This window comes from Sphaeramia orbicularis, chromosome 2 (genome assembly GCF_902148855.1).
Source record: "Sphaeramia orbicularis chromosome 2, fSphaOr1.1, whole genome shotgun sequence".
Classification (NCBI taxonomy): domain Eukaryota; kingdom Metazoa; phylum Chordata; class Actinopteri; order Kurtiformes; family Apogonidae; genus Sphaeramia; species Sphaeramia orbicularis.
Genome location: NC_043958.1, coordinates 17366680 through 17510858, shown reverse-complemented (window position 1 = coordinate 17510858; position 144179 = coordinate 17366680). Strand labels below are relative to the sequence as shown.

At 37.4% G+C, this 144179-nt stretch overlaps 5 protein-coding genes and 1 long non-coding RNA gene across 9 annotated transcripts in view; 4 read left to right on the top strand and 2 right to left on the bottom strand.

The window, feature by feature from the left end:
• Window positions 1-68317: 68317 nt before the first annotated feature.
• Window positions 68318-71895, top strand: LOC115434756 (L-threonine 3-dehydrogenase, mitochondrial-like). Its single transcript, XM_030156876.1, has 10 exons — window positions 68318-68414; window positions 69169-69366; window positions 69479-69521; window positions 69624-69694; window positions 69804-69953; window positions 70321-70493; window positions 70630-70720; window positions 70807-70899; window positions 71042-71218; window positions 71303-71895. Coding segments are annotated over exons 1-10 (1137 nt in total). The 5' UTR covers window positions 68318-68413; the 3' UTR covers window positions 71443-71895.
• A 721-nt stretch (window positions 71896-72616) lies between these two features.
• On the bottom strand, window positions 72617-76087 carry c2h8orf74 (chromosome 2 C8orf74 homolog). Its single transcript, XM_030157004.1, has 5 exons — window positions 75960-76087; window positions 74229-74412; window positions 73308-73531; window positions 73059-73214; window positions 72617-72901 (listed from the first exon to the last, which is right to left on the bottom strand). The coding sequence occupies exons 1-5, from the start codon at window positions 76005-76007 to the stop codon at window positions 72680-72682; spliced, it is 834 nt and encodes a 277-aa protein (XP_030012864.1). The 5' UTR covers window positions 76008-76087; the 3' UTR covers window positions 72617-72679.
• Window positions 76088-76872: 785 nt separating this feature from the next.
• On the top strand, window positions 76873-97014 carry rp1l1a (rp1 like 1a). 4 transcript variants are annotated; one of them, XM_030156068.1, is made up of 9 exons: window positions 76873-77099; window positions 84620-84872; window positions 85070-85462; window positions 85562-85826; window positions 85915-90407; window positions 90907-91290; window positions 91336-91827; window positions 91923-92945; window positions 95100-97014. In XM_030156068.1, exons 2-9 carry the CDS (start codon window positions 84639-84641, stop codon window positions 95544-95546), a joined length of 7731 nt encoding a protein of 2576 aa, XP_030011928.1. In that variant the 5' UTR covers window positions 76873-77099; window positions 84620-84638; the 3' UTR covers window positions 95547-97014. The 4 variants fall into 4 exon arrangements, with proteins under 4 accessions (XP_030011928.1, XP_030011919.1, XP_030011901.1 ...); XM_030156059.1 differs by having other exon boundaries at window positions 76874-77099; window positions 85915-87826; window positions 87857-90407; window positions 90907-91827; XM_030156041.1 differs by having other exon boundaries at window positions 76874-77099; window positions 90907-91827.
• A 1020-nt stretch (window positions 97015-98034) lies between these two features.
• Window positions 98035-120320, bottom strand: gckr (glucokinase (hexokinase 4) regulator). Its single transcript, XM_030156519.1, has 19 exons — window positions 120186-120320; window positions 117093-117245; window positions 116942-117010; window positions 116781-116849; window positions 116444-116517; window positions 114475-114541; window positions 112044-112097; window positions 111861-111955; window positions 111685-111790; window positions 109603-109721; window positions 107368-107466; window positions 105261-105358; window positions 104851-104927; window positions 104167-104263; window positions 101263-101366; window positions 101101-101178; window positions 100763-100906; window positions 99086-99220; window positions 98035-99004 (listed from the first exon to the last, which is right to left on the bottom strand). Exons 1-19 carry the CDS (start codon window positions 120234-120236, stop codon window positions 98891-98893), a joined length of 1803 nt encoding a protein of 600 aa, XP_030012379.1. The 5' UTR covers window positions 120237-120320; the 3' UTR covers window positions 98035-98890.
• LOC115435051 (uncharacterized) lies at window positions 100247-101007 on the top strand. Its single transcript, XR_003937638.1, has 2 exons — window positions 100247-100431; window positions 100741-101007. It is a non-coding gene; the product is annotated as an uncharacterized LOC115435051 (long non-coding RNA).
• Window positions 120321-138335: 18015 nt separating the features above from the next.
• The window catches only part of xkr6a (XK, Kell blood group complex subunit-related family, member 6a), a 12200-nt gene continuing 6356 nt past the window's right edge, over window positions 138336-144179 (top strand). Inside the window, 2 exon segments of the mRNA XM_030156588.1 lie at window positions 138336-138905; window positions 138907-139437. Of these exon segments, the coding sequence (XP_030012448.1) occupies window positions 138868-138905; window positions 138907-139437 (569 nt within the window). The 5' untranslated portion in view covers window positions 138336-138867.

The window sequence follows — 144179 nt, the reverse complement described above, 5'->3', positions numbered from 1 at the left end:
GGCACTAGGCATGATGGGTAATCACTTCATCCATCACTCTGGAATATGATTAATCTGGACTCATCAGACCACATGACCTTTTTACACTGAAACACGGTTATATCTTTGGAGTCTCTATTAAACTGATGGTTGTTTAACCCTTTATCGGGCAAGTGACTATTTTTGGCCACTTCCGTATACATTACAAGACAGTGACATCAACAGTTACAGCGAGGACAGTGAGTCAACAATCTACGGTCAAATGTGGTCTGCAGAGTCTTCTAGGTCCACCTCTGCATGAACAGTGAGTGTAACGGTCAAGGAACCAAATCTGGTAACTTCATTGACCTTGATTTTCTACATAACTATATATATATATATTCTTTCTTTTTTAAATTTCACAAACGAAAGTAAAAATTCAGAGTATTTCTATGAGTTCTATAAAGGGTTAAGATGTTAACTCTTTAAATCCTGATGCGTCACCACTGACACACCCTGTGAATATTTTGTTTCGATGGCTGTAACTCTTTCACTGTTTGTGCAATTGGAAAAATTCCAACACTTTCTGAAGCCTGAGACATTGTGCTTTATAGGTTTTATTGGGTCATTATGGTAATTTCACTCATGCCTGTACTAGAAGCTGGAGAAGAAGCCATTTTAGCAGTATTATAACATGTAGTAAATTTTAAATGATTGCTAGATTTAGAAATATCTGAAAAAAACTCCTCTGGAAAAATAGGCAAATGGACTCACAGCATATTTTCTAACCTTTTAGTTCATCAAATTAAGAAAAAAGTCCAGGCAGACCATTTTAGGCTTTGGGTTTAAAGGGTTCAAGAACTTGTTGCTGCTTAAACATATTAATCACATGCAGGAAATACTCAATTTAAGGTTTATTTGCTTGGTTAAATCCAAGTCTCTTTTTTATTTATTGGTCCAGGCAGTGTATATACATGCATATAGCGCATGCTAGATATAGACGTTTCACTACTGTTGATCCGACCTCTATTGAATCATCGTCAGACTTTTTTACAAGCAGACAGTGTGACACATGTGGATATGTCTAGCGCTGCAGTAAATTGTCCTAGCGACTATTTTTACTGACATTTTTAAAATAGTTTTCTGCAATTTAAAAATCATCCGTGACTGTTTGAAGTGTCCTGTTGCGGTAAGCCCACCCATTTTGTGCTTGTGTGCGTGTTCAAACATGCATTATCTTTAAATACTATATCAACAATGAATGGAGAAAAAAAAAAAGAGTGATTGCAATATATACACGCTCAAAACAGGCCACAAAAACACACACAGTAGAAGGAGGGGACAGACAGATGAAGTGCGACGTACTGCAGAGTATTCATTTGCAGTGCTGGGTGGCCTGCGGGCTGTGGCATCACTACTGTCCCTCTCATTTGGAAGCGTCTGGAATGGTGTGGGTGGGTGAGTGTACATCTTTGTATCTGTGCGTGCATTTTGTGTAGTGTGTATCAGTCGTGGTGGATTGAGCGAAAGGCCAAAATGAAAGGAAATCACAGTAATGGGAGTTGACGCACACACAGAGGCTTTCTGAGAAGATAAAGGACGGAGATACAGGCCTGGATTTGATGTCAACTTCTTGTAATCGCTCTCATACTTCAGAATAGTCTCCGAGACAGAGAAACTGAGCAACTGAGTGACTGACACGCGTACAAATAACAAAAGACGTGACGTGTATCGGACGCAAGAGCGCACTCGAAATCTCCTCTTAAGTCTGGTTGTGATATGAAGATAGGTATCGCTTTACATTTTGGGGCCGTCCAATGCAGCAGCCTGCAATCACTGGAGTGGGTTAGTGGCAGAGGATCCAAAAATACAGGGGGGAAAAGATGGCAGGATGGTCCTGTGGTTAAAGAAACTGTCACTGAACCAGAGAATCCTAAGTTTAAGCCTGCTCAGCTGAGGTGTCCTTGAGCAAAACAGTCAGCCTTAACCGCCAGACAAAACACTGGATGATACTGCAAAAGTCAGGAGGAAGCCAACTGCCAAGTTTTTGTCACACAGTGGATAAGGTGACATTTAGCTTGTGTTTAGGGCTAAAATAAAACAGGATAAGGAAAATCTCAGACGTGCACCTGCCAGCTAGCAAATTACATGTATGAATGAGGAAATATCCTGCAAAAACTAGAAAAGAAGAAGAAAAAAGATTTGTATTTTTTCTGTATCTTTATCACTGCAAACAATTAGGATGTTATGATATGATTGAGATACGATTCTTGTGTGATTCTGACTAATCTGAATATTGATAAAAATCTTGATCTGTTTGTGCATCAGTATTCTGTTTTGAAGATTTTTTTAAATGTATTTTGCATATGGTGTTTACATGGAACACAGAGAAATGGTGTAAATACTGTGTTTACTTATCCCGGGCAAGTGACTATTTTTGGTCACTTCCGTATAGATTACAAGACAGTGACAGCAACACTTACAGTGAAGACAGCGAGTCAACAATCTCAGGTCAGATGTGGTCTGCAGGGTCTGTAAGATCCACCTCTGCATGAGCCGTGAGTGTAGCAAGTAAGGAACCAAATATGGTACCTTCATTGGCCTTGATTTTCTACGTAACAATACAAATTTTTATTGTGAGGATGAGTTGGTCTTGATAAAAAAAAATTCAAAACAGGGAGGCAACTTAATAAGCAATCAGGAATCATCAACCAGAATGCAGAAAAGCAAACTGAGGTAAAAGCTTATGTAACACAATCAGATTCAACAATTTCTAGCTAAAAATTTCATCAACATTCAACCTACAGTCACGGAAAAAATTATTAGACCACCCTTGTTTTCTTCAGTTTTTGTTCATTTTAATGCCTGGTACAACTAAAGGTACATTTGTTTGGATAAATATAATGAGAACAACAAAAATAGCTCATAAGAGTTTCATTTCAGAGCTGATATCTATCCATTTTCCATGGTTTTCTTGATAATAACCAAAATCACTTCAGTTCTTACATCAATAGCTATTGCATTGTACTGCCAAAAACAGTGCTTTTAGGCATTCCATGTTTTCTTCTCTGTCTGTTTTAGTCACATGATAAACACAGGAATTAGTACTTGATTGCATAACAATTGTTTTTGATGACTTTGGATGGTCTAATAATTTTTTCCGTATATATTCTGTATAAATCTCTGAACGTTAACTGTACATACGTCAGAGTGCATGTATTTTGTATATTAACTACAGTATAAATATTAAATACCTGACTGGATTTGACTTGACCTTTGATTCTTAGAGCTCTATTAAATACCAGCGTAACATTGTGGATTGGTCTTACTGGTATTCCCCTACTGCAACCAATCAGAGATGAGATAAACACATCCTCCAGTTGTTATTCTATCACTGTCATCATGTAGGACAAGGAGGATGATGAAGATACACAGGCGTGACTGATGGCGAAAGGTCGTCGTGATGAGTTCACTGACTGGTTTTAATGTTAATCCACAGTGACGCTTCCATAGTGTTGTGACATGTTGCACTGTTTGCATTGAGGAAATAGAAATCAAGTCATTTCCTATAAATTGGTGGGTGGTCAAGTATATATTTAAGGCCAAAACTTTGTGTCTGTGACTCCAGTAGTGAGATATTTTTGTTGCAGTTGTATTTCTGTTATGTCATTTAGCACCTGTATGGTAGTCTGCAGCTTTCAGAAACACATATAGGGTTTGTACATGTAACAGTATCCTCAAAAAGGGGTAAAGAAAATCAGGACATAGTGTTTACATGCATGCATATGCACACAGACAGTATACCTTAACCAATAAAGACCCAAACAGACACTGGTGATCTAAAACATCTACTGATCTAAAAATATTTAACAACTGAATATCTGACTCACTAAACCTATCAATATGCTGAAATAATTGGTGTAAAATGCACTTTGTCATCTTTTCATTGTCATCGAATATGACCCGTAGTTATGTTTATGTTTATGCATTTGGCAGACGCTTTTTTCTAAAACGACTTACAGGGGAAAACCAATTAAATCACTCAATCAATCAAATTTTATTTATATAGCGCCAGATCACAAAAAGTTATCTCATGACACTTTATATATAGAGTTGGTCAAAACCAGACTCTAAGCCAATTTACAGAAACCCATGGAAACACTGTCATCTTCTACAACATTGATTCATCAGTAAAACCTATGGAGTTGGATCAATGATAGCGGACGGACACACTTGTTTTATGTTCAGTTATTGATATTTTTGCCGAAAAAAATCAGTTTTTCTGGAGTTTTCTCTGTTTCTGGTATAATAACCCTCAACTATAATTTGAGCTTTCATGGAAATATATGCAATCAGTAAATGAAATACAGGAAAATACCTGATTTTCACTGAAAAACCACAAAATACAGACGATAATATGATAATAAATGCTGATAAATCACTCAAGAAAAGTTAAATATGGAGAAAAAATTATTTTGGAACTGCCACAAAAGTAGCACTAGGTCTTTAAGCGTTAAAATTGCAATAATTTAGTGGTTTCTGCATGGTGTGCATGTAACATTAGCTCATGGTTTGATTTTCGTGTCAAAATCCACTCATCAGAAGTCACAGATAACTTTATCACCTCTATAAAGCAGTTTTTTTCTCTCTTTTCTCTCTATACCTCTAATTGAAGAGCTTTATAGATACTATTTCTGTTGTTTCTTGCCACGAAAAGAGAAAAGCAGATTTCACATACGGAAGGAAATGTCTCTATTTGGCAGATTCTCCTATAATACAACACTGACAACCCATTTTTATTTCACAGGGGATGCTTTTGCAGACGACTCTTGGACCAAGTTTTTTCTCTTGCCTTTTTCCCATTATCCTAAATAAAAAAAGAGATGAACAGAAACTGCGGAGGCCTGACAGCAGACCAGAAATCGGCGCTTAAGTTTTTGATTCACGGGCCACATTTCTCGTTAAACCTTTTCTTTGTCTTTACAGCACATCTCCGGGTAAAAAGATTTATGTTACTCATATGCAATTTCACTGTTAGGTTTCACCACTGAACAGGAAAATTAAGCGCCATCAGAAATCATTTTAAATCTGGCGTTGTAATATTTATTCTTTAATATTCGGCCTGTTTGATACTGCAGGAGGTTTCTAAAGTATCTGCTCATGAATCTGCCCAGTTATTGTTTTGCTCAGGAGAAACATGATCCTAATTCTGCTTTGGCATCAGGACAGGAACTGCAACAGAGAAGACTGCTAATGTTTTATCTCCGAGGTGCATCAGTGAAACCTGAGATCGAAGAAGTATTCACAAAGCGTTAGCAGCAAAATATATTTAAAGTAAGAAAAGTAAAGGTAGTTATTGTGCAGTGGAATGGTTCATGTATGTGGTGTTTTTGATTCATTTATTCATTTTATAGCTGCATTTATGTGTATGTTGCATTTTACTGCTGCACATGTTTAAGGCTGAGCAACATATATGAACAAAATACCGTAAAACATCACACCCACAGCGTAAAGGACTTCCCATTCAGTTGAAATATTATTATGATAAAAATGTTCTGTCAGTTGTTGTCAATATCACTGTCAAATCAATATCTCTGAAAGGCTGATTTCTTCATGGGTGAGAAATACAGAAACGGTTGCTTGTGGTTTAAAAGGATATTTACGATGAGAAATATTTCAGAAATCTAGAGGTAGAACATTTAAAACAACTATAATGATGAAAAAATGTAGCATTGTTAGCGGAAAAAATAATTTTGTAAGCATTTTAAATGGCAATGAAAACTAAATTAACCTGAAACAGTTTAATGCTATGATATTTATCGCAATAAAAAATCATCTCAGCACCCTCTTGACAATGAAACCCCTGAATTCAACGTGTTTCACTATTTATCTAAATACTGTTCTTTATCATCATTATATACTGTTGGTAGTTAAATCAACAGAAATGTTATATTCTAAAATAGAGGGGTCAAACTCATTTTAGTTCAGGTTCCACATTCAGCCCAATATGATCTGAAGTGGGCGGGACCAGTAAAATAATAACATAATAATATATAATTAATACCAACTCCAAACTGTTCTGTTTTGCAGGTGAAAAAAGTCAAATTGCATCGTAAAAATATTTTTAATCTACAAACTATCTTTTAAAAAAATGCGAATGAAATGAACAATCATAAACAAACTGAAATTTAAGGAGAAAATGAAGTGCAATTTTAACAATATTATGTCTCAGTTTATCATGTACACAAAACAGTATGTCTCCTAAGACATTTCAGGTTGTTCATATTTGTATTTTGTATGAAACCATCATTTGTAAGTGTAAAAATGTGTATGTAATTTTACTTTTTTTTTACATTAAAACAAATAGAAAAATTTGGAGTTGTCCTTATTTATAGCTTACTATGAAAGTATTCTACTGATCTGACCCACATGAGATCATATTGGTCAGCATGTGGAACCTGAATTAAAATGATTAATGTCTTCGGTGTTACTTTTGCATTTCACAAATTCATCCTATGAGCCAGATTGGACCCTTTGTTAGGCCGGTTTTGACCCATGGGCCGTATGTTTAACACCCATGTTCTAGATAGTCGACAGCTTTTGGTCGACAGCTTTTGATAAGTGTGAAAAATTATTTGACAATACATTTTCTAGCTAAACCAAGACAGAGAAGTTCATCAAAGCATAAAGAAACAGATTATCTTTCAGTTTATCACATTCAAAACAAACACTAGGGAAGTGGCAGAATAATTAAAATCTGAAAATTAAGTAAAGTTGTCTGACAAATACAGAGGATTAAAAAGTACAAAGTAGAAGTAGATACAGTATTTGTTTCTAAACTGACCTCCTGAAGGCTCTGAATGTTCAACTTTCATTTCAATGTCATAATTTACCTCAAATCAGACATGTTATATACCAGAATAAACAAAACTCATGTCATGTATGTATGTAAAAGCATTGTTAAATGTGCCGTCTGGCTGTGCTCCTGTTTCATAGCTCATGGGAACCAGACAGTAGCCATCCCCCATGGAGAGGAAGTGGTATCTGAAAGGTACATTTCAGGAAATTCGAGAGCAGTCAATGAACTTTTGAGCAATGTTAATGTCAACTTTTATGGCCTTCAGAGATCATAAAGTGTCTACTGTATACAGGCTGCTGCTCCACTTGTCTCAAAGTCTGAATGCTGTGGTGAGAAGGAAGGAGCTGAACACTGGCTTCACAGAACGACATTTAGATGATAAATTCAATATATCGGCCTTAAACACTCATATCAAACTGGCTCTGTTTCTAAATGTTCAAAACTCAACCTATCTCAGTTTAATAATCACACCCATGCACCTTGTTTGTAATTTGACCTTGTATTATATTGTTGTACATATTTCTCATCTGTAGTATAGAGTCAGCTTTTTGTATATTTCAGCAGTATTTGTAGAGTATATTTAAAATTTTATCTCCATAGTTTTTGTGTCTTGCCAATATTTCTCAGTATTTTCTGTGATTTTTTTTTTTGTATTTTTTTTGTACTTTAAGTGTTTGCTGCTAAACAGACAGAGCTGGTAAACAGATTTTCATTGTTCCTGTAACAATGACAACAAAGATCTATTTTGTTCTATTTTATTTTCTGTTCTATTCTATCCTATCCCATTCTATTCTATTCTATTCTATTCTACTTTGCTCTATTCTGTTCTGTTCTATTCTATTCTATTCTACTCTATACTATCTTATTTTATGCTATTCTATTCTATTCTATCTTATTTTATTCTATTCTATTCTATTCTATTCTATTCTATCATATTCTACTTTGCTCTGTTCTGTTCTATTCTATTCTATTCTACTCTATACTATCTTATTTTATGCTATTCTATTCTATTCTATTCTGTCTTATTCTATTCTATTCTATTCTATCATATTCTACTTTGCTCTATTCTATTCTATTCTATTCTATTCTATTCTATCTTATTTTATTTTATGCTATTCTATTCTATTCTATTCTATTCCGTCTTTTTCTATTCTATTGTATTCTATTCCATTCCAATGAGCTCCATTAAAGCATACAATTCAATTTTTCCCATTCCACTTGCAATAGAGTTGTCAGTAAACAGTAAAAAAAAAAAAAACTTTCTTTCTTTCTTTCTTTCTTTCTTCACAAACAAACACACACTTTCTAGGATAGAACATCCTTTCAACCACCAGAGCATTGAGATAAATAAAGCAATCTCTCAGCTCGGCACAGAGTTTTATGGAGAACGTGAAAGAATGCAGATGTCAACATCTCAAACTGGCCGCAAATTGGCAGTTGTGACACTACTGAGGTTTCAAACCCACCCTCTACTCCCACTCATCATCCTCGTCTTCATCAGCTCCAGGGACCCATCCCACATCCTCTTCATAATGAGAAATTAAGAGTTCAGCCATTGTCTTAACTTGTCTTTACAAAAACTGTTAATAAAGTTATACGTTATTATCACAATCAGAGACAAAAAGAACTGAAAGAAGTGATTCATTTAAGGATTAATGTGGTAACAATCTAAAAAATAAAAGCTGAGGTTCACACGAGGATAAAAACACCCATCTGAAAGGAGCTGTTTGCATCTGTCATTCATAAATAAAATGCCTCTGGACATTTAAGGAAGAATTTGGCACCAAGCTCCGAGTTACACAGAAAAGATGGTGAGATGAAAAAGAGAAAGAAAATGTCACAGGCTAAAATAAGACAGTGTGGCCTGTTTTGACACGTTATGTCAAACATGCCAGCGATCAGTGTGGCGCGCTGAAGACTTTGACGATCTGCGGCTTTTGCAGGGCAGCGAGGGATTGGAAAAAGAAGTAGGTGATGAAAAGATCAAGATGAGGACACTGAGTGGAAACCATGGGCAGAGAGAAACTGCAATGAATGGCTTTATTCAAGTTAAGAGGGAAAAGAAGGATTATTAGTAGTAGTACCAATTAGAAAGAAGGAATATCCAATTAATAATCTGAGTCACTGATCTATTTTCGTGGTGAACTTAATTCATTTGGTCACACTCTACACTGGAATTCCTCTGTCATGCCAAAACAGCAACACACTCAATTGAAACCAGGAGGAAGAGAGAGACACACAACATGGAATAGAGAAAGAAATGTCTATCAACAGAGGATCAGTCTGGAAAAAGACTGTTTTTGGCAGGACTTGTCATTTGGAGTGCAAAGAGCAAACAGATCCTCTTTTAGAGTGGAATAACCAGAGTCTCTTACAAAAACAAAAACAATATGCATTTTGTGTGCGAATTACCGAAGGGTGAAATAGGAGCCGCAAAACAAACAAGTCAGATCATTATCGTGGAGGATAATGATTTAAACGTTGGTACAAAATAAAAGATAGATGTATACGAGAAAAATATGAATCCTCACCCATGGATTCCTGAATCAGTGTTTGTTTCCAACAACATGTCTCATAAAAAATACAAGAACGCCCATTTAATATTCTAATGGGCGACCATTTCCACATAACATGGGAGAGATATGCGTCACACATACTTTAGTTAACCCTTTAATCCAGTGGTTCCCAGCCTTTTTTTGGCTTGTGACACCATTTTAACATCACAAATTTCTGTTGACCCCAGACATTCAAAACAGAGACATTTTTGCAAAAATTAATTTGTTTTTGATCATGTAATAGTCTGCTATCCTATGTTGCAAATAAATGTTAATTTTAGATGACATTTAGACTATAAAATGTATATTATTATGGACGGAGGCAGAAAAGCCAGGTTGAGATTATGGTCAGGATATGCATAGTCAGTCCATCTTGGATTTACAAGGCTGCAAATTAATACTGAAAAAGAAAAAAAACCTCAAACTATGAATTATGAAAGAGCTGCAGCATCTGAAACCAGCCACAATAAACATTTGAAAGTCACATGATCGGATCAATCAAGATAAGCCCTCTCAGATATTATATACTGCATTTTACTTGAACTTGACTTTTATTAGGAAAAGTATATGGTGTTTTAATTATAATGAAATATGTATTGAATCATTTATTAGTACATTTTTTTTTTTTTTTTTTATCAATTACTAGAAATTTCAAGCGACCCCATTTGAATTCCAGGTGACCCCAAGGTTGAAAAACACTGCTTTAAACCCTAAGCCTAAAATGGTCTGTCTGGACTTTTTTTTTTTTTTACTTATTTTGACAATAAAAAGGTTAGAAAACATGCTGTGAGTGAGTCCTTTTGCCCATTTTTCTAGAGCACTTAGAACTTTCAAAATTGAGCAGTCATTTACTATTTACTGAATGTTATAATTCTGCTAAAATGGCTTCATTCTTCAGCTTCTAGTACAGGAGTGAGTGAAATGACCATAATGACACAATCAAACTTATAAAGTGCAAAATCTCAGGTTTCAGAAACCGTTGGAATTTTTCCAATTGCACAAACAGTAAAAGAATTACAACCATCCAAACTGCATATGCACAGGGTGTGTCAGTGATGACACGTCAGATTTTATAGAGTTAAAGCTTCAGTGTCATTCAGACATGCTGTTGAATTCACAGAGACATAAATACATACTGTACATGTTGGTCTATTTTTACACATTTACAGGTAAGTGAAAAAAAACACGTCATTCATTTCCATTTTTGTCATATTTAGCAAATCAGGTTGTTAAATAAGAACTTGTCCCTGTTTCTTTGCAAAACAAGAGATCATCTCCACATCACTAGTTGATCTATTTAAAATGGGTTTATTAGACGTCAAATGTAAGCCCTCCGTGTAAAATATTTAACCTCATCATTCTCAAATTAATTTAGACAGTTTAGTGGAACGGCTGTAAAAAAAAAAAGCTTTTAGACAGCTCATGTAAAATATTACCGTGGAGGGACTCGGGTGGGGTGGAGGGGAGGGGGGGGGGGGTCACAGAACTCATCAAGTTTCAGATTCCACTGGGTAGTAGCTTAAATTAAAAGACTTGTTAAGGTGGATATTTTGGCATGGAGGAACATAAAGCTCAGCGTATGGACATAGGTGAAGTTGACTGCTGACATACACAGATGTAGAGATGCACAGACACCGGTGTTGGCAGGGAAAGGTGGACTGTAAACCGAATAATGTCAGCAGCAACTCAACACCAAGACATTCAGACGTGTCTGCACATTAAAATAAAAGGACTTGACTGCAGCCTGTGGTGAAGTCTGACAGTAAAATTTAAAATAGATGAGGAAGAGCATTACCTGTGTCCTTGTGTGGCTTAAAACATCTTTTTAATCACAGCTGCAGTTAAAAAACTAATGAATTATTCAGTTTAACTTATATTTAAAGCAAAGACATGTCAGTCATGTTGGAAAATCTGGCTAAATACTGTAGAATAATCTCTCCCAAGCCTCATTTAATTTATGTGCTCTGTGTTTAATGTTGAGGAAGACAAAGCATGTATTTGGACCCAGTAATGTAGACTGGTCAGCCATTTGGTTTTCTCAGTGTATTCAGTACTGAAAGAACAGTCTGAAATTGGGCCAGTCACTGTGAAATATGCACGATCTATTCTATACCAACCAATCACAAGTCTGAGGGCGGGTGTTTCGCAATGCATCATACGCAGCGACTTCTTTTTGTCACGAGTCAAAGTCAGTTCCAAGTCCGCAAATCTCTTTATAACTGTTGTTGGTTGTTTGATTCAAAAATAAGGATTTAATTACACATTACACACTGTATTCACAAGTTTCTCTGACACAAGCGACGGTAATCATTTACCAAAGTTTCTACTTGACCACCACCACTACACGCCATGATGGAAACATGCTGAGGTTTGTTGACATGAGGGATCTGCTCGTCGCATAATTATGTCACATCCATCTTATCTGTGATTGGCACCTGTTAGACCCGCCTTCATATTTGGATTCAACCCCCGTAAATCCAGATGGATATCGCATTAAGAAAGACGGAGGGTTGGCCGGGATACCAGTTATGCATTTTTGTTCTTTGTAGGGGACAAGAATTTCACAGCTTTACTTGAAAAAAGTAAAAAAATAAAATAAATACATACATACATAAATAATTCTGTCCAGTGTAAAGGATATTCCATTAAAAAATGTATCTGAAAAAACTGTTGTATCATGCTGTTATCAGTCAAGGCAATTATGTAATGTAAAAAAAAAGCCTAAACTTTTACTTTCCTGGATCTCAGGAGGTTAAGATAGATGACAAATAAAGAACATGTGTACCTCATTAAATTACAGTGTTCTGCATAAAGAATGCTTACAATTTTTTTTTTTTTACCAAGTTGCTGATTCACAAATGTTCATTACTCTAATAATAATAAATAATGTTTCAATGAATTGATATTTTTGTAATAAATTTGTTTTACACAGCTAAAGCAGTCAAGTCTGATGTTGCATTAAAGACAGAGGCATACAGGTTAATAATTACACATTAGTATCATGTTGATATTCTGAATTAGCCAAAACCCACATCCCAGGATTTATTGTTGACCTTGAAAAAGTCAGACAGAAAAGTTAATAAATTCTAACTTCATCTACATGGTTCCCTCAGTTAAAAGTGTAGGACTCATGTAACAAACACCAGTCAACACTGATTTTACAACAGGGATCATAATAAATGATTTTACCTGAACCAAGAATGCAACTTCAACCAGCACATCAGGATTTGGAGAGTGGATGTGCAGCCATTAACAGTTTTAGTGATATTTATTTTTAATTCAGATACTTTTAGATTTATGAAAGAAAAATGTGGTGCAGTCCAAAGTGATGCAGAGCTGAGACGGGGAATTTTTATTGGAGTTGGGATTACTAAACTCAGTACAGATCCAACATTCTTAACCCGTAAAGACCCATATAGCAACCAGAGACTAAAATCATCTACTGATGTGAACTATTCAATATCTGTTGATCCACTAATCCTATCAATACATGTAAATAATTGGTGTGAAAGTCATTTGTCATCTTTTCATGGTCATCAGATATAACCATAGTTACAGTGGAAACACTGTCATCTTCTACAACATTGATTCGCCAGTAAAACCCATGGAGTTGGACGAATGACACTGGATGGAGACACTTGGTTTATGCTCAGTTAATGATATATTTTCCTGAAAATGTCACTTTTTCTTCAGTTTTTGATATAATAACCTTTGAATTTAACCTTTGAGTTTTCACTGACTTAAAGTGAAAAATGTAAAATTCACAGGATAATATTAAAATAAAAGGTGATACATCACTTAAGAAATGTTAAATAAGGAAAAATAATTCATTTGGGAACTGCCACAAAAGTGGCACTGGGTCTTTATGAGTTAAAGCATATGAACAGATGGGCTGCAGAATTACACTCAAAAATCATTTCCTCCGGTCAAAGCCTTGTTTTTTTTTTCCTTCACTTTGTGTGACGTGCATGATGAACATGGTGAATGAATTCATCCAGATATACCAAAATGGAACACAGATACCATGGGGCTTCAACCCAAACATGATGGTGACAAATGATGGTTCTATGGCAGGAAACTATCACAAAGTACAGTTTATTCTTCACTTGTAAGTTAGGCCAGTTTGGTACATATCTACAGATCGTAAAGGTGTAGTAAAAGGTGTTGGTGCGAGATAGGAAAATTTTGTGTTTTTTTTCCCTCATATAATCAAAATTCCAATGTGCTAGAGGAGTTTGGATTCAGATTTGGAAACAATATGTCTGATTTTGCCAAGATCAGATGGGTTACGTATAGCTGCAAGTGAAATGTCTTTTTTTGGTGTTATGTAAGCTGTGGTATTAAAAATAAAAAATAAAACTGAGGTATCTCTTGAACTTTCCACTGCAAATGTGTAAAATAGATCAGATAGAATCAGTGCTAAGATATTAAAGTGTGACATCAAACTCATTTTAGTTCAGTCAGAATTAATAGCACAATAATTTAGAAACAATGACAACTCCAAAATCTCCTGTTTGTTTTAAAGCAAAAAGTCCAATTACAGTATGAAAATGTTTACATTTAAAAACTATCCTTTCACAAAAGATTTGAATAACTCAAACATTCATGAACAATATGAATTTTTTTGAGAAAAATAAATGTAATTTAACAATGTTATGCCTCAGTTTATCATTTAGACATGTACATTAGAACCTACAGATCACAGTGGATCTCCAAAGGCATAAAACATTCAGTAACAGGTATCTGGAACTGAAAAATATAGCATTTAACTTCATGATCAAACCAAATTGTAAAGATTCAGTGTAATTTTTTGCACTTTGCAAATTTATTTTTACATTAATAATGTAAAGCGCTTTGGGTGGAAAGCGCTATAGAAATCATATCCATTATTGTTATTATCTTTGTGATTATTATGATTATTATTATTATTATTATTATTAACCTGTGGGCTGAATTGAACCCTTTGGAGGGCTGGTTTTACCTCACAGGCCATATGTTTGACACCCCTGTATTAAAGGGGTCGTATTTTGCTAAACCGACTTTTATTTGTCTTTGGTGCATTTATTTGTGTATTTGGACCCTAATAGTTCATAAATTTGAACCTCCACATGCTGTAAAGCTATCTTTATATTCATTTTGGCAAAAATCGAGTGGATTTCTTCAACCCATTTCAATTCCTGCTTAGTTTGTTACATCTATAACTAGTTACATAACGACATTTGCACATATAAGGTCAAGACTTCCGATGACCATTTCCCAGAGTACGACATGACTGTTTGTAAGCAGCAGTGGTTGTAGTCCATACTGAAAATCTGTCCAAACCTCGAGCTGATTACCTAAAACGTTCAGTTGTTGGTTGTATTAACAAACACAAGTGGCTGAACGGGACAGAAAGCACGGTCATGTTGTTAAGTGGCTCATTAGCATTTAAAGGGCCAGCGCTCAAAACGACCTTTCTGGTGTCATTACTCAGAAATAGGGTTGAAGATGGACCTGTGGAGTTGAATTAACCCATAAAGACCCAGTGCTACTTTTGCAGCAGTTCCCAAAAAATTTTTACTCCAGATCTAACCTTTCTTAAGTGATTTACCACCAATTACTATAAAAATTATCTTCTGTGTTCTGCAGTTTTTCAGTGAAAACCAGGTACCTTCCTATATTTAATTCACTGATCATGTAGATGTTCATAAAAGGTCTGATTAAAGTTGAAGGCTATTAAATTAGTAGTAGAGAAAACTGAAGAAAAAGTTACTTTTTCAGCAAAAATATCATTAACTCAATGTAAAAATAAGTGTGTCCATCCACTATCACTGATTTAACTCCATGGGTTTTACTGGTGAATCAATGGTGTAGAAGATCATGGTGTTTCTACAGTAACTACAGAGCCTCTGAACGTCCAAATGGGTCATATCTGATGACCATGAAAAGATGACAAACTGTATTTTACACCAATTATTTACATGTATTGATAGGCTAAGTGAATCAAAAGGTATTAAACATTTTACATCAGCAGATGCTTTTGATCAACTTGGCTGTTTGGGTCTTTATGGGTTAATGGATAATTCACACCCAAGCATAGGAGAAATTTTTTAAAATGCATAATTCCATTAAAAAAAAAAAAAAAGCAAAACATCACTCTTAAAGTATTGTAAATAAATAAATCATATTTGTAAAAATAGACATACATTTGCAGTACTGATAACTGTTTGAAGTACAAGTGTAGAAGGGTAATGGAGCGGTGTAGGAGACTTTTAAGTGTACGGTAATAGACTGGAATCCTATAACGTCTGAACAGATACTTCTACTGCACCTCAGTGAGGTCACATGCTTAGATATGGTTCTGTTTACTTGAAGAATTTCAGGGGGGAAAAGGAGTTATTAGATAGCATCCCGGATAGGAACATAACTTACATATCTCAAATGCAAACAGACACATGCCCACACATGTGTAGTGTAAACTCTGTGCAGGCAGCGCACAGTTGACTGATGACTAAATCAGTTTCAAAAGAAGGAGAGATGTAAAGACGGAGAACTTCATTCCCATAAACGACCAGGCATTAATTTTATCAATATGTTCAGAGGAGGCTGACGAGCAGGGTTTCTACAGAAGATGGTACGTACACACACACACGACTTTTCCAAATGAAGGTTTAACGAGGGAGACGTGGGTAGGAGAGTGAGTGAGATGATGGTTGTAATGTCAGAGACAGTCTGTCCCACATGGTTCCCATAAGTGTGTGTGTCTGTCTGTGTGCGCACATCACTGTGTGTGTTGCTTTTGCCTGGTTGCAACTTTAAATCACCATCATCTTTCAGAGTGGATGAAGTTTAGTGAGTCGGGGGAGCAACAGGGGGTGCAGGGGCAGTAGATATTTAGACGCCAACACACACATACATCCAAATTCCCCTAAACACACACACACGCATACACAGCAGTCAAGTACATCTTGATCACGCTGTCAGCGATCATCGCCAGCACCCTCATCTCCCCATCCAAGTCAATATTTCACTCTCACCCTGTCCAAACACACACACACACACACACACATTTATATATATATTTACTGTGGACAAACACACATACTCAGAAAGGGTCACATGTTCCAACACTGTCTGATCACAGTAAACACACACTCACATTAAATACATAACCAGACCATTAACTCAATACAAGGTGATGCTTTGATCTGTTTATATGTTAATAAATTTCTCAAAAGAGACATTATGATTCTGTTTAATTATAGTAAATGTCTTTATAGTGTGTGTGTGGTTGTGGTTGTGGCTGGTTTGTAATGAGCAGAAGATGAAGGTAGTTAAGCGATGATTGCTACCATCAAATGACAAATAAAAGAACTCCACCCACGGCCGCATGACAAGAAGCACAAGTAAATAAAAGAGTCATCTCTCACAGGACATATATTCAAAAAGGAAAAGAGAAACACCCCTCAATGAGACACGACTATGGGCTAACGCTACCACGGCTCTTTGTTTTGTTTCTGTTTATTGGCTGCAGGTGTTGATGTCTGTTTGCACTTAAATCTCCTGCATATACAACTGAATTAAAGGTTACTACATTAGTAAGTTTACACTATTAAAATGGAATCAGTAGCTTTAAAGTAGAGATAGAAACATTCATCACCAACTTGGCTGGTGTGATACTGATAAATATTGGGTTTCTCTACTACAGTTATCGACTTTAAGGGAAAATACAAGCGTAAAATACAAAAACAGAACTCAATCTCCTGTATTTGTGCCAGATATGATAACAGGGTTCCTCTATTTCCCATTTTTTCAAATTTTCTCCTCATTATATTGTTATTAGTTGTTATCATTAATATGTATGCACACACACACGCCACATTAGTAATTTTCCACCTCATTTTGTGATCTGTTTTCAGTTTTTCTTCTGTTATTCCATCCTTTCTTTTCTTATCTTCTGCTCCCTCTCTCCATTTTGTCACAATAACTTGCAAAAATGAACATTTGCCACACAGTTACTTTGAGTCTGATGCTCAATCATCCACATTCATTTACAATATATTCCATATTTTGACTTTATTAACCCACTAAAGTCACAAAAGGCAATGTTTTTCTTTTTTTTTTATCTCCAAATATCTTATGCACAAAAATATATTTAGTAAGCGAACAAGATAAACAGCTGTCCAACACAAAACAGCAATCAGTGTGTGTGTGTGTGTGTGTGTGTGTGTGTGTGTGTGTACATGTGCATGGTGAATGATTTTCCACTTTTCATGATTGAGGGGCTCTGTGTGACTTATTTAGGTCAACACTCATGCAATAATATGTCTGATAATGTAAGAGATGATGAATTTCCCACTGTCTTTTTTAGCAGTTGATATCATCTTATTTAGAATTTTTCAATTCATTCATTCACTATTAATCAACTACAAATCTAAAACAGAAAGAAGATCAATGTTCCAAAAAAAAAAAAAAACTGTGCAGATCTTAAAAAGTAAAAGTACTAATAGTAAAATTACATCACATTTGCATTTAAAATATAATAGAGTAGAAAAGTAAAACACTTTAAATCACCTTTAGTTACTGTAGTGTTTTGAGAAACTCATGGATATAGGTTTTTTTGTTTTTGTTTTTACAAGTAGGGTTTTAAAATAAAAAAAAAAAAAACTGTAGATCCAGCTGTTGAATCATTATATCCATATGTCCACTTCTGCTTCAAAGTGATGAGATATCTGACGAATCAAACAATTGCTTCAACTTAAGACAATAAAACTGAAGTCCTCAAAGATATATGTGAACAACGCAAATAAGTAATCCTCAGTGCTGCCAATTCAAGAAAAGCAAACTATCTCAAATTCAGGTGTGGAGAGCAAACAATAGACTGTGAATATAGTGTATATTTTTACTTAAAAGAATAAATCTGGGTGCAATCTATCTGTTATAGTTTAAAGGTGTAATTTCATAACTCCATTCCCCACCACATGTGATTTAAAGTGCATTATCATATGGTAAAACGTACATTTGCATGGTTGGCTAATGATCCTCTCTTTAACTCTTAATAGTTTAAGAGACCATTTTCCAGACACCCAGCTTCACATTGCCTGTTTAATCACGCATTTAAATGTGCTGTAATGTTTTAGGGCACTAGGGCAAGTCAGTAAATGCCGTTACTGCTGCTGTTGTAGCTAAAGTCGACCTCTGACCTCTCAGTTCAAGAGGAACGTGAGATAAGCAAATTTCCCAGTCAGGTAATTAGTCGGCTAACCTTTTCTCAGGAGCCGCATACTTGACGCAAGAAGCATATGTGCTAAGCTTTGTGTTGACCTACTCCTGCTTCACTTCTACCCAATAATTAAGTGAATTATCTCACAGAGGACAGTGCCATACATTCCCGCTGGCGGGCAGAAGGCTGCCGGCTGCTGAAGGAGCTGCCCTGACAAAATGCCCTCTCTGTACATAGATAATGAGGCAGGAGCCTGACAGGTGGGCCCTGATTAGGAGGGAAGGTCCTGCAGGGGGCGGGGAGGTAGCACACACACTCACACACACTCACACACACTCACAGACACTCACCGACACACACATCCGTATACAGCTCACCCAGTCTGTCCCTTTGCGGTAAACACACTCATCAGAGCGGAGGCTGTCCCCGGAGAGGGAGAGCATGTTTGACATCATTAATTGGCTTTTTCAGTGCAAGGAGTCAGGGAGATGAAAAGCTTTATCAAGCTGAAATAATTAATTTTGCCCTCACCACCCTGAATTCGCTGACACTTCACTTCTCTCAGAAAATGAAGAAGAAAAAATGACTACTTTTTTCCCCGTCTCTTCCTCTTTTCTCGATTCAGTCCTTTTTTTTGTCAGGCTCGAGGAGACTTATTAGCGGAGGTAATGTGCAATTTGTATTAAAATACAATTAAAGGGAGATTTAATTAACTTGAACCTGTATAAAGGGGGAAAAGGTTAGTTTTATCTCAACCACTTTCAAAGGCCATAGATTAGAGGGCCATACTATATGCCCAGTGCAGCGTACATGTTATTTCCAATTAATTCTAAATTACAGAGGAAATTATAAGGGCTTGATAATATACTGTCAGAAGGTCTTCACACTAAAACTTTAATCACTTTGACTATCAAACATAGCTTTGGTCTGATAATTAGTTTAATTAAGCTCTTTGAAAGGCAACCACATGCTGAAGTGGTAAAACTTTCAAAACTTTGACAATGAAAGCAGAATTAAAGAGGAAGAGTATCACCCTGTCAAAGCGTACCACTGTCCACGTATTGGGAGACTATATTGGAAATTATACTGAAAGTCTCTGCCAACACAGATCATTTGATCAAATGATCTGTGTTGGCAAAGTCTGCAACATCTATATTTAACTTTCCAAAATGTTAGGGGTATGCATATCCCATCAGTGCCAAATAGCTGTTGACACTGATAAAGTTAAAGTTATATTAGCATTGGGCTGTAATTCTATAGCTCCCAGTAGTGTTTTAAAGAGCTCTAGCATTAGTATTTCAAGTATTTCAATTAAGTAAAACTACTGCTACTGTGGTGAAGATGCACTTTAAGTGTTACCAGGCACAACATTTAGAATTGCCTTTAAGTATATTTTAATTCAACTGTTTTGAGCTGAGACTGGAACCAAAAACTATGTTATAGAAACTTGACCAATCACGTTTCCGACAGTTAAGGGTATAAATATGTGATTGATGGCTGCAATTACTAATTGCTCCTTTTAAGATTAAGTCAGATTTTGATTAGGTTTTCAAAAAAAAAAATGTAGTTCATGTACAATACTAAACTAAATCTTGAGGAATATCTGCAGGAGAAAAATAAGTGTGAGTAATGTGGTTTTGTACTTGTGCATTACAAATTATTTTATTAGTACTAATCTTTATTTATTGATGTTAGCTTTTAACTATTGATTGATGCTTTCACTTAGTGATTGAAGCTTTGTGTGTATGTATGTGTGCATGTATGTGTGTATGTATGCATGTACCTATGTACGTATGTGTGTGTACATGTATGTGTGTATGTAGGCATGCATGCATTTGTGTATGTCTGTATGTACAGTGTGTGTGTGTGTATGTATGCATGTATGTATCTATATATGTGCATATACATGTATGTAGCTCATCACTGAGCCCAATACAAAGTTCCCCATGAAGACAGTAAAGTATATCATATCACATCTTGTATTGTTATGTAGTTGTAACTCTACAGAACCACAATGTGGGTCAACACAGAAACTTCAAAAACTGGCTTAATTTTCCCAAAATTATAAATGGACTAGGACTTTCATACCTCTCTACCTTGATGGTATTCAAAGTGCTTTCGTCTGTCACATTCACCTATTCACATGAAGAGTCACTGGGACCAACTTGGGATTCAGTGCCTTGCTCAAGGACACTTTGACAGAGGTAGGGGATTGCTGATGGAGAAACCAGTTTACATACAGAGCCAAGGCCACCAAGAGGGTATAGAAAGTATTAAAGACCATTAAGCAAAGCAGGATGGCAATGTGTCTATTATGGATGCAGCTACAGCTTCACTAAACTCACATTTGCAAGAGGGTCTGCTGATACCACAAGAACCCACGTCGAGGAAGCTTCTGGATACTATCACAGAAAAATCACCAGTTACAAAAATGACCTGGTTTATTTATATCCACAGTGTCCAACGGAAACAGTGGTTTGTCTGAACATTTATACAGGTTTATAGGTTTTTGATTTGTTGTGTAGACAAAGATATAATATAAAACAAAGATCATGTGGAAAAAAAATGGAGGAAAAAAATATCTACTTAGAAAAGTAGTGTGGACAGGGCATTAGATTCATGTTGATATACCTCTAGGTCATTTTTTTAGTCCCATTTCACTGTGGAATTTCATTTTAAGTGTGAGCAAAAAAAAAGAAAAAAGTCCACTAAATTGCTTCATTTTTTTTAACAAGTGTAATTTGTTTGTAACATTTAACATATCCTCTTAATACACAGCAATGCATTTTTGTCCTCTGTAGGGGATAAGAGTTTCACAGCTTTATTTATAATTAAAGAGAAAAAAAAAAATGCTGTCCACTGTAAAGGACATTCCGTAAAAAAATTAATAAGTCTGAAAAAAACGGTTGCATCATGTTGTTTCCAATCAAGACAATTATCTGATGTAAAAAAAAAAAAAAAGAAAAGAAAAAGCCAAAACTTTTCCTCTCCTGGATCTCAGGAAGATATTTCATTGCGGTAAAGAAAGATTTGCTAAATAATCCATTGCAACTATGATATAGCAATAACATATTGCATTGCATGTATCAATATTACACTGCTGATAATATTTTTATTAAGAAACAAAGGTGACTGGAGAGGTCAGCAGCCCGGATACCTGCAGCCAGTCAAAAAAACCCTTAGTATGTAGGATGGTGTTTAAAGAAAGAGTGCAACATAATTGTCTATGACTATCTTGATCACCTATCTGTTTCTATCTGTAAACTACATTCATTTTTAATTATATACATATATTTGTTTTTATTAGTGGTTTTCACATTTTGAGATCCAGGTTGGGTTGGTATGGGGGTCGCCATCAGTCGCCATTTATCTTGTATCATAAAATGTGAATTTCTTTCTTTTTTTGTATTATACTTTTGGAGATGCACAATGAAAAGAAAAAAAAAAAAAAAAAAACTGATAAAAAAAAAAACAAAAGAAGAAAAGAAATAAAGGTGATTGTAGTGCCAATTTCCTTTTTATACTATATCATTTGTATAGTCATTCTAGCAGAGACCATCTGTGAATCCCTGTAAATACAGTTATAGTTTTTTTGTTTTTTTTTAATCCATTCTCTTCTCTTGCGTTTAATAAAAAACAAATAATCCTAACAGTGGCTCTAAAAGTCCTTCAGGGCCCTTTACGTATTCTCCTGTATCCTTGAGCAATATGAAGAATATGAAGACTGAATAATAGAGTCAACTCCAGGCATATACACACATAGAAAACACACAGGGTATTCTCCATTGGAGCCAAGTGGTGGGAGAACAGCGAAGGGTTCTGCTTCACTTCCCATGTGGAGAAGCTACATATTAAACTGAATTCATGTGTGTGCCACATACGTAAGCGAGTCCCTCTCCTCTTCAGTACGTCTTTAGGCTACCGCCTCGCCTCAGCAGCTCTCAGACATACACAATATTTACCCTTCTCATTCATCACGGCCTGGGATGTTATTGTGTTTGCTGCTCTGTGGCCCGACAGTCACCCACACTGTAAAAAAAATAACACTCTCTGCTATTAAAGATGAATTATTGACACAGCCCGAGTCGTATCACAGCAAATAGTGAAGAATCAGAAGAGAACTCACTACATTAATTGATTCACACTTTGAAATTATTAATTTTAAATGCCTTAAATTATATTATATCTAAATTCATTTTCGCTTTTTTTTTTTTTTTTTTTTTACATTTTTTTTCCACTTTTTAGTTAAAGGATCCAAAACACACATTTACAAATAAAGTTTTCTTACTGCAAGCTGCAATAGACGTGGATTAGAAATCCCATTTACAACAGTTTATTCTTTACGTAGACATAAACACTGTCCCCACATTATTAAATGGGTCAAGTCGTTCAATTATTCATAGCTGCATAAACAACAACAATTAGGATGAATATGAAGAGCTTGTATAAAGTTTTCCCTGTGGTAAATGTAAAGTGACTACTCAATGAAACCACTGGAAATTATTTATTTGGGGTTTATTACTTTGAAACCACACAACGGCACGCAGCCATTTTAATTAAGACTAATTGTTTTTCTTTACAGTCGCGCTAAGGAAAGCTAATTAAATATAATGCCAGCGACATCTCCCATAAGAGCGCAGACACTGGTTTATTCACATTAGGGTAGTGTCTCTGAATTGTGCTTCATCATGCACCAAACTTCCACACAGTTATGACTTTAAACACCTGAATTAACCCTTTAAACCCTAAGCCTAAAACTGTCCGCCTGAAATTTTTTTTCCTTATTTTGACTAACTAAAAGGTTAAAAAATATGCTATGAGTGAGTCCATTTGCTCATTTTTTTCCAGATCTTTCAAAATCTAGCAATCATTTATAATTTACTACAGTGTTCAGTTTCAACCTTGGGGTTACCTGGAACTCAAATGGGGTCGCCTGAAATTTCTAGTAACTGATAAGAAATAAAAACATATATATTTTTTAATGATTCAATATATATTTCATTATAATTAAAACACCACACACTTGTCCTACTAAAAATCAAGGTCAAATAAAAGGTAGGATATAATATCTGAGAGGCCATATCTTGATTGACCCGATCATGTGACTGCGTACGTTACTACGCTTTAACTTGCCCGGACACAATCGCAGTCAGAAAGCCGAGAGAACAGAGAATGGGAAGATTTCTTCACCTGCCTCCAAGAGAAAGTGAGAAGCAAGCACGAAAAAGGTGCATTATGTACACTAGCAGCATTGTATCCATGGTGCCATTGTGTGTGAAACTGCCTATACGTAGAGAAAGGCTAAAATCGCCCAGCATACCTTACAACACTTGAATACGGACATAAAATTGTGCCTAGTAGATAGTCAGGTAATGTTTCTATTCATTTGGTGAGTTTGGCGGCGATTGGGCCTTTGAAGGCTGAGGAAAATCTGTACAAACGCCCTCCTGTGCTGCAACATCGACTGATCGGACACAGAACATGCATTATATAGTAGGATTATATAGCCTAAATGTTGTCTAAAATTAACGTTTATTTGCAACATAGTATTGCAAACTTTTACATGATGAAAAACCAATTAATTTTAGCAAAAATATGTCTCGGTTTTGAATATCTGGGGTCGCAAGAAATTTGTGATGTTAAAATGGGGGTCATGAGCCAAAAAAGGTTGGGAACCACTGATTTACTGCATGTTATAATACTGCTTCTCCAGCTTCTAGTACAGGTATGAGTGAAATTATCATAATGACCCAACAAAACCTATAAAGCGCAATGTCTCAGGTTTCAGAAACTGTTAGATTTTTTCCAATTGCACAAACAGTGAAAGAGTTACAGCAATCCAAACTGCATATGTGCAGTGTGTCAACGCTGACACGTCAGGATTTAAAGAGTTAATTGAGTTTGTATATAGAAAAAGTCTAAATTCATAGTATTAATAATAAAATATATACTGTCTGAGCTCATTCGAAGTGAAGTTCCTTCAACAAAGTGTTAAAAGAAATGAAAATTACACTTTTCACAAGCTGACTGCGGCACGCAACTTCGTTTTACCCACTTCGACCACAGCGTTCTTGTGTTGCAGATCCACTGGAGCCACCGAGGGGGTTCAGTGCTTTGTTGGTTCAACCTTGACAGAAATTGTTAACAGAGGAAAGAGGAGTTTGAGACTTGTCCCGCGGAGGAAATCAATCCAGAAATCGTCCTCGGAGAAGCTCTGAAACCTCTGGGCCACAGACACCCCATCTGAATTGAAATGGAGTGTAGGTCCCACATCCTCTGAAGTACACAAGGATCATTTGATTCACATTTCTGTCTTTGTAATCTTTTAATGTGTTAATAACCCACTCCTTACATATGCTTATCATTTGCTCTGAGACTAAAATGTGGAAATTGTTTGCTCTGATCCAGAAAGCTCAGAAGTAAGCTGCTGTTTTTTGATTAGTTTCCCCTGACAAGAAAAAAAAAAAACACATTCAAAAGCTTAAAGCTGCAATCTTCAGGTTTGGCATAGTGTCGCTTCAACACAACAAGTCTATGTGTTCCATTATGGTTCATGTACTGTGTTAGAGCGTCTTTATTGAAATGCAAACAGTGCGGTTGGAGCTGCATGGATTGCAGCTGGAGTGTGGACCATGTGGACATTATCGGAACAGATGCTGTAGACAAATTGCAGATTGGGGCTTTAAATACTTAACTGAAGGCTCAAATTTATCTTCATAATTTTGGGTTGATAAGTGGGAGAGAACAACACAGGAATTTCAACAAAGTGAAAAAGCCTTGTTTCTGGGAAATGAGTCGTATTTTTTTCCAAAGGAGAAAAATAATCTTGTCAATATTGGTTTTTGGAAGTAAATATAAGATACTCCAGCTAACATTGAGCTGCATTTTATCAGTAACCGGCTAAACTTATGATGTGCAAAAAATCTCAGCAGGAAATTGTGATCTTTATTGTAAGAGTGAGACCACATTCTTACTTTAAGAACATTAAGTCTTATTTATAGTAATTTTGCTGCAATTAAATATAATAAGTAAAATGTGATTTAGGGCTCATTATGGTCTTTAATGGTCATTCATGGATTTTTTTTGTAAGACAATTTGCTCATATTTACTTAATATTTAGGATTTTTCATGAATTATGTTTTAATGTTGCCATTTTGGACCATTTCTGACAAGCTAAACAGTAACAATTCTACAATTCAACGCAAAACATCACAATTTATCACGATCAGACAATAATGTCTAGAAAAAACAACTTAAAAAAATAAGTATAAGAGAAAAATGAAAGATGAAACAAAACGTATCAAGATGAAAACAATAACTTGCCAGATGCAACAAGAGGAAAATAAGATATAAGGCAGAAGTTACAAAAACAAATGAAAAGATGCAGCAAGATGTAACAGACAACGAAAATTACTCACAAGACATGAGATAAAAACAACTTAAAGTGATACTAACTACTAAAACATGTGGTTTAGCTGTAAACAGAATAATTTGTCTCTGTGTTGATGAATCACGTCAATAGTGGGAATAACAGGATGTTTTTTTTAGATGAAAACAGCTCAACTTGCCACTTCATGATGGAAATTTATTTGTAAAAATTCTTAAAATATGACTCAACATCATCACAATATTCACATCCTTAAGAAAAAGGCACTAAAAAAATATATATCTTGACTATATATAAATATAGGAGTTTTTTTTGGGACTTTTTACACTGAGCAGTATCTTAATATACCATCCTTTTTCATCTTAAAATCCATCCATCTTTTCAGAGAAAGTAATTTATTACTGTATAATCAGCTTTAAAGTATGTAGCTCTCAGGAAATAGCAACATCCTCTGTGGGCTCTCTGTCCACAAAGGGTGACGGCTGCTAATTGAAAACGAAGAAATAATTACTGTCTTAAAAGTGATGGAGGAGTCACTGGGGACTCTGGGAAATATGGGAGTCCACTGAGGGTGGGGAAGTCTCAGTGGGACTCAGTGGGTCCTGTGGGAATTCTATTGTCATTCGGTCAGCACCCAGTGGGACTGACACACATGCACATACAGTCATTTATTTATTTTTGAGCACTTTTACATAATAGTTTTTAGGCCGACAATGACTGGAAGTTTTAACCCCACACACTGAAAACACACACCGCAGCCCTTTAGGACCAGAACTGTAATCCAAGACGGGTGGATTGTGTGTGTGAGTGCCAGTAACGAATGGCGATGGATTGGCGGCTTTGAGGAGTTGTCTGAGGAACAGTTGGTGCTCTGACCATCATCTGCAGGTTTCAGTTGGCAGTGCAGCCTTGCGTGGAGACCCCAATCTATCTTCAAATGATTATATACATTTATTACCCTGTGTAGGAGGGTAACAGAGCTGCAACAAAGGCTTGCAGCTTGTAAGTGCATGCGCAGAGTTTATATTAATACCATAAAGTAGATTAGCATGAAATGTATCTTTTCTGCTGTGGATGGGGGTGTTGTGTCTATTTTTGTCATAAACTGTGAATATCAGAAGACAAAAAAACCTGATTTAGATTTAGTGAAGATGGAGTTGATGAAAGCCATCTCTCCATCCATCAAGTTCAAAAGGAAACGCCCCTTTTCCCATTTTGTCTGCAGTTTAGCTCCACCTCTTATCATGAAATCTAATACAAATTAAATTAATCTGACATTACAGGGAATTACTGTGTTTTGAGAATATTTTGAATTCTTTATGTAATGACATAGTTTTTGTCCAGAGCCACAAGTTTTACATCTTGCGCCGTGCAGGTGATAAAGTAACATTTGTAGGAGTGAATGACAGAGAGCTGTGCACATTGCATGGGAATGTGTTTGAAGCAGAAGTAGTGAATCTGAGCGAGTGAGTAATATATAATCTGCAGAAGAGCACGTTCTAGTGGCGTGTTCAGTGCACAGCAGTGCAGGCTCAGCAGGAGCAGACTGCCTCTCAGTCTGTTGTCTGTCGCCGCTTCACCCCAGCAGCCGGCCTTTTCTCACACACCAGCACACACACAAATATGTCTGTGAGCGCAGGCTGTCTTTTCACAGCAACAACAAACACTCTCCTTGCGACATGCCGCTACATGGGAGACGCCACAAATAGCCGGCTGGTTTTGAAGAAAACATGTTTTGAAGTGGAGAGATTGTCACGGCAGTGGTGTGCATTTTTGGGAGGTTCTTTTAAAGCTTCTGGCTATAGATTGACATTTTTATTTTAAGGCTAACTATCCAAATCAGTCCATTTGCCCATTTGTGTTAACTTTCATTTGTTTGAGATGCTCTTAATAAAAACTGAGTTTATTAGATGTGAAAACATTGCGGGATAGTCTCATTTCACCTCTTTAAAGAGCCATTTAGTATCCATTACAACGTCATCAAACCTCATTGACCCCAGGCAGAGAGGCAGGGTGAGTCTACAATACCCCCCCTTAACAATAGCTAACAATAGGGCCAAATGGCCTGGCTGTTTGCATCTGCAACAACAGACCACCAGCATCCACCATCCATCACAGTCAGGACGCTCCCGGTGTCCTGGAAAATTTGGATGACACCACTCGCTATTTTGAGCTGCACATTTTGCTACCATATATTTTGTTGTCTATCACAGTACAAGGATTGCTCTTGCCTTTTTGCATTGTTTTGCTATGTCTGAATTTTTGTAACATATTATTGCTGTTTCACCCTGCTTTGTCTTTGTCACACTATGAATGTACACCTTGTGAACAGTGGTTGTATTATAAGGGTCTGCATTATAATGTTGAAGTGGAGCAGAGAATATTCGTCAAACAGAATTAAGGATTAATTGCCAATATATAAATTTGTATTTCCAAGTTTGGATTTATAACCACATTATGTCTTACCATAATGTAATATAACATGTATTTTTCATATATATTTCATTTTAACTCTCTACAGTTAGATTTTGTGTTGATTATGAGCATCTAATGCAGTACGAGCCAATCCATAGTAGTCTATATGCAGTCTATACTGGAACTATATCTACTTCATTAAAACATCATTCTTAAATTTGGTTATCAGTGGTAAGATTAGAAAAAAAAAGTATAAATTGATTTAACGTTTTGCAACAAAAACAATCTGCAGGTTTCTATGAACCAGTTTTGCTCTCTAGTAAATGTGAAATTAAGATTATGTGACTAAAGGTTGCATTGATAAATACCAGTAAGTGAAATCTTCAGCTTTATAATCATAGATGGTTGTGATACTGGACTGAACACACTTGGTAAGGGTATACATCACAGTGGACACAATGCCCCTTCTTTCCTAATTTCCTCCCTTTGCCCCAACTAAAGCCTGAGCCAATCTGTAGGACAGCCGGACCCGAGGGACCCAGCAGCCACCAGCTGACTGACCGAGCGGCCTGCTCAAAGGCACAATTAGAGGGTCTTTGTTTCACCCGGAGTGGCCCTTTGTGCAGCGATGTCGCCTGGCGCTGAAGGGGAACGTCATCAGTCACTGGCTGAATGGTCTGAAGGAGATCTCACACACACACACACACACACACACACACACACACACACACACACACACTCACACACTTACACAGGTTGGAGGTTTGTGTCCATATCAGAGCGAGGGATCTGACGGCACCCCATGGTGCTTCAATTGGCAGCTTCTGTTCACTTCAAGAGGGTACTAATGTCATGTGGGCAATGATTCTTGACTTATGGTCAGGATTTGACCTATTTCTACCCATAAGATATAAGAGTTTCATCTGTCACCTCTTACTTTTCCATTAAAATTCATTACTTTTATAAGCACAAGTTGTTTTCTGCAGGTTCTTCAGTGTTTGTGTTTTGTCTCCTTTCTTTTTCTGCGTCCGCCTTCATTTTCCTCATCTCTCATCATCCAGTCCTCAGAGAAAATAAGATGCGATCGGAGCCAACGTTGTTAACAACTAAGAGCTCATAATCACAAGGTGACTGCATTTAATGTCATGGACTGGCACAATGTTGTGGTTAAAAAGTATCGACTTTAAAAATACACGATTGCGGCTTCACAATCCATCCGAGAAAACCTGAGGGAGCGACTTGTTAGAGCAAGACATCAGACATGGATTGCAAGAGGGAGACAGAGATAACAATATCTTTGTTTTAAAGGCTTGAAGTCTGTAATTGAAGAATGCAGCTCCTTGTTGAAACACCGTCACCCATTGCTGCTTTTGTTTACAGTTTTCATTTGATTGCATGTGTCTTTTCAGCAATTAATGTAGAAGCTAGAATATACAGTATTTAGACATTTTTAACATTTCAGAATACATGTCTAATAGTAAATAATTATGTTGCTAGATGCTGTTGTTGGGAGACAAATTTCACAAATCCATCTCCAAAGTCTTAAAAGAGCAAATTGCTGGTAAAATACATTCCACACTGTTGCATTTACTCTTACATTTTTCCATTCATGTATTACATCAGACGTCACAGATGTCAGATCATTGGGATCATGATAAGACTTCGGTGCCCACAACCCAGACCTAAAAATTATATTTTATTACACCAAGCCAGGTCTGGATTATGACATGGTTGACATCATTTGATTCCCCTCCCAGGAGCTCTGAAAGTGCTCCATTAGAGTTATTGCTGGTGGGGCAACGTGCCAACACTAGCAGCCTGTCCCTGTTACCCACAGACTCACCTGCTGAGTGTAATCTGCCCTGTTAAGATTAAGCCAAGTTTAAATTTACATATACTTTGGGTTTTTTGGGATTTCTGCAAATGGTGCGCTGTCCTGAAAGTAAGACATGTCAGTTTTGAATCTGACTGTATCTAGAAGCAGATTCTAATAAGGTATTTTAATATATGGTCTGGTAATCCATATGAAATTTCTATGAAGTGGTAATTATTCCTTCCTTACATCCATCAAGTTGTTGGATAGTGATTGGTTTTTTTTTGTACGAACAGTCAATGTTGGTATTTAGAACCAGTCCAGCAATGGAAGAGACACCACAGGCCCCTAAATACAGGTCTCTAATCTCATAATGCATTGGTGTCTGTATTATGGCTACACACAAGACAGACCATTCTCGATGAAGACACACGGAACTGACAAAGTGCCATAAACCAAAAGACAAGGATTACAGTCTGCAGAAAGGGTCATCAAAGCAAATCAAGTGCTTTGCCAAGACTTGGATTCAAAACCGAGCCGAAAATAGAACAACGCAGTAAATCAAAGGCAAATCCTTTTATTTTCCTCCTGTTTCTGGTCTTTATATTTTACCAAGGCATGTTGTTTTTCTCAAGATGGAGGCGCAGACTTGTAAGGAAGACGAAGAAGAAAGGGAGGAGTGAGTGCGGCGGGTTTGGAGGGGAGCAGGGGGGGGCGTTTGATCAGAGAAAAGAAAGAGGTGGAGGGCAGGCGGGCAAGCAGGACAGTGACATTCACGCGTTACGACGTGGCGACACTGACAAGGTGTCCTCCCCACAGCTCGGCCAAGCTGTTATCACAGTCGGCCCCTGTTTCCAGGTCGCAACCCTCAGCGGCACCGGCATTATTGGGTCGCGGCTTGGTGCCACAACCCAACCACAGTGTGGGCCGGCGATGCCATTGTCCAACGGCGAAGCGTGGCTTTGAGATACTGAACGCACACACAGACGCGCACACAGGCCCACTGATCCACCCTGGCAACCTCCCTAGCAACCATCTGTCCTGCTTTGCCATGCTCGGGCTTGGGCACAGCCAGCTATGGGCATGCCTTGACACGTCTGAGTTAATGGGACAAAACGGAGGCTCACAAGAGGACAAAGGGCTCACAAATGAAAGAGAGTAGTCGACAGAGGGATGTAGACGGAGAAAACTAACATTGTGCAACATGAAACAGAAATCCTCCACAGTCCAAGTGTAGAAAAAAAAACTTTAATAAACCGTGAGTTACAGGAGATTTGAGTTGAAAGTTCAAGTAATGTCACGTTGGCCTTTGTTCTTGTGAAAAAAAATGTAGTCCTGGAATTTATTTCTGGATTCTGTTCATTTTCTAGTATCACATAATTTATAGCAGAAAGACAGTGAGGTACTTCAGGTTTGTTGGAGGGAAGGTTTTACTCATATTTCATCAACGTAAAGAGACACAATACAGTGATACTCTATAAATTATAGTGTACATTTATAGAAACATGAAATTCTATGACTTGGAGCGCAAAACAGTAACATCGTATAATGGCAGGAGTTTATAGTCTTTTTTTTTTAGCTTTTTTTTTGCTGCTGTATGAGCTTACACCTGAACACATGAGCTCATTTTACTTGTTAAATCACTTGTAACAACCAAAAATAAGCTAACAACCTTTGTTAGTATCATTCTGGATGGCTGACAGGTTCACTTTTAGAAGGAAATTTGCAATTCAGATTTGTTTTGTATCCGTTATCACAAATTATCATCACCTCTTGTTGTCACTTGTGCTAATTTCTACTCAAGCTAGTTTAGGACGTTGATGCCCCTGAGGTCAACACACGATTGGTAAGGAGTTTGCAAAAGTGACAGTTTGCTTTTCCGACACTATAGATTTGTGAACGCCAGAGGGGCGGATCCGACTGGGTGAGGGCGGGGCCGGGCGGGGTCGGGCTGGGTTGTGACGCCACATCCAAAGCAGATACATCTTCCCCTGTCGAACGTCCTGGCTTGTGTTTCCTTATCAGCTCGGTGCAAAAGGCCTCGGAAACAGTGACACAGTGACCCAACGTCTTTCTCCGCAGCTCAGAAAGTCTTTCTTTAACATGCAAACACACCGCCTTTGTCGCTGCATACACACAAATCAATGCCCCACCTCCTCTAGCACCCAAACAACGGAGCCCCAAACAACTCATGATGGAGCCTGTTTTGATTGCGACCGAATTTCATAGGAGTTTAGTTTGTCTCTCTAGGACCAGGAAGGATTTTTTAACCCTTTATAGGTCACTCATAGAATAACACAACCTTAGTGTGTTATTGGAGAACCTAATGACTTTAGTACTTTTTTAAGTTTTTTATTGTTATGTAGAAAGGTCTATGAAGTTACCATATATGGTTCCTTACCTGTAAGAAAAAAAAAATCCAAGAAGTGAGTAGAAGGAAAGGGATATGTATTTTAGACATGTTGCTATCAATGTCTTGCAATGTATGCAGAAATTACCAAAAATAGTCACTTGCCTGATAAAGGGTTAAACAAAAAAAGTGAAAGTGAGCATATTAAGGATAATTTCTACACCAGTAAACGTCATTTAGGTGGTGTTGTGCGCCTGCATTTACTCTCCAGAGTTTCATCATTTTGCCTGAGAACGACTCTGACCGTGTTTTCCCCCCTTTTTCTTTAAACACCATCTGAGATCTGAAGAGCCAAAAAGTCAAAAAACGAGTAAAGAGATCACCGCTCCCTTGGGCTGGACAGGCTGTGAGAACAAGCTCTCATCATTCCTGGGTTTGGTGTAGCTCCCATCTTTTTATTTACTTCCTCAGCCCAAGCCAGAGACCACCAGAGACCACCGCAGACCCACGTTTTTTACGCCGACGAACGCGGTTAGAGGAGACGAAACGAACGATCGACTTCAGGATATGATGAATGTATAAGATGAAAACAAGGGGAAATTTTGTGCCGTACCGACTCTCTGCTAATGCCCCCCCCCTCTTTTTTTTCCTGCTCTCTTTCTTTCACCATCTTGCATTTTCAAAGGGCTGAGAGGCCATAGCGAAAGTGAATGAACCATGACCGCAGGCAGATGCTCCACACATCTCTCTCCCTTCGCTCTCATCATGCCCTTCCCACTTTACACCCTCCATTTCCCACAACTAACTTAACACTGCTGCTCTAAAGAGACATACCATACATTTACACACTTTTGGGTGGACATTTTTATGCTATTGTTTATAATAATGGAGTGAAGATTACAGGTAAAAGTTTTACTCAAATGTTTTCAGTTTTGACTTTGAAACATCATCCAGTTTTCTTTTCATCTATTTATATTTTTGATCATATGTTATTTGTTGCCAAGAGTTAAAGTTTTTGTTTCAGTGCCATTTTGAGTGAATGCCATTTGTTAATTTCTCCTAATTCCCTCTGGGCACTTGCAGGCCAAATGAGCACAGATGGGACATTTTCAGTCCTATGGAACAGTTCATTTGACTGATTTGGATTCAAAATTATTATTTCACACTCTATATAACACACTGTGTCTCATATCAGGATATGAAAAAGCCACTAAAATCACACTTTTTTTTTTAACACCATAGAGAATAATAGCAATAAGAAATTATTCTGTTCAACTCCTATTGCAGTCACTTTTAACCTATTTTGGAAAAGTCAAGTTCAATTAAGTGAAAAAAGAAGTTGAAAAGTGAAAAATCCAAAATCTTTGAGCTCTCATCCAAGTTTATGTGCTTTTATTGAGCTGCAAATAATAAGAAAATGTGGGTTTGAACTAAAAAATCTGCCAAAATCAATACATGTTTAGCTTTTTTTTTTTTCTTTTAATTCTGTGATGTGTAAGTTACAGACTGAAACACTACAAGATCTCTCTCATTCTCATCTTTAAAAATAGGATGAAAAATCTCAAGTTTTGTGGGATTTACAGATGCTTATTTCCCTCTAATGCTTCGGACAGAGACCTATCGCTGAACCTGCAGATCAAGACAAATGATGCATGCATTTCCTTAGTTGTGCAAGTAATGATTTTGTGAAAAAAGAGAATAAATATGATCATACACACTATATTATAATGCTTGCTTATAGTGTAATGTCAGATTAAATAGTATCTGCAAACATAAGTGTATGAATAATAACATTATAAAACATATTTTAAACATATGCATTTAATGGTAATTGCACAAATTTATTTTGCAGCTGTTGTTTTAAGCATTTCTCATTTAAACTTCACTTACTAATCTTATGTTCTACAGATTTTCATATTAATCCAAGATGCCTCGACAAGAAGTTGTGATCAGTGTGTCTCTGTGTGTGTGTTTGTGGACCATGACCACATTTCTGACAGCAGGACTCAGGCCAATCACTGGCAAGCGACTGGGCAGTGAAGCGACCCAAAATTCACTCTCCTGACTCTCAATAGGCTTGTTCTCAGCGCAGAGCCAACAACGCTGCCTCATCGGCCTGCGCTGCCAAAAACAATGTTTGTGTTGCCTGAAGATTTTCCATTTCAAGACGCCGCTTGGAATGAGAAGTATTACCCAGCATCCTCAGAGGTGGAGGGTTGAGATGATAAAAATGTTAGTTTTTTTATCAACCGAGGACTCAATTTAACCATTTATTTTAGTTTTCTACAGATTTGATCTCTTTATGTTTATAACTAAATGCTGTATTGCATTAAACTTTGCTGAATTTTCATATGTTACTTTTGATTTTTGGCTATTTTTGATGAAAACTCAGTATTTTGCTGATAAAAGTTTGATAGTAAAACATATAAGAGGTTTCTATTGTTTTTAGTATGACTGCATTGTATCAATAAAGACATTTTAACAGTTTTAAAGGCAAAACTCACACCTCTGTTTTATCTAAGGCAATCCAGTCACTGGCAATAAATGTAAAATAAAATAAAATAAAATAAAACTTTCTTTATCTAAGAAAGGATTTCTATTTAATCTTTGCATGTGAGGAGATTGATGAATAAACTCTCAGAGAGGCCTTGATCATTTTAATGGATAAAACATGAATAAAATCTAATTTAATGCCAGAAATATGGGCAAATTAATCATTCCAGTCTAGTGGATTTGCAAATAAACACCTATAACCTAAAGAGCCTTTTATAAGGCCTAATATGTAAATATATTCCGACTGAACATGAATAAATAGCCTGGAATGAAAAAGAAAATGTCAAGGGTGCAATATTGTTTTAACTAAAGCAGTATAGCTGACTAATATGGTTATTAATTCACTGTTGTACGCATATTGCGGAGGATTGCGAAGGACATGATATGGAATAATCCTTTTCCAGGAATATTGGTCAGAAATCCCTCCTCCACCAAATAATTCTGTAAATCGAAACTACTCTATTGCCGTTGTGTATCAGGCTTGATGTGTACGGCATGTTATTGCCCGAGACATCTCCTCTATTTGGAGATGGAGTGGGGGGCTCCTTAGTCTCTCTCAGTTAAAGGATATCCTGATAAAAAGGTAGAGCAGATGAAGGAGGGGATGAGAGGTGATACGTCGCATTGGAGAAAATTCATTTCCTGCCTTGTATGGGGAAAATAGTATCAGCTGGGAAAACCTGGCTAAGAGATGGGAGATTTCCCCCCTTCTGAACATTGATAACCATTTGTTCATTTCCTGACAACAACAGAAAAAAAAAAATCTCTGAAATGGGGTTGAGTTTTCCCTCTCTTCCTGGTTTTGTTCTATGGAGGACAGGGTTCTATTTCATCGCCAACATGCTGCAGTTGTAATCACAGAATCAGTTATTATATTGGAAGGAGCTTTTGCTGCATCAGGCTGCATAGCTGAGAGACGAAAAGAGGGCTCCGCGGTCAAATTCTCCCACTTTTGTGTCGCTTAGCTTTTCTCCACCAGGTCGGATTTGCATTTTAATGGAAGGCTTTTATAGACTTCTCGGTGGCGTTCGTGGCACCACAAGTGGCATCATTAAGTGAACTAAGCCGGATTAGAGGCGATGCTGAGGTCAGATACCCATACGCCATAACAGAGCCGAAGCTTTCTGCTCCAGGATTAGACGGAGGCTCAGAGACGATGGTGTGATGGAGGTGGGGGGTGGTGGGAGATGAGGGGAGGGGAGGGGGGGTTGTGTCGGGACAGACAGAAAGTGAGGGGAACAACTAGAGAGATGAAGATTAAAAAAAAAAAGTGAGGAGTGGAAAGAGCGAGAGAGACATAAGAGGAAAGAGGAGAGACAGGCCACAGCAAGGTGATGAATTGCTTGTAAAGAGGGTCCTCTTTAGCTCAAGGGCCTCTTGGATCCTTTTGGCTCCAGCTCCAGTTTTCCACATGGTGACTGAAATAAGTGTTTGCAAACAATTGTGGATGGTCTGACTGGTGAGATTCCCAATCCCAGGACCATATCTGAAACATGTACTTTGACCGACCACGTTTCTATATTAATGCAAAGTCAATTGGAAGCAAATTTTTGTAATGTTGTGAGTTTTGTTTGTAGAAAATGAGAACTCAGGGTGTTTCCGTCATAGTTTGGAGTTAATCAGCGCTGCCAAGTTTGCCCTGTCATCAATAAGCATCATTCCCTCTGCCATATACTCCGTTATTCAGGTGGCTACATACTCTCTAAGTCTTTAAAAAGTTGTCTACATGTCATTAGTTTAACATTACATTAAGATGTCCTTCACATAAAATTGAATTAATAAGAGATGATGCCATATTAGATGAAAATGAAGGAGAGGTAGTTAGCACAAATTAAACTTTCTCTATCAAATTAAGGTGTAATACTATCTGTGTCCTCTACGTGGCAGAAGGGAGCACTTGAACATAAGTAGTTCTATTAAAATATTACAGACGGATGCTATAAATATAGTGGAAGAAGAAATCAAACATTATGTTCAGTTTTCAGCAGATGAGACTAATTATCTGAGAATAATTTAGTTTCTGTTATCACCAGTTATGTTTTCACACTTCCATATCCAATATTCAGAAAGATCAGTTACGGATGGTGGCCCAGAAGTGAAAAACAAAACTACAAAAATTGAGATGAATGATGACAGTTATCCATTTGATCAAATAAAATCAGCAAAACTCCTAAAGGGCGAAACAAGTGTACATTACAGTAAGAAAAATCTATGACAATGAAACACATTTACAAGCACTGAGACAAATGTACAAATGATGAAACACTTTTACCAGTCCCAAAACAAATTTATAAATGATGCTTTGCTTGTTTTGTGGAAATCCCTTCAGTCAGTAAAAAGAGTTTTGTTTTTCATTAAGTTCCTCATAGGGAAATTCAATCTCAGCACCTTGAATTAGCATTAGCGATTAGCATTAGTATTTTTAGGAGTAGTGAGCTGACGGTCAGTATGGTCCATATATCCAACAGAAGGATCAAGTACACAGGGCACATCAAAAAGTGGGGACATGCTTAACAAAGTAGTACAACTCTATCAGAGGTCATTGTCATATAGTGAATTAAAGTGCTGTCACAGTTTTAGCCAATGTTTGCCTTACCAAAATTGCAGCACGTTTAGTGAATGTGTATTGATGGTATTTATTTAAGACTTTCAATTATTTTAAAAGTGTAAAACATTAGAAATTATTAAGACAAGGTGTTTCCATCTTGTATTAACCTCCTAAAACCCAGCTATGGGTTTTCTGTCCACATTTGTGGACAAGAGTTTCACAACTTTATACAAAAAAAAAAAAAAAAAAGAAAAGAAAACTGTCCACCACAAAGGACATTCCATAAAAATTTTTAAAAACTGCATCTGAAAAAACTGTTGCATCATGATGTTTCCAATAAAGGCACTTATTTAATAAAAAACAAAAAAAGCTTGTACCTTGCTGTCATTTCCTGGGTCTTAGGAGGTTAAGTGCACTATTTCTTGTGAAAAAAGTAAAAACTACCTTGAACGAGCATAAAAATCTCAGCAAAAGAGAGAGCGATTTTTCCATCCGTGTTCTCTAAAGGTGATGGTGAAAATGTATGTACAAGTACACTGATGGAAACACGACTCCTACTCTCTGAAGTACCATTTAAACTTTTAGCTTTGCATGACTGAAAGTCTCTCAACTGGTTTTGTTTTCCAATTAACCTTTACAGGGTCTCACCGTTGCATGGAAAGACATGGATCAATGCCCGCAGTGATAAACATCTGCACAGCACCTATAACGGACTGAAAAAGTGGCTTTTGTAAATGCTGTGTAAATATTAACTAATGAGTGTTTGCTCTCAGTCCACAGGTCTGATGCATGCCAGGTGCAGATATGAAGGGAAGTTGCTGAACTGTGTGAAAATGCTGGGAGGCAGAGGCACAGATTGATGCTGGAGAGTTACAAATAGAAAGTAGTCAACACATTCAAGTGTGTGTCACTTAATATTGTTGCTTAAATGCCTGGTGACTGAGACTAAAGGTAGCACCCATCTAGGAAACCACACAAAGTGAGGGCAAGCAGCAGCCGTCTGGAAGAAAAGTGAAGAATCTAGAACAAATTGAGGGATTTGACATTAAAATCTACCTTTATTGTCATCCCTGCAATTAATGCTGCCTTCATATTCAATAGGAATTATGGGAAATATTACTGACAAACTCAAAAATTTCACATGAACGCCAGCTCAAGTCAAATTTTCCACTGGGGAACTGGGACAAAATTTTGATATAACAAGTTGCCAAGATGAAAATAATCTTTGACCTTTTCAGTACAGTGGAGAGCAACGAGGGATTAATCGCGACTGATAAACAATGCTTTTATTAACGTTCTGCTGCTGTTAACTGATGATGTTGCACATTTATAGTATAGTATATAGAGGAAGGAAGGAAAAAGGAAGGATGCATGGATGGATGCATGGATGGATGGATATTGTGTGTCAGCCATTTTTAATTTCGCTATGACAACAAAAGCACTTGAACACAACACACTGGTAATTTTGAATTCACAAATGGAAAAGCTCATCTTTCCGACAGCATGTGAAGGCAGCATAAGTTTTACCCCAAAGGCTGGAGGAAAATAAACAGGGGGTAAATTAAGGTCACAGCTATGAAGCCATACACCACGGAAAAACTGCAATAAAAAGAAAGCATGCATGGCAGACTTGTACAACTAAAATGTCACGATGTGTTTTTGTTGTAGATCATACAATAACTAGATGCCATCCCTGCAAGTTCAAGTGTGTATGTGTGTATTGTTCATGAGCCTAACACAGCGTGCTGCGCAGAGATGAGCGGCCCGTCACTCAGCACGCATCAAGCCATGGAGGTCACACCCCAACAGTTGCGGGAAGAAGAGATTACGTCTATGTGTGTATGCACGCATTTTTTTTCTTCTTTTTTTTTTTTTTTCAAAGCTGAGATTATGCATTGTGATATCAAACTGGGTTAACGTAGCGGACTGTGTTTGCATACAGGGGTGCCACAGCCTCAGGGGTTTTAGCTTTAATCCCCGCACACATACTGAATCCTCACCGGCTGATTTGGCAGTTTTTCAGAGTATTAGGCCACCAGGCGAGGAAGCTTTGTTTACCCGACAGGCAAGTCATCATGTTTAATAAAATCCCTACTAGCCTCTATTTTACTCTCTGCTTTTCTTTCTGCCTCTTCTTTTGGAGTTATTCTTTTACTCTGGTATACTTCAGTGACGCTGAAACCTTATTTAGCCACAAAAGAGATGTGGCCTTAAACAAAAAAAAACAAAGCAAAGTCATGTTCACATCCCTTAACTTCACCTCTGCCTATATTGGGATGCTACAGATTCTTGTTAAATTTATTCATGTCATATTTACTTCCATTTTACTCTTGGACAATATTTTTAATCATATATTATTCATGTCCACAAGGAGACTCATTTGCATTGTATCAATGGATATATAAAGTCTTTGCAGATTTAAACCGTATTTGAACAATAATTTAGAAATCCTGTATCTTGTGCAGCACATTTGTGTAAAATAAGTCCATGTGTTACGAAGATTTACTGATATTATCTCTTAAATTGTAAGGACTAAGGGTGTGTATTGGCAAGAATCTGGCGATACGATACAGATCACAATACTAGGATCACAATACAATATATCACGATATATCATGATACTGTTAAAAAGGCAATTTTTTGTTTGTTTCTTTTTTTTAAATGGTTATTTCCTTGAAGAACTGAATTACACCAGAAATATGCACAAATATTAAACACATTTTTATTTGACCAGAACAGGATCTAATGCTATATCACAAAATTTTCCTGTGTTAAAACTTAAATTATGTTTTACAGACGTTACAGTTAAAGATCCTGCTCAAATGTTCATATTCAATTAGTTCATAACTAACATCATGACATTAGTTTTGTGCAATCCCAACAAAGAAACTAACATTATTTAAAAAAGGAGTGTTAAATAATAATAAATAAAATATAACCAAACAACAAAAATGAACCTCCACAATATCTGCATTTGAATAAATACCTAAAACTATCGATGAAGTACTTTTTAATATCGATACAGTATTGTGAAATGAAATATCGCGATATATTGTAGAACCGATATTTTCTTGCACCCCTAGTAAGGACCCAGTGTGACTTTTATGGCAGTTTCCAAATGAATTTTCCTCTCTATTTAACTTTTTCTACGTGATTTATCACCATTTATTATCATATTATCTTCTGTGTTTAGCTTTTTTTTCCAGTGAAAATCATCTGTTTTCCTTAAATTGACTGATCATGAAGATGTTCATAAAAGCCCACGATCAAGTCAAAGTTTATTGTATCAAAACAGAAAAAAATTGAGAAAAGGTGACTTTTTCTGTAAAATTTCTCATTAACTGAACATAAACCCAGTGTCTCTATCCACTGTCATTGATCCAACTCAATGGGTATACTGGTGAATCAATGTTGTAGAAGATGACAGTGTTTCCATGGTAACTACAGAGCCTCTGAAAGTCCAAATGGGTCGTATCTGATGACCATGAAAAGATGGCAAACAGCATTTTACACCAATTATTTACATGGATTGATAGGATTAGTGGATCAACTGTAGATGCTTTAAAATAATGGTGGATGTTTGGGTCTTTATGGGTCAAGTATGATGTGAAGGCTCATTATGAATAGGTTCCTACTAATAAATGACTGTTGTAACACTGAAAAACATGCACCTTTTATGTTTTAAATTTGTCAAGCAGGAAATATAGTAAATGCACAGTGGAGACATTAGTACTCATGTTGCAAATAGTCATGTAGTAAGAGAGATAATGTGGATCAATGTATTGTCAAATAAATCTCTAAATCAGTCTGTGACCCTGTGAGGGGAACATGAGGTCAGGTGATGAGTTTTTTTAGTCTGGGTTACTAGATTTTCTCTGTTGGAATGAGGGTGAATATTACTATTGTGCAGTCGTTCTGTCACCTATTTGTCCGTTATCACTTTCAAACTTCCTTCTTGCTACATGAAAGAATAACCTCCGACATGCAACCTGCAGCTTTTGAGAAAAATCCTGCATTTTATGTCATTTTCTTTTGTGCTAACTTTGTCATTTCAATACCATAATGTGCTTCCTCATTCACAAGGTTCCACTAAAGCAACTCGCCTCCTGACACTAGTGCTAAATAGCCAAACAACCCAAATAAGTTATAGATAACAGATACTGTATGTCTGGTAAAACAAAACTGATCTATAGCTGTTGCAACTTCCATCTGGGTCCATTCTGATCATCTTTGGGATAAATAACTGGAAAACCTGTGTTTCTTCTGTTAGATTTAAGTAGTTTGTGCATGTGAACAAATTATTTGTCTAAATAATAAATGTTGTGGGCATGTAGGATGAGAGTGACTTCATTTGGATTGAAGAAAATGTCCTTACAGTTGTGGTAGACTACAAATGCGCAATAACCATAATCAACAATGTCTAATAATGAAAATCTAAAATGTGCAATAACTACTGTACATAAATGTCACTGTTGTCTGCACTTTAGCTAAATGTGATATCATGAATTGCGTAAATATACATGCCACTTTTAATTGGCGCATTATAAGCTTTCCATGTGTACGTTCTTGTTGCGTCAAATACCACGTGATTAGTGATTAGTGGTTAGGGTTAAGTTTAGGGTTAGCAGTTACAGATATGTAAACCAGAGATCTTGGCATAAATTGACACACGATCAAATGACACTGAATAACGTCAGAAAGGATGAAAATGTGTACGTATAGCACGCCAAATACCGTAAGAACTGGAGTGACATACAACACGATTTCATGAGATCAGTCTGTAACTAGGCATGAATGTGTGAATGTGTGACTTGATAGAATGGGAGAGGGGCGGAGTGTGTGTGTGTGTTTTGGGGTTTTTTTACCTTTTTTTTTTTTTTATTTTTGTGCATTGTATATTTTCTTTTTTTTTTTTTTTTACTTAAGTGCCATTTTTTACAAGCGCATCCGAATTTCATTGTGTATGCTCTGTGTAGACAATGACATTAAAAGGAATCTTGAAATGTTGATTGTAATTCTGCTTCAGAAGTGTTAAAATTATACATACCGGTTGTTCCATTGCCATTGTTGACATGTGATTATTGCTGAAATATACTGTATTATAAGTTATGCAGACTATCATTTAAATAGTTTCTAAGTGTAATACACATCAGTTTTTGTAATCTGTTTTCTTTCGGTTATTTACATTATTAGGAAACAGATGTTACTATGTTATTAAGGAAGCAAAAGTAATGTGTTGTGTTGTATAAGTGTGAGATGGGGTGGGATTTAATAAGTTTTCTTCTTCCCACTCCTTTTTGAGCAGTACATATTGAATTTATTTTGTTATTACTAGTGTACATGGCAATTGCTATTTTGTCTTGATCACCTTCATTTATTAATGTATTTGCTAGGATATTAGTTCCTTGTACACAAAAAATGTTAATTTTTTTCTTCTGCTCAAAACAAATAAATGACATGAAATGGTGGTTTGCAAAATTAGACAAAGGCAACATTTTCTTCTGGTAAAGTTGTTGTACAAACCCTTCATATGAGGTTATAACATGGCATGGGCTGCAAAACACTTTTCAAAGTACAATATCTTGAACAAAAACCTGTGTTTATGGGGAAAATGTCCTAACACCAGACAAACTACAAGCAAATGAGGAGCAGTGTGCACCTTTAAATACAATAGGAATGAAGAACAGGTGTACAGGTAGGTTATTACATTTCTCATATATTTCCTTATATTACCGTGTATTGTTTGCAAAGTTTGCAAATATGTGAACATGAGAAGCTTTTTTTTATCCAGCTAAAATGCATCAAAAAGTAGTTTGTGGGAAAATTAACTAAAGGGATTAAATAATAGATTAAAATCAATAGGAAAAACATCACTTCACAGCTGCTTTGATTAATGGTCTCTCCTGAAATGATAAATTAAAGTTGAAAACTTTCTGTACACATTATTAACCCCCCATTTTCTAACTCATTTAAAAAGCTGCAGGCTTATTTCCCATTATGTTGATAATATGGGTATGGTTTGCCAAAACTCTTAGTGCTAATTGTGTGCTGGTTCAAAAAGCCATTTTCTGTTAGAGTGCACAAATCCATTACGGCCTCCTTCTTAGCCTGGATAATGGGGATTGAATTAATGCAGGATCTAAAACATGTGGCCCGGGACTCCTGAAGATATGATTGATCATCTTATTCCTGGGTATTCAACCGGTTTGGTTGCTTTAATCGATACCATTACCTCCTCTGGATTAAACACCGGTCTGTTAACGAAGCTGGAACTAAAATAAGAAAGACGTGAGGATGGTTTCAAACACTTGAAGTACTTGATGTTTTACGTCGGTGACACCACTTGTATAACGTCAAACAGCATGCTAGTTGGTTTGTTTTTCATTTTAGGATTCAGGATTTGAAAAAAAAAAAAAAAGTCAGATTACACACAGGTACAAGAGGTAATTTTAATTTCGGTTTGAGGAGTGCATAATGAGGATATGGCCCACTTCCTGTTTGTGTCTTCACTGCCAAACACAGTCACAGCCAAATGATCTTTAATAAATTACAGAAGAAGCATAAAAGCTAACAAAAGCAATGCACTCTACAATGGAGTGAATAACTAACAATCATCAGTGTTTGGTGTGAAAGCAAAACACAACCTCAAAAGGATCGAAGACACTGTGGAGCAGAGCTGTTAAAATGTATGAGAATGTGTGTCGGGGCTTTGACGGCAGGGCGGGTCATAGCAGGAGGGGTGAAAGGTGTGTGTTAATCTGCTGAGGGGTGATACAGATAAACAGAGACACCTCCCAGAGAGAGGACGATGTAGGCAGATGGACATGGACGAATGAGAGTGAGAGATCAGAGGGAACAGAGGCAACACTGCAAAAAAGAGGAAAAAAGTTCCATAATGTTCATAAAATAATGATAGTGCAAGACTGGAAGGATTAAGGCAGGGGTGTCAAACATATGGCCCGCAGGTCAAACCTGGTCTGCCAAAGGGTTCAATCCAATCCCTGGGATGAATTTATGAAAATTAAACTGGACATATTAACATTCAAGGGTGTCAAAATCATCACATACGGAACTATTTGATCTGACGTGAGTCAGACCAGTAAAATCCTATCATAATAACCTAGAAATAATGGCAACTCCAAACATTTTTCTTTGTTTTAGTGTAAAACAAGTAAAATTACATGAAAATTTTCACATTCATGAACTATCCTTTCACAAAAAATGTGACTAACCTGAACATATATGAACAACATGACATGTTTTAAGAAAAATAAGTGCAATTTTACCAATATTCTGCCTGTTACTAAATGTTTTGAGTACAATTAAGTTGCAATGTACATGTGTAAATGATAAACTGAGGTATAATATTGTTATAATTGCATTTTTTTTTTAACATTTCAGGTTTGTCATGTTATTCACATTTTTTAAAGGATACTTTCTAGATGTAAATTATTATGTAATCTTACTTTTTAACTGTTTATTATTAATAATTTACTGGTCCAGCCCACTTGAGATCAAACTGGGCTGAATGTGGTCCCTGAACTAAAATGAGTTTGACACCCCTGGATAAAGGGGAGGAGTGAAAGAGGTTTGCATGTCCTTAATTTAAGTAAAAGTACTAAGACATCAAAGTAAAAATACTTCACTGCAAGTAAAAGCCTTGAATGAGAATGCCTTCATATAATACCATGCCTAAATCTTAGGAAATATATATGCAGTTCTCTTGATTTAGAGACCCAAAGGATACACAAGGAATGTGTACAGCACTAAAAAAAAAAAAAAACAAACAAACTCTTTCATTCAGATTATATGAGATGTACTGCAATAAAGGCTACTTTTCAAAGCATTACACTAAATACTGACTGTCGCCTTCAGGAACTATTTAATTGTGAGTTTTTGTGTTTCCATAATTCTGTGTGAGTATTTTCTGTATTTTCTTGTTGCATCTGAAGAAAATAAACTAAGGAATAAATATATATGCTCATCACAACCATACAAAAGCAACTAAAGTAAAGATGAATGAAGACTTGTACAGTTCTGTAATTATACAAACATTAGCAGCCAAGTAGAGTCAAGTTTTAAGTTTGTTTTTAGTACTGACTTTTATTGTGTTTATGTATATTTTTTGTGTGGATGTATGGCTGTGATTTCCATTTTGTGTTACTTCTGCTGCTCCTGTCTTGGCCAGGACATGCTGGAAAAAGAGATTTATAATTTCAATAAGCTTTTTTTTTTCCTTGTTAAATAAAGGTTAAAATAATGTATTGAAGAAAGAGTATTAGTTAATCCAAGTGATTACAACTTGGGATGTGTTAGTGTTGGAGAATTGTCTTACTGTTGGAGATGGATTTAGTTTAAACTACTACTTTATGCCTAGTTTCCTAAACAGGGACATCTACAGTACATTTGAAGACCTGTCATATGACTAACACTGATTTTCAGTGAGATGAGCGTTTATTGGAAATAAAATCTGAACAGTTACTGTTTGGTGGAGCTGTTAACACCTCGTAGACTATGAAAAGTTATTCCAACTATGCTTTTTCAAGACGCCAGAAGTCAAAACAGATGGAAACTATGGGTTTAATCTTTAACGAGGACTATATTTACATGCACGAAATGTTCCAGGTTTTGTCCTCATTCTGAAAAAGTCAAAAATCCTAATGACTCGTTTACATGGTTAACAAAAATGAATATTCAGATAACATTCCACTTTACATGCAGCTGCACACCCCATTAAAGTCAGTGTTTTTTCAGACTTTTCCACTGGTCATGCATGAACTCAGCCTTCTTCTTTTGTTCCTTCCAACACCTACTGGAAAAGGTCAGTCTTTGCTCATATCTATAAAACTGTTGAAATCCTCTTGCATAATCCTTAAAAGTTTGTGTGTTTCTAGTTCTGGCCTGGAATGTGGACTTCACTTTGCATTAATCTATCTCAGGAACTGCATCTCAGCTAAACCGGGACCATTTGCTGATGAAAAAAAGAAAAAAGTCCATTTTACTTTGCTTTACTTCTACAGTTTATTGTTGCACCTTACTGTTTTATTGCCAAAATTTTCTACCATTTCTGTTTTTTTGTTATGTATAGTTTGTATGCTCTTGTATTCTATTGTTAATCTTATATTCAATTTTTACCGTCTATCATGCTGTTGCTGCACTACAGTTTCCTAGTTTGGGGGTACTAAAGTATATGTCAAACAAAATTTCATCATATAATCATCATACCTGTCTATGATTTGTCACTTATCTGTGAATTTCCCTTTTTATCAGTTCTGTTTTTAAACTTCTAATGTATTATGTATAGTGTGTTTGCTATTGCATTCTATTTTTCATTCTTGTATTTGATTTCTTTCTATCTATCTATCTATCTATCTATCTATCTATCTATCTATCTATCTATCTATCTATCTATCTATCTATCTATCTATCTATCTATCTATCTATCTATCTATCTATCTATGTCCCACAGGAAACAGCTGTAATTCAGAATATCCAAATGGAATATGTTTTGTTTTGCAAACTGTCAAATTATTGTCATATTTGGAATACTTGGGGAACAGTTTGTATGTCGAGATGTGTAGTTAATTGTATTCTAAATGCTTATTATATTATCCCTTGTGTTAAATAGTCTTATTGTAGCGTACAAATGTGCAGTAAAAAGTACAATATTTGCCTCTAAAATGAAATGAAGTACTAACAAAACGCAGCACCATAGAGTAAATGCACTTGAGTACTTTCCATAACTGAAACAGCAGATCAGATCATCTGTTCTGTATCATTTCACATATTAATAACATTCATCTGATCCAAATCGTGGTCTCTTTTCTTTCTCTTCTTTTATTCCTCATGTCTACCTCCTCGCCTCACCTCCTTTCATTCCTGCTTTTATATATTTTTTATTTCCACCACCCCCCCATCTCTCTATTCTCTCTGTCCCACCACCTTCTCATTAGACCTTATCTGACCTTCTTCATTCATTGTTGGTTTTATCTGCCTAATTATATTTGCCGCTCACCTTTGGAGCTCCTAAACAAAGCCCCAGGGCATGCTGGGAAGGCAGTAGAGCAGAGGTAAAGGGTGGCCTGCTGCTCTCCTGCGTCCTGCCCTCTTGACTTTAACACATTTGCATGCATACCTTCTACGCCACCACACAAAGACAGATTCCCTCTACTCCTCTCCCTTTTCAATTCTGTCACCTTTTCAGCATCGCGGGGGCCCTTTGAGTGGGGTCCGCGGCCCCGGAGTCCCCTGAACAGCTAGTCCCGGTGATAAAACTCCCCAGACACTCTTCCATTATGAAGCAATGATAGGACACGCTGCGGGGAGAAATACAGCAAAAACACACATATATAGAAGCAGAAAAGCACCGAGGTCGACACATGCATGCAGACGCACACATAAAGGAATTTACACACACACACACACATCTCCTCTGCTTCCTTATCGAGCTTTCTCAGCAGCTACTGTGTGAGCGGCATGTGCTCGTCTTACATAAACATAATCCCACAGCCATCATTGATATGTTTTATAAAACCGGTGGCTCATGATGTATCAGAAAATGAGTCTGGTAACCACAGTTATACATGTTCCTCTTTCTCATATGTCAAGTGTAGAGTGTCCACCAACAACCTTTTCAAAGCAGTATACACTGAAAAAAAGGAACGCAACAGAAGTGTGCACCAGGTAAAAGTGATTCACTGAATTTAACAAGCACAGAGGCAATGTGATGTAAAATAAAGATTCATATCTTAATATAAAATATGACAGCACACTATTTCTATAGTGAATAAATATAATAAAACCATAAAAATGCTAAATATATGAACAGAAGAATAGAAAACACTTTAGTAAACCTGTTCCAAAGTGACAAAGAACTAAACCTTTATGCACTAAAGACTTAATAGTCATACAAATACTTATTACTGTATCTAAGTAAAGTTTAAAGGTATCTGCACTTAACATGTCTAATTGTTTTTTCTTTCTACTTTTTGATAAAAGAAGTGGAGAAGTCCTATTGCTTTCTATTGCTATTCTATTGCTTGCAAATGTTTATTTATTGCTGCCTGCATATTCAAATGTTCCACAGGACTAATAAAGATACCATGTGTTTTACTTTTACTCCCTATAGTTTCAAAACAGACTCAGACTTCAACTTTAATGCATTTGAGGGACATTATCGATTATATTCTAATAAAAACCCAAAATTCTAAATGTACAATAACACATAAAAAGATAAACACATACACAACAGATTAATTAGTTGTGAATGTAAGTTAATTTCAGTATAGCTCAAATAGAATTGTGAGTTTTGAGATTGTTTGGAAACACCTTTTACTTTGATTGCATTCATGAGCTGGTATTTTTTCACCTTTACTGCAAACGAAAAGCTGAATCGGTACTTCTACTTTGGCTTGGATGAAAAAATACTTTTGCTACTTCTTGCATGGTATTTTTTCTTGAGCAAAACCAAATACTTTCAGTTCCTAAACCTTCTTAAACTGATATTTTTGCAACAGCCTTGTATTTTTTTTTTTTTTTTTTTTACACAGTTCTCTGTACTTTGACTTGAGTAAATACTGTATAGATTCTTACCACTTCTCTTTAGCTCAAACATGCAAAAATAAACTTTTAAAAAACATTCATTTGCATATTTCTAGAAGCAAAAACCTATATAATTACAGTACAATGGCAAAGATCTTTTCTAATAGTCAGAATTATAAAATCCTCCCAGATGACAAAGTTTAAAAAAAAACAAACCTACAATGCATTACAGAGCATGTCAAATATCAGATATGTAATTTTATAGTATGCGACCCTCTGCACAACAGATGCATCACATATGCCTCTTGTTCTTACATAAAATTTAAGATATTACTAAGTTTCTGTAATTTTGGGCTCTGACAAGAAAATATACTTTTTTATTTAATATTTGCAACTGCACTGCTACTGTTTGCTATTGTGCTGATTGAGAATTGGACTAAATTGTAATAGAATAGATAAATTTTAATAGTTATGTAAAAAAAAAAAAAAAGCTAAATTGAGTTACTGTTAATTCAAGAGATTTTTTTTTTTTTTTAATTTTATGCGTAGTCTTTGTGACTTTTACCTGACAATTTGCACCGACTATTTGGGTTGCAGCATAAAAATAAAGTTGTTTTTTTTTTGTTTTGTTTTTTCCTCTGAGGATTAAGCCCCCTCTAAGTAAAGGTTAAAGGAGAAAACTTTCTTGAGGTTTCTGTAGCACTCATCACAGCGGGACGTGTTACAGGCAGCCTGGAGTCAAGCCTGTCAGGGTCAAACTGCCGCCACGGGGGGCTTCGCGGTGTGTGTGTGTGTGTGTGTGTGTGTATATGTGTGGGTGTGTGTTTGTGCAGTAGGACGTACAAGGCTGATAACCCCGACACCGGTGGCCCTTCCCTATCTGCTCACTTGATCCCAGCACACACCCACATGCAAACACATACACTACAGTGCGTACAATATGTGATTTTAATGAACCTAATCTCCAGGATCACCAGGTCTCTGAGCCGGGAAATTAACGAGAGCAGGTTAAACACACACACTGTGTTCTCAGAGAAACCCCTTTCAAATGATGTGTGTGTCTCTATGTGTGTGTGTGTGTATAGGGGTGAAATTGGTTTTCCTCAGGATTAAAGGATTAAAAAGGCTGTTAGTTCCTCAAAGTGCTCCAAATACCCCCCTCAATATTCATTACAGCAGATACAAAAGGCTGAGAGAAGCTCATAATGGCCCCAACCTTCTAATCATTTCAAGCAGGGACGCTCCTGATCTCACACAGCACCACCACACACATGCGCACACACACTCTTTTATTATCATTATCCACACTATTAGCATGAGATAAGAACTGTCTGGAAATCACAACAGGAGCAAAGAGATTATTGAGGAAAATGTTTTTAATATTTGTACACATTTGGAATACATTCACCTCTTGCTGCTTTGAATTAATGGTTTTAGTGTGTTTTCTAAAAACTCTACTTCTCAAAGCTAACGATTCCCTGATGCCAACAGGTCCGGCCCAGGGTCTGCCAGCTATAAATATCCTTAAACAGGATAATAAATCAATATCTGTGTGGCATCGCAGCCAGGAGGCAGCCTAAGTGCCCCTTCACACACACCCCATGGAAAAACTGTCCTTTTAAAGTCCCTTCATGGAAAGAGGAGGGGGGATTAATTGAAAGTGATTGAGAGCATTTCTCACCGTGCCCTTTTTTCACCCAGCGGGTAGCCACTTGTTCGCTGACAGCAATAGAGGGATTGATTTTCATTGACTGCTGCTGGCCGACCAGTGTGTGTGTGTGCGCAGAAAACCACGGACGCCTAACAAGGCTGAAATTGATGCCGTTTTGGGGTGGAGAGGCATTTTTGATGTTTGCTGACATTCAGGCTCCAGAAAATATTGCTTTGAATGTGGAAAAGGTCAAAGCTAAGGACAAGCAACTGGGAAAAGAAAAGTGAAATCTTTCAAAATAAGAGTTGCATCCTGTCTTTCAGTCCCTTCTGCTGAATAAAATGTAGCTGCTTTAACTTTCTGCAAACAGATACGCATAATTTCAGTTATAATTTTAACATTTCTAGATTTGTATATACAGTGTTTCATCTACTGATTGTGCTTTTTGTATGAATAAGTGTACATTCACTGCCAACATTTGTTTTACTGATTTGATGGTGTCTGACAGTTGTGGTGACAGCATTATTAGATGTTTTTTTGCAGGTTTATGCACTGAAAGCCAATGCTAAGGTGTCAGAATAGATAAGTTATGGTTATTTTTCTGCAGAAGTACACACACGGGGGAAAAAGTGAGGTAAAAAAGTACAGACTCTACTGTAAAAGTAAAGAGAATGAAACAATAACTACACCTCAAGTCAAATAAAATGAAAACACAATATAGTCTCACCCTCCTCTATGTTTTGCTACATCTTTTACATCTTGTTAAATTTGTTGTGTGTGATATGCATCAATGAATACACCAAGGGATTCATTTTCTATGTGGTATTTTTTCATTCACACCAGTTGACATTGGTTTTAATCTTAGGAAGGTGTGCAGTGATGCAAAAATACCACTAATAATTCATTTAAAATGCATTAAAACTAAAGTAACAAGCCTGTTTTGAGCATTTAAATAGTAGATGATTGTGTTAAAATGGAGGGAATGGAGGGTTTCGTTACAGAAAACGTTTCCAAGATCACAATATATGTATTAATGTTTTCTTTTTTTGTCACTACCTAACCTGTATATGATGAGATTTTCCTGGATTAAAATAAAATTACTTATTAAGGAGGAGAAAATAGTAGAAAAGGGGAAAAAAGTCATAGATTTCAGATTCTACACATGCATACATTTTATTTGTGCAACTACCTTGCGTCGTTCCCCTTAAAAATGAGAACAAGCAGTTATATAAAGTACCTTCCAGTCCAATATGGCACCAAGAAAATAACATTTTACAACATTGATTGCCAGGGAAAAAATTAAATGACCCACTAACAGGTTATCACCAAACACACGGCTGCATTACATTCCACAACTCAATGGTTTCACTGTCCAGCGTATGAAACCCCTGCAGTCTTCAGTTTGTTTTTAGAGGCTCTGTTCAGACATAAAACACCCCATCAGCTACTGCAGGAGACAGGAAACTATTATGCACATCATTTTTCTTCGCTGTTGGCACGCCGTTGTAATCACAGTCCCCCTCTCTCACTCCCGAATCACATCTGCCTCCCCCTGTATCTTCTTCCTCCTCCAAAAAAAAAAAAAAAAGAAAAAAAAAAAGAAAAGAAGAGAAAGAACTCCCTGACAAAATAAATGCTGCAACCACAGCTCCTTGTCTCATATTTCTTTACCCGGCTCTTTTTTTTTTTAGTTCTCATCATCATTTCAGTGTAAGACAAATGTTTGTCACAACTATTGTCTGTGTGCTGTAACAGCTGCTTGGGATTTCGGTTATCTAGGATTTTTTTTTTATTTTTTCCCCCTGCAAATTCTTCCAGTGTTGCACACATTGCGCTGAATAGGGATAAGAGTGTCAGCTAAATGCATAAACTGCTTTTGTATATCAGCATTTCTGCAAGTCAGGTCCCAAGGCCTTGTTCTACCACTTTTTTTTCTGCAGATTGGAGTTTTAGTTTTAGAAACAATTCTCTGGAGGCCAAAAAATTATGAATAAATTACAAGTAATCTGGAGATGGAGCGCAGAAGTATCAAATATTTAATGCAATTAGCTGATACAAGTAGGTTTAGTTGGTTCTAAACAATCCGATCCATCCATTTCTTCACTTATTTCTTCATTACTTTAGAGCTAAATCCATCTTTCTAACTGTTTTTCCTTCTTTTTTCAGTCAAACTTGGCTTCATTAAAATCCTAATGAGTCCCATTAACTGACCCAGGGATCAATGCTGTTAGCGTTCATTTGAGCCTCCACTAATAAGGTCTGATTAGGGTTAGTTTTATCCACTGATCCTCTACATTTGTGTATGTGTGTGTGTGAGTGTCTTGCAATTACAGTGATCTTTATTGATTTTCTGTTTGGCCAGGAGATGCCCAGGTGGACTTTCTCCAAGGGTTTCTGTCTCTCAAATAGACTATTTCAGCATCAGGGCGGTAAAAGGTACTCCAGTTACACCGTTAAGATAAAAAGACGACTACAATCTCACGAAAACCCATAAAAACTTTATCATCGAACAACATAAATTACCCCTTTTCTATCTGTGTGTTATTTTCTCCCTCCATCTTCCAGTCTGCCTCTATGTTTTGCATTATCCCCACCATGTCTGTCTGTGGTTTTGAAGTGTCAGGGAAGCCATACTAGTCTGGACCTCCATGGCTGAAGCATCCCAGAGGTTATGGGGATGTCGACACAGCAAATCACAGTTTGATGGCATTCCCATATGCTTCAAATTGACCGGGATTGTCCATTTCAGAGTGCGCATGAGCCGGGTCCAATGTCATTTCACTTTGGTGGAGGTGGAGTCCTGTTTGGACCGTAAAGTTCTGCACTCATTTTTTGTTAAAAACGCGAATATAGTGAATTATAACGTGTGAAGGATGAAGCTGCTTTTTTGTTTGCTCTTACATGTTCTAATTATGTGACATGTGCAGTATGTGTAATGTATTTATATTATGAAAAGTGAGCAATATGTATTATTTTCTTTTTTTTAATATGCAAAAATTCATTATCTGTCTATTTTTGTGTGTTAAGTCACTATGGAGTCCAACTCAATTATTTATGTTTCTTTATAAGTATTGAACTTAAACTATAACTATAATTCAGTTTAAATGGAGTGATTTTAAACCTTCCAATTTTAAAGCCTCCAATTTGCTGCAATTTTATAGTTAATACTGTACTGAATTCAATCTGTAAATTAATTTTAAAGCTTTAATGTAAGCAGAAAAATAGTTAAAATCCATGAGGAGAAACTGTTTATTGTAAGTACTTTCCATAACTTCTCTATTTATCTTTAGATTTATTTATTTCTATTTTGAGGTAAAATGTGAAGTTTCCTGGGTTGCAGCAGAAGTACCTACACTTTCTTTGTTTGATGTTATCTGTGTGTCTCTTACAGACGGGCCTCTGAGGATTCCCCTCTGAGGGCCGCCAATGATATTGTTCTCGGCGGTTTGCATCTGCTGGTTTGATAATCCAGTGATTCCGCTGTCAGAGGGGGATTCTGGGAGTGCAAACACGCAACAACACACAAACTCCCGGACTGTGACGGCAGCCATTGTTCCTCCCAAACAATGTCTTCACTTTGATGTGTGTGATGCTTGGCCGGTCGAGAGAAGTTTTTTCAATCTGTGCTTTAGCACCCAATTCCCTCTCTTTTTTAATTCTCTCTCTCTTTTTTTTATTCCCAGTCTTCCCTGCTGAGAAGCTGATTAACTACAAAATGCGATAAATGGCTTTTATTCTTCAATGCATCAAAAGGATTGAACTTTCCAAAATGAAAAAGTACATTAACGATTTAATAAAATTCCTGCACACATACTATGTAAAAGTGACGTATATCTGTTTAGAATACTGCTTGCTGCAGGCAAAAAATCCATCACTATATATTGGTTAAAAAAAGATCCTCCCTCAATCCCCTTGGTGATAAAAAATTGTCAATCATATCCATTTAACGGAAATAATGACCAACAATTTCCGCCTACAACAACATATGGGTGTAAAGTATTGGAAAAAATTTGACTTTTTCATACAATCTGTGGACAATAAACAGTATGTAAATGTCTGAATGTACCTGTGACCATTTCTATGTTTGTTTATATGTTAAATAAAAAAATAAAGTACAAAAAAAAAAAAATTCCTGCACACATGGTCTACATTTCTTTAAAACATGCAAATTCATATGGAAAGTTAGATGCAATTTGGACACATTTTGAATTTTTGAGTTTTCCTTTTTTTTTTTTTTTTTTTTTTAAGTAAAAACAGAAACTCCGGTCCATGAGTGTAAATCTGTACATGACACATCATTTCATCATCTGGCTGTATGTGTCATGTTACCACAGTGTGCCACTTTTGGACTCTCTAAAAAGCCACTAAAAGGCCCTTCAAAGGGTTAAGCCTAAAAAGGGGTTTCTCCATTGTCTCTCTGCAGGGACAACATGCTGGTTTGAGTCTTGACTGACAGGTTCAATCCTCCAATGTGCTTTGGCAACAAAAGGTGACAAACAGAAAGGAAATTGGCTTTTGTCCCCACCTCTGAGCTACTTAACCTGTGCCTGATTTCTCATTTATTAAAACTTAAACAGTTTTTAAACAACCTTGCTCGGGTTTTATAATTATACAAGCACCACCTTTAACTTCTATGAATTTTTTCTGTAGAATTCTATTAGAAATCACAAGGTTTTCTTTAATTTTCACATGGTAACAAATACATCTTGAATAGGTTTGAGCTCAGAGAAAAATTGCCAGATTTTCATACCTTAAAATGTTTTACAGTGCTATTTTATAATGTTAACATGCTCTAGATATTTAGATATGTAATGCAAAACCTTAAAGACTGTGATCATTCAGCCGTCCAGAGGTGGAGGCCTGACTCTCCCCTCTTTGGCCTGTTATGACATTTTCCCAGTAGTTTTGTGCCCCCTTCTGGTAAGTCTGGCAAAAACTGACCAGCTGATACAGTTGTGATAAACAGAAATGAGACATAAGTGGAAACAACCTCTAGCGTACGTAGATGATTATATTTCTTGTCTTTCACCATTTTTTTTTTTTTTTTTTTTTTTTTTTTTACAAATCATTGCTAATGATACAGAGTTTCTACATCTTCTTAACTTTTAAAACATCTGAAACGCTGTGATGAAGCAGGTGAAGACGCGCAGAAAATCGTTGTCGAGCAACATAATTAAAATTAAATCACCCTTCATCATGTCGGTGTACCTTGGCAGCAGACACCTCTGTCTCTTTCATTCACTCCTCCCTCTCTGTCTCCACTCCATAACTTGTCACATTTCCCATTCATTTCCGTGACAGATGCTGACTTTGCCTCTCTCTTTTTACCCTCTGGCCATATTTCCCCTATCTATTCCTACATATCACCTTCATTTCTTTGTCTGTTTTTGATTTTCCTTCCTTCTTTACCTATTCTCCTTGTTACCTCATCCTCCTTTTTATCCTTCCATCTCTGCCTCCTGCTCCTTTCATTTTATCATTTCGCTTCCCTCCCTACATTTATTCTCTTTTATTTCCTTCCTTGTTCCTGGATTCCCCTTTCTGACTTGCCCCCTATATCTTGTCACACTCCCCCATTAATTTCCATAAAAGAGATGCTGACGTTGCAGTCGTTCAGTGTGGGTGCAGGGCTAAGGTTGAAGTGGTTTATACCGTGTATGTACGTGTGTATGAATCCAAGCCAACTGTCACCATCACAAAAACAGAGGGAGTTTTAAGCATTGAACACTCACTGGGTAAAAATTAATGTTGACTGATGTCTCTCTGTTGCAGTCAAGGACCAAACAGACATAAAACACAGATGCTGGAACTTAATTAGATATAAGAGACAGCAAAAGAAATAGAAATGGGGAGCAAGAGAATCCAATTTATAAGAGAGAAGAAAAAAATAGGGCGAACAGAAGGTGACACTTCAGAAGGCAAAAATAAAAGACAGAGGCGGTCTGGAGTTAACCCTGTGTGGACTGAAATATTATAAATACACAAAGGCTTAGCATGATGGTAGAATTACTAATGCACTTTTCTGGGCTCTTTAAGACTAAAGCAAGTGTTATACGTTGAAGAAGAGGCTGTAAAAGATGAGTTTGTGCAGAAAAGGGCTAAGAAAGTCAAATATGACAAAGAAATAAATAGGAGACAAGAAAATAAAGAAACAAGATGATTGAAGAATGAAGAAAGCATCAAAAGATAAGTATGTAAGAAGGAAGAGGAAGTTTAGAAAAAGATGATTTTGGGGGTAATGTGGGAGAAAAGACAGAATAATTATCTTGCTACTGAGGAAAACTTGTAGCATCAAAATTTGTGCTTTTTTTTGTTGTACATTTTGTTGTATCCATGAAAATTTGAGGAAAAATTAGCCTATTTTGGCACAGGAAGTACAAGAAATTAGTGTAAAATGCCTCAAACCTTATATTCTACACGGGTATAAATCATTTTGTAGGAGTTTTAGACGAAACTGGATCAAACTAAGCAAAATCTGTGGTCCTAATGAGAAAGTTAAGTCTGTAATCAGCAAACTCAACTGCAACCATCACTGTGTGCTCAGGAAACAGTATTTATAGTTTTGAACCAATGAGTTTTGTTGGTGTGTTTTTTCAAAATGTCCGCTCTCTGGGTTCGCCATGGCTTTTCTCACGGCCGGGTGGTGGCCCAGCGAGGATGGGTCATACTGTTTTTGTTGTCGCCGCATGCAAGCAGAAGGGTAAACAAATCCAGTTTTAATAAAGGCTTGTAGCTCATAATCCTTGCCCGCCCGCAGGTGAGGGCCAACATATGGGGCGAGACCACGACGAAGGGACAGCGCGAACACACGCTCGCGAAGCGCACCGCACACACAGCAGCTGTCACTTGTTTTCCGAGGAAAGGCAGATCCAACAAGAACACCATGGGTCTTTGGGAGCCGGGCCAAGACGGGGAGGAAGAAGACGGTGGGTGAGCGAGGAGGAGAGGCAGAGATATGTTAATGCAAATGACACAATGTGGAAAATGAAGGGAAGGAAGGACGGATTTAACGTTTTCGCTCTCCAATTTAAGTCCACTTGTTTCATGCCACCATTGCGTTTTCTAATACAAGCCAATATTTCACATAAAGTGCTCCGTGGCCATTATAATTGAACATAGAGCGAAGTAATAGCACAATATTTTACTGTGCTGGAGCACCGTGCGTTATAGCTCGACTAATTTACCTCTTTGCTGTTTTGTAAACATAATACGTTTGACTGGTGGGACTTGTTCATGGTTACTTTGCCCTTGTGTGCTTCATAGCGATAAAATGCTTTCAGTGAGGGGAAAAAAATCAATTTCCCCCCTGACTGATTTGGTTACACACACAGCAGCGCATAGACACAGACGCAAATACAAGCCGGATCGACACACAGACACAGTCGAGCTTGAGCTGTTGTCTTGTTTTCGGCTTAACATACTTTTTTTGTTTTGGCTTTGCAAACAGTTCATAAATCAAAATGCTGTTTTCTGAGCCCATAGAGGTCCACGTGTAATCTTTCCACAGACATGTTTGTCCTCTTTTCCACTCACTGAAATAAGCAAAATGGCTACAGGAGCCATTGAGTCTGGTTTACATCTCTGCTTTCTCTTTCCTTTTGCCCCCTTTTCCTTTACCGTCTGTCATCACTCTCTTGTTTTCTCCTCCCCTTCCCTTTCTATTTCCCTCTCAATCTTTTCCCATATTCTTCATTTCGTCCTTATACTGTTTCTCTTTGTCTGCCTCTCCTCTCTTCTCCTCGTCTGCCTCCTCCTTTTTCTCTCCCTCTTCTCTATCTCAACCCATTTCTGCTTCTTATGAAGTGTGAAAAATGATCGTCTGCAGGATGAAGTGGACAGAATTCGCCGGCGTAATGGCCTGACAAAATGAATCGCGGCCTTCCTCACCATCCATCACTGCTCCGAGGCGACCGCGGTTAAGATCTGTGAAGGTGCTGGCTTATTGATTACTAGTTGTAACTGCAAAGTGTCTGATTCAGTGTTTGTAGCATGGCAGGGTTTGGATGGGAGGGAGGAGTGGGGGGGGCAAGAGTAGGGGTTGGTGGATGGAGGGGAATGCAGGCAGCTGGAGCACCCTCAAAAATCCTCTTTTGATAGATTTTAAATGGTAAAATATTGATTTCTGTCCAGTCCAAGGCCTGGCCGAGCAGGGTGCAGCCATTTGTCGGAGGTATAATGCTGGACACCCGGTTCTAGTGGCTACCATCAGTCATTCTGACACGGAGAAAAATGAAAGAGAGGAAGGGGAAAAAAGCAGGGAAAGAGAGAGGTAGCGGCAAAGAGGAAGAGAAATAAATCAGTGCCTCATTCAGTTGCAGTCAAGTACCATGTATGAAATGCAACACAAGTTGAATTACCTCACTTATATATTCTGTGGATTGTTTCTTTGCACTGACTCATGCTTTTTTGTGCTTAGAATAACAACAACGCCCACCAAAATGCAGCGCACAATAACATCAACACCTTCCAAACTTTCCTCATTACCTCCTATTTGGTTGCACCATGGGAGGGGGGTCAGAAGGATCAGGGTAATGACCTACTAAGAGAGCAGACCATGAAAAGGTGATTATTGCTCTTAATTGCTGTCTACAGAGGCAGCCAGCACAGGCAGGTAGCATTAATCTACATTAAAGATATTGGAAAACAGCGCACAGCACACTTTTCTGCTGATTCACACTCATTTAAGGCTGTGTGTTGTTACTGTGATAAGCTTGAATTAATAGTAGTTTTAACGCTGAGCCACAGGAAGGAGGTCTGGAGTTAACTTAGTGTAGATATATTGTAAATACACACTGGCTCCATAAACAAACGCAAATATGAGACAAATATGGCATCACAGAGGGATTAGCAGACAGATAGGTTAATGCGTGCATGATAAAATTAAAGCTATAATATAATATAAAATATTATCTAAAAACAACTGATGACTGCACATAAAATATATTAGATGTTTGAACATAAGACCAGCAGAGAAATCCACAATTGCAGTGTAAATGCATCATATCCCCATTGCTAATGTTAACATTTAACATAATATACTAAACAAGTGATAAAACTTGAACACATACCTCACAAAGTCATTTATTACTATATGTTTTATTATTGTTTTGATTGAGAGAGCCATAATGACAAAAAAAATTATCTGTCTAAGGGAGCTCATTTGTTGTCATTTGTGGTATATTCAAGCATATTGTAAAATAAAAAGGACAAGAACTTCTGGCTGTTATGTGTCTTTTAGGGCCTTGATTTAAATGTCATTTTTCAGTCGATATCACTGGATAAATTTTACCACTAAAACACAGCAGTGTATACTATTCAAGTAACATAAAGCTGCAAAATGTATCCCTCCCCGATTACATGTCCCAATATTTGGTTGACATGTCTATTTACGTTACATGAAATGTGTCCAAAAATGTTAAAATTCAGGTAAAACCATAACTTTAGGTCAACTGTAAATGGCATTATTTAATTTACCAAGCTGAATGTTAATTGCAGCTATTTCAATGGAATCAGATGACATATATATCACTATAAACACTGTGAATAAGACTTCAATGTACTGTATCGTCTATAAAAATGATCTCTACCCGAGTCTTGTCAGATATTTTTTGGCAGCAGCAAGTCCCACGATCCCACGCTACTTCATGACATCATCTACGACTGCATTTTTTAATCACCGTTTCAAATGAGAGACTCCTACCAGTAGAATTACATACAAGTGTGCATATAGAAGTGGAATATGGAGGATCTTTACTTTAATTTTAAAATGCATTGCAGGATTTTTTGAGGTCATTTATTTGATTTCATTTCTGAGTTCAATTCACATTAATATGGATTAAACCCATCAGACTGTAATGCAATGTTTTGGTCCTGAGAAAACTGAAATTAGGTCGAGAGCAGGTGGTGACCGCCACCCACGCACCCTCCGCCTGTAGTACACACACATACACACACACATACAGCACAGAGGAAGCTCAGTCCTAGTGGGAGGTCTGAGGTCTGGTCCTCCACATTCCACAGACAAGTGTCTAGCACCTGCTAGGCCTCAGTCAGCCTTTAGTGGCCAACAGATTAGGATGGGCGGACACACTCCAAATCCATTTACTTTACAGTCTGGGTGTTTTCATGTGTGTGTATGGGGACACAGAATTTAAATCAGTTTATATAATTTTTGACATATTTTATCACATTGTCAAGCCATCTTCAGATGATTTTATAATCGTCTCAACTATTTTTATCTTCCAGCAAAACGAATTCTGAATTCAAAGGAATCTGATTGCATTCTGAATGACACATTCTGGTTTTGGCTAAAAGCATGTTCACACGAGAATGCGCACACACCTTCAGTGGCCCATGTCTGACAGGTGCACATGTCAGTGGTTAGTTCAACCTGGATCAGAGCATTTGGTCTCACTCTGTAGCAGCCAGGCCCCCAGGGTGCATATGTGAGTGTATGTGTGTGTGTGAGTGTGAGTGTGTGTGTGTAACCCAAGGGCCCGATGCTCAGTACCCAGACACTACCCATATTGTTTTCTTCAGTGAAGCTAGAAAAAGGGAAGCTGATTTACAGAGCTGTCTGGCACTGGAGCACAAGGATGCATGACTGACTCGGCCTAATGGAGTTTTCAGCTTTTGGATTTACACTTCTGCCTCTCTACAAGGAGCAGAGCCATACATAAGCACAATCTGGCAACTGAACGTCTCAGTGGCAGCTATGTTAGCTCCATGATCTTGTCGTGCAACCAAGTAATATTTGCATCAACGCCAACCAGACTGCTCCTTCCTGCCTTGTTTTCAGCTTATCAGCATGGGGAAGTTATGGCCAAAAGGTCTGATGTCCACAAGCTGGCGTTTTCTCTTCCTTTTCCTGAAAGTCTCAGAACAAGACTTATTTTTTATTTTGAAATGGGAAAACTTAAAATGTATGCTATCTATATTCTATAATTGATCAGTTTGTTCAAAACATTAAATGCAAGTATGTATGGTTGCTTATTTCCATTATAGACTTCACAGCTTTAAAATAGTAAAGACGCATTTGATTCATTTTCAGAGATTATTGAAGGAACTGAACTAAAAAAAACCTGTCACAGCATCCTCCCAGAGAGAAAATTCATGTTCGGTTATAAAGTGTTTAAAAAGCTGTCAAAAAAGAAGAGTTCTCATACTTTTGTCCTCTCAAACATTGCAGCGTATCCCGTGCAGTCATTGCCCTTGTGTGATTTAACTACCATTACGGTACAAGCCGAGGCTGATAATGCTGGGAATCCAACATTAACGTGTTAACTGAACCTAAAATGGTTTTGTCTGTGTCGGATTGCTGGACTGCCATCAGGGCAGGACTGGGACTGTGTGCAGCTGCCCCCGAACACCGGCTTCAACAAATTATCCATTTCACAGCTCACAAAGCATTTAACCTTCGAACTATGTGAACAAATCCATTCCTGTGCTTTGGAAGGACACCCACTCATGTGTACTGAGTGTTTCTGTCAGAGGTCTTAGTCTTCCATTGTACTCTACACCTATTTCTTAAAAACTTCTGCCCTGAAGGGAACTAAATCAAAGTCTTTCATATTCATTTGCAAAGCCTTTAAACATCTTTAATGCATCAGCTTTCTATCAATACCATCAATTTATTCATCACATAGCCTAGTGTCTCTGGGTTGTTATCATGTTACCTGCAAACTGTGGTGGAGGAAGTATTCAGATCTACTTATACACTGTGAAGACCTTATGTAAGTAAAAGTATGTAAGTATTATCAGCAAAATGTACTTAAAATGTGAATAAGTCAGTGCTCATGTGTGAAAAAAAATAGTTCCTATCAATGGTAGTTACATTTATTCATGTTTATATTGATTTTTCCTGCTCCTTTTAATGATTCTTTATACTGTTAATAGATAAGGATGCTTCAAATTCTTTGATATCATATTTTTGTGCGACTAAGTCTCTAAAATGTTAACTTTTTGTGAGCTCTGAAAAACAGCCCTGTTTTCAGCTTTGTAATGATGCATTTCCCAGCTAATACAAGATGGTTTATTTGGCTTAAGAAGAACAATTTTCTCCTGGAGGAACATTTAATCCTTCAGTTTATCACAGCCATTTGAAATTAACACATTTGGAGGAAGGGGAAAATTGTATCCTGAAAAAATAAATAAATAAATGTCAGATTTATAGGAGTGAAAAGTGCAAAAGCTAGACAAGGAAGTAGGTGGACAGACAGACAGACAGACAGACAGACAGAGACAGAAATAACTTCAAACTGAATTCAGCACTACAGCAAATGCACTATGAATGACCTGACAGATGTTGATATAAAGGAGAGGTCTGCAGAACCAGCTCTCTACAAAGAAAACCCTGACAGCCAGTAGACTTTTTAAATTACTTTCTCAATTTACAGGCATTGTCTGGGGATCATAAAGCGTGCATGCCAAAAACCCAGACTAAAACATCTCCCATAGTCAAAGCTTTGGTCCATCATCAACTGTTGGCAGTAGCTAATGAATGCATTATAAAGTGGAAAACTGATTTCCTTAATCCACTTACATTTCTTTAGATTCTATGGTGCAATAAGCCTATTAGGTCATAGAGCTGTGGCGAATCATGCAATGAGTGTTGAAAGCAACAGCGGAGTAAGACTGAGATGGAAGGAACAACTGTGGCACAAGTGTGTTCTTAAACTAAAGCCGTCCACAACACGATATGTGATATATGATCACATCATGTTCAATATAAAATCCTGAGAAACAGCAAAGGCAAGAAAACTTAAGGGAAACCAAACTGCTGATTTCTTCATCGCTAAATCCAGAGCAGTAAGCTTGGATTTGTCTCTTGGGTTCCTTCTATAGCATTTATTTAGGGAAAAAAAAGAGAGAGAGACCAAGGGAGACTGAAAGAGACAGAGAAGGATCAAGGTCTCTCCCTATAATTACAAAGATAGCACGGTCGCACTCCCTTCCCAGTGGAGCCTCCGAGGCGTCACTCCCTGTCCCTCCATATTGTATAAAGACTGTTCTATCAGCCCAGGAACGGCATCATTGCTTGTAAATTAATTTGGGGTTCCTGTCAGTCGGGGCCTTCTCTTCTCTTATCTGGCAGTGTAATATGGGAAGCTGAGAGGCTGGGGAGATACCGCTGAGAGCGCTGGAGGAGAGGTGGTGAGGGAAGAGGGGATTGGGGGGGGGAGTGGAAGTGAGTATTAAAGAGAAGAGAGATAGATAGGGGGGAGAAAGTAAGAGGCAGGGACAAAACAAGAGAGGCAAGAGCTAGAGCCTGAGAAGCAAAATGCTGCGTGTCAAGAGCAGATTCGAGGAAGGACCTGACTCAGTGATAAGTGAATATGGTCTGGCATCCTATTTCCCCCCCCTCAACACCACCTCACTTCCTCACACTCAACCTATTTGTCATCCAGGCTGGACTCTACACGGAGAGGCCTTCACCTATCAGCACAATTTGTCCCCGTGTCACAGCCCACGGATAAATCTTCTCCAGAGGATCCTTGTTTAAATCCGCCCCCCATTACCAAAGGTCCAGCCCTCTCATGATCACATGTGCCCGACACACACATACACACCTCTGACCCCATCACTTGTTTCTAATTAACCCCTCACCCACTGTATGTAGCCTCAATTCCCTAATGGCAATAAATAGCCCTGACTATAATCCCATTAGTACTAAGAGTCATGATGGAGAATAGGGAGGGACATTGACAAAATGCTGGGAATATACTGAGGCTGAGTTCATACAAGTAGTGCAAAAACATGAGCATTACTTCATAATTATGTTTATTTTATAATGTTTATTATATCCAAATTTTATACAGAATTTACAAAAAATAAATAAATAAAATTGGGCCCACTCTGGTTAGAAAACCATTTTCTGTTGCTTAAAATGACCCAATTGCTATTAAGACATAATTATATTTCTGTGCAGATAAACCTCCATCTATTCACATAAACAGACTATGATGGGAGATCAAGTGTTTAGCTTGTGTTGGACTGAAATCATTTGTGGCTGGCTGAATAAAGAGGAGGGAAAATGAAAAGACAGCTTCAAATTAATAGAGACGTGCTCTGAAGTGTTGTTTTATTTTGCTTGTTTTACAGTCTCAATGCTGTTGTTTTATATCTAATCCCATATGGAGGTGTTTTTTGTTTTTTTTGCAGCATTTTTGGATTTAGTCCTGCTTGGTTTAATGCTAATGACAGTTTTTCTGAATTAAGAGGGGGATATATTTGCAAAATAATGTAAATACAAGATCTAATTGTTTAAAACTGTTGCAATTGCATGTTGTTGAGAGGAAAATGTGCAATAATTAACAATATCTTTCATTATTCAGTAGAAGTAGCAGAAGAAATTGCGATTTATACTGTAAGGGGCCGTCTGTTTCTATTATGAGCTATTATAAATAACTTATGTTTATGTTTGAGTGTATCAATAATAACCTTACTTTTTTGCATTGTGTTTCCGCATAAAACAAAGAAATATCTTTTTCATAAGTGGAGGACGAAACCTGCCACCAAAAGAAAAGCTGTATATTTTGAGAGCATACCACCTCCTGCAATCCTTTGGAAGATGCACAAAAGGCAACAATGAAGGAAACAGGGCTGAAACATGTGTATTGTACATATTTAGATATCTGGCAGACCTCCAAAATTGCAAAAACAACGGAGGCTATTTAAGCTAAAGAACAATAAGACATGCATCATCTATTGTGGCCTATCCTGCAGTGTTGGAAATGAATTCAGAAGAAAAATGGGTCCAAGCCTAGACACCTGCAAAGTGGAGGTAGACAGGACCGCATGAAGAGTATTGTTGGGTGAATTTTCCATGGTACGTTTCTAAATAAAAAGACTGCGCTTTATGTTACTTTGAATACTTTTAGACTCATTAAACGTTCTTCCTTAAGTTACAGAATAGAGCGGTTCCATGTGCAAATGTGGTAAATTTAGAGCATTGATCACATTCACACACACACACACTGCAAAAAAAACTAAAGTTTGCGTTTGTTAAAGTGTCACAAAAACAAGAATTAACATCTGTGATATTAAGCATTTGCAGCTGATTTTACTATTTAGTTCTCAGGTGAAGATTGACAAAAACTTTGAGCACATCTGACAAAAAAAAATAAAGATTTAACTGCCTATTTTCAGGCCTGTAGGATCAAAAGAAGAGACAAACCCCCCCCTTTTCAAGATTTTTAAGTATATAGTGCCACCTGGTGGTAAGTCTGTAACCACCAGTAACTCGATACAAGCTTGCCACTGTGTTTTTTTTGCTTCTGTGTGAATGTGAGCATAACGTGTTTGTATTTGTCTAGGTGTGTGCATGCATGTTTGTGTGCTCCCTTGTCCATAGTCGGTGACGGCAATTCATGATGCAGATTAATCATCTTGCCCTCAACTGAGAATAAATCACTTGTGTTTAATTAGTTTGTGGGAAGGTTATAAGTGACACTGAAGTTCATCTTGATTACAGGAGGCAAATGTGTTCCATTAATTTTATTTTATTTTCATGAATACATCTTAATTACTACTAAATGTTCACAACAGACACTTAATTTAGCCAGTGGATTTAAGTTGCAGAGATCTAATAAAGATGAGGCAAAGTATGATATTATCTCTTTTTATTTTATTATGGTAGACAGCAGTGTGCATGTAATCACTCTGGGGTCGAGGATAAAGGCATTTCGGCGTGAAAAAAAAAAAAAGGCAATACAGCAGGAAATTAACTTGTGTACCAGATTTTATTGGTTGAAAGTTACATTCTCAAAGTATAAGGCGATTTATAGTGTGTATTGAAGTAAAGCAGGACATTATATTGATGTTATGCAGCATTTTTGAGTATTAGCACTGTATTAGCATAATGGATGTGTGAATTTCTTTTCTGACTGATCACAGGGTGAACAGTAGGCCTATCCAACAGCGACATCACACAGTTGTTAGGATACACTACCCATGCTACAATGGACACATTTAATAATAATAGGCTAAACAAATGCAATTGGAAAAAAAGTTGATCTGGGAATGTCCCTGTATCAGTTTAGTGGATGTATGAACATATTTTCTGACTGAGCACAGGGTACATTGTCACACAATGACATTTCTATCTGTTAGGATGTCCTCCCTCTGTTAAATTAAAGGTGATTTTAAGATGATTTTTAAACAATGAGATGAAAAATATCCTACTGAGATCCAGGAAAGTAAAGGTTTGGGCTTTTTTACATTAAATAACTGTCTTGATCGGAAGCAGCAGAAAGTAACACTTTTTTAGATACATTTAATTTTTTTTTTTTAATGAATGTAATTTGCACTGAATATTTTTTTGGTATAGCTGTGAAACTCTTGTACCCTGCAGAGGACAAAAATGCATTGCTGGGCCTCAACAGGATATTGTAAGATTTTTTTAATCTACTGTTACTGGCATTTGTAAAAGTGATATAAGTAGACTGGGCAAGACTTCAGATACCTTATAATATGCCTTAAAACCTGAACTCAAGTACAAAAAATTAAGATAATCCAGCTTCTGTAGTGTATGCATCAGTATAAACTTCTCATTGACCTCTGTGGGAACAATATTAGTGTCATGTGATATGTATGTATACTCCACACACCTACTAAGAGAACTCCAAGATCTCCATACACCATCTTAATACATTACAATATATGTAGTTTAGTAACTGCACTTTCATCTCAGTAATGTTTTGAGTTATGCAGTGATAACCTTTACAGGCGTACATCCTAAGAGCACTACTACAACAATACTCCACTTTAAGTACATGTTTTGCGCTCAAACCCTAACTAAAGTTAAAAAAAAATAAATAAATAAAAAAATGCAAGTGCAAAAGGATTTTGGATTCTTTTTGCTGCTGTATCAATGTGTATGTTGCATTTTACTGATGTAGGTTGCAAGAAGACACATCTATACGTAAGTTGTTTTTCGTGTAAGTATATGTACATTTAGAGCCGACATACTTGATGAAGGTAGAAAGAGGTGAAACATTAAAGTCAAGGGATGCAAGACAGTCTGCGGGACTTGTCATATAAAACTGTGCAGAGGTTATTTTCAAAAAATCCGAAAAGATGCTGGCGCTGTCAGACAAATGTAGGGGAGTAAAAGCACAATGTTTGCCTTTGAGACGTACTGGACTGGAAGTACAAAGCTTTATACAATGGGGATGCACTAGTAAAAATGATTAGTTTCATTCCTTCAGTGGCTGGTAGGATGTATTTCCACAGATAGTCCATGATCCCTCTCCTCTTATGGACAGTTTCATGGATGTGTGAACTTTCTTTCTCATTGAACACACTAATATCTAACAAGGTGTTACAGAATATATAAATGATAGTGTGGAACAAATGAGTAACAAGACAATAACACTCACTTGAATTTTTGCTTTAATTTGACAAATTGTGACAGGAAGTTTGTATTTTAAGTGGGCGGGACCAGATGGGCAAGCCTCTAGTGCGTCAGCCAATCACATCGCAGAACCACTGCCGTTACCACGCGGCTACTTTCATGCCTCATCACAAACACCGGCGGAATACAGGAGCTCCCAGACGTCTGTACACCTCGACTAAACAATAAAGTAAGGGACGACAACCGTGTACACTTTATATTTGACAGAAAACAATTTACAGCCTGGCTTACTTGTTGTTGCTCCCATGGGAAACTAAATAGAAGAGGCAGCTAAAGCTAATGTTGGAGTGGCGGCTATAGGCTGCATTACTGATAAATTAGCTTCATCCTTTAGCCGATGAAAAGATAAAGATGTTATTTACTATCAACTCGAAGTTTGTGACCTGTGAAACATTCGATAGGTTTAGCAAGCCAGTTTAGCTTAGTCCCTGGTTTTAAAAAAAGGCTGGCCTTAGCTAGTTAGCGACGTGGTTAAACCCATTAGTTAGCTGCTATAATTATAAGGCGATTTATTATAACCTAAGTCTAGGACTTGGCTACCAGTTATAAAAAAGACATGATACACCATGGAAAGCCTATATTTGAAAGCAGCAACACTTTACTTCCCCTCAAATTTAATGTTCCAGGTCTATCAGGTTAGATGTTTTTATTATTATACACTACTCGTGACTCGTGAGCCATTAATCTCACTGCCCCCTATAAACCTAAAGGTGGTCTGGAGTATAGATGAGGCAAGTTATATTTAGACCAGCAGGCTTTAAGAAGCTAATGTGAGATGGGTGTTTGGGTTACGCAGGACTTGATCAACAGACCTCTACGTTCCTACCAAATGCATAAACATGGCTTAATGTATAATATAAAATGGGGGATAGTGAATGCACAGTATGCAGCCAACAGTATGTGCATTTCTTTTTGTCTTTCAGTGAGTGTTGCGATGCAGGTGGGGCAGCTATTGAGACAAAGTGTGCTGAAACATGCTGGGAGCAGACCCCTGTGCAGTTCTGAGCCATTGATTTCTGCAGTGCGTGGCATCAGCTCGTCACCACAGCAGTTTGCTGCTTCTGGGAGAGCTCACACCTCATCTAACACAGACACTGATGTCCCCAAAGTCCTCATCACTGGTGGATTTTCATACATTGTTTTGTCATCTAATTTTTTCTTCAAATACCGGTTTTCCCAGGTGCTAATTTTCCTTAATGATAAACTGTTTTCTCCTTTTTCTGTCTTACTCAGGAGGTCTTGGGCAATTAGGAGTGGGACTTGCCAAATTGCTGAGGTGAGGAGTTAAACTGTCTTTTAAGAGATTTCAGATTTATCTTATGATTTATGATCTGTTTACATCCTGTGACTACTCAGTATGTTAATGTTTCACCATCAGGAAACGATTTGGGAAAAACAATGTGATTCTGTCTGATATCCGAAAACCCCCCATCGATGTCTACCACAATGGTGTGTAAATTTGCATTAATTTGGCCCTCATTTTCAGTGCTCATTAAGAGGAAACTATCACAGAACTGGCAAGGATACAAAGACAAACTGTAAACCTCTGTGTCCACAGGTCCATTCATTTTCTCAGACATCCTGGACTACAAAAACCTCAGAGAGATCGTGGTCAACAACAACATCAGCTGGCTGGTTCACTACTCAGCTGTTCTGTCCGCTGTGGGGGAGAGCAATGTCCCACTGGCCAAAGAGGTTAACATCACAGGTAAATCACACTCACACGTGTTCAGCCTAAAAGTGTTTTAAATATGATTGTTACTTTTATTTAGCTCATCTTGTGTGTTAAGAATGAAAATGCATTTTGATCACACCATAATAAATCTACAAATCTCAACCCAAATGGAACCAAACTGCAACTTGTTCATTTTGTCACAGTGTAGTACATCCTCTACAAAAACAGTTACCTCTTGATGCTGTGTCCACTTTAGGAACATCACTAGTCAGACCTTTATTTTCGTTCATGGCTTTTTTGCTGGTGTGGTGTAAAAGTTTTGATTTTAAATTGCAGAAACCCTGTCTAGAAGGGCTGCAGGTTAATGTGTTCATCACTCAAAGCCTCTCTCTGTTTGTAGGTCTCCATAACATATTAGACATATCAACCGAACATGGTCTACGCGTGTTTGTCCCCAGCACAATCGGTGCCTTCGGTCCGTCCTCACCCAGGGATCCCACCCCTGAATTATGTGTTCAGAGGCCACGCACTATCTACGGTGTCTCCAAGGTCCATGCAGAGCTGATGGGTGAGGTGAGACACAGACATACAGGTAGATGTAAATATATATTTGTATAGATTTCAAAATAAAACTGCTGCTTTTAATTCACTCTAAACCCCCAAAACAAACTATGACTGTCTCTGATCCTCTGCTCCATCTCTTTCTCAGTACTACCACCACAGGTATGGGCTAGATTTTCGCTGTCTCAGGTATCCAGGCATCATCTCAGCTGACTCCCAGCCTGGTGGAGGAACTACAGGTAGAGATGGAAGGTCTAAAGCTAAAAATGTAGCAACGATAGTTTGCTGTAGTTCTGACAAGGTGAATGTTGTGTATATTTCCCAGACTATGCTGTTCAGATCTTTCACTCAGCTGTGAAGACTGGACACTTTGAGTGCAACCTGCGCAGTGACACACGGCTCCCTATGATGTACATTGGTATGAGTCTGGTTAAATTATAATTTTGCTTTTAACATTTCAAAGGTACTTTGGCTTTAACTATTTGCTGTTCTTATTCTCTGTGATTTCTCTCCCATCTCTGACTCATCCTTCTCCACAACATCCTCCTCCTCGTGTCCAGATGACTGTCTGAGGGCTACTTTAGAGTTCTTAGAGGCTCCCGCAGACAAACTTGTCAGCCGCACCTACAATATCCACTCCATGAGCTTTACACCTCATGACCTCACTCAGGAAATGCAAAAACTTCTGCCTTACCTAAAGGTCACCTACAATGTGGATCCTGTCCGACAGGCTATAGGTAACAGTGCACTGACTCAACCACATTGATGTGATATTATGACACTATCAGATCATTTATTTATCATTGTCCTACCCTTTGCAGCGGACAGTTGGCCAATGGCATTAGAGGACAGCGCGGCAAGGCGAGACTGGGGCTGGAAACATGAGTATGACCTGCCACAGTTAGTGCAGACCATGCTGACTCAGATTATTACGAATCACAAGCTGGCGCAAGTCAACTGAGCCTTTTGTAGCATTTGCACTGATAAAAGCAGCGAAGCCATTGCTTTAACTCACAGGTACATGAGAGTAGGAAATAAAAAGTTGTTAATTCATTCAAATAAATATTTGGATGAAAACAACTCAAAAAGGTACCAAAAAAATCTCAGACTTCCGTCTAGTGTTTGTTATTACATCTGCACTTGATGTTTGCATCATCTATCCATTCATCTCCTTTTGTTCAGCCATTGCCTGTCTTGAGGTTTTAGGCTTAAAATAAGCCAGTCTTTATAGTAGTGAAACAATCAAAATTTCATTAGACTATGAGAAAAATTGAGGATTATCCGATTTATGGATTGTCCAAAACACATGTTTATGTTGCAAGAGCATGCTGAATTCTAGGAAGTTACTTATTTCCCCCTAAGAGAATTGAATTCTCTTTACAAATGTACTGTATGGTATATCTAGGATCAGTTTGCAAATGCCTTTGTCAGTCTGTTGCAAAGGATGTCACTACATCTGTAGCAGCTACAGGCTTGCCTTAAGAGGCCCCATTGCCATCCTGAAACCCAGGTGATAAACCCTTGGTAAAATCTGCACTCCAACAGGTTACCAATATGCACTATAAACATAAAAGAAGCTTTACTGTGGGTACTGTTACTGTAGATGTCATTATCCCTTCAGGATATTTCACTAGTGCTTTAACTGGCAGCTCGTCGTGTGATAGTTTTTCAGGATGAGAAAACTAGCCTGGCAGTAGGCCTTAAAATAAATTTTCAACTAGCCTGATAAGAGTTCATCGAATGTGCTGTAACATTTGTTTTGTGTTTTAAATTATTTTTTATGGCTTTCTGTTTAGGGACTGCAGTTTTTGGTGCTATATATTTAAATCTTAAATCTATGAATGTATTAGCAGTCGCTTTCATTGTTATATTTATTATAAACTGCTTCAGTAACTTGAAATTGATGATTTAAAATATTATTTAGGAACAGGAGAATCATGTTTTTTTTGTTTTAAATTATTTATTTGCTGCTTTTATTGACCGATCAATTTCATTTTCTGAATAAATTTTCATGATACAAATTGAGACTTTTCTTTTGCTATTATTTATAAATGTGCTGCAAATACATGATCCAAAACAAAAGTAGATGTGTATCCCTCAGCATAGTCTGCTTATTTCACTCATTCCTCATGTTACCTTTATTGATAGGTCTTAGCCACATAAATTTTATACTATTACTGAAGAGTCACATCTTTAAACTACTTTTTAGTTTTTCCTGTGTGTACCTTTGTCTTTGCTGAATTTGTGCTGACATGACCTGAACTGGAAGAGAGTGGATTGTGGAGCCTCCTGGTGGCCAGCACTGTATGCTGCAGTTTCAGTTCCAGAATCTCATTGAGCAGGGTTGCCTCCTGGTCCAGACTCTCCAGGATTTGGCCTTCAGTGGCCTTCACTGCTGCACGAACTGCCTTAACAAGGGCCTAGACAACAAAGACACTATATTTATTCCCTGGAGAAAGTCAGATGTGTAGTAACTCGCATAATGCATTTGAATAGCAATAGCCAGTTTAAAAGTGAAAGTCATAATCAAGTGCTTAAGTGATTATTAGTTTGTTTCTATCTCAGTGGGAGCTTTACCTCCTTATCTAATTGTTCATCCCCAGGAATATCAGTGCACTCCACAGTGACCCTTGTGCCATTTCTAAGTCTCTCTAGCTCCTCCTCCTTCTGTTGCAAAGCCAAGATGAGTTTAGCTAGTTGCTGTTGATGTTCCCATTCATGCAGCTCTGTGCCCTGCAGAATTCAGAGATGATTTCAAACAAATCGGTACAGATAGACATGATTCCCCATGGTGTGCCATATTATTGGGTACAGGGGTGTTGTTACCTGTGTGAGTGGACACGGTGTGGGTGGCAGATGCACCTCTAAGTGTTGCTGAGTAATTGACAGATCCGTGGCTCCATCCACCACAGCCTGGAAGAGCTGACGTCGTGAGGTGCAGATGTCTGTGATGTATCGAGTGAACTCATACTGATGCACAAGAGTAAGTTTTGGTATACACTCTGACAGTGCATCCTTCACCAAGGACAACAGTTTGGGTGTCTCTAAACCTGAGGGAGTGAAGACAGTAGGTTAAAAAAAAAACATTTATAAAGGTGTATGTGTCAATGCTTTCTGTGCAGGCAGTACAGCTCAGACACAAAAATAGCATCTGTTGTCTGTTCTGCCCGAAGAATGACTTATTAACAAATGCTAGGAATGAGTCACTGAAAATGACTCACTCTGATTTGAACATCTGCACTTTGGATGAACAATAATGGCAAGCAGTTGTGTATTTAGAGCAAGAGGGTGCAAGAAATCAAAATTTGTTCAAGACAAACAAAACACAAGGTGACAGAAATCACACTGTAATGTATCTAAACCAGGTTTTGTTGTTTTGCATAGAATTTAACAACAGAAGGCAGGTGAGTCAACAAAGACTCAGTGTATCATAATTGGTAAGTATCAACTCTTTCTTTTTTCACAGGGAACATTGTGCTCTCTAGCAGTCTACAGGAAACCCAGCTCTTGGACAACAACAGATGAACAGATGATAGGTTTATAGCTTTAAAACTTGACGTTTTTCAGCACCTGCTGCAGTGTTTAATCTGTGATTATTTTAAAATGCATAATCCCATGTAGGATGAATGAGAACACCTGTGACACTACTTTGAAATACACCAAATGATATTAAAAAATAATCATCAGTTATTGCAAGAGCTCCCACTAAAGCACTGTATTACATGCAAGGTTTCATTTGGCTCTTACCTTCCAAATGTGGAAAGATGTTTCTGGCCACTACAGCCGCCCCGATCACATTAGACCAGGGGAAACCACGGGCCACAGCAAACATAGCAGCATCATACACAAACTCCTGATGGAAACACTGCCGTTCATCACAGAACTCTGACCATGGGAAGTGACAGCTGAGCCTCTGCACGCCAGCCTCTCTCTGACAGACACAGGATTCATGTAAGTTAAAATGTTAAGGAAAGTGTCCTTACAAATGTTGCTTTTGAAAATCAAGCTGCTTTTTCTGGGTCTAAGCCCTCATTTCCCACCCATGTTCATTTATTTATTTATTTATTTACTTATTACTCTCTTTATTCAAGTTATTTGTTTACAATGACAAAGAGAATAAATGATTCCCACCTATGTTCTTTTTTTTTTTTTCGACCCATGTTCAATTCCCATAGACCGCTACGACTGACGTCATCAATACCGGAAGTAAACTAATACGCCGCCATATTGTATAAGAAAAGTGGCAACAAGAGAGACAGGGTGTGTTTCGCAGCCGCTTTATCGGTGATATACATATTTTAAACGGATAATTACTGACAGTTTGTTATCATTTATATATATGGTAGACTATTTTCAAACTCTGTACCCTGCTGAAAGGCAACGGTATGCTGACAAACTGGCTCTGATGGGTTTGACCCTTATAAAGACACTGGTGCTGAGTGGGAGCAGGAACACCGAAAATTAATAACCTTTTAACTTTTAAGATAAAATTACATACCAAAAAGATATAATCATTTTAGATGTGCACACAATTTTTTGGCCTTTCTTCATATAACTACACAAAATAGAACTACTGTCACCTGTTGCGGTTCTTGAGTCACGGTACGGTTCGGACGCAGAGGCCGGTACCGAACCGTGGATAACCTGTACCACTGCATTCCTATTGTTCACCACTTTTAATGGTTATACATAATATACAGCCTACATGTGACCGTTGGTCTACTACCATACGCTGCACTCTATCTCTGTACATTGAGTTCCTTACATTTTTCTACTTAGTTGGTGAAAACACAGGGGGTCCTGCAGAAAGACTTCTTTTCACCATGTCCAGCTCTGTTTGATCAGATTGCACGTGGGTTTGTCTTCCAAATTCCAATATGGCGGTAAAAATATAAATCACGTGACCCCTGACGTCATGTGGCAGTGGTCTATAGCAGTGGTTCGCAATTTTTTTCCAGCTTGAGTTGTAATAAATTGTTATAGATCTATAGTTTGTTGACTCTTCCATTGTCAAAACTGGAGGTCTTTTTGATGTCAGTGTAATCTTGCTGCATCTTTTACATCATTTGTCTCTTGCTATATTTGTTAGTGATGCTTCTTCTCTGTATTTTTGCTTTTGTGATGTCGACATAATAATTGTAATAATAATGGATTAAATTTCTATAGCGCTTTTCAAGGCACCCAAAGAGCTTTACATTAGTGCTTTACATGTGCAAACTGCTTTAGAAAACACTTTTCCTCTTTTTTCTTCTAATTCGGAAGACATTCATCGAAAATATTATTGTTATATATTTTCCTCTAACAACTGAATACTCTATGTGAAACACACATTTATTGCTACGATCAAGTGTTTGGGAAACAGAAACCTAGTTTATGATCGTATTGCAAATTTCCTGATGGCACTGAAGGCACCAAAACAACAACAAAAATGTTCTCGATTAAAACGAAAAGTATGCTGTTTATTAATATAATTCCAACCTGGAGTCTTGCTATCGTTCTCATTTCACTCTCTGTGAGGGAATCCATCCTTGATGAATGGTGCGGCTGAGTCCGTTTTGTTGCCACTGGCAACGGACGCGGAAGTGTGAAGTTTACGCTGCTAACGTGATGATGTCACGTCTTACGCACGGAGCGAGACAGTAGTTACATATTCCAGACTGAGTTGAACAAAACAAACATTTAGTAATTTAGATATGTTATATGTTGATGTATATGTTAAATAAACAAGTAAGAGAATACAATTTAGTCTTAAACTGCTCCCTCACTTTTATAATATTCTAAAACTGCTACATGATAATTGATTTCAGCGTCTGATTCCTAAATGTCAGAGGGTGTAGACCATGTGTTTGTTACTTTGTTAGAGAACACCAAGTCTGGTAACTGATCTGACATGTAACCAGGCTTATCAGTCAGGGCCACAGATGGCTCAGCATCTCTAATCCTCTTTCACATGAATCCCACTCCCCCTCCTCTCTCCCTCCTTCTTTCCCTTCTCTACTTACGTGGGCCTACGAATCATCCTGTTCCCCAAGAAATATCAATAAGATGGTTGTTTAATGTATAGATAATGGACATCAAGACGTTGTGATACACACTGTGATTTCCGGCTGAGAGTTTTGAAATAAAAACGGTGAATTTTACGCACAATGGCCAACTTCATATACAGGGAAGAGAAAAAAAAGACATTATTACATTAAATAAAAAATCTCTTTGCAGCTTCTTTAGTCCCTGAGGTAAAACATTTCTGCTTCTAATGTGATCTCCATGAAATCTCAGGCGACAGCATGCGCATTAGACGCATTCATTTTGAAATGTAAATCACCTACTTCCGGCCTGTACCTGCGGACTTTACGCATGCCTAAACGTGCGCCTCTTATCTGCGATCTCTGAGGGAAACTGGACGCGCAGCGCAACTCTGGCTGATGCGGAGCGGTCCAGACCCTGGTCCGCACCTGTGGGCGCGTCTCGATTGGAGTTTGGCACCTATAAAAAATGTTTTAATTGTTTTTTCTTTAATCGACTATCTATATGCATTTATTGATAAGACGGACGTGGTTCTCTAAACTCCTGTTGCTTCATAAATATGCGCCTCTGGAATCTGCATATTAGACCTACAGGGTAAGTAGTGGATCCAGTCTGTGTTTATATACATCTATAAGTTCTGCATTTGTCTTGTGTGCATGCATTGTGTCATTTTTATATCCATCTGTATCTGGTTGTGTTGTGGTGTCCTTGAGTCAGCACATAGCCTATAAGTTGTGTATGCATTTCCACATATTTTAGTGTAAATCCATGCATTTTATGTGTCTCTATGTGTGTGATCCAGTTGTGAGGAATATGCTGAGGTGAGTCACACACCTGCTTATAGGATAAGTGGTGGACAGGGAGCATGAGGGATTGGACAGTTATTAAGAAGTATGGACCTCCAAAAATAGGCCAGCATCATACTATAATCTCTCCAGTGCAGCTTCTTCCACTCAAGTCACTTGTGGATGTAGGAATGTCCCTATTCTGTCTGTTTTGAACAATGACAGAATAAGGAGTTTTATTCTCCATTGGAAAAAAAGACATAGGTATTAAAACCTTCATTTACTTATATAATTTGACTGCAAGTTTCAACAATCTTATGCAAATAATAGTCTTTCCACACAAAACGTAAATACATCTCTCTGCATATTACACATAGATTGATGCTGATTATTTGTAATTCAGGAAATAAATACATATTTGCAGGGAAAAATAATTCTTCAACTTTAAAAATAACAGTGCAAAACTGTGTCAAAATGCCTTTAAGTTTAGGGTTAAATCAAATATAGAATTTATAGATGATGTATATTCCAACAGAGGCATTAGAAATAAAATGCAGTCAAAAAAAAAATCCTCTTATTTCATTTCATTTTATTACCTGTTTGGTCATTACTCTATATAATATTCTTACGTTCATACATTTTACTACATGAAAATCATAAAAATCTTAATATTAAATCAATAATCAATCATGGCCAATAACTGTTTTCTTCCAAATGCCCTGCTTTGCAAAGTTCAGATTAATATTAAACCAAACATCAGTTCAGTAAAGTGTGTCTGCCTGTCGTCTAACATCAGGAAAGTGATGATACCTGTTAACAGCAGGTCTTTTTCCACAGAGCAGCTGCAGCTGGTTTCACTGCCTGGCTCCTGTCAGCACAAGCTACTCATCCATAACTTCCTGTCTACCCAGAATTCCCTAGGGCCACCCACACAAACACCTCTGTTTTCCCTGTCTCTCATTAAAGCTGTGAAGTGGATCTAAATTGATTAAATGGGTGTTACATAAATCTAAATTATGTAACTATATACCCTGCATTTTGACTAATAATTATTATCTTAGTGAAAGTGTTCCTCAAATTTTCAAGTTCATTAGTGGGAATATTGTTTGATTTGGTCAAAAACAGTGTATTGGAAGAGGGTTTTCTTTGTTCAAGGCATGGTGTTTAACCCATAAAGACCCAGCACTACTTTTGTGGCAGATCCCAAATTATTTTTTCCTCTTGATTTAACCTTTCTTAAGTGATTTATCAGCATTTATTATAGTATTATCTTCTTTATTTGGTGTTTTTTCAGGGAAAATCAGGTTTTTTCCTACATTCAATTCACTGATCATGTACAGGGTGTCCCATAAGTCTCCATACATAGGAGACATAATACATATGGTTCTAACATGTATTTCTTTATATTTCTTCTTTATAGTTCTTCAGCAGTGGAGGACACGCATTGAAATGTGTTCCCGACAAAATGGCAGTCATATAGAGCATATTATATAAATAAAAATGGTTTATGTCAAGAAACGTTTATTTTTCCTATGTATGGAGACTTATGGGACACCCTGTAGATGCTCATAAAAGCTCAGATTAACGCAGTTATGTCAAAACAGAAAAAAAAAAAATCAAGAAAAAGCGACTTTTTCGGTAAAATATACCATTAACTGAACATAAAACATGTCTCCATACACTGTCATTGATCCAACTCCATGGGTTTTACTGGTGAATCAATGTTGTAGAAGATGACGGTGTTTCCATGTTCACTATGGAGCCACTGAACGTCCAAATGGGTCATATCTGACAACCATGAAAAGATGACAAACTGTTTTTTTACACCAATTATTTACATTTATTTATAGGTTTAGTGGTTCAGAAGTTATTAAACATTTTACAACAGTAAATGATTTTGGTCGATGGTGGATGTTTGGGTCTTTATGGGTTAACATGTAGAAGCCAAAGAAAAGAGTTACTGCGTGAATAGATCCTTCTACAAGATATTGTTGGAAAACCTTGAGCATTAGAATGAGAGTCCATGAAAAATTCTTGCATAATGCAGCTTTCAGATTGTTTATTGTCCTTTTAACTCTTGAACATTTATTAAAAGGCTTTTCACTCACTCTATCCATCACACAGGCCTTTTCACTCGATCATTATCTTCATGAAAATGTGTCGTGTCCCCTCCTGGCTATAATTCAAACTTCCTTTTTTTTTTTTTTTCTTGCAAAATTTTGAAGTGAGAAAGAGAGAATCACAGGATAAAGTCTTGGAAAATAGCTTGTCACACTTCATACAGAGATGTCCCTCACACGTAGAAAAAACAAAATGCTGGCATGGCTTGATGGGAGCTGGAAGTGGTGAAGAAAACAAGCAGATTCTCACCTGAAGGTCGTCCAATATGCAACCACAGAACAAAATGTACATCTTAGCATAGGCACATATACAGTATGTTCTGAGGACACTTAAGTGGAAAAAAAAACACCCAGAGTTAGTTTTCATGGTATTGCTCATGCAGGTGTTGTAAATAACACTAATAAGCTCATTCACCATTAATGTTATTATCCATTGTTGGGTTAAAATGTCCTCTGCAAAAATAACATGTTTATGTGAACCCTTTTTTTTTTCCCACAATATCACTTCAATCCACTTCAACATGAGCAGAGAAATAATTAACAGAATAATAGCAAACATCTGTGTGGGTGTATAAGGTCCTGCTATTGACTGTGCAGATACAGTTTTATACAGAATTACATATTACACACGACACATAATTAGTTCATGGGAAAAACGATAAACTGAATATTCCATCTAACAGACAGTGGTGTGGTGGTCCCTGGAGAAGTCGGTATACTCTAAATTTTTTGCTTCTTTTTTTTTTTTTAAGTCCAGAAAAACGCTGTTTTAGAAACAGTGACATGTCAGATTACTCTAGTTTACCCAAAAGAGTGAGCCAATAATAATAGCCAATTAGAGGCAGAGTAGGGCGGGTCATGGCTTCACCATCCTAGGGGGAAAAAATCGGCAATTTGGCTCAGATACTACTGAATGGTGCACATCAGGGGGATTTAGAAATGGGTATACCCAATGCTGACTGAAAAATAAGTGGGTATACTCTGTGTACCCTGTTTACCCTGGATTACACCTCTGCTAACAGAGGTTGGGTTTTTTTTTTTTTATTTCAACCTTCAAAAAAATAGAGAATTAACAGGCTTTGAATACTAAAAATTGCCTCTACTGAAATAAACATCTAAGTCAAAGTAAGGCATGGGAAATGTCATATATTTGAAAATCAGATTTTTTTTGTACTGTAATTTAAATAGTTATTAGTTATCACTACAGTATATTATTCTTCCTTTCAAGAATTTCACAACCACAAAAATAAAAGACATTAAATGAGCAGATATATCAAAAAAGATAGTAAATCTGAAAGGTAATGTGGACCTAATTTAACAGATCAAGGTGATTCTAGTTGTAGTTGATATTCTTTTTTTTTTTAGTTGCTACTGTTAAATATGTTATCCCAGTTCTGATTTTAGCTCTTAACACTATCAGAGCCAAGTTTTGCTGATATCATTAGTTTGTAAAATGCCCCGCTGGTACTGTTTATCTCTTCTCAACAGCAAGTAAATATAATATAAGTTCTACTTCATGAATCGATCAACCTGTTTATACCTTAATTTACCGGCAATAATTAAATATATTACCTTCCAGTACAGTGCAAATGTCTTTGGCTACTTTAGGGTGTTTTTGCAGGGTTGTAAAAAGCACATTCATATTTATTTATTTATTTATGCTGTCTCTTTATGAAGAAACAAGAATATACAGGAAGTGTGTGAACAAATACATGCACAACACACACAAAAACAAGGCAAGAGTCAGGAGTTATTGCAACCAATATTCCCTATGAAAAAAAGTTGTCTAAACTATTAGACATGTCTTAAATGAAAAAACAGCAGATTAGGGCCTAGATATATTAGACATATTAAGTACAAAGGGAGGTCACATGACATACTTTGGTATTTTTTCCTTTTTTTTTTTTTTTTTTACAGACTTTTTAAAATAAATTCTTGTGTTTTGACAGAAAAAAATAAAAATAAAAACATTATTAGCTGGTGCTGCACTGTGTCAAAATGTATGTAAGAAGGAATCTGGTCAGGAAAAGAATAAATGAAAACAGGAAAAGCAAAAAAAAAAATACCGTAGAAAAAAAAAAAAAAAAATCAATGTTCAGTGTACAAAGAACAGGCAACAGCTACAAAAACGTCAAATGCACCTTGATACAAAAATGTTTTACCCTGATGAAAACTACACAAATTTTTCATCAGGACAAAAATCTTTAAAGTTTTTTTTTTTTTTTTTCTTTTTTTATATCTTTTATATCAGTGTATCTTGATGACAAAGACAGAGATGCATATTTTTGGTCATTATAGCTTGGTAAAACAATACACCTAATAGTGCCCTAAGACTACTGAACAGTATTGTAAGTATAAAGGGGAAAATGCACTACTTTTACTACTTTTAATTGTGTATTTTAAGAAATTTCACTACTTTTTTCTACCAGTGACAAAGGATGCAACACTCGCTGTTACCACTGGGGATCTCTCTTTCTGTCTTTATGTCCCAGATTATGTCACTACAAAGTTCAGGTCAGCTTTAATTAAAGCATTATTAAATCAGTGCCATATTAGAGGGTTTTAGAGTCACTTCCGAAGTTTCGCTTTACCTCTTTACAGCCACGCATTTAGGAATAACTTAAATTTGCCTCCTTCTTGCCTCCAAGTATAACTTATCTTTAACTATTTCAGCAATAATAAGCAGTTTTCTTGAACACAGGAAGACAAAAAGGGAGACAAACGGAGTGGTTGGTGTTTTCTATGACTTGTAAACACCCTGTGCTCTACCCCCTGCTGTCAGATAGATTTGACTGTAATTAAAATCCTTCCCTATTGGAGGTTCATGTGTGCGAAGGACACCAAAAGAGAGAGAGAGAGGAAGAAATTTGCATGTCAAGGCAGTTGCGTACCTCACCTTGACAAGAGGACACACATATGGTGACAAACAGACAAGCAGAGTTATGATGATCTATGAGCTTTATTTAATAAAACTGTAGGAGTGTTTTTCATATATTTGGCTGGCTGCTAAACTAAAAGGTAATTCCCATCCAGCTGTTGGCAAAGAATCCATCAGTATAACAAATTAGCCAGCGCTGTCTTCTGCAGGTCAAGAGCACTACTTGCCTCGCTACCATCTTGGCCTCACCATAGCAACCCCCCTCCTTCTCCCTCCTTCGCACACACACTCAGACATCTTCTTAAGCAGGCTTTTCGTTCTATCCTTAGCCCCCCCCCCCCCTTCTGTCTCTTTGCTTCTCCTCTCTCCATCCACCCCCTCCCTTGTCTGTTTGCCCGATTACTGACTGCCATTTTACCTTGAGAGCTGTGGAATCAGGGACTCTGCTGTACTTCAGTATATGACTCAAACAGCGGGGAGACACTCTTATGGTTCAAACTGTTAGTTTAAGCTGGCTGGACCTTGAGAGCATAGAAACAGATTTCCCTCCATCTTTTTTCACACCTCCTTGGACCATGTTTCTTGAAAATGTGAGTAACCGGTGTTAAATAGCATGCATCCTTGTTAAACCATTATATATTGCTTGGATTTTATTAATTTGTTAAATTTAGAGCACGAAATATGTTGTATTTTGTTCCTGTTTTGTAGAAACTGCTAGTGTGTGGAACTTGTGGTGTTATAATGCCCTGCCGACGGTGTGGTTTCTGCTTAAAGCTCCCCAAAAATGCATCTTTGTGGCTCCTAAACTTTAAGAAGTTGAATCAAATTACAATTGGATGTGATTTTCACTTGAGTATAGGCATTTAGGTATGAGCGAGAAACTGTAACCTTACATGAAGCTGGATTAAGTTGCCTATTCAGGCCACAGTAGGGGAAAATAATTTTAAGCTGAGTTCTTAACCTGTGCAGCTTTTTCAGCAGGTCCGGAAGCCTGGATTATTAATTATACAAGTAGACATTTACTCTGACTTTCAATGTGGTAAAAGTGTTTTTCCTTCTGAACAATCCTCGATCCTCAACTAAAATAAATTATGTCAGTCTGTTATTTTCTAAGAAAGTGAAAAAAAGACTGTCAGGACTGATTTACAAAACACTCGGTCTCCAACAATTTGCTCCTTTTAAAAAAATCTAGGAATGTAAATCAAGTTTAAACTGATTCAATTTCACCCAGATATAAAAGAAAGTGGATGGAGGGATATATTTGGTGTAAGGTACAGGAAGACAAGGCAGTAGGAGGATTAGGAAGTGTCACGTTGATACTGCCTATAGCTAAGAGTAGTCTAAAAGCCCCTTTAGAGTCCTGATAACATTGACCTTTATGGATGTTCAGCTTTGAAAGTCACCAGATTTACAATACAGTGAATATCTATCATCTACATCTATCACATCATTCCAAGTATAAAATATAAAGACAGGCCTGTGTGCTATTCTACACATAGTGAAAAAATATGTTTTTGCACTTTGTTGCACATGAGAATTGCATTTATAAATTGTGACGTTAAATAACAGTGAATTACATGCTGTGCTTTATACAAGTCGGCCTAGGTTTGCTGTAGAGAAGCAGGGCAGAAACTTTTCATGTCCACCCCAGATTTCTGGGTGTGTGACAGGCAACACTAAATATAGAAGCCTGTAGGAAGCTGTTTTAAACATCTGTAAACTGTGAATGTGTGCAATGCTTTCAATGTTTCAATTTTTCTTATAGGATGTGAATATGTTCTTTACAGTCCGTACAATTGTCTCTAAAAGTCTGCATATATATGAATCACAATTGCTTTTATTTACTGATTGTTGCTTTTACTTAATTATTGTAGCTTTAGTCATGGTAATAAATAAACAGAGCACAACTCAGCCCAAAACAAATCCATGTGGACAATAAGCATATTGTATCAGAGTTAGAGATGCAAGATTTCAGCACTGAACAAAAATGACAAAGAAATCTTGTGGAAACTGTCAACTTAAAGTCATTTTTGCTAATTCAGTTGCAGGAAAGCAGGACCTTAAAGTTTGTCCAGGAAGTAATTTAACATCTCATATGTTTTGGCGTTTGTAGTTGATGCCGTCTGCTGAATCCATATCCATATCAAGCAATCTTATTGGGAAATGGAAGAATGATTTGCTAGTTACAAAAACACCAACTGAAAATCCTTTTAAGATTTCTCACTTGAATTATACCATGGTGTTGTGTGATTAAAGGGTGATTCTCCACTTTTTTTAAAACTACTTTCCTACTGGTCAACTGTTAAGCCTTGTGCTTTTTTGTGTTTTTAGGTATATGTGAAAACACAGCATGCATTCAGTCCAGGAAGGGGTGTGGGACCCTCAGCCCCCATCTAAGCATGCCTCTCCCCATCCCCCACCTTACTCCTCCAACTCACGACTCACCCATGTGACCAGAGCTGCCCCGGCCAAGCGGATCACCTTCTACAAAAGCGGCGACAGCCAGTTTGGGGGTGTTAGGATGGCCATCCACAAACGTAGCTTCAAATGCTTTGATGCGCTGCTGGATGACCTTTCCCAAAAGGTCAGTGAGAAAGGCCTCACAGACATGTCTTTTGAAGCTGACAGATGCAGCTTTTTTATATCATGTTTTCTAATATAACTTTAGCTTTTGATCTGAAAAATTTCATCTATCGTGGGAGGCAGCATGCTTTTCTTTTGGTAAAATAATTGATTTGGAGACACAGATACAGTTCAACATATCTGTCTATTTAAATACAGGTGCCCCTGCCGTTTGGTGTGCGGACGGTGACCACCCCCCGTGGAACACACACCATCAAACAGCTGGAGCAGCTCCAAGACGGAGGCTGCTACCTCTGCTCTGACAGGCGCCAGGCTAAGCCAATCAACATGGATCTAGCCACCAAACGGCCCAGCATCTGGTACTACCATAGCCGGAGGCCCCAGAGGCCCGATGCTTCATCTGCTACACCACCAGGCTATTTATCACATAGGCACCGGCGGATCCTGCTTGTAAAGAACGGTGAGCCAAGCATAAGGAAGAGCATAGTGCTGAGCAGGAGATCAACCAGAAGTCTAAGAGCATTTCTGGAGGAGGCGTCGGAGGTAATGCAGTTTCATGTCCGCAAGCTGTACACTGTGGAAGGACGTAAGGTAAGGAGTGATGTTGGATTTAAAATGAATTATTAATGTGCTTTGTACTGCACATTAGCCCTGATAAATCAATACTAATGATCCTGGGCTTGTTTCCAGATCGACAGTGTGCAGAGCCTGATGACATGTCCGGGTGTGTTGGTGTGTGTTGGACGGGAAGCCTTTAGTCCAGTGTTGGTAAATTTCATTAGGAAGAGTTCAGAGGAGAAACTTCCCGGTCTGAGCAGTAAATCTCCTGGACTTGGCCCCAGGACTCCTGGAAATGGGGCCAGATCTCCTGCTACTCAAGGAACAAGATCACCACCTCATGGAGCTCAATCCAGAGCCAGCGAGTACAGCGAAGGTCATGAGAGTAAGAAAAACGGTAGGTTCCGGGAGGATATTCACAAAATGTTTAAAACTCCAAACATTTACTATGCTGCCTTAACTCTCTTTTCTATCTCTACTTTCAGTTAATTTTGGCCTTGAAACCAAAAAGAGCATCATTCACCCTCGTTCTGACTCTTCAAACCGCTCGGCCCGCTTCTCCCTGTCTTCAGAGAAATCATATGGAAATGGCATCAGTGCCCTGTCTCAAGCCAAAACAGCAATTATGAATGATGACATTGAAAAACGTGTGCTGGTCAATAAAGACGGCAGCCTATCACTGGAGATGAGGGTGCGTTTTCACCTCCAAAATGACGAGACCCTGCAGTGGTCCACTCAGATTAAAAAATCGCCTCCTTTACCCAATGACTGTTGCCCCCTGAGCCAGGACCATCCTCATTTCCTGCAGCAGGGCCAATCAGAAAGCTGCTCAGACCCTGACTCAGCGTCCTTTGATCCAGAGGGTGTGGGTTTCTCCAGCCAGACTCTGCAGTGTGCACTTGAAGGAAATCATTGCCCCTGCTGTTACCAGAGACAGGTGCAGCAGTATGACTTATGGGAAAACCCAGCACACAGCCATAAACAGCCTGTCCCCCCTCCACATGGATCCAGCCAAACCCACACTATAATGAGACATTCACACTCCTCTAGTTCCTCTTCATCGTGTAATTCCAGGAGGGTGGTGCGTTGCAGAGCAAAGCTCACCAACTGTGGAGAAGTTTCAGGTTCAGAACAGAGCCAGCTGGTTCAGGAGGAAATGTGTGTCACAGAGCAAGTTGAACACAGAGTGGAGGTAGAGCAGGATGGAGACACTCACATAGAGGTCTGTAAGGTGAGCAGGTGCTGCAGCCGGAGTGAAGTGATCACTGTGGATAACACCTCACGACCTCAGAGTGGAAAGTCATGTGAGGATGAGGTCATGGGGGAAGAAGAGGAGGGGCGGCCCATGTCGGCAGTCAGTAGTTCTTCACGTATCCTGCAAACTCTAAAAGAGGACCAAGACGATGAGGAGGATGACCTGCCACCAAGTGCTTCACAATGTTGTCAAAGAAATGAACCATCACCAACCCCAACTTCCCAGAGTCATGTGAATGACAAGCCAACAAGTAATGTCTCAGCAGGGTCCATCCACTCAACCGAACACAATAAGCTGGATATTAAGAGTGAAAGTAGAGCTGAATCTGCTTGTCAAGGTGGAGCAGCTACCCCACGATCAACAGCTGGAGCAGGTACGATGAATCGGGCTTCCAGCGCTCAGTCCAAAATAAGCAGAGCCTCACACAAATCTACCAAAGCAGATGATGAGACTGAAGACGTAAAGAGGGTTGTTAGCGGCTTATCTGGACGCTCTGGAATTTCAGCAGGGACAAGTGTATGCCCTAATTGTGGAGGTTGCAAACGTGTAGTCTCCCGTAATTCCAACAGTAGAGCATCACAGAGGTCCCATCACTCCAGTCGACTCTTGCCAAAGCCCGGCGCCACTCTTCTCAATCAAGAAAACACCAAAGAAGGCAGTGACAATGATGGTTCAGATGCATCTGATCAGTCAACACAATCCAACAAGTCAAATGTCACTAACCATGGGCGCATCTCTGCAATATCAAATGGAATAGAGGGCAGAGCTTCTAGTGCCAGATCTACTCCTGAGCCAGTGGGGCAGGAGGAAGAAAGAACTCCAAGTGCTGCCTCAGCCAAAAGCCACAGGTCCAGCAGATCTCATAAGTCTGGCTGTAAGGGTACTACTTGTGTAACCGCTGAAAATGTGGATAACAGAAGCCAGAGCGCCATGTCAGCTCAGTCCAACCTGTCAACCAAGACTAAAAAATCAAACTACAGTGCCACAGCTAATACTCCTGATATTAAAAAACGGGAGGAAGCAGACGGGGAGAATGTTTTGGAGAGAGCAGTCAGCTCCTTGTCAGTCAAATCTGGTGCTTCAGTCAAATCTCACAAGTCCAACAACAGTGCAGGGGTTGAAGAGGATGAAACAAATGGAAGGGCATCAAGTGTCCTCTCTGTTAAATCTAATGCATCTGCCAAGGAAGAAAGACCTGCTAGTGCTCTGTCTGCCAAATCAGTGAAATCAACCAAATCAGAGGTTTCAGCGCAGTCCAAAACATCTCACAAGTCCTCTTGTAGCAATTGTGCCAGAGCAGCATCACCAGGTATTGAGGCTGCAGCTGAAATTGTAGTAGGAAAGGAGGAGGGACCAGAAGCACAGGATAGGACAGCAAGTGCCATGTCAGTTAAGTCCAATATATCTGCCCAGTCTAATAAATCCCTTAAGTCCAACAAAGCTGCGGAAAGGACACTTTCCCCCAGGTCGGATACCAGAGGAGATGCAGAAGACAGGGCAGCAAGTCAAATGTCTGCCAAGTCGGTTAAATCTATTAAGTCTACCAAGTCAAACTGTAATGGCAACACCGAGGCAAGTTCTGACATGGGAGACAATAGTGAAGAAGCTCACATCAGGGCTGGCAGTGCTTTGTCTGTTCAGTCTAACCAGACAAAAAAGAGTTCAAGAGTGGCTTCTCCAGCAAAAGGCAAATCTGACCGTAGCAGAACCTCTAGTGCTATGTCAGGGACATCACACACTTCTGCCAAGTCCACCAAACCCCAGAAAACAAACCACACTCCAGCAGCAACTTCAATTTCAACTGAGGCTGGTGAACCTTCAGTAGAGGTGAATGGAAATGAAGAGGAAAATAATGAGCGGGTGGCCAGTGCCATGTCTGTAACATCCAAATCATCAAATAAATCAACAAATGTTGTGACCATTAAAACACTAAATGGGGGTGATGAAGGAAATGAGACAACAGAGAGACCACAGAGTGCTGTATCAGCCAAATCAGAAAAATCCATTTCATCAGCTTCCAACCTTAATGGAACAACTGAAGCTGCTGAAAACGTGGTGGAAGATAATGTACCTAAAAGCAGAGCTTCTAACCAAACACTTTCCCCCAGGCGGGCTCGTTCACCCAAATCACCAGGTCCTCCTGGCAGTTCTCAGTCCCAACAGCTGTCACCTGGTACTGGAGAAACAAGAGGGTCCAGCGTTTTGTCAGTTCATTCAACAGCCTCTGCCAAATCTGCTAAATCAAGCAGGTCTAAGTGTCACTGTGGAGCAGGTTCAGGACTTGATAAAGTGAAGAAGGAAAGCATGGAAGAGGCAGTGTCTGAGCGAGCAGCCAGCATTCATTCATCTTCATCCAAAAGGCAAAGGAGAGAGTCAGGAGGCACTGAACAACCACTGAGTCGAAACTCATCCGGATCTGTCTCTCTTGGGCTACCAGCAGACCCAGAGACAGCAGAGTCAGACAGTGAATCTTGTGCAAATGCTGATGAGAGCAAATCAAAAACAGTAACACCTGATGTCAACAAAAGCACAGAGGAAGTAATTAATGAAGAAAGACAGAAAACAGGGTCTGCCATGTCTCAGACATCCAACAGTAATGGCAATAAAAGTAGTTTGTCTCAAAATCCACCTGCTTTAGATATTCCAACTATTAAAACACCAGGAGGTCATGAAGATGAAGATGTGAAAGAACATACAACAAACAGAGCGCCCAGTGAAGTTTCAGCTAAAAGCAATCATTCTGCTAAAAGCAGTAAGTCCAACAAATCTTTATGTAAGTGCAGTGTCAAAGCAGCTCCTCCAGTGGTTACTAGTAAACCTGTAGAGCAAGATGGTAGCACCACTTCAATTGATAAAGGAAGTGTGAAGTCTGGGTCTACTGCAGCATCGTCAGCAAAGGCTCGTGTTAGGAGCAAATCACCTAAAAATAGTGCAACACCGTCCAGAGAATCAGGAACTGGTGAATGTCAGAACCAGGCTTCCAGTACACCAACTAATGAAGCCAAAGAGGAAGTAGATCTCACAGACAACAAGGCGGCCAGTGTTCGCACCAAAAGCCCATGTTGCCTCAGGCCTGAGTCAGCAGCTTCTAGGAAGAAAGAAATCCCAGTTAATTCCTCAAGCCCATGTCCAGTACACAACTCCAGACCCAGCAGCAAAGTGGACACAAGTAGTGAAAGTATTCTGTCTCACTCTTTGTCTGCAGCTGATTTACTCAAGGACAGAATCGCAGCTGGACGTCCAAACAGCCAACAGTCAAAAGCCAGCAAGTCCAAGAGTGAGAAGAGTGGAAAGAGTCAAAGAAACAAAAAAGAGAAGGTGCAACTGACACCCTTTTGTCTGCCCAATGCATCCCCCAATGAAGTAGTCAGTGACTGGCTGAGGAGCATTCCTACTAACAGCAGCATGCTCGCATTCAGTGATGAGCTGAATGAGGAAGAAAAGAAATCTGGAGAAGATGTTGGAAAGGAAGACGAGAAACCTGAACTCGAGAAAGACAAGGAGGAGGAGGAGGATGAAGGAGAGAAAGAGAAGTCAGATGAATGTGATGCAATGGAGGAGGAGGAGAGTTCAGAGGCACCTCCAGCTAATGCAACAGGGTCTTCTGTTCAACCAAACACTCTGCAAGGTGGTGAGACTCTGCCCAGGAGTTGGCACTCTTCAGCTGCTGTGATGAAAGTTCTACTGGGCTCATCAATGGGGAGGTGTCGAAGCATGCCTGAGGTAAGCTAAAGTTAAAAAAAATAAATAAATACCAAAGTTCAGGATAGAATAAATTGTTGCCATCATACTTTTTGAATGTTTGTAACAATACTTTTGTGCCTGAATATGCAAAAATATCAAGAAATACTCTAGAGAAAAACTGTAAGTTACTCATAATTATAATTATCAGGTAAGATATGAATTTAATAAAGTGGTTCTTTGGCTCTGAAAACCAACAGTGGTGCCCCATTCACTGTGAAAACTAACTTTAAATATTGGTGAATTGTATGTTTCTGATTTGATTTGACACACTTAAACGTAAACAAACTTTTGTGTTGAAGTTACTCTATTTTTACAGCGTATGTACTGTAAATTAGTTCTAAATGTCAAAAATCAGCTATAAAAAAAGTATATTGGTTGACTCCTTTCCTGTTTTAGTAACACATAAAGCTACACGTAAAAATAAACATGTGCAGAATCTGTCATGTATCTAACTGGTATTCTCTGAATAATTTTCTAGGTGTCTCCAGTTTATGGTCGCAGACTAAGTACATCAGCCAAAGGGCTCTTGGACTGTCTATCTCAGCTTCAGCTCATTGAACCTACAGTAAGCTCCGGCTATGATGCCCATAAGAATCAACAACAACAGTACAGTGATATAATGGCCATCCTTCAGTCCCTGTGGCTCGCTGAACCCCGTAATATACAAACCAAGGATGTTGGTACAGACCAAGTTAGTCCTCCAAGGTCTTCATCTGGGGTTGGCATGAGTAGTGGCTCAGGTGGATCTGGGAAGGAGAATGAAAATCGGGGAGGAGAAGAAACACCCCCAAAACAGGCAGATTCATCACATGAAGATGAGGAGGCAGGGAAGGTTTTAAAGGAGGGAGGAACTGTGGGTGAGGCCGTTCAGAACATGGAGGAAGCAAAGACTGACACACCAGAGGAGCAACAGAGTTCGGTTCCACCAAGTCTAGATAGCCCAAAAGCAACTGAAAACCCCTCGTCATCCGACAAGAGTTCAGCCAACGACAGCTCCAAATCCCCCTCTGATAATGAGCATGAGACTCCTGAGGATTCCAGCTCAGACACACCCCCAACTGTCCTAAGAGCGCCGCTGACCAAACGCATATCCCAAGACCCTGATCCGGTATGGGTCATGCAGCTGCTCAAAAAGCTTGAGAAACAGTTCATGAATCACTACACGAACGCTATGGCCGAGTTTAAAGTTCGCTGGGACCTGGACGACAGCCTCATCCTGAACACGATGATCTCTGAGCTGAGGGATGAGGTAAACCGGCGCATTCAGGCCAGCATACAGCGTGAGATGAAGAAGATCCAGAGCCGAGCTGGGAAAGGGGGGAGGACACCGAGGCCACCACAAGGAGCGAACCTCTCCAGGGACTCTACAATGACTGAAAAGCGGCGCAGACTTTTAAAGGTAAGATGAAGTAATTCTACATGTACAAATCTGCTTCAGCTGATTTTTTTTCTTTTTGCTTTTGACTGCAGATAAACATTTGCTTTCTTTTCCAGGTTATGAAAAACCAGTCAGCAAAAACTGCAGATTCCTTCAGCGACGAAGACATGACAGGCGAGTTCAGCGACCAGCGCAGTGACGATGAGTACTGCCCCTGTGATGCCTGTGTCCGCAAAAAAATGGCTGCTCGACCACTTAAAAAACCTGAAGTTGAAGCACCGATAATGATGGAGTTTGACCTCCTCAAGATACTTCAGCTAAAGAAAATGCCATGTACTCCAGCTTTGTCACAACCTACAGAGGAGGAAGGTGAAAGCACGCCCGTGGAAGAGGAGGAGGTAAGGAGTTTGGGGGTTGTGCAAGAGGAAGAGGAGGAGGAGGAAACCAAGGAGGACATCAAACCTGATATAGTGTTAGAAGAACCTATCCCAGAGGAGGATGAAGAGAAAGAAGAGGAAGAGAAAGCAAAGGTACAAGAGGGGGGAGAAGCTGTAGAAGAAAATGATGAAGAGGAAGAAGGAGAGGAAGAGGTAGAATGCCAGTGCCAGTGTGCTAGAAATGAGGACAGCGACAAAGCAGACGAGGAGGAAGAAGCTGAGGAGAGCAGCAGCAACACAGGTGATGATGACGAGCGAGGAGGTGAAGAAGAGGGGGCGAATGCAGAGGATGAAGGAGATACAGGAGAAGATGAGACTGGAGATGATGATGGAGAGACAGGAACAGGAGAAGAAGATGAGAGTGACAAAGATACTGCAAAAGAAACAAGAGGAAATGAAGGGGAGACATCTGAAAATGAAGAAGGTGATGATGATGAAAAGGAGGAGGAGGAAGAAAAGTCAGAAGAGGAGACAACCAAGAAGGAAAGCGGAGAAGAGGAAGAAGAAGAAGCAAAGGAGGCCTCTGGAGAGACAAAAATGGCAGCGAATGAAGAATCAGCAGCGGTGGGAGGAAATGTCAGTGCATCAGCTGAGGCAGAAGATGAGGATGAAGGTGACGGGGATGATGACACCACAGAGGGAGAGTCACACGAAGAAGAGAAAGGAGGGGAGGCGTCAGGGGAGGAGAGAGCCTCACCACAGGTAAACACACATAGGACTCTTAAGTTAGAAAAGAGAGTCAAACTGAAATGTTGCCAAATAGAGTTCATAAAGTGAAGTACCACTTAAGAGGTTTTTCCACAATAGTGCACTGAGGTTGGCCCGTTGTCAAGGAGATGCCTCAATCTTCATCACTTAACTGAAAGCCCAAAGCCAAAAAAGCTGAACTGTACTCACTTTAGATCTAGTATTGATCCCAAAATGTATTTTCACCATCATCACAGTATTAGCATGTACAGTAAACACATCCCAAGACATGAGACAAAAAAGAAAAATCGTTAATGCAAACATTTGACCTATAGTGAACCACTGGATACATGGGCTATGCATTCAACAAGATCAAATCTACCCTCAAGTTAGGCAGAAATGAGGAGAAAAATGGCAGATTACACTGGAAAAAAATCTAAATCTTACCAAGTGTATTTTTTTCATTTCTAGTCAAAATATCTCATCACACTTAAAATAATCCAATCCAACTTTATTTGTAAAGCACTTTAAAACAACTGCAGTGGACCAAAGTGCTGTACAGAAGAAAAATTAAAACCAAAATAGAAATATAAGATAATATAAAATAAGACATAATCACCTAAACAGTAACTTTTTAGTGAGATATAAGAACTTATTTTTAGACAATAGATCTTGAAAATCTTATTTCAAGAAATCTTACCATGATAATTTTCACTTGTTCCATTGGCAATTTTTTTTTTTTGCTTGAATTAAACAAAAAAAATCTTGAATTAAGCAAAAAAAAAAATCTGCCAATAGAACAAGTGAAAATTATCATGGCAAGATTTCTTGAAATAAGATTTTCAAGATCTATTGTCTAAAAATAAGTTCTTATATCTCACTAAAAAGTTACTCTTTAGGTGATTTTGTCTTATTTTAAATGTGATGAGATATTTTGACTAGAAATGAGAAAAATACGCTTGGTAAGGTTTTGATTTTTTTCTAGTGTATGAAAAGAACGTTTCACAATAGTGTTTCTTAAAAGCCTAACCTTGGAGATATTTGGCACATTAGCTACTGAGGCTACATGTCCTATATAGAGACAAAGTACCGCCCCTTTTGTTGTGTTCTATGAGACCTTACTATGGAAAACATGAACTGCAGGTAATGGTGAATGATTCATTTACACATGTTGATGATGTCTGTCAATTTAAAAGATAATTTTACAAGCTGAGAAAGTCATGCTTTGTGGAAAAGATAGTAAAGACACGTCACCGACACAAAAACAGCCATTATCTTGATATATTTTACCTTAATCTTCATAAAGGAGGTGAAAAGCTATTTAAAGAGATGAAAACAAGAAGTCTGGTCATGTTGAAGCTGCAGACAGATCCTCAAACGATTTAAACAGACAAGAGAGACACATTTACAAGGACATCACAACTTAGTAATCTTTGTATTGATGCAATTTTACAACAAATTGATTTTATTCACTTGTAAAAAAAAAAAAAAAAATCTTTTAAATTGATGCATAACTCAATCAAAAAAATACTCCTCTCTTACCACTGACTACAATACACAATAAGGTCCCACAGGAAGAACTGGAAAGGGTGGGACTAAGCTCTCTACACATCGTATTGGCTGCAGTCTTTTTAAATGTAGTAGCTCTTGTATGTATAATCAAATAAAAATTCTGATAAAATATAGAGCCAGGAGGAGGTGCCGAGGTCTAGTTTCCTTCAGAAACACTTGAAATAGAACCGACTAAAGCTCGTTCTTAATTTATTATAATTGCTATACTAACCCTGCACATTTCCCTCATATCATACAGGCCTAAAATAATTTAGACTCGGGACAAAGTGTTTATGTTTGAATTTTCTTTAATTGTAAGGACCTGAACATGACCACAGGGTTAAAGTCTACCTTAAAGAAGAATCTGACCCATGGCAACCTAACCTAAGCCTGTGGGGATGGATAATCTTGCTATCCTATTAGGTGGACTGAATAAATCTGTTTTGTTTAGAAGCAACACAGGGTTTCAACTCATGGATGTCACTAACCAACTGCTTAAAAGTAGTGCAATCTTCTGCAAAGTGGACATTTAGATATTTTCTACAAGTCTGACCTGTAATTCCTGAAACTTAGCAGCTTCTTGAATCTCTAAAAGATCATTTATTGTTTAACCCTCAGGATTTAGAGGACACTCCAGCAACTGAGGGAGAGGAGGGAGATGCCGAAGATTCAGACACCGACAGACTTCCGAGTAACACCAGCGCAGATGAATCAGGACATGAGGGTGGTGGAACCACGGGAAATGAGGGCGACAAAGAGGGTGGAGCAGATGGAGATGATGAAGATGAGGTGGTCAAAGATGCCGTTAAGGAATTGAAGACGGATACAGATCGAAAAGAGAACGGTGCTCTCCTCCATCAGTTCACCAAAACATCTGTGGAGTCCCAGCCCGGCTCTTTGGAGGACGTTGACGCTGATTCACCTCCAAACCCCGTCGACACTATAGAAGTGCCCAAAATGGCGTCCACTGGTGGTGCAGGCCAGAGGAGGAGCCGGTCACCAGGCAGAGTCCAGCGCCGCAAACCCAAGGAGAGCGACGTCAAACTGGACCACTCTGACATGTAACTTTCAGAGACGAGGCGTGGTGTTCCCACAAGTCTTTTGGAGACTTCACAAGTACATTTTTTTTATTTATGTCGGTTTAAAAAACTGTAACCGACACAAAAATACACTTGAAGCACTTTATCACTCACAATCCAGCGTGAGAGTGACTGACGAAGTCCCATTATTCTAGAAACTTGAAACCATGACATTATCTTATTTTATGATATAAATTCCATTTGCAATGTTAATTTGTATATTTGTGAAGTACACTGAATATATGAAGAGATATGTGTATTTCTGTACTATATATGGATGAATAAGGTATATTTTTGTGACAACAAAACAACATTTAGGTAATAAATGTTTATCATATAGCCATTAAATATACCATTTACCTCAAAGTAATGTTAGACTGTTTCAGTGTTGTTAGGCAGGATGGGAATAGCAGTCATTGATTTATGTATCCATCAGTTTTTTGTGTTATGGACATGTCTCATTAGGGGGAATCTGGATTCTCAGGGCTTTGGACAGTTGTGCTACTTAAAAAAAGGTCAGGGCCTAGATATTACTTAACTACATATCTAAATCTACAACCTCTTTAGCTCAGTCTTGTAATCTGATCACCTTAAGTTACTTGAAAATTGACCATTATATTTATTTGAAATAATCATCTACATTTGAATATTTTATTCTTTTGGGATTTTTGCGTTCTGTGATGTATAATTTTACCTCAGAATGTATTTATCTTACAATGTGATGTGTTCTTTCAGCAACTGGATCTTGTGATTACATAGCTCAATGTACTCTACCTGTATGACTAATAATAGAAACCCTGTGAAAAGACTTGCACAACCGAGCACAAACATGACACTGAGCGTTAACTGTGAGAACAAACACTTTTTGGTTCTTACACGCATCCATATCTACGTTAAACGACCCGAGGCGACTGTCTGTTACCTGCTTGAAAGAGCTTTTCTTAGGTACATGTTACATGCTGTTCATTCAAGTGAGGTTTGCATAACCATCTATGTGGAACGACAGCGTGAAGCGTGTTACTGATGCCTTACTGTATCCATGGATATTCCAGGGTGGAAGGACACAAACAGAGGGGGAATCATGGTTAAGTGGCTAGCTTTCATTTCTTCTCTCTCAAAAGTCTGTTAAAGAGACCGGAATCAAACAAACCTGCTCTTCAAACACTAGAAAATAAACCATCGAGGTGTATTTTCTCTCACAAAACCAAACCAAGCTGAGTAAGCTGGACTGCAGGTGTATGTTCACAACTGTAAACAAAGAAAAATATGTTTTTCTCTTATTGCTTAGTTTGTAAAAAGCCTCCTGCTTGTGGTGAAGGGAGTGTGTGCCTATGCTGCTGTTCATCTGGTTGGCTGTCCGTCAGTCTGTGACATAACCAATATCATGTACCTTCAGAAAATGAATATATGAATGTAATAATGTTGTAAATATAATAAATGTACCAGATGCTGAATACATGGTATTGTTTTACCATAAATGCACAATAGGCAGGTTCAGCTGGCTTATGTATGGATAGACTGATCATTCTACAACCACCTTTCCAAAAAAGTTTGGAATCTGTAAAGAAAAAAAAAAAGATATAGAAATAAATATAATGATTGGCAAATCTCATAAACCCATACTGTATTTGCAACACAACATAGAAACATATCAGATGTTGATTCTGATAAATCGTACCATTTTAAAGACAAAAATGATGATAGCAACACATCATAAAACTATAATGGAGCTTCGTTTACCAATGTGTTACTGCAAATCTTTTAGCAATATCTGCAAACTTTTTTTTTTTTGCTTAATTCAATTTTTTTTTTTTTTTGCTTCGTTCAAGCAAAAAAAAAATCTGCCAGAGGAACAAGTAAAAAATTATCTTGGTAAGATTTTTTGAAATAAGATTTTCAAGATCTCTTGTCTAAAAATAAGCTTTTATATCTCACTGAAAAGTTCCTCTTTAGGTGATTATGTCTTATTTTAAGTGTGATGAGATATTTTGACTAGAAATGAGAAAAATACATTTGGTAAGATTTTGATTTTTTCCAGTGTATAGGATTCTAGCTGCTAAACAGTAATGAGTCTTCTTTATCATATTTATGTTTTATGATGAAGTTTTCAGTTGGTGGAAGATCTAGACCAGGGCTGTCAAAGTCATTTTAGTTCAGCTTCCACATTCAGCCCAATATGATCTGAAATGGACCGGACCAGTAAAATAAGAACAGTGAAAAAAAAACAACATTTTTTTGCTTGACTAAAGCAAAAAAAAATCTTGAATTAAACCAAAAAATCTGCCAATGGAAAAAGTGAAAATTATCTTGGTAAGAATTCTTGAAATAAGATTTTCAAGAATAAAACTAAGTTCTTATATCTCACTGAAAAGTCACTCTTCAGGTGATTATGTCTTATTTTAAGTGTGATGAGATATTTTGACTAGAAATGAGAAAAATACACTTGGTAAGATTTTGTTTTTTTCCAGTGTATGAGATTTCTATTTGTTTTTATTTACATTTGACAGGTACCAGCCTTTTTTAGAGCTGGGATTATACGTTCATTCTTGTAAAAACTTCAATATGAGGTGCATTTTTCTGTCCTGTATTGGCTCTGTGTGGCCCTGAGGCCTTTGGATCTGCTCCAAAGGCGTTTCCAAAGCTGCTCAAGCGCTCTCAAGATACACACACACTAATCCAGTGCCTGTGTTCACCCTGTGTGTGCCACAGAGGGATTGAGGTTGACTTACATCACACGGACCAGTATGGATGAGCCTTTGCATTCTGAAAACGGTGACACAACACAGTGTGAAATGTCAAACTGGGTTCAACTTTCACGAGTGCACAAGAAAGTGAGGTTTTGTGACTGAAAAATGCTGCAGAGACACTTGTTTGTGGTTATGACAAGGCACCAAAAAGCCGATTCAAGTGTATTTTCTAGATCTTACCTTACTGAAATGTGTTTATAGTGTTGGAGAGTGAATGATTACGTGGACTTACATAACTAAAATATGAAATAAATGTAATTAGTGACAGTTACAGAATAAATACATTATGAATTAGAGAGGGTTACGTCATAGAATATCATTACTGCTTGTAATTCAACAATATTTCTTATTTGAAATCAGAAAATTGCTCCATTAATGCACAATGTTGGTTAAAATATGTGTTTTTAGAAATTTTCAGCTTTATTATGTGGTTTCAAACATTTGCTAGGAAACTAAAATGTAATCAAATCCAGTAATTAGCTGTACATTTGAACCCATTACATTACAAAATTAACATAAGTAAAGGAATAATTAAATAGGTGAATTAAGAGCACATTTATGGGATCGTTAAAAGCAGCTGTAATCATGACAGAAATGCCTCCACCGCCTCCCTTACGATTGGCTGTCGTTTTAAATGAGACTCCGCCTCCATCACAGAGCAACCAGTGAGCAAACAGACCAGAGCAAGAGGAACCACCTGCACAGACAGTGATGATATAATGTTTAGTCTCAAATATTATAAACAGCTTCTGTCCATATTCTCATTATTGTCTGTCACCTTGGTTCTGGTTCTGGCGGTGCGTGTGTGCGCCGTGACGTTGGAGGATGTGATGTCCGCCGTCAGCTCGTCCACCTGGTAGATGGCCTTCAGTAAAGCATCCTCACACTGGAGCTCAGGGCGACCAGACAGTTTCTGGAACACAGGTGTCAAAAGATATGGTCCACCAGAGGGTCCGATCCGGCCCATGGGATAAATGCAAAAATTACACTCAAGATATTAACAATCAAGGGTGTCAGAATCATTTTAGTTCAGGTTCTACATACAAACCAATCATAACAACCTATAAATAATGACAACCACAAATTATTCTCTTTGTTTTAGTGTAAAATTGCATGAAAATGTTTACTTTTACAAACTATCCTTTGACCAAAAATGTGAATAATCCTGAACAAATATGAACAACATGAAATGTCTTAAAAGAAGTGCAATTTTGACAATATTCTTATATTATTAAATGTTTTGTGTATTTGTAGATCCACTGTGTACGGTGGCCCTGAACCACAACAACAAATCACAAAGCACACAAGAAAGAGAAAGGCATGCAAAAAAAAAAAAAAACCCCACAAACAAGAAAAAGAAAATCACACAAACAAAACAAAAATACACACAAAAAAAAGAAAATCACACAAAAGAAGAAAAAAACACACACACACACAAAAGAAAAAGAAAATCACACAAAAGAAAAAACACACACACAAAAAAAAGAAAATCACACAAAAGAAGAAAAAAACACACATACACAAGAAAAAGAAAATCACGCAAACAAGAAAAAGGTCCTACTGGAAAAGGCAGGTACAATAACTGTCATGACCAGGATCTGGATGCTTCTTGTTTGCGTGAATTTTTCTTTTTCTTGTGTGTGTGTGTGTGTGTGTGTTTTTCTTGTGTGCCTTTCTTTTTCTTGTGTGCTTTGCGATTTGCCGTTGTGGTTTACCCTTCAGGGCCACCGTAACTGTGATCTGTATGTTATAATACACATGTTTAAATGATCAACAGAAAAGTACACAATATTGTTAAAATTGCACTTATTTTTCTTAGGAAATGTCAGGTTGTTCATGTTATTCACATTTTTAAGGAAACTTTGTAGATGTAAACATTTTCATAATGCACTTTTACTTTTTTCACTGTCATTATTTTACTGGCTGAAGAGTTTTTTTCAGTTTTTGATGAATTTTTGAGCAACATCTACATTTTAACTCCATTTTGAGACTCAGTATAAACATCATATAATATCTATTCTTATGACCATTAATGCTTACCTTTAAAAACACATGATTTATTAAACAGTCAGCTCATATGATCATTTTCTACACAGTAAAGTCAGGACTGTCTTTACATGTTCTGTTTTTGTTTTTTTTTTACTTTAATTTTTTTCCCCTTCCAATGAAATATTTAAGAATTTTTAAACTTTATCGGACACAAAATTGTATATGTCGACTTTGACATTTACAACAGAACATACTTTGACAATGTTGCAGATTGTTGACACAGTTACAAAACATTAAACACAAAAAAGAGTGTCGAAAAACTTCTGTACAAAAAAAACAGAAAGCAAATATAAGCACCTCTCACGATGGGTCAAAATGACGTTAATAATAAATATCACATCATCATAGATTAGCTTTTCCATTCATCTGATAAAACTGGGATAGATTGCAGAGTATCTGTTTGTACCTGCAGTAAACGTGTAGCTCTGCGGTACAGTTTGCTGTTGGTGACCTGCACGTCGATCATGTGATTCTGGTAAATCTTCCCCTTTAAGACGTGAGCTCCGGTGCTCACAGCGTTGAGCAGCAGCTTAGTGGACAGCTCCCACTGCTGAGAAAGAAGCAGAATGGATTTTCTCTCCTCTGCATTTATGTTGACTTGAATAGGAGTGAAATAGAAAACATGAGAAAAGAATCTGAAAAATAGGAATACAGACTAAATGAAACCTTTCCAAACAAGCATTTGACACCACGTCGGGTATCTATACAAAGAAAACAAATGATTAAAACTGCAATTTTATTTACCATATGTAGGGAAATTCCTGAAGATCGTGACGGCCAGGAGATTTTAATAACAGATGAACACAAACTATCGACATTATCCTGCAAAAAATTAATATACACTTAATGCACTTCACCATAAATTAAAGAAAACAGGCTGATACACTGATGCACGGAATCACCCACTTGTCCGACAGCTTCGTCTCCTTCACAGCGATGATAAACGGCGTGAAGGTTTGACGTCTTTTCTCTCACTCTGAGTGCCATCTTCGCCACCTCGTCGACGTCATCTGCGAAAAGAAGCAAGACACATGCTCATTTCCATAACATATGCACATACATTAGATATAGCTATGGTTCCGTGTGGTTAGAAATGATTAGTTATGGTCAGAATGTTACAAACAGAGGAAAGAATTATATTAATAACAGGACAAAATCTACAGTAATTAAAATTTAGTGAAAATAAAACTTGAAGTATTTTGTCTGCACTGAAGCTGAACACAAAAAAAATGTGCATTGTGAGGGTATTTTGTTGCAATATAAAATTTTATTATGACATTTGTTCTTCGTAAAGCCCTTGTGAGCGATGAAAATAAATTAAACTTTTTTCATATTGCATGTGTATACTGTATATACATCTTGTAATTAAATCTATTAGACATTAAAAGACTTGAGAAGAAAAGAAAAAAGAAGAAAAAAGGGGGAAAAGAAAAGGAAAACAAAAGTTTGCATGTTGTATTTGTAACATATGTAAAACATGCATAACGCCATGAATTTAACGTTATTTAATCACAGAATATATTGATGTAGAAGTCTCATTTGTAAGATAAAAACACAAAGTGTTGATAAGATAATAAACAAATATACTAGTCAACATTTGCTAGGGATCAGTTTGATATTTGCACAATAATTGATGTTGTATAATATTTTGGGTGACTTCATATATTATGTGTGTACTTTGGCTAGTCATGTAAAGAAAAATGGACCAAAAGGTAAAAAAACATAAATTTTTATTGCACTTTCTAGCAAGAAGGTGATACAACCCTAGTTCACAACAATTACTCTTCCAATTTTGTTTTCACTGAAACCACTCAGAATGTTCTGAAACACATACGTTGTGATGTCAATAATGTGTGTGGCCACCATCCGCATCCGCAGGCTGTACTCCACTGGGAAAGTAAATTTTCAAGTTTCCAGAATTACACCCCCGAATATAGCAAAGTTATGGTCCTGATCCCTAGCAAATGTTGACTAGTGTAAATTACAGGTAAAATTGACAAATTATAATCAGAAAGACATCATCATAAAGAAGCTGTATACCAAGTTTGAAGTCAATCAGAACTGTAGTTTGGGAGAAGAAGACGAATAAAATGTTTTCCCCATAAAAGCCCATGTTAAATTTTCCGTAAGTTCCCGGATCCAGAAGAAGATACTGATCAGCATGTAGCCATAATGTTTTGGTCATCTCCCCATCAAGGCTGGACTGTAGAAATTTCATCTTGATGTCATTTATAATTTACTGAGTTATTGCATCGATCCACTTCCTATCTCTTATAATGGGGACAGTTTTCAAAGTCGCGCCAAATCCAGAATAAGATCCGGATCCAAATAATTTCACTAGCTATTGTTGGTAAGCTAAAAATTGAATAAGATAAAGTAAACATCCTGTGGAATTTTCCAAAAAATAAATATCCACATACTTAACAAAAGCATATTTATTTGTTTGTTGCCTCTCAGTTCAAACTCCAGACTCAAAAATAGGCAAAAGGGAACAGGGACCAAATCTAACCAAAAATTACACGTGTGTCGCTTCAAGTCATACTCACCTCTATGTGCGATGGAGAAATAAGTTTGACATAGTTCACAGACTTTAGCCTTTGTTTTTTGTGTGTCAGTGGGCAGAGGTCAGGAGGACATCAGTGACAGGTTGATGGACTCCTGACCCCACGTGCGTGTTGGTTGATTGACAGCGGACACAGCCAATGATGATAGCGCTGTCTCCGCTATAAAATGAAAGTCATGTTTGGAGAAAGGCCACTACCCTGCACTTTGGAGAGCCACAGCCAATCACATGCGAGACATCGTCTAAATTTGCAGGACGTGGAAAATATGATCATAAAGCTGTGTACAGGGTGGGGAAGCAAAATTTACAATGAGCATTTAGTTGTTTTTTTCTCAGCAGGCACTACGTCAATTGTTTTGAAACCAAACATATATTGATGTCATAATCATACCTAACACTATTATCCATACCTTTTCAGAAACTTTTGCCCATATGAGTAATCAGGAAAGCAAACGTCAAAGAGTGTGTGATTTGCTGAATGCACTCGTCACACCAAAGGAGATTTCAAAAATAGTTGGAGTGTCCATAAAGACTGTTTATAATGGAAAGAAGAGAATGACTATGAGCAAAACTATTACGAGAAAGTCTGGAAGTGGAGGAAGCAACAAAAAACGTACAGCGTAAATCCAAAATCCTCAAGGATCCAACCAAATCCATGAGAAAAATGGCAACTGAGCTTGAGGTAGACAACAAGACCATTAGATATGCAGTAAAATATGATTTGAAGTTAAAATCTTACACAAGAACACCAAAACACTTGACAACAGCTATGAAGGAAAAGAGATTGGAAAGGTGCAAGAAAATTATTACATGGTTCAAGAAAAAGTCCTCCATTGTAACGATCTTTTCAGATGAAAAGATCTTCACTGTCGATGCTGTTCTGAACCGCAGAAATGACAGATTTATCGCAAAATCTCCTTTGGTGTGACGAGTGCATTCAACAAATCACACAATCTTTGACGTTTGCTTTCCTGATTACTCAAATGGGCAAAAGTTTCTGAAAAGGTATGGATAATAGTGTTAGGTATAATTATGACATCACAATATGTTTGGTTTCAAAACTATTGACGTAGTGCCTGCTGAGAAAAAACAACTAAATGTTCATTGTAAATTTTGCTTCCCCACCCTGTAGTCCCACACAAAGCAGGACAACTGGTCACCCTAACCACTGTGGATACTGGGTTTTATGTCATGCCTTATTTTTTTTTTACTTATATACAAATCTAAATTGTGAATAAATGTCTTACTGGAGTGGGTGTAGATCAAAACAACAGTGTCCTCATCATTCAAAGAAGGAAAGACCGTACTCAGAAAGTCCTCATGGGATATGCAAAAGTCCGGGCCCTTGAGAAAAGATGACAGAAAATTAAAGATGTCCCACATCACATTAGGGAGTTCAACTAAATATGCACTTTTTAATTTATATTGTTGATTTTTTTTTTTTTTTTTGCCATAAAATCTAGATCCACAGTCTTTCCAAAGTTCAAACTTCTCGTGTCTAGTGTGTTTCATAAAGCAGGTAGGATGTTTGTGAATGTAATCCTGTTGGGAGTTAATCTAGGAGTTACATGCAGCACAGTAGGATGTCTCATTACATGGCGCCAAAGTGGATTGGATTCCACTTTAATTGGATTTTCCTGGATTTCTGACATTTTAATACTTCGCAAGGTCTTATAATACATATATTCGGATTCCTCAAAAACCCAAGCTTGAGCGGAAATCTCCACGTTTGGCCTCTGCCGCCGCTGACAGCGCTGGTGTAATAAGAACATTAGCTCAGAGAAATCTCCAGAGCTCTGTCACGTTTTCATTACCGGGCCGTGCAACTTCTACTCAGATTAGTGCGTCTGTTCTGAATTTGCAAGAACTACTTATTCGTTAATTCTGTTCTGTTTTGTTACAATGGATGTTCATTCACAGAGATCACAAACCAGTGAAGTCAGGGGACCTTCGTTGTTGTTTAGCTCGATGTATCCGCCACTGATGAAGCCTCGAACGTCATTGTAGTCTGACAGAGACACATGATTTCACATTAAGTGGCGAAATTATTGCATTAGTAGAAACCACAATATCCCTGCAATGCAACACTGATGACCTTAATGTATGTATATAAATGTAAATAAAGCAAAAATATGAATCAGGCAAATAAAAATGTATTCAAATGCATTTATTTTTCGTATTTTTTATGTTTCATACCGAACTTAAATGCAGCTGTTTATGTATTTATGAGCTCTGCTGATGTTTAAAAGCCAAAACCTTCTATTTTTATTAAAGCTGTTCTGTTCCACAACAAATGCAAATGAAGTTATTATGTTGATAATGAATAAATACTTTGTCTCACCTGCTCCAAATGTAGGGATACACTCACTGGCATCAATGAGGCCCATTATAGCCAATGAGCCCCAGCCGAGGTAACACACACGCCTCCCACCCTGCAAACTGACACACAAAAAGGTGAACAGGCTGTAGATTCGGATAGCATCATTTTATTGGATGTAATATGAGGTTCCTTTATCAATTCACTATAAATCAAGGGTGCCAAACATAAGGCGTGTGGGTCAAAACCGGCCCATGGGATGAACATGCAAAGATGCTGAAGTAAAAATAGTAAAATAATGACAACTCCAAATTTTTCTCTTTGTTATGGTGCAAAAAACCCCAAAAAACACTAAGGGCCAGATCTGCTAAGGTCCCAATTTGCGTGTACGAATTTGTGTGCACAATCTAGAATTTTGCATGTGGGGTTGAACCGAGGTTTGCGGGTGATTTACTAAGATTGCTTGCGAAAATGTCAACGGGTGCAAAGTCTTGCAGGCCGCCCTATTTAAATGAGGCTTTTGCGTGCGCTAAACTGCTCTGGGATACACCTGCACTAATGGGAACAGTGTGCACAGAAATGTAACGTTGGAGGAGTTCAGTCATAGAAGGTATGGCATGACTCATTCATTCATTTATTTTTCCTTTTAAAGGTGGGGGTGGGCATTAGTTGGACTGAATGACTGTCAAGTGCACATAATTTTGTCACACTGTAGCCTAATGTCAGTGTGTATTTTTAAGCACAATCATCAGGAGTGGAAAGTGTCCCATAAAATGTGTGTGGGGGGGTGTATACGTCTCAATTATTTTTTCTTCCGCCGTTCCAAAAATGTTCACGAGGGTGAAAAATGCATTCTCTGCATCTTGTTTAATCATTTCAGTGCCTCCTAAGCACTTCCATGTGTGCACAATTATGCATCCAAACCATTTGCACCTCCTTTTGAGACGTGTTAAATACAGACGCAGTTTCTAGGAGCAAAATTGCTTTTGGGTTTGATAAATCACTTAGCGTGTGCTAAATTTCTCCTCCCAGCACACGCACAACTGTATGTAAACGCCCCATATTGCATATTCATTGTACCAAATGTACTAACTGGATGCAGACGCGCTATTTTGCACCTTTGAAAGACGCAACCTTTAGTGCGCACTGTTAGTAAATAAGTTTGTACATTTTTTTTGCGTGTGCTATGAGTTTGCACACGTTTTTATACACACAAACCTTTAGTAGATCTGGCCCTAAATTATGAAAATATTTACATTTGCAAATTATTCTTTAACAATAAAATATGAACAATCTGAAATGTCTAAAGGACATCAAGTGCAGTTTTAACAATATTCTGCCTGTTACTAAATGTTTTGTGCATTTGCAGATCCAATCCACAATACGCATGTAGAAATGATAAACTGAGGCATAATATTGTTAAAATTGCTCTTATTTTCCACAAGAAACGTCATTTTTTGAGGTTATTCTCATCTTTTTTGTTTGCATAGTTTACAAATGTAAACATTTTTATAATTTAATATTTTATATTTTTTTGATCTAAAACAAAGAGAAAACTGGAGTTGTCATTATTTATAGGTTATTTTACTGTTATTTAACTGGTCCAGCTGTAAATCATATTGTCTTGAGCATTTGCAACAACAGTAGATCATAGGTTTCACCGCTGTTTGTTGTTTTATCTGCAATAATACATTAAAAAGTATTACTAACGTACGTTTTATTGGAAAGATTTGGAGGATCTCTCACATTGTTGCAAAAAAAACTGTGGTTCATGATAATTTTATTTGGTTTCCTTGGTTTCATTTTCTTGAAGCTATAAAATTGCATGTACATATGCATATTACCCCTGCATCACATTTGAGTTACTTCATAGTATTTGAGTGCAGAGTTTGATGAATCTCCTTTAAAGTGATGTAAAAGTCCCATGAATTCTGATCTTGACAGTTCAGACTGAGATCACAGTGAAAAAGATCAGACCTGTATCTGATTCATAAGTCATATTGTCATGAAAATACAGATTTGAGTCAGAGGTGTGTGAAACCGTGGGATTTTGGCTGCTTTTGCCTGCAGCGTTAGCATTTCTTCAAATTAATTCAAGGATAAACATAAAGGACAGAAGCAGGATGTTCACCTCTGGGCAGCCGTTTCCACCAGAGCTGATATCCCTTCAGTGTGAGCATACGTGACATCCAGAGTTTCTGCGTAGGCCGACATGAGCCGAAGCATACACCTGTTGAAAGGACACGCACACCAATGACAGAATAAACTCTGCAAAGTCAGCTGAAAATAATCTGTATTTTCAATGCATGAGAGAGGGAATCATGTGAGTACTTTACAGACACAGCATCACCAGTGGCAACAGATGATGAGAGAAAAGAAAAAGGCAAACAATAAAACTATATTCTATTTGTATATTAATCTAAATGTAAATGACAGATTGCTTCATCAATTGTGAAATCTATTCTAAGCAGAATATTGAGCAGAATAGTGTATCGGCTGTCCAGTTGTCGTCTGTTAAGTGTTTAACTGTGGTAGCAGGTTTGAAATAAACATGTGAAAGTAAAAAAAAATATTGATCCATGCCTGCAGTTTATGCTATTTATGTAATAACCCTGATTAAGAATTAAAAACATGCTCATCAGTTACTACATTTAAAAGGATGTTCAAAACTAAGGTATTCATTCATTCACTTTCTGAACCCGCTTTATCCTCACTAGGGTCACGGGGGTCGCTTGGAGCTTATCCCAGCTACATAGGGGCGAAGGCGGGGTACACCCTGGACATTTTGCCAGTTCATCACAGGGCTGACGTATAGAGACAAACAATCACTCTCACATTCACACCTATGGGCAATTTAGATTAACCAATTAACCTATCAGTGCATGTCTTTGGAGAGTGGGAGGAAGTCGGAGTACCCAGAGAGAACCCACGCAGACACGGGGAGAACATGCAAACTCCACACAGAAAGGTCCCACCCCCCATCGACTGGTGTTGGAATCAAACCCAGGACGTTCTTGCTGTGAGGCACGAGTGCTATCCACTGCATCACCGTGTCGCCCTAAGGTGTTCAATAAATATAAAATATTAGGATAAAGTAAGCCAATTATTAGCATAAATCTAATATTTTGATTAGATTAGATTATTTGTTTTATTTATATTATTGTTTAACACTGTGCCATCTTGTTATCTTGTTTTGTTTCTGCAACTTTCCTTCCTGTAAACGGGGTAGGCAAAGATAAGATGTTGCTTCATCCTACGCCTTTTCACCCATGTTTAATATAGAATAGAATAGAATAGAATAGAATAGAATAGAATAGAATAGAATAGAATAGAATAGAACTTTATTGTCACTGTCACAGGAACAATGAAAATCAGTTTCGCTGCTCAGTTCAATTTAGCAGCAAATAGCATAAGAAAAAAAAATACAAATATCACAATGTTAAGAAAAGTGAACTGTGCAAAGGCTTCAGAATAAAATATTACCACACATGTGCTGCTAAAGTAATGCTAGAACTCCTGAAATGAACAAAATATACAGAGAGAATATACAGACACTGACTCAAAACTACAGAAGTGAGATATGTACAATGAACAGGATATATACAGGTGGAAGAAAGTAATATAGAAATCCAAACTGTACGTATGTATATATAATGCTCTGTTAAATGCACGAATACATTACTAACTAACTACTAACAGTATTATATTTTTAGGGTTTCCGGCACTGAAATGATAAGACCAAAAGTGATTTTTTTTTTTTTTCACTAAAATGGGACCCAAAATCCCTGGAGGCCCCCCTGCCTCTAGAGGTCAGCAACACACAATGAAAATACAATTTGACAACAGCAGCACCCGCTAATTGCTCTGTCATTAAAACAATATGCAACTGACAAAGGATGTCACATCGGGGGGAAAAGGAGAAGAGCGAGAAATAAAGTGTGGGAGTTGAGAATATTTTTTGCATTAAGGTTTAACATTCACTGCAATGTCATAATCTTCATAAAGAGTGTACGTGTAAATAAACCAGAATGTGAGCGCAGATGATTTATGTGAATGCCTTAAATACACTGATCCCTCTTAATGTGAAAACCATGTTCATGTGAGGTCAAACAGTTTTTCAGGTGACGGTTGGCAAAGATCTTCTGCGAGCTGACGGCTGCCAACACAAATAAGCACTTAAAAAGCTCCATGTTTGTACCTTTTGGGTGCACAGTCGGAGACTAGTGGCAGTGTGAAGTTATTTAAGGTCAGCCCACAGCGGGGACAGTGTTCAGGGCTGTGAATCACCAGGTTCTGATAAGCAGGACATTTAAAGCAACACACTTCAACATCACTCTGCTTTTACCTGGATGAACTCTACACTTACTTGTCTGTGACAGGTGAGTGTGTGAAGCTGGCAGCATGAGCGGCAGATATGATAACCTCCAGGAGAATCTTAGTCGCGCTGCCTCCCTTCATTCTCGAAGAACCACTGATGGCTTCCGGCTGAATGTATAAAGTCGAAGAAAACATTATTAGATAACCCTTGTTTTCTTCAATTTCTTGTTCATTTTAATGCCTAGTACAACTAAGGGTACATTTGTTTGGACAAATATAATGATAACAACAAAACTAGCTCGTAAAATTTTAATTTCAGAGCTGATATCTATCCATTTTCCATGTTTTTCTTGATAATAACCAAAATCCCTTCAGTTCTTACATCAATATCTATGGCATTGCACTGACAAAAAACAGTGCTTTTAGGCATTCCATGTTTCCTTTTTCTTTTCTTTTTTTCATAACTTTATTTATAGAGCATTTTGAACATTTTGGACAGACAGAGTGATGCACAGCGTAAGGTATAAAAATACAGATACACAATAGACATCAACTGTCACACCTGAGTGTCAACTCCCTTCTCACAAACCAACCACCACCCAAGGCCGATCACTCAAAACCCAAATAAAAAACAAAGAAACAGTTAAAGAAAACAATTCAACTTACATGTACATGTCATGTTTTCTTTTCTGTCTGTTTTAGTCACATGAGTACACACAGGAGTTAGTACTTGATTGCATAACTATTGTTTTTGATGACTTTTGATGGTCTAATAATTTCTTCCATGAGTGAACATACATGAGGTTCTCAGACACAAGTACACACACGTCATGAATAGCAAATGACACCTAAAAAATATGTATGTATCGGCTAAAATTTGCTTTGAGGTCTTCTTTCTGTCTTTGTGCAAAAGAAATAAATATAAGTGAATCCCCAAAGGAACTTTTGCTGGTAAATGCAAGTTATTAAATTGAATTGCCTTTATTGTCATTTGACAGTACAAAGTACATCAAACAAAATTGAGTTTGATGATTAGGGACATCGGCCCGCTGCTCCTACTAGAGCGCTACCACAAGTTCTGCAAATTTACAGGATTTCAGTTCTGTTGCAACATGTTGATGGTCATATGAACTATGTTTTCAGGTCAAAAATGTCCAATTTCATCACAATTAAAGCTATATTTTCATGTCACAAATGGCCAAGTTATATTTTAACCGAATTTACCTGAAAAACAAATATTCTATTCTTTTAGATTCCTCAATTTTTCTTACAAGATTATATCCTACATATCACATGTTTTATTTTTACAGGTTGCAATATGGAGTATGGTGCTGATCCATCCTGCTTATGTTACGCCAATACATACATTAAGAATGTCACACGTCACTTTTTAAATCAACAGTTTTCTAATAATAAGCATTTTTATAAAGAAATAACAATTCTATATTGTTATTTCCTCTTTAGTATGATGATAAACTATACAATAAATAATTCTGATACTAGTTTTTGCACAGGGATCATTTGTGGAAACGGTGACATGGCTGCCAAGCATCAGTATGATGGGATCCGGAACAACCATGTCACATCCGTCCACTGCCACATTTTGTGTTTTTGTGTCAGCTGTTATTGTTTTAGATCCACAATACTAACATTTATGAATAAGAGGAGAATTAGCAATAGTAAGTATATAAGTTTATTACTAATAAAGTACTGGTACTGACCAGAGCATCATGGGTAATGTCATGTCCGTCCACCAGCAAAAGTTTTCATATACACGTGCTATTCCAAATCCAATATTTCTGAAAATATAGCTTCCATTGTCAAATAATATCAGTAGTCTGTGCACAAATGGATTAGCATTATTTCAACACAATTTTTTTTGCAAAAATGGCCACTCATTTGACCCCCTAAGTAAATTTTAGCTGGTATGTATATAAATGTATATAATGCAAAAATATGGATCAGGCAAATAAAAATGTTTTCAAATGCAAATATTTTTTGTATTTTTTATGTTTCGTACCGTACTTAAACGCAGCTGTTTATGTATTTATGAACTCTGAAGATGTTCAAAAGCCAAAACCTTCTATTACATACTATTACATGATATGTAACAGTAAAAAGAGATTATTACCCCGACTGCTGGGTTAATGAGGAAGGCTTTCTGAGTTGCAGCAAGTTTCTGCATCCTTTGCACCACATCACGAAAAGTAAATGTGCAGCCTAACATTGGGTCATTCCTACACAAAAAGACACAGTTATTTGCATGTTAAAATATTCAACATGGCATGCATTCGCAAAAACACATACCTGGCCTGGTGTGCAGGATTAAAGCCTACCAGTACAGGAGTGTAGACCTCAGGATGCTGCAGGCAAAAGTCAAGCTGACCTGCCACAAATGGAGCCTATGCATGGAAATACTTGGAATTATTAATACATTTTGAGGCGTCCCTGTACTGTTTTACACTGAATTCTCAAATCACAGTGACTTACAGATAATCCACAAGAAATGCCGATGTACAAAACTTGCTTCTTCCCCTCACAGAGCTGAAGAGCATCAAAATAAGCAGAGGTCACACAGTGTGGTTGTGCTAAAATGCTAATATCGTCACAAATTTGGGTTGAAATCTTGACACTACCACCTAGAATTTCAGTATGTAAAACAGTTTAAGTATTACAATAATATATTTTATGTCACCAAATTGCAATAAATGTAAACTTCAGCTGGGTATAAGCTCCATTACCTGTTGAAATGTCACATAATTCAGATGTTCTTAAAAACACTGAAGCTATTGCTAAACACGTGTCAGCAGATGCATAATTATATTTGCTTTAAAATGTTTCTGATTTCTCATAACTACAAGAATTAGTATTTCTAACACATTTAATATTGGCCAGTAAAGCTATTTTGGTGATGTTTCTCATAATCTCTGAATAATAATGATAATAATAATAATAATACATAATCTCTGAATCGTCTTGAACCAAATTTTTCTGCTGCGTTTTTTTGTATACAAATCACACTGTGCCAACGCTCCTTTATGATTGGTTCCCAGAGTTGACTCCACCCTTTTTCTTCTTTTTGATTGATTGGACAAGTACGCCTGTCCTATTAACCAATCACGCTTCAGCAATCGCCGTCCCTGTTATACAGTCTCGGAAAAAATTATTACACCACTCTTGTTTTCTTCAATTTCTTGTTCATTTTAATGCCTGGTACAACTAAAGGTACACTTGTTTGGATAAATATAATGATAACAAAAAAAAAATAGCTCATAAGAGTTTAATTTGATTTAATTTAATTTAATTTTCCATAGTTTTCTTGATAATAACCAAAATCACTGAAGTTCTTTGATCAATATCTATGGTATTGTACTGACAAAAACAGTGCTTGTAGTCATTCCATGTTTTCTTTTCTGCCTGTTTTAGTCTCATGATACACACAGGAGTTAGTACTTGATTGCATAACCATTGTTTTTGATGACTTTTGGTGGTGTAATAATTTTTTCTGCGACTGTATACTCATATCATTCACTTTCAGCTCCTTCAGATGCCTTCATAAGACTAAACTCTAAACAGTGAACTGCAGTTGGATCAGGGTGGTTTATGGGTAATGGCATAAAATATTATTGCAAACACATGCAGATGACGTTTAAGGAAATACTGATTTTTAAAAACTATATGGACAAAAATATTGGGACACATCGTGGCTACAGCTCATTAGATATCCTAAATATCATTGCATTGCATTGGTTAGTTTTGTTTAAATTGTTATCTTTGCTTCCAAAATGTCTCTGAGATGGTTTATACTGAATTTTTCTCTATTCTATGTATGTTTCTCTATTTTTTTTAATCCATGACTATGATTTCTATGATTTTTTTTTTTTGTGTGTTCTGACTGTAAGTAATTAACCATCTACTGTATTCACATTTTATTTTGGAAGAAAAATCTCCCATTAAAATTTAAGGAAATATTGATGTTTATAAAGTATATGGACAAAAATATTGGGACACATCATGGCTACACCTCATAAGAAGTCCTGTTCATGCTGATTTGAGATATAAACAACAATATTTCCTTAAAGTTTAATGGGAGATTTTTCTTCCTGAGTGAGATGGGAATAAAGTAGACGGTTAGTTGTGGTAGAAAATTATTATTCACGGTCAGAGCATGAAAAATATTTTAGAAATTTAGAGGTAGAACATTTAAATCATAGTCATTTGGAAAAAAAAATTAAAGTAAAAACCATCTCTGAGGCATTTTTGAAGCAAATATAACAATTTAATCAAAACTAACCAATGCAATGTAATGATATTTATCACAATATAAAACTATATTGTAACATTTATCATTATTGTTTTATATTCCAGGCCCCTGTTAGAAAAGAAACGCCTGAATTCAACGTGTCCCAATACTTTTGTCCATATAGTGTATACTAGTGGTTTGCAATTGAAAATGTCCTGATTTTGGAAGAAAACTCTCCCATTAAAATTTAAGGAAATATTGATGTTTATAAAGTATATGGACAAAAATATTGGGGCACATCATAGCTACACCTCATTAGATGTCCTGTTCATGCTGATTTGAGATATAAACAACAGTATTTCCTTAAAGTTTAACGGGAGATTTTTCTTCCTGAGTGAGAGCACGATAAATATTTTAGAAATTTAGAGGTAGAACTTTTAAAATGATACAAAATCAATGCTGAGAGAAGTTAAGTAACAGCCATCTCTGAGGTATTGTAGAAGCAAAGATAATAATTTAAACCAAACTAACCAATGCAATGAAATGACATTTATCACAATATAAAACTATATTATGATATTTATCATTATTGTTTTGTATGCCAGACACCTGTTAGAAAAGAAACACCTGAATTCAACATGTCCCGATACTTTTGTCCACATAGCGTTTATGTGTGACCTGCTTTAGTGTGAGCATGCCCTGTTTGGGGTCGTCTTCAGGAGCTTCTTGGGAGGAAAGCAGAGCTCTGAGGAAAATAAAAGAGAAGATTTATTATTAAAACATAAGCTCATTACATCACTACAATCAGGTCCAAAGAGCATGTGCATTTTTAATGGATGAGTAGAAAAAAAAAAAAAAAAAAAAAAACAGACAGCAGACAGAATACAAGTTAATAAATTATAAAATACTATTATTTCACAGCGGCAACGATTACAGCTTGGTGTGTATAATTACCCCTATTATAGAGAGTTATGTAACCACCCACATCTGTTTGTTTGTTGGTCTTGTATGTATGTCTGTCAGAAGGATTATGAAAAAAAAAGCAAAACACTGCACTGATTTTCATGAAACGCAGTGGGAGGGGAGGGCAGGAGCCAAGGACGATCCCTATAAATGTTCGAGCAGAGCCATATAAAAGAAGCGGATCCTGTTATTTTATTGCTCTTTTCTAATATTGTGGGATGGAGTATTTGATTGAATTGCACGACTTGGCAGAGACATATGCTGCGCTGATACCCTGGGGTTGTTTTTACACAGATGGGTGACAAATTAAAGGAAAAAAAACAACATATACTGTATATATTGTGTATTATTAAGGTGCTGGAGGATCATGTGCTGCAAGAACAGGTTTAGGGGCTTACTCTTAAAGACGTAGAACTATTTTAGGGATGACAGATGCATTTTTTTCTCTAAATGTAACTCTTTTTATAATATTATCCTCTGCATTTGGCATTTTCAGTGAAAATCTAGTATTTCCCAGTATTTAATTTATTGATCATGTAGAAGTTCATAACATATCAGAGTAAATTCAAAGATTATTATATCAAAAACATGAAAACTCCAGACAAAGTGACTTTCAGCAAAATATATCATTAACTGAATGTAAAAACATGTCGATAACTATATAATTTGTCATTTTACATGGGGTTTTTTGGTGAATCAGTGACGACAAAGATGTTTCATTACAGAGTCACTGAACGTCCAGTTGGGTCATATCTGATGGCAATGAAAAGCTGAGAAACTGCATTTTACCTGAATTATTTACATGTATTGATAGAATTAGTGGTTTAAAAGTTATGTAACATTTTACATCTGTAGATGTTTTTAATTGCAAACAGATTCGAGTCTTTGTCCATTCTTCCAAAAAATATTAGATAGAGTGGTCAGGTGTTAAGGACACTACATATGATCATTTTCATTTTCACACTCATTAACCATCAAATGCACTACAGATGGGTGCATTATCACCATTAGAGAGAACGTTTTCATCTGCTTTTTACTAGAATTTATCACTTATCTGTGAATTTCCATTTTTACCAGCTCTGTTTTTAAACTTTATATAATTTATTATGTATAGTGTGCTTACTGCTGCATTCTATTTTTTATTCTTGTATTTGATTTCTATCTATCTATCTATCTATCTATCTATCTATCTATCTATCTATCTATCTATCTATCTATCTATCTATATTGTCCATCCATCTATCCATCTGTCCGTCCATCCATCCATCATCCATCCATCCATATTGTCCATCCATCCATCCATCCATCCATTATTGTCCATCCATCCATCCATTCATCCATCCACCCATCTATATTGTCCATCCATTCATCCATCTACCCATCTATATTGTCCATCCATCCATCCATCTATATTGTCCATCCATCCATCCATCCAACCATTATTGTCCATCCATCCATCCATCCATCCATCCATCCATCCATCCATCCATCCATCCATCCATCCATCCATCCATCCACCCATCTATATTGTCCATCCATTCATCCATCCACCCATCTATATTGTCCATCCATCCATCCATCCATCTATATTGTCCATCCATCCATCCATCCAACCATTATTGTCCATCCATCCATCCATCCATCCATCCATAAAGTAAAAAAAAAAAAAGTAGCCCTGACACACCTGTCTCCTCCTGCGATAATGTACGAGTAGACTGGTTTCTGGTTCATCTCCTTCAGGGCTTTGTTGAAGGCAGACTAACAGCACAAACAAAACACAAAACAGAACAAGAGTTATCGTTCCATAAAACAAATGAGATTGCCTCATGAAACTTCATTAAATGTCATTTCTTATACAATATTACTGGCATGGTCTGTGATACATTCCCGTAAAAACAGATACAATGTGATGTCAAATGCAGGGAAATGTAAATAAATAATATGAACATTGCTTGATGTGTTGTCATTGCTCGCTTGCGGTGGATTAAGTCATGCACAGAGCGCTTAAGGACAGCTTTTACCGCGATGAGGAAAGCCAGCCGACCAGAAGTCCCACAGCCGCTCAGTACCACGAGGCTGGGTTCGGAATTCTGAAGGAAAAAAAAAACAGAAGGCAGACTGTTACCGCTGTTACCATGTCTGACTGAACAAAAGAAACACAGGCTGAATAAGAAGACGCCACCTTCAGAATGAGCTCCACTCTCTGTGCAACTGTCGCCATGGTTTTCACCACCTGGTCACTCTGAAGCCTCTAAACACACATCAACATGAGAAATTTACTGCTCAAAATTGGTTTCTAATTGTTGTGAACTACCCTGACCTTTGACCTTTACCTGATATTGACTTCCTGCTGCCTCCTCTTGAAGCATCTGAGTGTCGCAGGCCTGTAACATCCTCACGATGTGATTGGCTGAAGCTCTGTCAATGTCACAGGTCAAGGGGTTGGATTTCTCTGAAACAGGAAGCGATGGCTCATAGTCTGAGGACTGAGAAACACACAGTTTAAGACAAAGAAAAATCAAGACATTTTCAACTGCAAACCACTAACATAAAGTATATGGACAAAAGTACTGGGACATGTTGAATTTAGGTGTTTCTTCTTTAACAGTGGTCTGGGATACCAAGCAATAATGATAAATGTTATAATATAGTTTTATGTTGGGATAAATATCATTACATTGCATTGGTTAGTTTTGATTAAATTGTTATATTTGTTTCGAAAATGCCTCAGAGATGGTTTTTACTTAATTTGTTTTTTCCGTGACTATGATTTTAAATGTTCTACCTCTAAATTTCTAAAATATTTTTCATGCTCTGACAGTGAATAATAATTTTCTACCACAACTAACTGTCTACTTTATTGCCATCACACTTAGGAAGAACAATCTCCCATTAAACTTTAAGGAAATATTGATATTTAAATCTCAAATCAGCATGAACAGGACATCTTATGAGCTGTAGCCTTGATGTGTCCCAATATTTTTGTCCATATACTGTATAAACATCAATATTTTCTTAAATTCTAATAGGAGATTTTTATTGTTATGTGAGATGTGAATAAACTAGATGGTTAGTTATTTACAGTCAGAGCACAAAACTATTATAGAAATCATAGTCATAGTTTAAAAAAAAAAAGTTTAGTCTGTAAAAACCATCTCTGAGACATTTTGGAAGCAAAAATAATAATTAAAAAAAAACTAACCAATGCAATGTAATGAAATTATCCCAGACTCCTGTTAGAAAAGAAACACCTGCATTCGAACGTGTCCCACTACTTTTGTCCATATACTTTATAAACATCAATATTTCCTTAAAGTTTAATGGGAGATTTTTCTTCCTAAGTGAGATGTGAATAAACTAGATGGTTAGTTATTTACAGTCAGAACACAAAAAATATTCTAGAAATCACAGTCATGGATAAAAAATTAAAAAGAAATGTTGAGAGAAATTCCATAAAAAACATCTCAGAGACATTTTAGAAGCAAAGATAACAATTTAAACAAAACTAACCAATACAATGCAATGATATTTATCCCAGTATAAAACTACATTATGACATTTGTTATTATTGTTTTGTATCCCTGACCCCTGTTAGAAAAAAAAACAAAAAACACCTGAAATACTGTTGTCCATAAGTGTGTGAAGGGAATGACCTTTGACTTTTTGCCAGTTTATATCTTCTGGTCAGGTTAGTTTACATAACCTGCATGATTTAATAAAGAGTGTTCATGTTTGCAAAAAAAAAAAAAAACAATCACCCGTAAATTGCTTCAACTTGATCCACCGGTGCTGGAGGACTAGTTGAAAATTGTAGTTGAAATTCACAAAATGGAGAGATTAACATTTATGATGAGGCTGTAACATGAACTTTACATGACAAGGTGGGGCAAATGGATTAGTTTCTTTATATACAAGTAATGTGTGGTTTGTCTCATTGTCCTGTGAAATGTTCTATAAACTGCTGCTCTAAAAATGTAGTTGTGTAACTTGATTATTTCATAATTGTAATCTATCTTTACTATTAGATTGCGATTATAATCTATTGTTGATTGTTGTTTGTTGTTATATTCTGTATGGCAAAATGATAAATAACTAATAAAAACTAAAAAAAAAAAAAATAGAAAAGCACTCGGAGAGCATAGACCTCTGCCAAGGCAGATCAGTGACACCCCCCCATGTTTGGCTGGCACAAGGAACAAATGATTAAATTTTGGTGGTGATGGGGGGGGGGGGGGGGGTACTGAAGCGCATTATGCCGAATTCTGCTCCCTGCCGAAAACTGCATCCCCAGCCCAGGATGATGTATTTTTCAGCAGTATCTGTTTTTATTGTTATATATTTTGTGTGTTTTCTATTTAAGATTTAACGTTTTAAAGTTTCAAATACCTTACAGTTTGTAAATTATTTAATATTAACCCTTTCATGCACAGTGGTCACTCCAGTGGACAGTTCTTCTCCAGCTGTTCTCTTGTATATTCATGGGTTTAGTTGTTTTAGTTCCATATCAACCAACACAGTGGACACTTACACATCATCTCATAAACTGCAATTCATACCATTACTGTAACTTTGCTGTTGTTGATTGGTTCTTGAGTGGAAATCAATTGTTAATTGTTATTTTTTGCATATTATCTCCATGAAGTGAGTAATAACTAGTATTAGAATATGTTAAAATGTGAGAAAACATCAGATTATCTGCATTAAACATGGTTTCATTTCACTGTTTTCATATCACTTTATCATATTGGGTTTTAAATACATGTTTCTTTGCTTCAAGAATAAAATTCATGGTGTAGCTGAGTGGACATTTTAGTAAACCTAGGGGGAAAAAAACCTCAATCTCATTGGTTTTTTTCATGCCTAAGGAGGAATAAAAACACTCAAGAAAAAAAAAAAAACAACAACAAAAAACTCAACTATAAGGTTCTCATAATTCATGCATGAAAGGGTTAAACAGATAAAAAAACGTAACTGTAACATCTTACAATGTTATTAATTAATTGCTACACAGCTACGATGTTGCTCAGAGGGTGAATAATTTACAATTAATTTCATACCCTATAGTCAAAAAAAAGAGAAAAATTAACTGTGGAAATGAACTAGAATGAATTTGGTGCACATTGTTCTCTTCATGGCTGACTTCGGAGGGGGGAGCAGTTTTCGGCAACGAGTAGAATTCGCCACAACAGCGCAGACCTCCGCCAAGGCAGATCAGTGCCCCCCCCCCGATCACCACCAAAATTTAATCATTTATTCCTTGTGCCAGTATCAATATTTCCTGAAATTTTCATCCAAATCCGTCCATAACTTTTGGAGTTATCTTGCACACACACAGACACACACACAGACAGACAGACAAACCAACGCCGGTTAAAACATAACCTCCTTGGCGGAGGTAAAGTGTTCCTGTTTGTCAGTGTTCTCACCTCCCATGCTCGTGCAGTGGAGGGTCTACACTTCCACTCAGATCCTGCCATCGCTTGTCCTTTCCTGCCGAAAACAATTAGCTGCAATGAACAAAAGCCTGTGTGTGCAGCACTTCAGTCAGTTCGAAGTCAAAGTGAAACCCAGGAAGTGTGCAGCTCTAACTACAACAACAAAGTTCACTTAAAGGGACAGTACAGGGATTGTCCACCAGTAAGGAACTCATCTTACAAACTGCATTGTTGCCATAATACTTATTTTTAATTTGACCTTGTACATGTATTTTATTACACTGGAAAAAAAATCAAAATCTTACCAAGTGTATTTTTCTCATTTCTAGTCAAAATATCTCATCACTCTTAAAATAATCACCTAAAGCAGGGGTGTCAAACATGCGGCCCAGGGGTCAAATGCAGCCCGCCAAAGGGTCCAGTTCGGCCCCTGGTATGTTTTTGCCAAGTGCAAAAATTCCACAGTCTTGAATTGAATTAAGCAAAAAAAAAAAAAAAAAAATTAGCTTGAATTAAGGAAAAAATCTTGAATTAAGCCAAAAAAAAAAAAAAAATCTTCAATTAAGTTAAAAAAAAAAAATCTTCAATTAAGCAAAAAAAAAAAATCTTCAATTAAGCCAAAAAAAAATCTTCAATTAAGAAAAAAAAGATCTTCAATTAAGCCAAAACAAAACAAAAAAAATCTTCAATTAAGTTAAAAAAAAATCTTCAATTAAGCCAAAAAAAAAAAAAAAATCTTGAATTAACAACTTAAATTTCTTTTCTTTGTTTTAGTGCAAAAAATAACATTAAATTATGAAAATATTTACATTTACAAACTATCATGTGACACTAAAATGTGAATAACCTGAACAAATATGAACAACCTGAAATATCTAAAGAAAATTAAACACAATTTTAACAATTTTTCTGCCTGTTCCTCAGTGTTTAGTGTCTTTGTAGATCTGATCCATAATGCACATGGACAAATGATGAGTTGAGGAATAATATTGTTAAAATTGCACTAAATTTTCTTACGTTTTTTTAATTTAAATTTCAGTTTTTTCAGGGTTTTTTTTTTGGGGGGGGGGTAGTTTATAAAAGAAAGTATTTTCATAATTTAATGGGTTTTTTTTTACACTAAAACAAAGACAAAAATTTGGAGTTGTCATTATTTACGGGTTATTATGTTATTATTTTTCTGGTTCGGCCCACTTCAGATCAAATTTAACTGAATATGGCCCCTGAACTAAAATGAGTTTGACACCCCTGACCTAAAGAGTAACTTTTCAGTGAGATATACGAACTTATCTCTAGATAATAGTTCTTATTTCAAGACATCTTACCAAGATAATTTTCACTTGTTCACTTGGTCACTTTGCTTGAATTAAGCAAAAAAATCTGCCAATGGAACAAATGAAAATTATCTTGGTAAGATGTCTTGAATCATAGGATGAAAAGCAGAGAAGAGGCCTGAGTCATATACAAACCGAGATGAAAATGATGTAAAAGATGCAACAAGATGTGAACGATAAAAAAAAATTACCTAAGAATTGTACAAAATGATGCAAAGAGATGAAAACAATGTAAAAGACATGACGTGACATGGTGAAAAAGACAGAAAAAAGCGAAAAAGTTGCAGGAAGTAGATGAAAATGAAGTAAAAATGACATAAAAGAGACAAAAATGTGCATTCAACAGTGCAAAATTCTGAAATGAGAGAAAAAATAATGATGTCATGACAATTTATGTTGCATTTTTGTAAATTTGGGTCTCAGGTTACCACAACCCAAGACATACTGACTTTGACATAAAATAAAGGCTGGAAAAACAAAAATTGCATCAGAAATTGCCTGGATTTTTGATGGTTAATTCTATTTACTTGAGTGATTTATTCATGTAAGTAGTAATTTGAGTTACACTGGAAAAAATGCCCCTCTAAAAACAAGTAAAAAATAATAATAATACAAGATATTTTTGCTTGAATAAAGCAAAACAAAATCTGCCAATGAAACAAGTGAAAATGATCTTGGTAAGATTTATTGAAATAAGATTTTCAAGTCTTTCTATTGTCAAAAAATAAATACTTATATCTCACTGAAAAGTTACTCTTTAGGTGATTATGTCTTATTTTAAATGTGATGAGATATTTTGACTAAAAATTAGAAAAATACACTTGGTAAGATTTTGTTTTTTTCCAGTGTGCATTGATGTTGTATATTTTTCTTGTTTTTATGGTATAGAGTTGGCCTCATGTAGTATATTTCAGCATTTCTTTGTAGTTTTTATTATTTTTCAATGTATATTTTCAGTATAATTTCCTGTTTTTATATTCGATCTTTCTTTTTACACTTTAAAAAAATATCTACTGCTAAACAGAACAGAGCTGTCAAACTGATTTTCATTGTTCCTGTAACATAAGAGAAAGATTTATTCTCTTTAGCCAATGAAATTAAAACATCTGGAAATCTCTGGTGTGTTTCTTCATAGGTGTAAAGCTCCAAAGTCTAACACGACTTTGTTCTAAAGTCTGAACACACTTTTATTGTAGGTTGTGGAGATTGCAGAGGTCACACACATGCGCAGTGCTGCATCATAAACAGACCTTTGAGACTGCCGAGAAGGAAAAGGAGGAATTACATGCACAGTCCAGTATTTCAGGATGAAACTGGTATCCTCTTGATATTTAGCATTACCTTGTTAACACAGCTGACGTCTGCTCTTGCAAATGTGTTAACACATATTACACATATTCACAGCACTTCTTCAAAACATTTAGCACAGATGTCATTAAATACTCTAGGGAAACAGTCATGTTTCAACTAAGGCAATGCGCCAATAATATACAGCAGTTTAAATTTAAATATAAGGAAATGGTCTGAAAATAATATAGAGATGAAGGAAGATCATTTGGTGTTTTCTTCTTCTTCCTCTTCTTCTTCTTGGGGGGTGGGAGTAAATACATTGTACTTCTCACTCCCTTTCAGGCTACTGGGGGTGTATATAAATAGTGAATTATTGTATATATTTATGTATACAGGGTGGGGAAGCAAAATTTACAATGAACATTTAGTTGTTTTTTCTCAGCAGGCACTACGTCAATTGTTTTGAAACCAAACATATACTGATGTCATAATCATACCTAACACTATTATCCATACCTTTTCAGAAACTTTTGCCCATATGAGTAATCAGGAAAGTGTCACAAAGGGGAAATGAGAGGACTCAAATGCACAGAACTGAAGGAAAAAAAATAAGTTTATTTAACAAAAATGAAAACAACACAACGAAAAACCTAACATCAAAACTAAGGCAGAGTCCACAGAAAAAAACAACATACAAAACCTGAATCTGAGTCCGTAGATGAATATGAAAAAATGTCCGGGCTATGGAAAGGAGTGAGGAGAAATGGACCAGCGCTGCATGGCTGCAAACCAAAGCCTTAAATTGGCTAGAGGTAATTGGCTGCAGGAGATGGAGGAACTGAGGGTCACACCGGCACAGACCATGACCAAAAGGGAGGAGCTAAGAGTCACACAGGCACAGATCCTGACAGAAAGCAAACGTCAAAGAGTGTGTGATTTGCTGAATGCACTCGTCACACCAAAGGAGATTTCAAAAATAGTTGGAGTGTCCATAAAGACTGTTTATAATGGAAAGAAGAGAATGACTATGAGCAAAACTATTACGAGAAAGTCTGGAAGATACTATTAAAGAAGAATGGGAGAAGTTGTCACCCCAATATTTGAGGAACACTTGCGCAAGTTTCAGGAAGCGTGTGAAGGCAGTTATTGAGAAAGAAGGAGGACACATAGAATAAAAACATTTTCTATTATGTACATTTTCTTGTGGCAAATAAATTCTCATGACTTTCAATAAACTAATTGGTCATACACTGTCTTTCAATCCCTGCCTCAAAATATTGTAAATTTTGCTTCCCCACCCTGTATTGTGTACACCTAATGATGTGTATATAATACGTGGATGTTATATTATTTCTGTCTTATTGTGAAATTGAAACAACACTATACATAGAGTGCACAAGCTTGAAATAAACCAATCAATTAATCAGCAATAACACAATAAATGTATGTAGAATGTGTATTTAGAGCACAAAACATACAGTTAAATAAAAATCAAACACAGTATCCTTCTTTAAATTAATACATTGCTCTGTATTTATACTAAAGGGTGAATTATTTATTCTGATATTATAAATGGTGTCATTGCCAATAAGAGCCTGATTTAAAACCAGAAGAAAAGTATATCTGGGTGCAGTGAGCTCAGTCCAAACAACTAATATTGACAAGAACTAAAAGCTAATAAATCATTTCATTGCCACACAATCTTGCAGCAACAGAGTTACTTTTCTGTCACTTTGGGCCAAAAGTAGCTCTGTCAAACAGCTTAAAAATAGAAGTGAAAGGAAATCTGGTTTTTGCACCTTGCCTTCTGTTTCTGCACCTTTACACAACATGGAAGATGGAGATAAAGTACATGCTACATGTTGGATTGAACAGTGAATTTACACTATTATTATTTATGTTCACTACATCTCTTTCACCCTCCTGATTCTGTGAGGAAACAGCAAATGTGCAAATGTTTTAACCATTACTTTTGAGAAAAACCCATTCATTAATGCACAGAATTTCACAATTTAACCCAATACTGTATTTCAACAACTACTACCAACATGTTCTTTGGACTTAATTTTTCTTGATTAAAGTTTCAGTATCTTCACTTTTACATTGGTGTCATTTAAAACTATGTTGAAGGTGCATATAGTATTTAAAACACATGTGTCAAACATAAGGCCCAGAGGTTCCGATCCAGCCCATGGGATGAATTTGTAAAATGCAAAAATTCCACTGAAGATATTAACAATTGATAATGTTAAAATCATTTTAGTTCAGTGCTCATATACAGACCAATATGATCTTAAGTAAAATACTAAAACCGAGATTTAAATAATTACAACTACAAATCTTTGTCTTTGTTTTCATGCAAAAAAAGTACATTTCCATGATAATGTTCACATTTACACATTGTCCTTTCACCAAAAAAAGGAATTAACCTGAAAGAAATATGAACAACCTGAAATGTCTTAAGAGAAGTAAGTGTAATTTTAACAATATTCTGCCTGTTACTAAATGTTTTGTGTATTTTTAGATCCACTGTGATCTGTAAGTTGTAATCCACATGAGTAAATGATAAGCATATGAAAATGAAAGACATGTCAGGTCACATTTTTAACCCATAAAAGTATTCACTGACCTAAACTGTTTAATAACTGTTGACCCATTAATCCTATCAGTACATGTAAATAACTGATGTAAAATGGATTTTTATGGTTTTAAATCATATTCAGATATGACCAATTTGGACGTTCAGAGGCTCTGTAGTAAACATGGAAACACTGTCATCTTCTACAACATTGATTCACCAGTAAAACCCATGGAGTTGGATCAATGACGGTGGATGGAGACACTTGTTTTCACATTCAGTTAATTGATATCTTTGCTGAAAGTCACTTTTTCGTCAGTTTTTTTCTGTTTCTGATATAATAACATTTGAATTTACTCTTACTTTTCATGATCAGTGAATTAAATATAAGAAAATACATGATTTACACTGAAAAATGCAAAATACAGAAAATAATATTACCGTAAATGGTGATAAATCGCTTAAAAATGGTAGAAAAATAGAGATAAATTCATTTGGGAACTGACACAAAAGTTGCACTTGGTTTTTGTGGGTAGATGTAAATATTTTCATGATAAAATTGTACTTTTTCTACAGTTATTATTTTACTAGTTCTGCCCACTTTAGATCATATCTACCTGAATGTGACCCCTGAATTAAAATGAGTTTGACCCCCCCTGATTTAAAACATGCCCCTCACTTTGACAGAATGTGTTGCAAATTCCATTTAAGGGCATGCATTCTGTCATCTGTAGTGAAATAAACTTTCACAGTAACCCCACTAACTCTGTTCACAGTTGAGAGAAATTACTTTAATCTTTAATGCACCTGTGAAACTCCAAGAAAAATAAAAAATAAAAGTTCAGTGCGTAAATGACTTCGCCTGATGCTGTTGCAGTGACAGAGACGCAGCATTAATGATCACAGCTCCAGGCTGGTACATGGAGATAAAGATGAAAGCCTTTCTTTTTTTTTTTTTTTTGCTTGGATTCCTTGATCTGAACTCAGGAAGTGTTGGCTCACCTAAAAGCACATAAACCTTGAACACAGAACTGTTCAAACACGCTTTCCAGTCCTGCAGTGTACAAAAGAGCCAAGTGATTCCCAGCAGTGTGAAAATATTTACACCACAGCAGATTGTGGAGTGTAATACATTTCATCACTTTCACTGGACTGGATCAGACTGTTTGCTGCAGTGTGCCTCGCTCCTCCAAACTCCCACTTACAGTCTCTCATAAATGTTGGCTAATTGCTGTCAGCGACAAACAGAGGACATTTGTCACATTATGTACCATAAACAAAAAGAAGACACACATATTTCCTTTATTTTAATGAAAAGAACTTGACGTAACTTAACAACAAAGCCCCTCGAGTGACTCATCCCCACAACACATTAACGTCTCAGGCTGGTTATTAATTACCTCTGTCTTCTGAAGTGCAGTTTGTTGTCGACTTCTCTGACTCAGATCAGCGCTAGAGCTGCGTGATAAGTCAAAGCCAAGATGATGCACCTCCAGTTCCAAAGAACATTCAGCGCCGTGGCTGCTTTTACAGCGTGATCGCATTACAAAGGATGTCAGCTGACCTTTGAGATAAACTGCAGCTCTCTGCCAGGAAGTCATGTCAACTTTGTTTATGCTGTCACCAGGATAAATAAATACAATTATAAAGCATCAGACTACAAGACTACTGCATACTTATCACAACAAATAAAAAAAAAAAAAAGCATGGAAACATGATTAGTAGAAGTAATTGTGCACAATACAGCAGTGGTGGAAGATATTTAAATCAAAGTAGGAACACTATATCATGAAAATATGTTTTACTAGTGAATCAGTGTTGCAAAAGACAACAGTGTTTCCATGTTCACATCAAAATAGGTCATATCTGATGATAAAAAGCTGAAAAACTGCATTTTACTTGAATTATTTTAATGTATTGATAAGATTTATGGTTAAATATTTTAGATCAGTATGTGTTTTTGGTCATGTGTGGCTGTTTAGGTATTTGAAGGTTAAATTATTTTAGATTTGTAAGGGAAAATGAGCACTGCTACAGCTAAATTAGAAATAAATGTGAATGTGAATTATTGTTATATTTTACATCAGTGGGGGGTGGTCCTCAAATTACTCAGAGAACAAGAGCTGTTTCATGCATAAAGACCCAAAAAGCCACTTTTAACCAAAACTAACAACTGATGTAAACTGTTTAATACCTGTTGATCCACTAATCCTATCAATACATGCAAATAATTGGTGGAAAATGCAGTTTATTATCTTTTCATGGTCAGATATGACCCATTTGGACGTTCAGAGGCTCTGTAGTTACCACGGATACACTGTCATCTTCTACATTGATCAATGACAGTGGATGGATAAACTTGGTTTATGTTCGGTTATTGATAGATTTTACTGAAAAGTCATTTTTTTCTGTTTTCTCTGTTTTTAATATGATAACTTCTGAATTTGCTCTAAGCTTTAATGAACATCTACATGATCAATGAATTAAATATAGGGAAATACAAGATTTACACTGAAAAAACTCAAACTAAAGGGGATAATATTACAATAAATGGTGATAAATCACTTAAAAAATGTTAAATATAGAGAGAAATTCATTTTTTCATTATGGAACCACCACAAAAGTACCACTGGGTCTTTATGGGTTAAGCTAATCTTAACCCATGTTTTATTAATCATTTGTCTTACTTGTGATTTTATTTTATTTTATTTTATTTTATTTTATTTTATTTTATTTTATTTTATTTTATTTTATATTATTTTATTTTATTTTATTTTATTTTTTATACCAAATTGTTTCTGTTTTTAGGCTGGATTTTATCATTTGAGCCAAGAGCAACAGATGAAAATTAGCCCTGCTGGCTAACACTAGCACGTTTACAGCTTCTTATGTTTCTGTTGATTAATGAGCACCGTCCCCATAAAATAAAGCAATAAATCACAAATGATAAATAAATAATAAAATGTATATAAAGTGTGAAAAGCAGACATTGTCATCGTACAGTAAAATGCTTCCTGTTGATGCATCATGTTTTATTAGATGATTATATGTCTGTCTTATTAGAGTCGTGTCTCTAAACAGTCAACTTTTTAAAAGCTTAGAAAAACAGGCCTGTGTTCAAGTTTGTGATTATGCATTTTCCAGTAAATCCAAGTGAGTTTTTTATAGAGTTTATTTAGTTTAAGGTGTAGGAGGATTTCCTCTACTCACAGAAGAACACTTAATCCTTCAGTTTTGTCACAACCGGTGAAAGTCAACACATTTGAGATGTAAAGGAGTGGTTAAGGTAGCATTAAATGGAAATACTCAAGCAAATTATCAGCACTTCATACTCATACTTATCTGAAATTACCAGTTACACTCCTCCCCTTTTGGAAAACTGGAGGATTTAATGTCCACACTAACTAATATATATCAATTCTACCTTATTCAGGTTTTTAAATCAAAACCAAATTAGTTTTCAGCCAAGTGTGCTCAGGGTTCAGCGGTCAATTGAAACTCGCTCTTCTATTAACCTGAATGATAATCTTTTTCCCACAGAAGCAGAAACAGATGGTGAGAGTGCAGAGAAGCACAGAACACCAGCCCAGTTTCTCTCAGTTTTTCTACTTTTTGGATTTTGTGAACATATGCAGCACAGAAATAGCTCCTCGGTGCAGCAAAGTCGAACTACTTTGCCTTGTTTGGGCTTTGCAGCAAAATCTAAAATGTCGTTTCAAATGTAAAACCTCCTCTGAGTCTGTGACAAAAACATGTGAATAAGCATAAACTTAACATGTAGTTCCACTGAGGAAAAGTACATTTAGTCAGGCCTCATTTGCAGTTCCAGCGGCACATGAGTGGAACTCTTTTCCAGTTCATTCAGAGAACTTACATCTTATAATAAGTTCAAAATGCATCTAAAATCTGGTACATTCATAATTAGAGCTCCAACATTAGACATTTTTTAGTCCTGTCTCTATTGTATTTTTTAATATTTCTAATTGTAAAGTGTATCTTAACAATTTTTGTTCACTTCGTCAGATGTGTAATCAATTATACATTTTTGTATTGCAAAACTTGCCTTGTGCTCATCTGTGTTTAGGTATTCTAAATTTATATTTTGTTAAAAACTGCCTGTTTTCCACTAATTCTTGGACATGGTGGGACATTTGCTGGAAAAACCTGATCCTTTTTTTTTCTTTTTTTTTTTTGATTACTCCAAAACAGAAGGCCAAATAAACCGGCATTCAGCAGCGCTGCTGGAGAGAATGTGGGGGAACTGTGTTTTCTGGTCCTGCCCCTCTATCCAGCCTTACTGGAAGGAAGTATCTAAAATCATCTCTAAAGTTTTGGGATTTAAAATCAGCACATCATTCACTTCCCTCTTTCTTGGCCATGAACCTGATGGTCTCAGTAAGAATGACACTTACCTCCTCAAGGTCTTCCAGGCAGCAAGTAAAAAGAAAATACAAAATACTGGCTTAAGAGGGAATGTCCACAGATGACTGTCTTTAGCAACATTGTAAAACATTTCCATTTACTAGAACACAAAAACTGCAGAAAAAACTGGGTGAAGAGATGAAGAAAAATGGCACATTTACATAACCTGTGAGACAAATTTGTAAAACCATCAAGTGTAGAAATTGTGTTTTTTGCCTCAACAGTGTGATCTTTGTAACCCCTTAACCTCATGACCTGTTTGTTCTGTTTTTTGAGTTTTGTACCTGTTAAAAAAAACTCTCATAAATACAGAGTTTTAAAAAAAACCTGCATCTTTATAACCTTGTGCTACCTTGTACCTGGTGCATTTACAGCAATGTCAATTAATGTACAATGTCCCTGATAAATAAACTAATAAAATACTCTGTGATCAGCCTATGACAACTTCTAATTATGCAAATGAAGTGGGAGGAGCTTAAATATGATCAAAACAATATTACAAAACTCCATGGTCAAATTAGTGAATGGGAAATGCACTTTCTATTGCACTTTTGTTAATGTTGATGGTACATATTCAGCCCTTCACACACACAGTTCAGTCTTGCTCATGTACACTCTGACATGTGGATGGGGACCCAAACTCAAACCATCATCTGGTTTATGAAGGATCAGACCATTTCCTGAGCAATAGCCACCACAAGTGGAAGGATCTACAGTCATGGAAAAAATGATTAGACCATCAGAAGTCATCTAAAACAAAGGTTATGCAATCAAGTACTAACTCCTGTGTGTATCATGTGACTAAAACAGACAGAAAAGAAAACATGGAATGTCTAAAAGCACTGTTTTTGGCAGTACAATGCCATAGCTATTGATGTAAGAACTTTAGTGATTTTGGTTGTTATCAAGAAAACCATGGAATTAATTAAAGTTTTTTTTGTTTTTTTGTTGTTGTTTTTTTGCTTAATTCAAGCAAAAAAAAAAAATCTGCCAATGGAACAAGTGAAAATTATCTTGGTAAGGTTTCTTGAAATAAGATTTTCAAGATCTGTTGTTTAAAAATAAGTTCTTATATCCCACTGAAAAGTTACTCTTTAGGTGATTATGTCTTATTTTAAGTGTGATGAGACATTTTTGACTAGAAATGAGAAAAATACACTTGGTAACATTTTGATTTTTGCAGTGCTCCTGCTCTTCTTCATGTCACCAACACAGAGGCTTGAAAAAGTGTCTTCACTCTTCCACCATCAGCCTATTTGTTCACTGTTGCCCATACAGTTGGAATAGAATATTTGTTTATTATGACAAAATAAGTTATTCTTTAAAGATAAAGTGTAACTGGAACTTAGTATGTAATCATTGTATGTAAAGGTGATTACTGATGTGTACAAATAGGAATAAAAAGAAGAAAACAAAATTACGACAACTTTATGGGCAACTTTGGATTTATATTTAGTCTTCAGATTAGAACCAAAGGGAGAAAAATGAAAAAAAAAAAAAAAAAAAAAACCTTCTCTGTATTCTCAAATTACAGCATTTTACTCCTGATTTTGACTTCTGCAGCTATAATGTAGTATCAGTTCATTCATTCATCGTCTAATATGTTATGCCCTGATTCTGTCTAATCACAGGTGTTTTCAGATAGATAGGGGAGTTAAATACATGATTGACAGCTGTAATTACCAATCGTGATGGGATTCTATGGGAAGTTTGGAAATCTGGCTTCAGCACCAGGTTCATTTTTGTTTGTACGGGTATTTATTCTTTTAATTTGGACTGAAAGAAGGGAGGTATTCTATTCTTATTACTCTATGACTTAATGTACATTTATAGAGATTCGTGAGTAAGAAGCAGTAGATATTCTTCCATGGAGTTTGACCCTGAGTTCAACAGAAAGTAAAAATACACGTTTTTGTTCAGCAGAAATGAAGAACTATTCAATACAAATTCAAAAGAACAGTTTGAAGAGTACATTTCTGTCAATAACTTCATTTTCCGTGTGACTGTTTAGCCTGTTTCTATCCAAGCAGTTCATTATTTATGCATTCTGCCCGACCTGAGCTGACCCTCTGGTTTCCAACGTTCTCCAGTCGAGTGAAACTTGCTGCAGCGCTGCACTGCACACTGACCTTGGCACCAAACCATGAAAGGTCCTTCGATTTTGAGGAAGCGTCAGATGCTCCCTCCTTCTCATCCTGCCTTCTTTATGCGCTGCTTCCAATCATACGCGTTGTTCTTAATTCCTAATAAATCACCTCCCGAAGGAGAACAAACTCATCAACACTAAGTAGTTCTTCTCATAATCAGTCGCAAAACCCTGAAACACAAAATGGTGCATTCAGGGTACGGAGGGAAGAGATGCTTTATATAGTGTTCCCTGCCTGACATTGTCACTGAATCAATTTCAAACCAAATCTTTTGATGCCATCAATTCTCATCACTCTGTCTAAAAAATAAACTGCAAACATCTTTAAAATAACACATTTTTTGTACAAATGCAAAACTCAATATTATACACATCATTATATACGTCTCTTTCTATGTGTCTTATTTCAATGGTCAAACAATGGAAAAAATCCAAGTCTTACCAAGTGTATTTTTCTCATTTCTAGTCAAAATATCTCATCACACTTAAAATAGGACATAATCACCTAAAGAGTAACTTTTCAATGAGATATAAGAATTATTTTTAGGCGATAGATCTTGAAGATCTTATTTCAAGAAATCTTACCAAGATAATTTTCACTTGTTCCATTGCCAGATTTTTTTTTTTTACTTAATTCAAGATTTTTTTTTTTGCTTGAATTAAGATTTTATTGGGATCGTACATAACAATAACATGGTGTGTGAATAATTTTTCCTGATTAAAACATATAATGAAAGTTCTCTAGTTTGTAAAAGATGAACTCAATGAAAGGATGAAAAGCAGAGAAGAGGCCTGAGTCATACACAAACCGAGATGAAAATGATGCAAAAGATGCAACAAGATGTGAACGATGTAAAAAAAAAAAAAGATCTAAGAATTGAACAAAATGATGCAAGGAGATGAAAACAATGTAAAAGACATGACGTAACATGGTGAAAATGACAGAAAAAAGCAAAAAAGTTGCAGGAAGAAGATGAAAATGAAGTAAAAATGACAAAAAAGAGACAAAAATGTGTGTTTAACATTGCTTTGAAACTTCAAGAGTTCAAAATGAGACAAAAAATAATGATATCATCACAATTAATGATGCATTTTTGTAAATTTGGGTCTCAGGTTATCACAAACCAAGACACACGGACTTTGACAGAAAATAAAGCCTGAAAAAATAAAAATTGCATCAGATTTTTGATGGTTAATTCTATTTACTTGAGTGATTTATTGATGTAAGTAGTCATTTGAGTTACACTAGAAAAAAATGCCCCTCTAAAAACAAGTAAAAAAAAAATTAATACAAGATATTTTTACTTGAATTAACCAAAAAAAACTCTGTCAATGGAGCAAGTGAAAATTATATATAAGATTTTTAAGATCTATTGTCTAAAAATAAGTTGTTATATGGGTGATTACATCTAATTTTAAGTGTGATGAGATACAGTATTTTGACAAGAAATGAGAGAAATACACTTGGTAAGATTTGGATTTTTTCCAGTGAAGCTGCAGGGAATGGCTATCAATATTTTCTGAAAAGGGAATAAAAGTGACATGAAGAACTTTCCATATGCTGAGTTTGTGAGCAAAATTAATATAAAATGACTTGCACATATTATGACTTTTTCATCGCTTCAGTCTCCTTCCTGTTTTGTATTTATAGATTCTCCTGTAAAAATGATAAATACGTTCTTGCTCAATCCACTCTTCGACTATTTCCACTTTTGAATATGTAGAGTCCTAAAGTCATTTACTGCAGGAACATTTTCATTTGTATATTTCTGGTTATCTCTGTTATCCAACTGAGAGGCTTTACAGGCTGCAGTGTCTTCCTCGGATTTCTATTTAAAGCTTGTGTTCTCCCTGGTTGTTTTCTCTGCTGTGCTAAAATTACATGATTGCTACTGTATTTAGAGTAAATAACGTCCCAATTTGCCCTGCATCGTAGATTCCCTTCCCTTTTGTGCTTTTGTTCTGGCTGATGAGGTGTAAGTACAGCTTTACATGCAGTTTTTTTTCCTCTAATCTGTCGGTGCAGATGTACAAATTTCTGCACAAAGAAGTAAAGATAGAGGTGACCTGAAAAGCGTCCGTCGGGGAGATTAGTCTAATTACATCTACAGCTCTCTTGTCTGTTGTGATTGATTCCAATCAAGAGAGAACAAGGTCAATGTTTTGATCTTTTGAGGTTTCCCGCTGATCCAGGAACTGCTGGTGTCGTCTTTTGTCTTGAATAGGGGAAGCAAATCATCAGAGCACTGGAGGTTTTTGATCTTGTGTCTTCCAGCACTTCTGCTAATTCATTCAGATAAATATTGTATAGTGCGTGGGACTGTAGTGATTTGGAAAGGGGAAGCTTCTTCATTTGAAGTGAAAGTTTTGCAAATCATAGTTATATCACAGTTTTATGTAAATATTATTACCTGGGAATTTAGCAAGAACCCTTCGTATTGAATTGACAAATTAAACATATGTAACATTAATGATCTATTTTCTTCACGTACATAATTGAATATCTGCTGTATAAATTTATAAAGCCTTTTCTGGTAGTTATTGTTCTCTATTCTATTATTTAATCAAATAGTAAAATAAATGTGATTGTTAATCAGTTGTGGTTGCAGACAATGGGTGTCGTTAAGGCTGACAATGTGAAAATAAAACCAAAATCTCACCTCCACCTCCACCACCACCTTCTACAGCTTGTAAAGAGTCAAAATGATGCGCAGAAGTCTGAAAGATGAGCTCTAAATACAGTTACTAATCATAATGTTGATGATTACAAACAGGTTACACATCTATATTTGGGGAAGTTGCAATTTTTCTTCTTGAGACTTACTTGAGTTACACAGATGAAAGACTAGACTAGACTTAAAAGGGCTTGACTCATAAAACAGCATCCGAATCGCAGTAAGAGACATGGAGTGGAAGGAATAATGAAAGCAGAAGGCTAGGAAATGCTGCCTCAAAATTACTTGCTTGATACAAAAACAAAACTACGGACTTGCTTGAGACTTTAAAGTTCAGACTGGAGATCTGTTTGTGGGTTTCCACATGTGTGGCTTAGTCCCGCCTCTGAAGATACTACAGCGAATCATGCCAAGGCAAATGCGTGTGTTTGGGTAAAAAATGTCAAATAAAATCATGAAGATGTCAGTGTTCAACTTTTTCTAACACATCAGCTCTACTGCTCAGTTAGTTAGAAAAATAAAGAAAAGGTAACCATATGCAATAAGTTAAGTAATTAAAACATTATTCGTTATATCTCAACAGGATTAGTAATTATACATGTTTTGTTTATATTCTAGCCATTTTTTCCAGTGCTTTATGAAGATATGTTCCTTAAGCCGTAGTTAATAAGTCATCTTTCCATAGAGTAGATTGCCTCTGTTATAGCCACTGATCCTCACGGGGTGCATCAGTTTTGAGCCAGTTCCTTGTATGGCCTTTTGGAAGCAATTATAAGAATCTTAAAGAGGTATTTGTCTTCTTTCTCTAATACATCCCCAGGTAGCAGGTCGCAGCAAAAAGGGTCCGTAAGAATTGTGAAAGTCATAATGCCATCAATCATTTCAAAAGCCTTTCCCAGCAAGACTTCAATTTTGGTACATGTCCAGAAAATATGAGAGTGATTAGCACTTGTGTGCCCACACTGTCTCCAACAATATTGTTGAGGTCCCTTTACTTTAGTAGTGATATGTGGTGGAATAAAGAATCTAATCAGGCTTTTCCACCCAAATTCCCTCAGAGGGAATGTGTATTTTAACTGCCTTTATGCCTGTTGTTGATCATGTAGTTTGAAACATGCATAAAAGACATGCAGTCGGGTGACACCAGTCACAGTTCTAAAGCTGACCACTAAAGCTTCCACTGACATTTGTAGCTATACTAAATGTGACCTTGAGTACATACAAATGAGTTATCTGATTTTACAAATGAATGAAACCCAAAAGCTTGTACAAGAGAGCATAAAGTCATCAAAAGTAAAAGCTTTACAATCTTAAAAGCTTCTGCAAAAAGTGCACAAAGATGTGAAGGACCATAGTGAGAGTTAGAATTCAATAATAGTCAGCTGGACACCGTAATTGACATTTATTAAATACTATTATTATTACTATTATCATAACCGTTATTTAACCAGGAAAAAAAAAAGCTCATTGAGATTAAAAATCTGTTTTTCAAGAGTGTCCTGACCAAGACAGCAGCAGCAGCAGCAGCAGCAGCAGAAGTTACACAAAATGAAAATTGCAGCCATACATCCACACCAATATACATAAACACAATGAGAGTCAGTACTAAAAACAAACTTAAAACTGATAAGAACATACATATAAAACGTCACCATTATTTCAAAAGGTACTAAAAGTATAACAACAATGTTCCTTAAAGCATCTCAAAGCCAAACCCAATTCAAACAATTACAAAAAACATCTACATCCAAATTTGTCCCTTTCCCATTCATTTAAAATGACTTTAAATGTATTAAAAGAGACCATTTCCTTGAGTTTAATGTCCTTCTGTACTATTGTGAGACTTGTGACACTATCATCTAAGAAAGCCCATAATGTGCAAAGCAAACTAAGATTCATGTACAACATTCTTCCTTAATATTAATAAATTAGGTTGAGTGAAAACCATTCAAATTCATCACTGTAGACTGTTTTGCTGCAGAAAAAGGCATTAATAAATGGTTTATAATGATAAGTACGTACATGTACGTGTTATCAACAAACTCTAAGTAACACACTAGAGAGAAGCAGCAGAACTTTTCTAAATATTGAAATTGGAATTTGTGTAAATAAATAGAGATAGTGCCAAACATCTTCCAGGTTATTGCTGATGTGTCCCTGCGGGTGTTTATATCCCATTTCTCTGCCTTTGGAAATATTTGGTGTAATTAGCCCCGAGTCCAGGTGTCAGTGAAATAGCCCTCAATGTGAGTCCTCATTATATCATTCTCACACACTCATACACACACATACATATGTGCATACAGTCACAAGGCTATACAACCATCTCTCTCTCTCTCTCCCCCAATCCTTCAGCCGCACAGCTACAGTCGTCATGACAACAGAGAGGCTAATCTCCAGTGGACAGAGAGAAAGTGCAAGTGCTTGCATGGAAACGTGCTTCAGAGGACGAGAAGCTCGGCTGTGCGAGTGTGCGATAAAGAGATGCAGTGCATGCTTGCATATTTCAATGTGTGGGGAAGAAATTAAACGTGTGAGCGTGACTGTGAGAGCAGGCACGTGTTTTGGGTTGTAGCCTATATTATGTGTGCATATCTCCAGAGGGATATGATTCTACTCTGATCAGTATCTTAATTGGAATACATCTCTGGATACATTCTTCCATTCCTTCCTAAATCCAGCTGTTTCATGTTCTTTTTTCAGGCCCTTCCTTCCCTCGTCTAACTTCTAAATCTATCTCCGTCCTTCAAATGTTCTCTCCCTGACCTTCCCGACTCTTTAAAACTCCTCTTCACTTCCTCTCTATTCCTTTGCTAATGGCTCCTCCTCAGTCTTTACCCTCTCCTTTTTCAGGCTCCATCCTTCCCAAATGTTTGCTTTATTTGTCTCCAGCTCTGACACGCCCTTTTCATCCTTCCACAAATTCCTTAATCTTCCAGCCATCCTCCCACATTCCTCCTGTCAGTCTTTCCAGTCTTTGGGCTGCCTGATCCTGGATCACCTCTTCTGTCTTTCTATATTTTTCTCAGTCTCTTTTTCATCCCTCCTCTAATTCCTAAATCCATCTCTCTTTCTCTATCTTCAAGTCAGCTTTCCAGTCCCTTTAGCTCCTTTCTCTAACATACACGCACACACATATACGCACATGCATACACACACACACACACACACACTCACACACACACACACACACACACAAACTCCTAAACCTTTGCCTCTCCATCTCCCTGCTTGCTTAGCAGGGATCACACACACATATGTTACAGCTGATTAGGCTGGCAGAGCTACAGGGCAGTCAGCCCAATGGAAGGGATGGATGGACTGACAGTGGAGAGAGAAAGGGAGAGATGGATGAGGAGAAAGAAGTCTGGTGAACTACTGATAGAAAAATGAATGTCAGAAGGTGAAAAACTCATTTCCTCCATCTTCAAGGTGGAGGAAGTGAGCAGTTTTTTCTGGGAAAGCAGTCGGTCTCTTTCCAGAGCACAGTGGGCTATTCTATTGCACGACCCCCCTATAGTTCCCCGCGCGTGTGCGTGCGCGTGCCCGCGTGCAGATGTGGATTCAGGGGTGAAGTCGTTATCCGGTAGAGGGCGGAGTGAGAGTGTTCGTGTGAGAGAGAGAGAGAGAGAGTGAGGAGTGGGGAAGAAGCGGAGCTGCAGAGGGGCTGGAGCTGCGGAAAGGAGCGGAGCGGACATGGCTGGCAGCGGATCCCGGGAACCTGCAGCCTGAGCGCAGGTGGGATGACAGGCGGGAGTGGGGGGTCTTCCGGTTGAGTGGACAGGAAGCTTTGATCAGCTCGAGGTCTGAGTAATTAAAGTCCGGTGTCAGGTGCATCACACAGCCCACACACGTTCACCTCACACGTCTTGAGAACCGCGGGAGATGCATTACGTCATAGCCTCCAGTCGCCCTAGATGACCGCGCGCGCAGGACGGTATGATGCGGGGCTCCTGGACTAGAACGGATTCCGCTGCTGCTGCCGCTGCTCACGAGCGTCCGGTGGCGGTGTCTCGACCGGACGAGGAAGAAGGGGAGCCGCCGTCGCGCGGCCGCCGGCTCTGATGGCTCTTTCCCCGGGCGGGAAAGAGACACAGCAGTCGCCGCGGCGCTTGAGGGAAGGAGACAGCAGGTATCTGGGAAGTGACGTGGTATCCGCGCCCCGCGGACAAGCACAACGGTGCGGTTGTCGTGCGTTTCAAAGGAGGGCAGGAGTGGGAAGGGGGACATGGCCGCCCAGTCGGACGGCGGCAAAGCGGGGGTCGGTTTGCACAGTTGTACGATGTGACGCTGAGGAGCCGCTGGACTCCGCCGCGATCCACATCTGTCAGTGCTGCCGCACCTCCGCCTGCTACTGGGGCTGCCGCTCAGCCTGCCTGGGCTCCCTGCTCGGTGGGGGCCAGGCTCCCGGCGGGGTCGGTATCCGGGAGACTCACTGCCCTCCCCGGGAGCAGCTGTGGCTGGACTGCCTCTGGATCATTCTTGCTCTCCTCGTCTTTTTCTGGGATGTTGGCACTGACTTGTGCCTGGCGGTGGACTACTACCGGAGGCAGGACTACCTCTGGTTCGGCCTCACGCTCTTCTTCGTGCTGGTGCCGTCGGTGCTGGTCCAGATTCTGAGTTTCCGCTGGTTCGTGCAGGACTACACAGGTGGAGGGCTCGGGGAGGTGGAGGGACTGACCAAGAGGGGCGCGGTGGCGTTGGGGTGCCTCTATCCCGGCAGGGACCGACTGCAGCTGGCCACCATCTGGCTGTGGCAGGCCACCATACACATCCTCCAGCTGGGACAAGTGTGGAGGTAAAGCAAACAACACACACCTGATCCCAAACAAACACACCCTCCCTTTCCCTCGACACCCCCCCCCCCCCCTTTTACACACATTAGATCTCTGCTCCTCACACTTTGCATTTGCTAATGGGCTGAGTGGCATGTCCAGTCAATGTAACTAGAAGAAAAGAAAGCCTGCTTCACTCTGACAGGCAGGAGAGGAAGAGTTAGAGGAGAGCATGAAAAAAGCTCTCTGTGACCTCTCAGGCGCTTCAGTTACTGTCTGGGAATGAAAGGGGGATACTGAGAGACAATCAGAGAGACAGCAAGGGAGACACAAAAAGACAGCAGAGACATCCCACTTTCACTTTTTTAGGGTCACCTGAAAGTTAATAGGGGCCTGTAGATTGGGGAGAATGATAGTTTAGAGAGACTCCATTCAATAGCAATGTACTGCAATATTTCAGTCTAATTTTAGGATAACTGTTTAGTGTAAATCTGAGTAAAACTTCCATTCAGTAAGACAGTTATGTCTTCATTTTTATACCAACACAACACAAAATGAAACAAGGTCAGCCACACATCTTTTACATATAACGACTAAAAAAATCAATAGTGTTTTGCAGTATCAGTATTGAGATACTGAAGTGTACTCATTACTCATACACTTAGATGTTTAGAATTGTAAATGAAAACTTGGACTGGTGGCTGAAGGACACAAGTCACTGTCTACTATGAGTTGAAGTACAGAGTAATTGTAGCACAAATTGAACACTGTGTAATAAACAGTAAAAACTATAACCACACAGAACTAGAGATGAATTGTATTTTAATCTAAACCGCTGTCCATGGTGCTGACAGCCTGTCTCTAATCCAGCACCATGGATAGCTCTTCTGTCCTATTAGTTCACTTTAGTCACAAGACAAAGCATCCAGGCCCGTGTGTGTGCTGTCTGTGCACAGGTTGGTTTTGTGTGTGTGCATACATGCAGGCATGTCTTTGTAGAAGCGCGTGTGTGTGCCCATGCGTGTCAGCGTGTGTGACCAGTGGAAAAACGGTGTCACGGCTCTTCCCATGAGTGTCAGCATGCATGGAGAGTACAAAGAGGAAAAGCATCTGCGCTTCTGGCAACACATCATCATGCTCTCCCCCTCTCTCTCTTTTTCTCTCCATCATACACAAATGCACATCTACACATACGGCGTACACACAGTTGGACAACAAGAGGTGATAATGGTAGTGCTAAAAGCATTGGCGGGAAAAAGTGTTTTCTCACACACATGCCTTTCCTGTGGCATTCTTGCTTTCCTTGCTTTTTGTATGTAGTTGTAGTAGAAACAGTAGTGTGCATACTTTCTATCTATACGAGGACAGTGTTCACTTACTCATTCTCTCCCCACCCCTCTCTCTGAGAAGACTCCCTAATGGTGTCCTCTTGCCTCTGGGCGGCCAGCAGGGAGAGCAGAGTAATGAGTGTGTGTTTACGTCCTGTCGAGCTAGAGACTCAGCTCCTCAGTTCCAGTCTCTCTGGTAGTTGTAGGTTAAACAAGCTCTCCCGCACAAATACTAAAGAAAGTCGACTTTGCCTCCGTCCACCTCCACTGTCCACCCCACCCAGTCGTTCACCCCCCAGCCTGGCACAATGGACTCTCCCACCTGGAAGAAGTCAGTGGAGGAGCAGGAGAAGGAGGAGAAGACAGGGAGGAGGAGGAGGAGGGGGAGGGGGAGGAAATGGTACGGCCTGATTGAGACAGATCACTAAGAGATGGCGAGGACCGTGGCGGCGAGAAGGAGGAGGAGAAGAGGTTGCTACACTCACAGTGGGAGTAAAATGGGGGAGGGGAGAAAGATGAGGGAAAGGGGGAGGGTTGTTCAGTGAGAGTGGTGGGGGTGGGGTGGAGGGGATCGACTGTAGTCGGTGCATATGGTTTGCAATAATGTACACCACATCCTCCCATGTCAGGACGGTAAGTGGCCTGTCAGGGTCACCTGCCACACTGCACAGTAAAGCCTCCATCCATCCCCAAATTGAGGAAATCTTGTTTACAGACAATTTTAAAGACACAACCAATCACACTTTATCCTTCACTGTTCTTGAGTCAAGGACAAACAGCAAGACTGAGCAATGTATCTTCATTTAAAGCTAGAAAATCCATAATTTACCTTGAAATGGGAAGTATTATTAACAGACGTCTGTGAAAATGGATGCTTGTGTAGCAGTTTTCCTATGGATGGTGCATAATTTATGTAATGCCGTTTTAGCATGTATGTTTCATACCAGCTGGCTGTAATAGCTGCTCATACAGAGCTATGCATAATGTAGGAGAAAAACATGCACACACGGAATGACACCCGTGCACCTACAGCAGGAATACACAATATGGAAGCAGAGAGGTGTCATTTGTATATACATGCATGTGTGCACACAACACATATGCACATTCTGGTGAGTGCCCCGAGGCATTTTTAATTGAAATCTCTGCCTCCATACCACCCACACATACTGTACATTCCCATATCTGCAGATCTTGTATTATATATATATATATATATATATATATATATATTATATATATATATATATATATATATATATATATATATATATATATAAATATATATATGTGGATAAAAATGGATTCATAGAGAGTTTTAATTATCATGAAGCCAAGGAAATTTAATGAAACAAATTCAGTAGAGCTGTGGGTCAGAACTTTTTGGATAGGATTGGTTTCCTCAGAAAAATTCAACAAAAGAAGGAGCAAAAAGAGGTCTTTATCTACTAATTATCTATCCAGGAAAAAAAAAAAACAGTTGCCTGAAGGTATGTTCTTACTTTTTATTTGTTGGATATAAGGCATCACATTCATGTAGGATGGACATATGTGATCGTTCTTTTATTGTTTTCATGCCACTACTATAGTATGAATGTAATAATAATTTATCTATTGACAGATAGTACACATAATCAAGAAGAAGCAGATTTGAATTTTGTGACATTTTAGCAGAAATTTCACCAGGCAGATTTGACATATAAAATAACTTAAAGACAAAGCCTACTACTCAAATATGGAACAGAAATCAATGAGAATAACAGCTACCAATAGACAAGAAACAGAAATGACTAGTCAATTCTGAACTGGAGAAAATTAAATAGTGATGGAAATAAGACATTTGTCAGTTTCGTCAAGCTGTTTTTACACAGCTGCATGGAGACGATTGCCTTAAATATGGAAATGATTGCAGTTAGCTCAAATAATTGTGATAAGCCCATTGCGTAATAATTTTGACCAGATGTCGCACTGCACAAGGTCCCGAGATTTTCAGCCCTCAAAAATCATCATGCTAAACCGGGACTGGGAAATAGACTTTCAAATTTTATGCTCCATTTACAAAAAGAGATTGGACATATGCTCTCTTTGAGGCCCTTGTGGCTGAATTTGAGCGATCTGAGTGTATGTGTTTTCTGAAACTATTTGTGCTTGTTCATATTCTATACTGTACTGTAACTATGTAATGTTTTTGTGTGTATTTTTGGCTTGTTTCCTATTGTCCTGTTTTACGCAGGAGTGCACATAAACAAGACAGAGAGCCGCTGTCTGTGGGCCACCCCATACAAATAAAGATCAAATGAATACACCAAACAGGAAATATGGATCTGCTGAAAAAGAATAGTAGATATGCCAGTGAATGTCGATCATTTCTAACAAAAGATTTTAGGTCAGGCTGAGCTGAAGTGCACAATCAATCATGGCTGCTGTTATTGAACCAGAGCTGTCAATAGCCAATGTATAATTACTGTTCTACACACATCTCTTTATTTTACACATAAACCATCATGCTCTTAAATGCATTTTATTTTTAGATGCATCCCTACTTCTCTATACAAAGCCTTGTCTTGTCTGTCCCATTACATTTATCTGACTGATATGAAATGTAGTTTGTGACATGCTACTGGTACATACAATTAATGATTTTCTTCTTTTTTTGTGTGTAAAATACAGTATCAGTGTACTATGTTCTATTTACTCTCCAGTCCAACAAATCAGAACTGAACTTCAGAAAATAAAGTACTCATATGGCATTACAAAAAGCCCTTATTCAGGCAGGTACAGTGGTTTGAATAGTATTTTTCATCTTCAAGCATATCAAGGTTTGTGGACCTACTTTATGTTTTGTTCTGTGCTGCAGCTCTTTGAGCACTTAGCTGTTTTGTACTCTACCAGCAACATTTGCTTAGAGAAGACAAGTGGAATAATTAATATGTTTTAAATAAAAGGTTTATTTTGGGGGTGAATGTCATGGTAGGTTTTGTAGTCATTTATAAGGTGAGGTCAATTGAAATACAAAGGTCAAATTAACAGGTTTTGCTCATTTTCATTTCATTTCATTTTATTTATTTATTTAGACAGGGACAATCCACAATATACATTAACCTTAAAAAAGAGAGATGTAGTGTGCCAAGTTGTAGCACTAGTGCTAATTTCCACCTATAGTCCCTGCGCAGACATTAATAAAAATTAAAACATACAAAAATCAGTTAAAAAAATACATTTCTGTAACTCCATTTATATAAAAAAATTCATTCACATCCAACCATTCACTCGTATTCGTCCCACTGCAGTCTGTCACACACACTCTAAGCATGTTTACATTATATTATATTGTGGCTACAGGTTTGGTTAGAGAGTAGCTGTTTTTTTACCATGCGGGAGAATGTGCGATAGTTTGTAATTGTTAGTAGCTCTGCTCATGATAATTACTACGACAG

What these genes read in the sequence shown, in the direction of transcription:
- LOC115434756 (XM_030156876.1), top strand. An exon ending in CATCGATGTCTACCACAATG is followed by an intron (nt 69,695 to 69,803) that starts GTGTGTAAATTT and finishes CTGTGTCCACAG; the next exon opens with GTCCATTCATTTTCTCAGAC. An exon ending in GCTCCCTATGATGTACATTG is followed by an intron (nt 70,900 to 71,041) that starts GTATGAGTCTGG and finishes CCTCGTGTCCAG; the next exon opens with ATGACTGTCTGAGGGCTACT.
- gckr (XM_030156519.1), bottom strand. Translation starts at nt 120,236, where the DNA reads ATGGCAGGATCTGAGTGGAAGTGTAGACCCTCCACTGCACGAGCATGG. An exon ending in GCATTTCTTGTGGATTATCT is followed by an intron (nt 111,956 to 112,043) that starts GTAAGTCACTGT and finishes TTCCATGCATAG; the next exon opens with GCTCCATTTGTGGCAGGTCA. An exon ending in TCATTAACCCAGCAGTCGGG is followed by an intron (nt 109,722 to 111,684) that starts GTAATAATCTCT and finishes TTATACATTCAG; the next exon opens with CCGGAAGCCATCAGTGGTTC.
- c2h8orf74 (XM_030157004.1), bottom strand. Translation starts at nt 76,007, where the DNA reads ATGGATTCCCTCACAGAGAGTGAAATGAGAACGATAGCAAGACTCCAG. An exon ending in CATCTTTCCACATTTGGAAG is followed by an intron (nt 73,532 to 74,228) that starts GTAAGAGCCAAA and finishes TCACTCCCTCAG; the next exon opens with GTTTAGAGACACCCAAACTG. An exon ending in CACCGTGTCCACTCACACAG is followed by an intron (nt 73,215 to 73,307) that starts GTAACAACACCC and finishes TGAATTCTGCAG; the next exon opens with GGCACAGAGCTGCATGAATG.
- rp1l1a (XM_030156041.1), top strand. Translation starts at nt 84,639, where the DNA reads ATGCATTCAGTCCAGGAAGGGGTGTGGGACCCTCAGCCCCCATCTAAG. An exon ending in TCATGAGAGTAAGAAAAACG is followed by an intron (nt 85,827 to 85,914) that starts GTAGGTTCCGGG and finishes CTCTACTTTCAG; the next exon opens with TTAATTTTGGCCTTGAAACC. An exon ending in AGCGGCGCAGACTTTTAAAG is followed by an intron (nt 91,828 to 91,922) that starts GTAAGATGAAGT and finishes TTTCTTTTCCAG; the next exon opens with GTTATGAAAAACCAGTCAGC.